The 144,179-nt window shown below is 35.6% G+C and overlaps 1 protein-coding gene across 2 annotated transcripts; it reads right to left on the bottom strand.

Moving 5' to 3' along the window:
• Window positions 1–35,051: 35,051 nt before the first annotated feature.
• Window positions 35,052–110,117, bottom strand: CTF7 (protein). Of its 2 annotated transcripts, none has more exons than XM_089809794.1 (7): window positions 109,938–110,117; window positions 109,772–109,855; window positions 86,116–86,455; window positions 36,546–36,638; window positions 36,219–36,293; window positions 35,519–35,997; window positions 35,052–35,415 (listed from the first exon to the last, which is right to left on the bottom strand). In XM_089809794.1, the coding sequence occupies exons 1-7, from the start codon at window positions 110,027–110,029 to the stop codon at window positions 35,274–35,276; spliced, it is 1,305 nt and encodes a 434-aa protein (XP_089665920.1). In that variant the 5' UTR covers window positions 110,030–110,117; the 3' UTR covers window positions 35,052–35,273. The 2 variants fall into 2 exon arrangements, with proteins under 2 accessions (XP_089665920.1, XP_089665921.1); XM_089809795.1 differs by having other exon boundaries at window positions 36,219–36,287.
• Window positions 110,118–144,179: the final 34,062 nt, after the last annotated feature.

The following is a 144,179-nucleotide window of genomic DNA, read 5'->3' as shown; positions in this document are numbered from 1 at the left end:
AGAAAAATAACAACTAACCTCTTTTACAATAGTAAATTAATTTTTGGCTTCAGGGGTGCTACCCCCAAAAAACCCCATGAGGGCGTTGCCCCTCAACCCCACCCTGTACTACAACAAGGAGCACACTTGGGGCACTATCCCTAGACCCCGCAAGGGGTGCTACCCATTGAACCTATCTTGGGGGCACTTCCCCCAAACCCTTGTAGTAATAATCTGGGAGAAAACCATGCTGAATAAAGGGGGGAATATTAACCTTTAAGTCTGATTAGGCTCCACATCACAACACCATCTTAATCAAGTGTATTGAAATGGGGCTTTATATTCAATCTAGTTATAACTCTTAGGATTCGTTCATGTCCATGTTCATATGTTGGCTCTTCTTCCTCAACTTCTTCATCATCCTTACATCATAAATGTGTCTACCTCTTCTTTGGGTTTTCTCCACAACTTCCAATTTGCTTGTTATTTGTCTTAACATGTCCATCATGGTTGGATCTACATCTCTCCTTCCAAAATCCATCTTCATGCAACTCCTCTACAATTGCTACTCAAATTTTTTTTATTCCACCACATAAGATAATATATGGTTTCACAACCTCTAGAACATAGATTCAACTTCCTAAATGACCAAAAAAAATCTAATACCACTTGGTAAAGTCTGTTGAAAATACTAAGAAAGGCTAAGTTACTGAGAGGGGAGGCGTGAATCAGTAACTCTTAAAACTTTTGTCCCAATTAGCAATTAATCCTTAATGTGAATTTTAATCTAACTACATGCATGAGATACTAAAAACATGGAAGCACATATAATACTTTAACACATAATTTGGTGACCCATAAGCCTTCCAAATAGAAATTAAAACTGGGGTGGGGATGATACCCACAAGCTTTAGTGTTGTAGTATAAAGTTGGTCTATTAAGGCTTACATTGATCACTTCTGATGATCTGCCTTGTTAGGAGCAATAAGGATTACTAGGTCCACCTTGATAAGAATTTACAAATATAAAATGAAGTATGCACTTAGTAAAGAGATTTACATAAGACTGTTAGGTCTACCTTGTCAAAGGATTTGATTAATCCACTTGTTAGGATGATCTGCAACTTGGTTTGCTGAGTGAGATTCTTTTGTGTGAATAAATCACCTTCTATGATAGGTATATCTTTATTGCTCCTTATATTGTTGTAGCCTTTGTAATTCACTCTTTTGCTCTTCTCTGATTACATTCAATTACATTACATTCTCTGCTCACACTTTGGATGTGATACAATATATTACATATATACTAATCCAATTATACAATTACAAAGTTGGCTAGAATACCAGTTTACAAAAATATTACAAAGTTAGCTAAAGTGTAGAAACTCGGGTCCTAAAGACTGACTTAGTGAGGTACTGATACTCAACATCCACTATCAATCCTTGACATCATCATGCACTCGATAGAAATAGAAGCTCGGTCCATACTAATCACTTCCAAGTAGTCTTGAACTCAATCTGCATGAGTAACTTGGTGAATACTATGAAACTTGGCATATAAACTAAATCACTTGATCCATAATGTATGGCTTGGTCAATGCTTCCACTATGAGCTTGGTATAAATTGAATCACTTGGTTTATATTGAGTAGATCAGTTAACACTGGACTCGCATTACATCAACTGTGAACTTAGTAAGCACTGCACAAATTGGTTTGCATTGGTAAACTTGACATACACTGAGATGCTTAGTTCACACTGTTGATCTTCACAATAGTGATAACTACTCAACACATACTAAAATTTGTCCAAAGGACTCGGTAGCAACAGTAGAACTCAGTAACAATTGAAATGTTTGGTTAACACTATTAACTGTACAATAAGCTCAGTAGATACTTAAAATCTAAATAAGTGTATGTCACTAATAAAAAAACTTGATTATTATGTCAATAATATCCCCCTTTGGCATTAGTGAAAAAAAAACTTATCATTCAAAATTGAATTCAAAAAGTTCTGGAATACCTTTATCCATCACCTTGTGATTCCAACTAGGTAAAGTATACCGTTTTTGAGATTTTTCAAAAGTAATTTTGTAAGAGATATATTTCTATACATGGTAATGCTCCTCCATAGTATAATATACAATATACTAAACATATTTATTTACAATATATACTTGTTGTACACTCTTCTTTCAATCTTCTCCTTATTCAATCTTCTCACATCTTCTCCTTCATTATCTTTATTTTCTTTACAACTTTTTACATCTTTCTCCCCCTTTTTGACATTAATGCCAAAGATTTATTCTATATATTTACATAGTAATGCCAAAATGAAACAAGAAGTCTAAATGTACCTTTATTATGAGCACCAAAGTCTTGTCCTAGTTCTCTTTCAAGACCTTGCATGTGTGCAGTGCAATCTACAATTCTGCTAACAATTCAATCACATCATTTGCAATAGAGAAATAATTGTCATGGATGAGGGTTTTTGAATATGCAATATGCTTCTGTAGTTCATCCATGTTAGGGAGAATCATATTATGGATATCTACCAATGTAGATCTAATTCTTGCCTCTTCTCTGAGTAATTCTATCTACATGTTTGACAAAAATATGATCTTATTGAAACGGGTAAAGCTTAAGCTTGAGTCAAGTTGCAATTGTTGTGCACTTGCCTTAAGATCCTCATCAATCTTGGTCTATTTGTTCTTTATTTACCAAAAAGTAAAGTTACATTAGTGCAAAAGGTTTCCAAAGAGCACAAAATGGTAGAGAGTTCTACTTGGTGAACAACAATTTGTTGAGCAATAAGTTACAAAACTTTATTCTCTAAATTTTTCATTTCTTTATGCAATAATTTCTCCTGTCCATCCAAGTCTTCCCTGTATTTCTAGACTGCCTCTACCAACTGATACAAAATTGGTTGAGAAGTGTCAACCTCTATACTTAGAGCCTCTACTATAATATTCTTTGCATCCTCAATGATTTTAAATTCCTTATCTCTTTATTCTCTAAGCCTTTGTTGTTTAGCTTTCCTTTGAAGAATTTCTCCAAAGGTTTGCATTTGATCAGGATTGAGTTTTGAAATATCCCAATTTGGGATCACAATTTCCTCATCAAGATCTACATCCTCCTCCTTTTCTTTTCCTTTGCTCAAAAATTTTGTGTTTGGTTGAGCCTTGGTCTCAACTATCCTTGCACTTATTTCTTGCTTACTAGGAATGGAAATAATAGTAGAAATGGTAGGACTTGCCACAAAAATTAATATTGCACTCATTGAACTAGTAGTACAAATACCTGAAGTATCCAAAATTGATGTATCTAAAGCTGTTGTGTCCAAAATTGTTGAAGAGGGAAGAGTTTGCAGCTCAATAGATGAAGTGGTGGTCACTTCAGTCAATATTGTGCAGAGCTAGACTGGTGCAAATATCGATTGGATGCATGTACTTGTAGTGTTGGTAACAGTCAATCATGTTGATGCTATCTCCATGCTTGATGTTATTAATGTTTTTCTTAGAGATGAGGAAATGAGGCTATAACTACTGTAGCAATCTTAGCTGGGTCAGTTTCCTCAACATCTTGTGTGTCTTCCTCAATAGCGTCTTGTTCTTGTTCCTCTTCATCATCAATATCATCAAAATGAATTACATCTTCATCATCTTTCTCTTCATCTTTTTCTTCTTGATCATCATCATCATCATCATCTTTATCATTGACACATACAAAAAAATTGCTCGGTTTGTGAAGAAGATATACATTCTTCCATGTATTTGTGGCATTCTTCACAACATGCTCAATATCCTTCATCAATACCAGACAAGTGTTGAATCTTAAAGTTCTTTTTTCTTCTTTTTTCTTCAAAGATTATTTCACTTCCTTGTTAGATAGGCTTGGCATAAGTTTCCTGAGGGTTTTCTCATAGATATCTTTAGCAGTTAGCTTAGCAAATTCCAATCTTGGCTTGATCTTATCCATCAAAACATTCTGGATCTGAAGTGCAAGTTGATTTGGTGAGTATTTCCACTTACCCATTTTGTCTATCACCAAATCCTCAATCTTCTTCTAGTCTTCTTTAGTCTTGATCTCATATTTCAATGCCTTGAAATTGGTTATGCCAGCCCTTGACTCCAAATCTTTCAATCTGTCGTGGAAGGCAGGTAGAGGTTTTCTAAATATTATGTCTCCTCCTTCATTGTCTGATTTCTTCCTGGAGGTTCTTCTAGTAAACACTGTAGTGGACAGCTTAGCAAGTTTGGTAATGATTACCTTTGTAAACGCCTAAATTTGTCCAAAACCCGTTCCTAGCCAATTAAATAAATATTCATTATTTATTTAATTCCTCTACCTTAATTAAATAAATTTGCATTTATTTAATTACCCTAATTTAAATAAACTAAGGTTTATTTAAATCTTAACCTATTCCCCTTGCATCTAACCCCTTTCACTTTAATTAAGTATGTCATTTACTTAATTAATTCCTTGCCTAATCCCTCTTGGAATTAAATATTAAATTTAATCCTATTTGAGCACATGGCTCCTACCTTTAACCCACACCTAACCTCACTTCCCTAACCTAACCCATCCTTCTAACCTAGGTCAATCTACTTATCCACTAATTAATCTTAGTTCCTCATCTCATCACATCACTAATCATTTGCACAATCCTAATCAAAGGATTGGCAAACCCTAGTCACATGTGACATGTGACTCTTAGACACTTACAACCTTGTCCCCCTTCACATGTGAACCAAAGTGTCTCACACATATGTGAGAAACCTTGAGCCTCCAACCCTCTTACACATGTCATTGACCCATCACTTTCAAAGGTGTCTCACACATGTGTGAGGAAACATGATCTTACACGCCTCTTACACCTGTCATAGACATGTCACATCAAAGGTTGCTCACACATGTGTGAGCATCTTTCCCCCCTTGAATGGTCAAAACCCTAATCCACATGGAGTCTACTTGTCCTCCACCTCATTGACACCTCATCAATCTTGAGGGATCCTAGCCCTCCATCTTTCATTCAATCTCAACCATCTGTTGCATCCATTTTCCTATAAAAGGAGAGCCCTCTCCTCATTTTTCAAAAAAGCACTATCTACCTTATTGTTATGCTGCTGGACTTGTGAGCAACCACATTCCATGAGTGATGAAATCATCTTCACTTGATGGTTTCATGAAGTTTGCATAGTGTTATTTTGATGTTCATGTTATCTTTATTTTACATTGTTTTCTTTCATATTTTGAGGTTTTGCATGATAATGTAGGAATGTGCATTAGTTGCTTGATGTTTATTCCTTAGTTACATTTTTATGCAACACAACCTTACCCTTTTTCTTTAGTGGCTCTTCCTCCTCTAACTTTTTTTCATCCTCTGCTTCTTTATCTTCACCTTTTCCCTCAGTTAACAAAAGAGTAGAACTTGTTTTCAACTTGGCAATCCTTTTCTGGCTTTTGTTAACCACCTGAGGGAGCTTAATCTCCAATTCTATCCTAGCCTTGGCTTCATCATATATGCCAAAATAGGTTGCCTTAGGATCAACTAGTTCATTTACTAATGCCTCAATTATATCCTTTGTTACATCAATGTTAAGCTCATATCCAAGAGGTTTTACCAATGCAATTCTAAGCCTAACTGCTTGAATGTACACCTTATCACTCTCTACCATAAAACAAACATCATCTTTATAATCCTCTACTAGTTTCTTAGGAATTTGGAATCTGTTGTTAATTTTCTCCTTGAACGCATCAAAATAATTGTCCATGATACGAGTATAGTTTTCTTCCATTTCACCAATGTATTCATTAATTTGATAGAGTATTGGCACATCTTTCCTCCAAACAATAGTACCTTTTGATGGAAAGAATTTTTGAACATAGAAGAATAAAAATGTCAAAAGTGAGACAAACTTACATGTATTATTCTTTGATTTCATGATGCTCTCCATGTTCTTGTTGAACTGATTCAACAACAACTTGGCAAGGTCAAGAGATATGTTATTCTTGACTAACTTGTAAACCAGATCAACTACTTTGCAAGACACACTATTCAACCTACTTGAACTTTAGATTTTGTGGGGAATGATATGAATATTGAACTTCAATTCCATGTCAATTACATTGCTTATCTTCATTCCCCTTCCATCCCACTCAGCTAGGGTTTTATTTTCCAGTTCAACCCGACCTAGAGTTTTGGTCATTTTAGCTTTTGCCAACATTGGGAGACCAATGATCCTATGGAACATCTTCTTCATGATCAAAATTGGTTGTTCCAACCATAATTGACAATTATGCACATGATTGAGGATAAACCTTATCCATTTCACTTGGAAGTCCTATGGCATGTGAGGAATATGCATTAAACCTTGTAGCTCAAGATGTTGGATCAAGTTTTAACACATCATCAACACATAACTCCTTTAAACATTCATCCATTTCTAGTGTTCCTATATCTTGTATAGCACATTTGAAATTCAAGTGGATATCACTAATCAATAGTACCTTAGGAGGGATTTGAGATTGCATTCCACTCAGATCTAGGGATTCTAGGATGGTAGGTGTTAGCTTGAGATCCGGTGCTTTCCATTCTACTCCATGAACCAACACATCTGAGCCTTGTTTTTATTTACCGTTGTTGGATGCCATCTTTTCTCAGTAAGGTTTGAGAGAATTTGAAAACTTTTGGTAAAAATTCACTCAAATCACTTGAATGCTCTTGAATATCGCTCTGCACAAATAGCTCTTGAAAATTTATGATGAAAAATGACTGAGATTTCATTCCTTTCTCCACTTTCTTTTATTGAATGCTTGGTGATATATTTTTACTTGGTAATCAAATGAGACTTAGTTACTCCTGACCTCACTTGGTATAGTATGTGACCTAACTTTATATGATAAGGAAGGTCACTAGATAGTAACTAGTACTTCTTACTCGATGATCTCTTTGCATCTTGAATGTTGATATGGATCTTTTGTCCTATCAACTAAAACTAATTTAGATGTCTTCTTTAGTAGCTTAGTTCTATCTCTCCTTTAAGGAATTAAGTAGAAATGGTGGAGTCGCCAATTCTTGAGTGACTTGATCATCATTGCTTGGACTTGCATTATTGGTAGATTTTGGAACCCATTATTGTTTCATTTGTTTTCTAATATTATCAACTTTTGCCTTCTTTTCATCTTCTATTCTTTTAGTATGCATGTAGTTCTTGGCAAGATGACCAAGTTCTATACAAATGTATTGAGCTGTCATTTTACACGATGCTAAACAATATGAATTCTTGCGAACTCCTCTCTTCAAAAGCTGATTTTGTGAATCAACTCCAAGGTTCTGAATGATCTTGCGACCTACTAAGATCCACTCAATTGAAGATAAATGTGAATGTTCACAAGGAGGCCTTTGCTGGTTTTTTTTGACTTTGGATGGAATGAAGAATCTACACATTGTTTCAAAAATAACACTAAAAAAGAACTATGTTTTTGTATTTTTGTGTTTTTTATGAATGCAATCTAACAATGTAGCTAGCATGAAATCCTATTCTAACAAGGAGATTATAGAGAAAATAACAAGAACTCTAAAGAAAATAACATGAAATTCAAAGAAAATAAAATAAAATTGAAATCCTAACAGACATAAGCTACAGAAAACAACACGTTTGTGAGTTAAGCTTTCGAAGAGATTGGTGGGTAACCAATGAAAGTAGGAACACTGCTTCCTTAATTCCACTGATGCAATCATCAATGAGAAACTTCAATGATCGTATGATATTTTTCTCTTCATAAAATTGCAAGGACATAGAAAGTGCACTCATGTGAGATAGAGATTTATGCAGGCACAATTCAATGATTTCTTCTCAAGCTCATTACATCAGCATAATTCGTGAAACTATAGCAAACACCAGAATTAAATATCGCACAACTAGAAACAAAGAAATCAACCTTTGGCTCAATCAAAATTCCATGAACAAAATTCACAAAAGTATGACACATTCAGGAAAGAATTACTACACTCCAAATGTGAGCACCAAAAGCATAATTTTATTGCATAATCATGACAGCCCCAATTACATATTACAATGGAATATTTATAAGAAATCATCTCCTCAATTTGTGTTGAGAGTGAGAGATATCTTCATGCAATAATATGCTTTTAATAAAACAAACTAATTATATACAAACTAATAATCTAACTGGTGCTTAGTAAGACTCCATCCATTTTATATTCATTAATTGGATGCACAAATCTTTACATGTCAAAAACAAAGAAATTATGAGAGAAGAAAGAATGAGAAAGCTCTGAGTCAAAGTGGAAGTGTCTGGAAGTGCCAAAAATGGAAGCTGATCCTTCACAGGGCATTTGTAGGAGTTAAACCACTGTCAAAATGCGTTGTAAATGCATGGAAAGCTCTATTTTTGGAACTGGAAGTTAACTATCGGTAGAACTTTTTTGAAAATGTGCACCTACAGAGCTACAGACCTACGAAACTGCACACCTCAAAATGGTCCAAAATCTCAAAATTTTACTAAGTGTCAAAACTAAAATTCGGGCATTTGGGTTTTGTTCTTCTTCATCCCAAACCTATGTTTGGATGTTTGCCCTTGAATTTCTCTATAATCTCAATAATTTTAGCCACATCTGGTAAATCCAAAGCTCTGTATTTTTCCTTGACCTTTTTTCTATAATTTTCTACCTCAATTTGGGTGTCAACAAAATCCCCAAGTTTGGTATACAATTCTAACAAAGCTTCTCCAGTCCTGAAGACTTGCCAAATATCCTCATCATCAACAGCTTCCACAAAAATCTTCTTAAAATTTTCTACCACTATCTCTATAGGCAACAATTTTTCTCGTTCCTCATCTTCAAAAATATCTAAGCATGCATTACTATAGTGTCTCTTTTCTTCCAAAATTCACTCTTGGGCTTGGTCTCTGAGCCGATGAATCTCTTCATGTAATGTTTCCATTACTTTATTGCTATCTGCTATTTCCTCTATCCAATCATCAATCATATCTAATTCTTCTCTTGTATATACATCAACAAAAATCTGGTACCTTTACCCCTTTATGACTTATGGAGTTTGTAAATCCTCACTCTAGACCCTTACTTCATCCATAATGTTGAAGTCCTGCTTCAAAATTGCTACAATTTTATTTACGTTCTCTTGCGTAGCATGTAGTAACTTCAAATTTCTCGTGATAATCATAATACCTTTCTCCTCAAAATGTTCCCGCCACTACTAATAGGATTTAAAAAATGGATCCATATGCAAAGCTCCCCCTTCTCTAAGAATGGTAGTCAATGCGTCCTCAGGGTGCTCAAGATCAAGAGGACCAACCACTTCACCCAAATATCCTGTTAGGATCTTGACCTACCTTTGAAGTGTTTGGAGTGCAACCTCATCCTGCCCCATGTTCTTTAAAACTTCTTTGATTCACATGGTCACCATTAATTAGGTCATATCCTATGTGGATCTTCCCAACATAACCTCTTTGAGTTTATAATCTTTGGGATGAAGGCTTTCTACATCTGTGTCTTCAGTAGGAATGACCACTTGCACAAATAACTCCTAGTCTCATGTATTGGTGACAAATACCAACGGTCTTTCCTCATGTGATAGAGACTCAAGTTTATTCAAAAATTTTGCAATCTCAAAAATGTCTTCCTCTGAAGCACAGAATTGAGGTCTAGTACTTCTAATTATTTCTTTTTGGAGCCATCTTGGGATGTCCTCAACTGAAGACCTTCTTCTCAAGGATGAAGGGGTGTGTTCTACTACCTCCCTCCCCTTATTGCTCCTCCTCGAAGTTGTTTTCCTCTGCGAGGGCTCTTCTTCTGTAGCCTCTATTTGAGTAGACCCTGTATCTTGCTCCTCGATGTCTTGGGAAGATGGTTGAGAATATTCCACCATTTGTCCCTCCTTTGACACTTCATCGGTGGCCCTTTATTCCAGTTCCTCTCCTTGTGATGATTCCTTTTGAACCTGTTCCTCTTCTAAGCTCTGGGGTGAAGGAGTAACCGATCCCTTATTTGCCACTATGACTTGTGGTGGAGATGGGGGAGTAAGATCAAGACTCTGTGAATTTGGCAGCATCTGTGTCCAATCTTCTTGTTGAAGTTCACCTATAAGGGTATCCCTGATCTTATCTCAAACTAGCTCTATATCAATGGGCATAAAATTAAAATCTAACATTTTGAAAATGTCATCACCCTCTTCAGTTTACTCATCCACCCACTGTTGTACTTCATATTTCAAAGAAGAGACTTCCAGGGGTCTTGCTAGGGTGGATGGCGATGTACTCGTGATACTTCTTCTCCTTTCTTACTCAATGACTCTGGCTAGCCAGGTTCTTTTCTGCAAGGGTAGGTATTATTCCTCATCTGTCTCCTCTTCTTCCTCCTCTTCTCCTTTCGAAATGATCTTAGGAACAGACAGAAAAGGCATCATTCTCCTAGTTACTCTTTGCCTTTTCTTCATTATGATTTTAATTCTCTCTTTTTTTGTGGAGGCAGAAGGTGATGTTGGCTCTTCTTATGAAGGATAAATGGAAACTTGTTGGCTCTCTCCCTCTTCTAATTGGACAGGCACAAAGGGAGGCAATTGAGGGTCATCCTAGACTTGAGAAGCACCAGTATCCTTGAACCCTTGTACATCTTCTTGTTGTTGGGGAGGTACTTGTGCTTCACCCTATTCTGATTGAATCCTCTAAGAGGAGGTCCTCTTTCTCTTGTTCTTTCATTTCCTCTTTGGAGGATGATAGTATCCAACTGGGCGATCAAGTTGGTATACTGTCTCTGTCCTGATAGGAGACTGAGCCGCAAAGGTAGGAATTATAACTTTCCTCCCTCCACCTTTCTCAGGGTAGGCTTGAGCATGAAAGTTAATAGTACTAGGTATTGGATCAAGTTGAAAAGGCTTCTTGATCCAATCCTTAGTCATTCTGACTACATGCCTTGCCTGATGATTAATATCATCACCCTCCTCCCTATCAACCTCGACGTTCATGATGGGTCTCTCTCCTATTTTGTCTAAGTTGAAAAAGGGGTGCAATAGTTTCTGTGAATCTTGTTGCCTTATTTCCTCTAGAATGTTCGGCTTGAGAGCTTTCTCTACTAGATACAAAGTCATCCTACAATAGTCTCTTATGTGGACATCGTAGTCGTTTGTTGTGTTTATTCAATGATCTTCAATAGCATCTTCATAGTGAAACTCCTTACTCGCTAGACTCTCCACTCTCCTAATACTATCAAAATAGAGCCTACAAGAATTGTAATCTTTGAGAGGATAATTCTCCCATTCCCACTCAAAGGATGGAATATCTTGCTTCTATTTGCCTTGATATAGTCCAATAACCAAGGGCCATGCCCAACAAGGTCTCTAATGTCTCTTCACCCTCTCATATGCAAATTCAATTTTCCATGCAATCTCTAATAACACCAATTTTTCACTTGGATATCTGGGGAGCTTCTTGGGGTCGATATCAGCACCAACTACTCATAGATATGTGAATGTCTTGAATTGGATGAAGTAGGCCCCGAGAGTTGTTATCTATGCTTTTGCCTCATTGGATAACCTCTTTTCATAATCTCCCTCTATGAATTGGATGATCGCAAAAATGAATGCATCATTCATGATTATGTATTCTTTGCTTTGCACCGAGAGCATTTTCCTCACTAGCTGAGGGTAAACAATATAGGGCCAGGCAATAGCATCCTACATACTACCTCTCTTGTACAAACCGTGGTAGTTTTTCGCCCTTGCTGCAAGAAAATAAATCATGTAAGAAGTCATATAGAACTTCTTCCTATCCTTAATTTCTCTTAATTGCTCACACAAGTTCTCACTTAGTGTGGTGGCCCAATCTAGCGACATCCTTGTTGTCCTGATTGTCTCAATGAAGTTGACCATGACAGCGCTGAGGTGGCCATCTACTGGTAGACCCATGATTCTTTTCAAAAGGATGATGGAATAGCCAATATCATCTTTCATTTATCACCTAGTTATGTCCACCTTTCCTGTGATCCTACCTCGAGGAGGCTTTTCAATGAGGTAAGATGATTGAATTATTTTGGTCACCTCTTTCTGGTGCTCCCTATACCACCTCTCTGCTGCTTCATAGGAGAGTCTGATGAATTGATCTGCCCTTAGGAGATGGAAGACCTTTTCAATTTTATCAAGCCATAGGTCCAGTACCACTTCTCGAGTTACACTCTTAACCACTCTCTCTTCAGAAACAAAATGTCGTGCCAGATCCATGATCAATTCTGCTGATTGCATTGATATTGGATGTGAAGTTACGCTCACCAACCCAAAACAAATCAATGAGAATACTAGTGTAGATCTTTCTGTGGGTTTGTTGTATATTCTGAGGAATTCTCCCAAATCTATGTGTCCCAAGTTGGTGTCTCTAATTTTTGCATGATTGTCATGAAATCTTGACTTTGACAGCATGCCTTGGAATTTGAATACAATAGGCTTGGGTGCCATTTTCTCTTTGGATGTGGATGTCATTTAGCCTGTACAACACAAGGACAAAAAAATGTTTATTAGTTCAAAATAATGAAAATTTTGAAATAAAAATGCAAAAGCATTAAATTTCTTCTCCAATTAATTGTTAATGAAAAATTAAAAAATGAAACTAAGTTGTGCCTTTCTATTTTTTAATTTTTTAATTTTTTAATTTTTTTTTTTTTTAATTTTTTTTTTTTTTTAGGGTTTATTAAAAAAATGATATGGAGGCGAAGCTAGGTGCACATGGTGCAAAGTGCACGTGGCACGGTGTAGTGTGTGCACGAGCATAAAGCATGTTAGGGTTTTGTGGGCATAGAGTGGTGGAAATGAGCAGTGCATGGGGCGGCGCTCACACGGGTGCATAGCAGGTGTAATGGGTGCATGCATGGGCAAGTGCGAAGGTCACGCATTGGGCACAGTGCACAGAGCACAGGCTACACTGGCATGAAGGTCACACGATGGACGTAGAGTGCACACGTGGAGTGGAGGCTACATGGACGCAGAGAATGCACGAGCATGCACACAAAGTGTGTGCAAGGTTTTATGCTCACATTATGCTAAGAATCCATCAAGCTCAAAAAAATAAATAAGTTGGAGGTTTTGGGGGGCGGGGGGGGGTTTTATAACCCTACCCACCCATAGGGTGTGTGGTGCACACCATGCGAGTGGTGCACGCCGCATGCCTTGTTTTTTTTTTTTTTGAATTGTATAATTTTTATGACTTTTTTTATTTTTCAATTTTTTAATTTTTTGATTTTTTTTATTTTTTGTCTTTTTGATTTTTTTGACTCTTAACATTTTCTCGAATCCTAAATCATGAATTCAGGAACTCGAAAAAAGTAGGGGGCCCCCATTCCTACTAAGGAATGGGGCGTGCATTGTGGGACCACAACAAAATGAAACATCTTTTTGGTAGTATCTCTCTTTCTCATGTGATGTTTTACACAATTCATTCTAGTGTGTCCAAATTCTCCACAATAATGACATCTGCACTAGGTGTTGTAGTCCCAACCAAATATAACTTTTACCAGTTGTTCTGTAAGATTCAATATCTTGATTTTTCATTATGATGACTTATGTCCATGTTTGTTACATTTGTGAGATTTGCCTCCAAATCTTGGTTTCTCTTTGCATTCATTAGCCTTATGACCGTGTTGATTGCAATTGTAGCATTTTCCATTGAGTTTTGTTTTCTCATTGCTCCAACATTTGTTTGATGTATGATATATCTTACCACAGTGATTACAAGTAGGTCTTTGATTCTTTCGAGCTTTGTGTTTGGATGATTCACTTTCTTCTGTATATCCAATTCCTGCTTTTTCTTTCTGTATATGATGACTTTGTTCATTCAATTGATTCATGTTTTCTTGGGATTTCATAATTCTTTTATTGATTTGCTTTTCAGCATTTAGATTATTCTGTAATCTTTCATTTTCTGATCTTAAGTGTATGATTTCTTTATTTTTATTGGTGAGCTAATTAATGAAATCAACTTGCTAAAGGGACAAATGTTGAATCTCATTATCTTTTCCTTCTATTTATTCTTTTATCTTGTTTTTCTCTTCCATAACTTCACATAGCCTCACTAACTAAATTTCTTGTTCTCTTCTTAGTTTTCTTACTTCTTCTTGTAGTGAACCATTATTTTCTAATAGTTCTTTAATTGCTTCATTTGCTTCATCTGAGTTGGTTTTTGAATGAAGGCCTTCAATTCTTTCTTCATTGTAGAGATGATCATTCATTTGAATTGCAAGACCTTTTCTTCTTTTCAGGGATTGAAAAAGTTGCTCCTTTTCTTTCTTGAGTTGGGAAATAGCCATTTCCAAATCTAGCTTCTCATTATCAATAGCCTTGTCAAGTTTGAATATCTCCATGGCCTTTGATCTTTGCTCAAGCGATTAAACTTTCCTTTGAGAACCACAATCCTCTTATACCAATTTTTGGAAATATTAAGAAAGGTTAAGTTACTGAGAGGGCAGGGGTGAATCAATAACTCTTAAAACTCTTGTCTCAATTAGCAATTAATTCTTTATGTGAATTTTGATCTAACTGCATGCATGAGAAACTAAAAACATGAAAGCATACATAATACTTTAACACAAGATTTGGTGACCCAGAAACCTTCCAAATAGAAAGTAAAACTAGGGTGGGGATGATACCCACAAGCTTTAGTACTGCAGTATAAAGTTGGCCTATTAAAGCTTACATTGATCACTTTTGACGATCTACCCTATTAGGAACAATAAGGAGTGTTAGGTCCACCTTATTAAAGTATTTACAAACATACAATGAAGTATGCACTCAGAAAAGAGATTTACATAAGACTGTTAGGTCTACCTTGTTAAAGGATTTGATTGATCCACCTATTAGGATGAAGCATTAGCTGATCTATGATCTACAACTTGGTTAGCTAAGTGAGATTCCTTTGTGTCAATAAATCACGTTACTGTGATAGGTATATCTTTGTTGCTTCTCATACTATTGTGGCCTTTGTAATTCACTCTTTTTCTCTTCTCTGATTACATTCGATTACATTACATTCTCTGCTCACACTTTGGATGTGATGTAATATATTACATATATACCAATCCAATTATACAATTACAAAGTTGGCCACAATACCATTTTACACAAATATTACAAAGTCAGCCAAAGTGTATAAACTTGGGTCCTGAAGATTGACTCTGTGAGGTTTTGATATTTGGCATCCACTGTCAATGCTTGGCATTATCATTCACTCGGTAGACATAGAAGCTCAGTCCATATTGATCACTTCTAAGTAGTCTTGAACTCGATCTGCACTAGTAACTCGATGAATACTGTGAAACTCGGCATATAAATTGAATCACTTGATTCACACTGCCTGGCTCAGTCAATGCTTCCACTATGAACTTGGTATAAATTGAATCACTTGGTTAACACTAAGTAGCTCGATTAATACTGGACTCACATTACATCAACTACAAACTCGCTAAGCACTGCACAACTCAGTTTGCACTAGTAAACTTAGCATCCACTGAGATGCTTGGTTCACACTACTGGTCTTCACAATAATGATAACTGCTTAGCACATACTAAAATTTGTCCAAAAGACTCAGTAGCAACTATAGAATTCAATAACAACTAAAATGCTTTGTTAACACTATTAAATATACAATAAGCTTGGTAGATACGTACAATCTAAATAAGTGTATGTCACTAATAAAAAACTTGACTGTTATGTCAACAAAAGTCACTATGGGAGTGATCTCAAAGAGATCTATCCAAGTCATGCAACAAAAGTTACAAAATAGAAACAATAAAGAACAATTGAGTGAAAAGCATGATCGACCTTCACATTACCAGAAAATCACATAAAATAGACCTCCAACATGCAATCTTACATTCTAGATATACAAGTTTGTTTTCAGAAAGAAAACCTATATTCTCACCTTCCATTGGTTATCTTATTATTAGTGAACCAACACTCTCTCTCAAAGGATCAACTACATGCATTATGAAGTCTTCACAATTCATGATGTAGCCTAAAAAGATTATATTTCCAAAGAACATGAAAAACATATTACAAATATAGGCCAGGACCCAAATCATATGGATCTCATTCCATAAGTTGTGAAATGAGATGCAATCCAAGATATAATTGGCTACAGGTGTAGCATCACCTAGAAATGAGTCACAAAGCTTTGTCGGTCAAGAAATCCTTCGCAAGATTAGAAACACAAAATAATTATGAAATATGAGGAGCAACTAAGTCTTGCCAAGAATTTGATATCAAGAGAACATGACTAGGTACACAACAACATTAACTATGAACTAAAGATACACTAAAAGAAACTTAGAGGTTGTACAAAGAAAAAACAAAAAAGAAGTTTTTTTTAGGTTGATGCAAGATGGCCAAGAATCCAAGATGTTTTTACATCAAATAATTACCTTAGGATAAAAAAAATTGTTGACAAAATGTTGACTCTATACAAGAACAAATCGAACATTTTAAGACCAATCTGCAACAATGAACTTTTCATACATGCACACTCATTTACTCTACTAATCTCTATTCAATTTGTGGGATAAATTTAACTTCTTGATGTCCCTTATACATCTACAAATGTGATAATATTTATAAAATACTTTTAGAATTTTTTATTAGTCACATGCAATCAATTTCTAATGAAGAAGCATCCAAGGGTAGTTCTCAATCTTGTATGTTAGTGGCAAGAGCATTGAGCTAGGATTCAAGGGTCTTATATTTTGTGTGGTTATGGATATGTTTGAGGCACACTGGTGGACCTTTTCCTATGAGCACTGTAGACGTTTAAAATCGTCCCTAAACACTATATTAATTAATTTTAATATTTTTCGTGACATTGTAATTAATTATTAATTAATTAATTATATTGTCCACATTCTTCTACTTATTTAATTATATTAATTAAATAAATAATTTCATTCTCTTAGGTATGTAAATTTTATTTAAATACTTCTAGCCTTAATGTGTTAAATTAATTTAACACATGACCCTCCATCTTTCCCCCTTTTTAAATAAATTTCATTTATTTAAATCCTTACATCCTATTAATTCCTGTAAACCCATGATTAAATTAAATCTCATTTAATTTAATCTTAAACCAACCTAGAGCCTAGTCTACACCCATCATTTTTATCCTCTTAAGCCTATTTCTTTTCTAATCCCACTTAATTATTCCTAATTATCTCCCTAATCCCCCTCATTAGCCTAAGAGTGTGCTCACACATGTGTGAGATGGCATGCCTACACACTCTTATCTCCCACTCTTCTTCTCAAGTTTGCTCACACATGTGTGAGCAAACTTTGAATTCTTAACCATTTGCATGGCTTGCATGTCACCTTATGTGGCACTTACTTGGATGCCACCTCACCAAGCCCTCCCTCAAGCTTATAAATAGAGGGCTTGTCTCAAGAATTTGCATCTCATTTTTATTGCATTGTTACCATGTTGGTTTGAGATTTGAGTTTGCATTCATAGTTTGAGCTTTCATGGTAGTTTGAGCTTGCATTGATAGAGTCTCATAGTGATTTTGTAGGTTCATACTAAAAATTTGGTAGCTGATTTAGTTTACATCATGCATTATTAATCTAGTTTCTACATGCATTTGTAGCTTCATTTTTAGCTTGCATTTTTATCATAGTTTGCATATCTAGTTAGGTCTTTCATTACATATCATCTTCATCTTTGAATGCCTTCAAGAATGGCTCTCTCCATAGCCATTTCTTGAGGTGTTATTCATCTCATTTAGTCTAGATTCATACCTTACTTGCATACACACTTGCACTCACTCACTCAAGAGATTCATTTATTGTTGGGAGAGCACATCAAATACCACCCCCCCCCCCCCCCCACCCCCCCCACCAAATCTTAACACACCAACAAGGCCTCTCATGGGTGCCTCTATTGAGCTGTAGAGATGGCTAGAAGGTTGAATTTGTTGGTTGCTTAAGGTTGCAAAACCCAAGAAAACATTAGTTGGTATTTATTCTTTGCATTTTTATGAATGTTTGATGCAATTTCAAGATTTTAAACTAGTGTTTGTTTGTTAACCCATGCTTCTTGCAGGTCTCATTTTCTAGCACACAAGCACATAAATATTGAAGTGATCTTGTTGGAGTTAGAGCTCTTTTGGTGGTTGCTAGTAATGTGTTCCTATTTCTCTTGTTGAGTGAGTTTTATTATATTTCTATTGTACCAAGATCTCTCTGTTTATATACATACATAGACACACACATGTGTGTGTGAATGTATGTATATATACACATGTATATACATATAAATATGTATATATATGTATATACATATACATATGTATATACATACATACATATACATATGTATATACATACATACATATACATATGTATATACATACATACATATACATATACAGAGATCACAAGGCTACAACAATAATGAGATGCATAGATCACAAGGGCATGATAATGAAATCCTAGATCTCCACATATCTCCACAATCCACAAGATCTCTCTCTATATGTATACATACATACATAGACACACAAATGTGTGTGTGTGTGTGTGTGTGTGTGTGTGTGTGTGTGTGTGTGTGTGTGTGTGTGTACATAGACACACAAATATGTGTGTGTATATGCATACATACATACATACATACATACATATACATACATGCACACATATACACATACATACATACATCTACATATGCAATTTATCACCTTGGAAAATTATATTTGATCTTGATAGCTAGGAAAAGATGATCATTTTTTTTATTATACCTAATCTGATGACAGTTCAATAGGAATTCATAATCAACCCAGCTAGTAAAAAACTAGACCAATTTAATTGGGTTATGGCTTATTTCTTTCTAAAAAATTCTACTACAATATTTTTTTGTAAAAAAATTGTCGAACTTTGCCCATTTTTCTTGGTCTACATTATTTTTGTGCAGGACTACCCATATCACATATAGGCAAATTAAACTTGGATTGAGTAAGGGAAGCAAGTTGTTTTTGAAAGGAAGAAACAATTTGAGCAATACTAATGATAGTGGAATCAATAGAAGAAATGGGTGGCAATGACACGTTCGACACACTAGGAAGAGTGTAAAAATCAACTAAAATAGAAGGTGCTATAAGTGGGACATTAGGAACCATAGTAAGAGGATTAGGATAAGTGTAAGGAACACTATTGTATGAAGGTTGTGAGATAGGAAATAAAGCAGGTGGAACACTCACAGGTAGAGAAGAAATAGTAAGACTACTAATAGGAGAATTAAATGCTTGAATGTAAGTAGTCACAATAGGAGCAACATAAGAAGGAATGTTAGAGATAGGTTTAGAAAGAGACAAGGTAGGTTCAACACTAGTGATATGTAAAGCCATTCCTATTTTAGATGCGGCTTGGGTTGAAGGCTTAATGTGAGTATGGATAAGGTGAGTAAGACCACGTAAAAGATCCATGTCCATCATTATAGATCACTCTCTTAAGAGAATCAAAAGCAAACATAGTATCAGTATTGTAATTCTCTTGAAGAAGTCAATCATGCATTTCATCAATCTTAGTAGCAATTTTTTTGAACTTGTTTAGGATGAACCCTTAAAGCCTCATCCTCATCAATAGATGAATGAGAAGATTCATGCTCCATAAAAGGATTAGGTTCATGAGAAACCATAGGATCACTAAGTTCCTAAAGAGAGGAGAAGAGGAATCTTGATCAAAGTGATCCATGAGTCTATGACTTTTCCTAAGGGGATACTATAAGTAGGGCTTAAGGTAATATAACACAAGGATGCAAGATTTTCAATAGCCTAAGGATGCACCTACATTAGACACCTAGGGTTTCAAAAACAATATGTTTCATAAGGACTTGTTAACATATGAAGAAATTCAAAACATGAATCCCATGTGTGTTCTTAATCCACAAATCCTCTTCATCAATCATCATAGAAGTTTGTCCAAAATATTGCTACAACCAACTGTATCATCAGAAATATCAACTCTTCTCTTGCTACTACAACTACCAGGATCAAATGAATCATACTTGTTGCAAGCCTTCATCTAATTAGAAATTTTCTTTCTTCTTCCTCTACTCTTAATCACAAGATCAGCTATCTGTCTTTTAATAGTAGGAACCTCAACCATAGTTTTTTGTATCTTCAAACTGAAAGTCTTAAAAATACTTAAGTTCTCACTACAACATCTGGGGTCAAATTGCGATAATAGTTAATTTGTGTATTTTCATTTTTTTTACAATTATTCTCGATGGCATCACAATACTGATGCTTCCAATGCTCGCATGTGTATAAACAAAAAAAGAATAAAATACGACATTAATCATTCCCCATTTGTTTTGATCAATTATGAAGAGTTGCATGTGAAAGAGGGTGGAGAGCTTTGAATGAGGGTGGAGAGCTCTGAGCTCTAAACCTTGGTGTATATTTAATTGGCATGCCCTTGTGATCACTACATTTCATTTCCATGCCCTTATGATCATTGCATTTCATTGTTGTGCCCTTGTGATCGCTGCATTTTGTTGTTATACCCTTGTGATCTCTACATTTTGTTGTCATTCTCTTGTGATCTCCATGTCCATGCTCTGCAATTTCATTGTCATGTCATGCCCTTGTGATCTTTGTGCCCTTGCTCTATAATTTTCTTTAAGGGGAGAAGAGGTACCTATGTAAATGTTCTTTTCTTTTCCTTCTAAACATGTATCTCTTTGTATTTCCCCCAGCAAGTGATTAGAGGACCTTCTCTTTATGTATATGTATGTGTATATATACATACATACACACATGTGTGTGTCTATGTATGTATACATAGAGAAGCTTCTCTTTAAGTATATGTATGTGTATCTATACATACACACGTGTGTGTGTGTGTGTGTGTGTGTGTGTGTGTGTGTGTGTGTGTCTATGTACGTATGTATGTATATATACAAAGAGCTCTTTGTTTATATACATACACACATACATAAACACAAACACATGTGTGAGTATGTACACACACACACACACACACACACAGTTGAAAGGAGATTGTTGAAATGAAGAAGATTGATGAAAACTATCATGGAACAATCATTATTTTTCTACTGATGTCAAACCTGTCACTTGTTGGTGAAATTTTTGCTTATTTTGGTCTAAATGCTATCATTTGATTGATTGATGAAGAAGATTTAAAATAAAAGGATAACAAGAGAACCTAGAGAAAGGTTGAGTTATATGATGTATAAAAGGAGCACTAAGACCAAGCAAGACTTTTATGAAATAGTGTATTGTTTATCTACTTAAGGCCATAATGAAAGGATACTTGAGCAAAGACTAGAAGAAGGCTAAGTAAAGAAATGTGTCTACCAAGCCTAATCAAGAAAATAGTGGAAGCCAAGCAAGTTAGTGCAAGCCAAGCAGAATGTTAGTTGAAGCCAAGCAAAGTAAGTTCAATATGTGTCGAGCAAAGAGAAATCTAGTAGGTGTCAAGTGAAGAAATCTTAGTATGTGTTGAGCATCTAAAGATGGTAGTATCGACTAAGAAAAAGACCAAGAATCAGAAGTTAGTGTTTGTTGAGCAAACAACATGTTATTGTTGAGTGATAGTTAAATGAGTTTGATCAAAGATTTGATGAATTTGAGCCAACAAAGTTGATTTCTTGAATTGTGTGGTGTGTGCAAGATAATTATGATGAGTTGGTGACACAAAATTCAAGATAAAATTTTTTGAGATGAATTCAAAGAGGATTGTAAAGGAAGCTTCTACAAGGAACAATATGGAAAGTTGGGAAGATTCGATGAATATGACCTAACCCTAAAATGGGTGGTTGCGGTTAAGCGACAAAAGATCTAAATTCTCTATATAAGGAGATAACAAGTCGAAAGCAATAGGTGAAGTGCACGATCCTAAGAAAGACAAGAAGTCTAGGGTGTTGTTTCATATGTTGGCTGAATGAAAGAGTCTACAGTTGGCATATAAGCAAGAAGTCTTCACCTTCACCTTGTTTATTGTCTGCAACACGTTTATAAATGAATCAAATTAGATAAAAAATAATATTGATACATAATTAAATTCAAGACCATGAAAATAAATAAATTATACACACACACACATATAATTCCATACCTTGTTTGTTTTGATGATAACATGCCAAAATTTTGTGAAGATATCTTTGTTATGCTTCATGAGATCTCTTCCTTCAATGGTTTCTTTGTCTTCCTTTCTTGTTTTCCATCAATTTTTTTTTTTAAATCGTTGCCTTAAAAAATCACATTTACTTTATAAAATTTGGCTTCACTATCAAGCATTTGCGTCATTACAAGTTTTTTGTATATGTTCATGTGAACATAAGCTTTTTTACATGTTTCTGAAAATAAAATTCTGACCACCAAATTGTTTCAAAATGTTTGTTCGCACGTACACCTATTCACACGAACATATTAAATATGTTCACATGAACACATGATTTTAAGTTTTTTTTGCTATTTTCTTAGAAAAAAATTTAAAATGTTGTTTTGACCCTCTAATCTGAGATCAAATGATCTCCTACTATAAATTTAAAAATGCCAAATTGTGTTGCTCAGAGAAAGCTTTCCAACAACTATAATTTTAATACATATTATATTCATTAAGACTTTCAAATATGAGTTTACCTCATTATAAGTTGATTAATGATTGAACATCAACTAACTTCAAAACTTTGAGAAAATTTGTAAATTAGGTCAATTTTGTTTTGAAAAATCTCTAGGAAATAGGTTACTGAGATAGCTTTCTATTAAAAAATAAATAAAATTATTTATGATATATTGAGTTCAAGTTATCCTTGTCAAAATGAATGTATGTCTGAATTACGATTGATGTCACTTCAAAACTTCATAAACTGTACAATATTTGACCAAATTGAATCAAACCAAATACATCCTCTAGATATTGATACTACAAATCCAATATCAAAAGAATTACCTCATTATCATTTCTAGAAAAAAAAGTTTTACTTGTCAAGTGGACTATCATTCTTTAAAAAATTTGATATTTTGTATGTACCACTTTTTGAAAGAGAAGAAAAATTGGACTTAAATAAATATTTTTTTTAATTAGAAAATATGGTTACAAAGTAGGAACATAGTACTAGAAATTTCTAGTTTACATCTTCAAATTATTTATAGTTTTATAGATATAGTCACTTGAATGTGAGGTTTATTTCAAAAATGTTGATTTCAGTGTCAAAATTGGTCAAAAAGTAGTACCCACTATTGTGGGATCACAATGCTAAAATGTAATAAGCATCTTAGAAAATATTTCTATGTATATATAAATATATACATGTTTAGAAGGAAATATAAAGAGATACATATTTAGAAGGAAAAGAAGAGAACATCTACATAGCCCCTTGAAGAAAGTCGCAGAGCAAGAGCACGTTACAGCAATAAAATCATAGAGCAAGGGCACAGCAATGAAATGCAACAATCACAAGGGAACATAAGTCACAGAGCAAGAGCATGTTACAACAATAAAATAATAGAGCAAGGGCACAGCAATGAAATGCAACAATCACAAGGGAACATAAATGAAATGCATTGATCATAAGGGCACAACAATGTTCAAAGCTCTCCACCCTCATTTGGAGCTCTCTACCCTCTTTCATGTGTAGTTTTCACAATCAAAACAAATGAGGAATGGTTTATGTCGTGTTTTTTTTTTTTTTTTGTTTATACTCACACAAGCGCCACAATTACAATGCAAACATCAGTATTGCGACGGTGTCAAGGACAATTGCAAAAAAAACATAAAAATCACCACAAATTACATTGTCCTCACAATTTGACCCCAAATGTTGTAGTTTCATAACTTAGTTGTAGAGGAGATAGTTCATAAACCTAATTTGAAGAGAATGAGACATCCTTATCCTTATAGGATAGGTTAGTTGCAAGATGATCATACTTTGGAAGTGAGGGAGTGGTATCTTGCTAATTTTTAGATTAGACAATATGTTGTTTAGGTTTTGTGTGATATTGTGGATATGACCAATTGTCACATATTTCTCAGTAGAGCTTAGCGGTATGATTGGAAGAAGTGAATGATTGTGTCAAGAATGTGTTTACAGTTGAGAATGGTGGCATAAAGTTTTGCCTATTTCCTTTGCAAAATATAGAACTCCATAAGAGGAATTTGAGTATTGGTAGGCAAGTTGAGTTGAAGGATTCTCAAGGGGTTAGAGATCAACATGGGAAACAAACATGTGGTGCACTGAGCAAAGATACAGAGAAACATAGTAGATAGTTGCCTATTGCGAAAAAAGATTTGCAAAAGTGGAATAAAAGGAAGAGAGTACAAGTTGATGTGGTGGAGGACATGTATATGAAGAACCAGTTTGGGGTTTATATGTTGAATCCCAAGAGATTTTCTTGTTAGAAACTAAAAACTGGAACAACTTTTTTGTTCTCATTGATGTCAAACCTTACTAGTAAGACATTTAATAGTAGTGCAAAGTCTCATATCATTTGATTGGTGAAGAGGATTTGAAGAGAGAAGATAAATAGATGAACTAGCGAAGTTGTTGAGTAAAGAGGAGTAAGTATGTTTGAATTGTAATGGGCACTTGATCAGTTAGTCTTTGACAACATAATGTATTGTTTGATCATTGTATTAAGTGTAGAAGAGATGTTGAGTAAAACACAAGCTTGACCGAGTATCAGTTTACTAGGTCAATGAAGGAGATGGAGAAGAAGATTAAGGAACTTAAGTACAAGCTAAGAAGAATAGTATCAACTGAGTAACAGTAGTCATCAAGTGAGATGAAGGAAAAATAAAGTAGCGATCGAATGTAGTGAAAGCTCAAGAAAGCAAGTGTAAGTCAAGAAAGACAGAATAGTAGAGATGGAGCTACATAGTGATGATCAAGTTGAAGAACATAGTGATGACCGAGATTTAAAAGAAAATATAGTGATGACTAAGTGTCAATATTTTAACAGTTTGTGAAATAATCAAGGTTTGAGGTCGACATAGTTGAATTCTCAAATTAGTCAAATAGTGCAAAAGATAAGGAATGATGAGCTAGTGTCTTTAATGCACAAAATGAGTTTGTTAAGCGATCTATGGTGTGGATTCAAGGGGAAGTATCCATAAGTTTCAAGAAAGAAGCAAAAACACAAAATGATGGACAAATTTGATGAACCTTGTTGAGCGGTTATTTTACACGATGCCAGTGACAGACATCCTTAGGAATTTCTCTCTTGAAAAGTGGTCAAATTAACAAACTCCAAGGTTCCAGATGGTTATTTTTCAATCCAGTGGGTAGCTCAATTGAAGACAAATGAGAATGTTCACAAGGAGGCCTTTGTTGGTAGTTTAATCTACAAAACTTTTGTAAGAATACAATCCACAAACCAATGGATTTTTTTATTTTCTAATTTTTATGATGGATGCAAATACTAAAAATGCAACTATACAAACTTATATTCTAACCACATGTCCAAAAGTAAATAATAGAGTTAGGGTAACAATAAAGCTAAAAGAAATTGTTGAAAATAAATTTCCTAATGGACATAAGTCAAATTAACAACACTTCTACAAATTAAATCTTCAAAAGGATCGAGCAGAAAACCATTGAAATTAGGATCAGGGCTTCCTCAACTCCACCAATACAATCATCAAAGGGAACAATGAAAAATGTAAAATGTTTCATAATTTATCAAATCGTACAGCCGCGAAAAGTGTGTTACATGAGACAAATTGCTATGCAAGAACTCAAAGGTGATCCTTTCTCAATTTGTCACAACAGAGGAATTTGTTAGCAAATGACAAACATGAGAACTGATTGATTGCACAAGAATTTACATACAACAAAACTATTGGCTCCATCGCTATTCACGAACATAAAATTCATAAAATAAAGACACACTCTAACAAGAAACACTACACATAGAATGAGAGCACCAATAGCATACTTTATTGCATCAAAATATTGGCCTTGAATACATATTACATCTCTATATTTATAGGAAATCCCATCCTTAATGCAATTTTTGGATCTAGGGTTTTTTCCTTGTAAAAAGCATGCTAAAATAACTAATAGTAAACAAATTATGTATAAACTCGAGCTCCATTGTATGTCTCAATTAGTTAAACTATCTCCAAAACACATTTTTGGTGCATGGAACACTCAAAAAATAGAACTAACAATTAATTATTGCAGCCATTGCAATCAATCCAAAATTGTCAGTGCACATGCGCACCTTTAGGGGTGACTAGACCAAAACTAACAAAATTTGTCAAAGTGTCAAAATTTCAACTTCTAGCATTTGGGTTTGCAACCCTTCCACCAAAATGATGTCTAGATGTGTCACCTTGAATTGTTGAATTACAACAATGATTTCTAGGGACTCAGGAAAGTCTAAAGATTCATACTTCATTCTCACCTCCCAATAATACTTGCTAACTTCTTTCCTGGTCCTTGCAAAATCCTCCAATTTGGAATCTAACTCTATGAAGCCTCCCTCAAGTCTGAAAATGTGTCTAACATCATCTTCTGAAGATGCAGTCTCTAACAAAACTCAAAAATGTTGCACTACTTCTTTACTTGGACACAATCAAGTTCTAGAATCATCCTAAAAAATCTCCAAACTAGTCGCACTGTAATATGTACCAGCATCCAAAATTTGATTGAGGCCCTTTTCTTCACATCCCAAATATCTTCATATAGCTTGATCACCACCTTGTTGGGAGCTTCTATTTTATCTATCTAGACATCTACTTTATCTATCTCTTACACTAAATAGATATTTAGTAGCATCTGGTATCTTTTCCTTTTAATTATCTATAATGCTTCCAGGTCTTTGGTCCATGTGGCCACTTCATCATTTAGCCCAAAATCTTGGTCTACTATAGTAACCAACATATCGAAATTATTGAGTATACCTAGCAATGAGTCCATATTAGACTCAATAATTTGTACACCCCTATCTTCAAAACTATGACACCAACTCTTGCATGCATCTAAAAATGAGTCTTCTTCTCAAGCCTAAGCTCGTTTGTCAATGGCAATTGGTAGAGTAACCTCAGAATGTTCAAGGTCTAATAGACCAACTACCTCCTTCACATATTCTCGTAACAAATCATTCTTCTTTCTTGACTCCAAAATCTCAGCCTCATCCTCATCCAACTACCAAAACACTTGTTTAAGACATCTTGTAGTCAAAAGTTTAGCCATATCCTAGATGGCTTTTCCCAATAAAACTTTCTTCGCCTAATATTCCTTGGGAGAAATGTCCTTGACATTTGTATGAGGAGGAGCAATAGTTATATGTGTTATCAAATCATTGCTTTGATTCCTCATGATGAAGGCCAGTTTCCTAGGATCACCTTGAATGGATGTTAGTGTCTTCATTGCCTTCATCAATGCGTCTAGTCCTTCCGCCTCTGTATATTCTACATATCTCCTTTAACGAGTCAATACCTCTCGCTTAAACCATGCTGAAGTGGTGCCCATAGGTAACATGTAATGGCCTAATGATGGGGTTGTCTCTGAAGTTGGCCTCTTTCCTTTGTCATCCCTCTCTGGGGTCTTCTCCATTTTGGATGGCTTAGCTACTAGAGTTATTGTTGGAAGAGAGGTTCCTAATTCATGTACACTGGTGTATGCTCCCTCTCTCCAGAAATTTGTGCTTCCTCAGAAACCTCATCGATGTGGAGTTGTTAGAATTCATCCCCTTCTACCATTTAAGTGTCAGATTAAATAATTTGCAATGGTGGTGGGGTGGCTTCCTAATCTGATGGCGGAGGAGGAGTAGGTGATGTTGGGTTTCCTAACGGTGGAGGTGGTATGCCCACTGGTCCTTGGGGAAGTGGACATAATTGATTCCAATTCTCACCTTGTGATTCTCTCCATAGAGTGTCCCTTATTACTTTTCCCTCCAAATGATTCCCAATTGGCATGAAATCAAATTCGAAGAGATTGAAGACATCTGAGTCATCCCCCTCCAGAGACTCGATCCATCCCTCTTGCTCTTGGTTCATAGATGCTTCAAGTTGAATTGGTTGTTTTGCAATAGAGGGAGGCATCTAGGTCGCACTCCTTTGTCTCTTCTCTTTTGCAACGCTCATTGATCAAGTTCTCCTCTTAAGCGAGGGATATTCAATCTCTTCCCCTTTGGGTATAGCCTTTGGGATTTGGGGAGATTGAGTGCTCTTCTTCTTCTTCAAATTCCTATTCTTCTCTCCTATTACCACCATTTCAGATCGAACCCTCTTTGGTACTAATGGGGAGGCCTTTGTTTGGGTTGGGGCTTCTTCAAGTGGAACCTGATCTTCCTCTTCTTGAGCCTTTACATCTTCACTCTAACACTCTTGAGTTAGAGATTCCTCCTCTTGCACGACCTTCTTCCTCTTCTTCCCCTTGACCCTATCACTGCATAAGTATGCCACTTCTCTCTCTCTCTCTCTCTCTCTCTCTCTCTCTCTCTCTCTCTCTCTCTCTCTCTCTCTCTCTATACAGTCTCTAGTCGCACTGGGGACTTCTCTTGGTAGGTCGAAATTGTGACTTTAGTTCCTTTACCTTTCTTGGGCCTTGTTGTAGCTTGCAATGTTGGTGCATTAAAAACTAGCTCCAAGTGGAAAGGCTTCCTCACCCAATCCTTAGTGAACTGAATGACATTCCTGACCCAATGTTGTATCTCATCATTCTCCTCCCAACTAATCTCAACATTCATTATGGGCCTCTCGAAGATTTTTTCCTTGTTATATAGTGGGCCCAACACATCAGGACTATCTTTATTCTATACCTTCATAGGTATGGTTAGCTTGTGCTACTCAGGTGGAAGCTTCAACAAACAATCTCTTTGCATTATCCCTTTCGAGGAACTAAATTATAGAAAAGATAAAACCATCATTCACCAATCTATATTCTGGCCTCTTGAAGAGGAGCTTCTTTCGTATCGACTGAGGGTACACAATGTACAATCAAGCATTAGAATCTTGCTTGTTCCCTCTCTTCACTCTAGTAGTCTGTTGGCCTAGGTGCTAGAAGATACACCACATAAGAAGTTATGTAGAACCAAGGGTCTGACTTCATCGAAATGAGTTGTCCATCTAGGTTGTTGCTAATGATGGTGGCCCAGTCAATTGGAAATCCTCTCCTTTTTATGGTTTCTATGAAGTGAACCATCCATGTTTCTAGATGACTGGTCACAAGGTGTCCCATTACTCTACTTAAGAGGACTATCTTATAGCCAATGCCATCTATCATAGACCTCGGATCATGTCGACCTTTCTAGCTCTTCTATTAGAAGGGGGCGATAGGAAGGTATTTCTCTTGCACTAAACCTTTCACTTCCTATTCGTGCTCCCTGTACCACTTGTCTGCTATGTCATAGGTTATTTTATGGAATTGATCTGCAGGTGGTAGGTGAAAGACCTTCTCAATGTTGTTAGGGCATATGTACAAGACCATCTCCTTAGTGACACTTTTCACAACTTTCTCCTCTAGCATGTAATGATGGGCCAATGCCATGATCAATTTTAAGGATTGTATAGACACCAAGTGTGAAGTCGTGTTCACCAATCCATCTAGGATCAATGATGAGATCATCTCCAATCTCTCCCTTGGTTTATTGCATAAGATAATCTATGTGTCCCATCTCTATGTCCCAGACCTCTACATGTTTATCGACAAGTTGAGACTTCTTTGGCGCAACTTGGAACTTGAAAGTCATTGTTTTGGGTGTTATCTTCACCACCATGGATGATGATGATAATGTCATTGTAACCTATACGCAAGGTAGATGTCAATGTTCCCTTGTTAAAAGATGGAAAAGATGATAAAAGATGCAACCAAACTAGTGAAAATTGACTTAAACTCACAAAACAAGAAAAACTTGACAAAAGCCTAAAAGGCACACATGTCACTAGGTGCATCTATGCATGTGTGCCAGATGTGCATCATAACCCTATGGCAGATTTATAGGTGCACATGTGCAACAACCCATATGCACATATGTGGTTACTTTTTGGGGTGTACGCAAGAAAGGGGGCGCTTCAAGTTAAACATGTGCATGTGGTGCACATTCCGGAGGTGTGCATGCATGCATGTGTGCCCCAAGTTACCTCAGGAGCTTAGAGAAGGCATATGTTAACAAGTGGGAAGGTGCAGCAATTGGATCGTCTCAAATGCAAATGAAGAATGAATTGGGGGGTTCCCATATTTATAGGTGCCCAAAGTGTTAAGGTATGCACCTAGTGCACCACTTGGGGTGTGCATGGTGCGCATGTGCACACTTCAGGCTTATGTTATATGAGTGCACATGCACACCTTCTTTTTCCTTAACAAAATTTGTCCTTTCTAGATTTCCTACTTCATCCGACATTGACTAACTAGACATCCTAGATTGACATAGACCAAAAAGGGGGGACCCACTCGCCAAGGCACCTGACTAGATGCCCTATTTGGGAGAGTGGAATTCCTTGACCTACAAACAAAAAGTGGGGTCCCTATTGTTGTCTTGAAAATTGGGTGTGTGATGTGAAGCCACAACAAACCTGATCAAACCCTAAGGTCTAGGGTGATGTTCAAGTAGCAAAAGATCAAAACTACCTATTTAAGGAGGCATAAGAGATGATTTGTGGTTGTCGATTAGCTAATTTGTGGAGAACCTATGAAGAATAGAGTAGTAGAGGAAACGTAATAAGTTTGTGAAGAGTAATTGCTTGAAGGGTTGCAAGAAAGATCGGAGATGGAGAATATGATGAAGTCTAGTCAATGAACCAAGAATGAGTCAAATGGAGATCTAAACAAGCAAAGTGAGTTGTATTTTATCAAATCAACCTAGTTGTTACTTTCTAACCATTGCGGCAATCAAATCCTTTAATAAAAGTTGACCTAATAGTCATATTGTAAATCCTTTAATCAAGGTGACATTCTAATGGCATGATTTAAGACCTATAACTAGGGCACTCCTAACAAGGTGATTAAATTCTTAAACAAGGTCACACCTAACAGTGTGTTTTGTAACCTTTAACAGAGTTGGCTCTTAATCGAGCTCAATTCTGAAGAGTAAAAAAGTGGTAGCATATTACTTGGTGATTTTTTCCAAATTGGGTTCCACGTTAAATATTGGTGTCATACATGTGTGAATGTTGTTTTCATGTTGCATGTTATTTACTGATACTGGTTGAGTGGATTTATGAGTGTGATTAAGTTGTTTGAAGTTTTTAAAAATTGAATTGGTACATTTGGGCCCGAGGATAACCGATTCAACCCCCCCTCTCAATTATTTTAATCATTCTAACAATTTCTATTAGAGCTTTGGTGCTTGTAAGGAAAGTTTAAAGGGACTCAAGCCAAAGATCAAGATGTACAAGAGAGAGGTGCCTAAGCAGAACAAAGAGAACTTCCCAACATGGAACATTTGATGAGATTGCATCTATCTGGAGTTGGATATTCTGAACTTTACTACCTAGAAAATGAATACATTGAAGTACGTAGACCATGACAATTGAGAAGACAAAGAAGAAGCAAGAGCATAATCAAATGATGATAGATCTAGCATCTTCCCTAAGTTATGTTGAGTTTGATGATGTGAAGGAATGCACTACTACAAAGCAAATGTGGCATAAATTGGCACAAATTCATGAAGGCTAAAATGTTTTAAGAGCTAAAGATAGGAGTTTGAGAGGCAAATTTGATGACATGAGAATGAAAGAAGGAGAAAGTGTTGCACAATATTGTGGCTGAATAAAGGAAGTGTAGAATGCAATTAGAGGTGATGCAAGCATCATATGTCACAAAATTGTGATCAAAAGATATTGAAGACCTTACTCCCTTTCTATGCAATTAGAGTATCTGCTATTCAAGAACTGAGATGTACACATGGTAATGATGTCCTTGGATAGTCTAATTGGTAAACTTACTACATTTGAGTTGTCAAATTTTGATAATTATACACCTTCTACTATTGAATGTGCTTTCAAGTCTCATGTAACCCTTGATGGACCCAAAAGGAGAAAACGTTCAAAGAGTACACATGTGGACGATGAAAATGAATCAAATGATACCCTTGATGATCTCGAAGCATTATTGGCAAGAATATAAAGGTAAATTTTTTATAATATGTTGTAAGAAAGTTTGATAGATGAAAGATTAGATTCATTAGATTCATCTTTCATGTTGCAATGAAAGATGAATCTAATGAAGACGAGAAAATTGCTTTAATCTCACATGTGAGTAAGAATGATAGATGGATAATTGATAGTGATTGCTCACATCACATGACTAGTGATACAAGTAAGTTTGAAAAGCTAAAACATTATAATGGAAGTTGTGTTAAGTTTGAAAATGATGCACCATGTTATGTGCAAAGTAAAAGATCAATTATATTGAATGATGAGATTAGATGTGACAATCCATGTTGCGTTTATGGATTGAAATATAACTTGTTAAGTGCAGCATAGTTGAACAGTTCAAGATACCGAGTTGAATTCCAAAGAATGCAAAAACCTACGATGCTCGTAGTGAACTAATTAGAGGTGTACAACAAACAAGAGGTAACTTGTTCTATCTAGACCTATTTGAAGATATGTGTCCATTTGCACAATTTCAAAATGTTTGGTTATGGCATAAGAGGCTATGTAGCATGTCACTTGGTGGTTTTTCCCAAATTGGGCTTCTATATTAAACACTGGTGTCATACATGCACGAATGTTGTTTTCATGTTGCATATTATTTACTATTATATATTTTTGTTAGTCGGCATATACTAAATAAAGAGCTAAGTGATGAATGAATAAGTTGATTTACTGATGAGTTGCTATATTGGCCGAGTGAATTTATGAGCGTGATTAAGTTGTTTGAAGTTGTTAAAAGTTGAATTGGTAACCCTAGACCTGAGGATAACTGACTACCCCCTCTGCCTTCCCCACTCCCCCCTCCCCCTCTTGTTATTCTAATCATTCTATAATTTATTCTACTTACTGAGAACATTCCTTTTGCACCTGCGGTGTCTAATGCAAGAGTGTCCTAGGGTAGTTCTCAATCCTATATGTTGGTGGCAAGAGCATCGAGCCGGGATCTTGAGGGTCTTATGCTTCGCAGGATTAGGGATATGTTTGAGGCACATTGGTGGACCTTGTCCAATGAGCACATAAAGACTAGAGTGATCATGCTAGAGTTAGAGCTCTTTTGGTGGATGCTAGTAACATGTTCCTATTTCCTAGGCAATGGTTGGAGATTGACTGTGCAAGTTGTGATCTATGGGAGTTGGCTTGTGCGCTCTTGGATTTGAATCGTTGGATGGCATGTGGACCTATGTCTAAGGGTGTATATTCTTATTTTATCATATAGGTTAGTATGATGCAAACTTAGGGCATGTCCTTAATATTATGTAATCTACCGTATTGACTTATGGCTTGAGAGTTTATTTAATGTAACTTGTTAGGCCAATATGTGACTTAGTTTAGTATAAGTAAAGGGTCTAGAGTCATTATTCATGATGGAGTTCAACAAGAGTAGTTGAGAGTAGCGAAGTTTAACAAAAGTTTAACAAAGCTAGTAGCTCAGTGTGGGCTTAGGAAACAAGAAGATTGCTTGGTGGCTTGTGAACTCAAGTTTAGATCTTTCTTGGGGTTTCTACCAAATTGTCATGATGTTATAGTTATGGGCTAGCTAGGAGTTATTCGGATCTTACGAGATCTTGTAGAGTTATTGTTGTAATTGCTTTCTATTTGACCATAACCCGAAAGGCCTTCCAGTCAAACATGTTGAATGTAAATCTTATAATTCTATTATGAGAATTGGTGTTGTTTTGCCTCTAAATCTTTGTGTTACTGTTTATATTTTGTTGTGTGGCTATTTGCTAGGGTATAGGTCATCTCCTTTGGGGATTCACCTGCCTTTACTGCATGAATTTCTTCCAAATCAAACTCAAAACTAAACAATGATTAAAACAAAACACCCTTTAGTTATTCAAATGCTTCTAGAATTTTTATAACAAGCTTGAATCCCATTCAAGAACCAATTGACTTGTACATGTGAATTGATTTATTGCTTTATCAATGGTTGAACTACACACACTGAATGCCTTAAACACAAGGACATTGCAACACATCACATGAATTTATGTTTAGTTAACCCTCGACAAGAAGCCTAAAAGAAAGAACTCAATCAAACAATCAATTTTTTCTTATAAAAAAAATTTAAACTAGACAAGATGAGTTTGTGGCCTAGTACCACAATTTTGAAACCAAGAACTAGTTTTGAGAAGGCTCGTCAAGTTACCTTACCAAAACTTTTTTTTAAAATTTAGGTAGCCCGAAGTATAGGTTCAACACTCGCCTACGACGTGGAGAATTCATTGTACACCCCTCAAGAAGTTTAGGTCTTATCCTCGAAAGAGCTAAGCTCCACTAGGCTAAACTCAAATCCTCTTAATAAAAATATAAATAATAATAAAGTAGAACCATGTCAAGAAATTATTGAGGCTCAATTTCAAAGGATCATGTGTATAGAAATAAGTACAAGAATTGACGTACTGATCGAGTTGCTAGGGTGAAATATAAGGGTGTGTGAAAATGTGAAAGGGTAAGTGGTAGGCGCATGGCCAAGTGTCTAATAAAGTATAGATAACATGAGGCAAGGAGCACAACATCACGCCAATTGTCAATATGTCTATATCGAAACAACACCTTCAAAGTAGACAGCAAAATTACAGTTATCTGTAAATGGCCAATATTTATTGTATTGAAAATTTAAAAATAAAATATACTTTACTGTTACAAATTATAATCGTATGATTTAAATTTTAATCCTTCTTTTTGTTAGGGAGAATTCCCCATCCAAGTTCCATGAAACATTCAAGATGATGACGAAGAGCCTGTAATACAGTTTTTCCCAAAATCATTCTTGCATGAACGATTTAGCACATGTTTTCAATTTTGGACCTTCACAAATAGCTATCCATTTTAAAATTAAAACATAGGATAGATAAAGATATTTATAGAGTTCATAATTGACAAAACAAGATGGGCTCTCTTGTTTTAGAAAAAGATACTCAGTAAATGAGACCTGGGAATCATTTGCATAACTTCGCATTCTTTATATTCTAGATAATAAGCAACAATGTCCTATTTACAAAGAATAAAGGAACAATACGTTTATAATCTTAAAGTTCATTACTGTCCATGTAGCCAACAGAAACAGCCTCATGCTAACTAGCTACAAGGATAACGAGATAACCTGAAATAAAAACATGCTTTCCCTGATTATCTACTTAATAGTCTCATTTATTGAGAACAAGTTAGGTTCCATTGATGCCTGACTTATAAACGAGAAATGAGTCGCTTTTGCAGTAATTGGCTGCAAAAGCTTTTCCATCAAATGTCGGTTGAGAGAAAGCACATTTGCAAGGCTCCAAGACATACCCCAGAGAGAATGTTCTCCTGCAAATGTATCTAAATTAGTAGAATATTCAATACCCTTAGTTTACAAACAAAAAATTCAAATCTTTTTTGAAGAATATCAAATCATCGAGATGTTTCATACCGCATGGTATCCAGAAGCTTTGTAGCTACACCCTTCCTCCTTTCTGACCGTGAAACCCATAATCCTCTCACTCCGCAAACTGCTGGTTCTGGAACCTCACTGCAAACAATTGCTCCTGGATCTTTCTCACTGATACTGCTACCTCTACTTGCACATGAATTCTCAAAGGCTTTTCTTTCAAACTTAACATTTCCAAACTGCATAACTGCACAAGTGCGCTTTCTTCTCTTGGCATCATTCTCGCTGTCTATCCTTTTCTGATTTATTGTACATGAAACATTAGGACTTGCAGAAGTGGTTGTCAAGATGCTTTCATCTTCAAAATCATCAGAGATTTCTTTGAGAGTTCCATCAGCCATATTACAATGTCTTTCTTTGGAATTTTTAAGATTTTTTTCTGGAACAGCTCTATAACCATAATTGATAGGTTCAGATACAAGACAACCAATGATTTTCTTAGATGATATAAACAGATAAACCTGCAGCATTGAAGATTATCATGAATTTAAAAAATATAAAAATGGAACAGGCATAATCAACAGAAAAAGAGCAATTATGAATAAGTATAGCACACTGATGTGAGAACAAAGATGTTTCCCATTTTATGTTCTCAGTCAAGAACAATTCCCGTTTCAAGATTATTCAACTGACTCCAAGGTTATCATTAAATTATTCACTTGGTTAGATGGTAATCCTTTACCTTACAAAATCTGTGAAGAAGCCATTCATTAGTGAGGCCCATTTCGTTTTCCATTATTGCCACAATTTCCTGCACCTGTCATAAGAAACTGTAAGACAATCCTTCAATGGACTTTACTAACAAGAATCTTTATGCTGATAACTTTAATTTTTAAAATAAAGCAGAAAGAGAAACTCTTATCCAGGAACAAAAAATATATAGTTCCAAATAAGTTTTTCACTTCTTAAGCCTAGACCTTGAAAATCAAAGATTTGAAATAATGACATGCACATTCTCAATGGCACGCGGTATTGTTAGACGGAAGAAGAAGAAAATTGGCTACTTAACCTTGTGTTGATGGTGAGAAGGATCGCTGTTCAAGACCAGAATGATACGATCATCACCATTAAACAGATTGACAAGTCGTTCATTATGCCAACCCTGTAAGACACTCCAATAATTAGCCACTGCTAATGAAAAAGAATCTTACGTAAAAAGCCTAGCAATCTCATAAGACAACATATAATGCAATCCAATAACCTAATTCTGGCTCACAAGGAAACATGGCGAGAAAGGATCAATTATATTTGTAATAAAATATTTTTAGTTATGCATGCCAAAAGAAAATTTGATATTCTACAATAAAGAGCATCAAATGCTTCAATAACATTAAAGTTTCGAATGATTACAAATAAACATCAAATACTATTCCCATGTGTGTCCAAAAAAACCTTGATTTTCCAATCATGACAAATACTATGTGATTTAATTTTAAAAAATTGACGTAAAGAATCCCAAATTTTAATTTTAATGACTTCATTCATACAATATTTATTATTTTTTTTTTGCATAAACAAAACTTACATCAAATGAGAAAGATAACTGAAACGTTTTTCTATTGCAATGAACCAAAAAAATTAAATGCAACTCTACTATTTTTGCATAATGTATAGTGTTAAATTAACTTAATTTATTTATGTTGCAAAGTGTCTACATTGCTTTTGAAGTACTGAAAATCCCCTCTAATAACTTATAAAATTGTGTTAAATATGTGTGTGTGTGTTTTATTAATGTTGTATCCAGCTGTATCCATATTGGAGGTCGTAAACAATGGCTGTATTCATATTTGTATCCATATCTGTGTCCGTGCAACTTTGCTTATTCATAGTTTATTACTGTGCCCAACTAACTCGTGTCTGATGATTGGCCATTCCAATGCAAGCCTTCTGCAACTACAATCTCACTGCCTATTCCAAATAGAAAATGGCATGCCCTCAAATGCTTTTCTAGCATTGGGTTTTAAAGGTTGTCCAGATGTAATTCTCATAAATGGCAGTCACACTTATCCTTCTTAAAGTTTTTTAAAAAATGTACAGACAAGTATTCGGATCAATATTACTAAGGGAAAACTTTAATTTATACACAATATGGATACTTGTTCTTATGATTTGGCATTGCATTTAACCATGTGTAAAGAATTATAACCCGATAACCAAGCTGTTGGCTGCTATTCTCCTTAAACTCTCAAAGAATGCTTCTGAAAATTAATGATAAAAAACTCATGCTACTTACTGTTATATTGTTTTAACAGATAAAAGCATTCCTTTGAAAAAAGCATCTCACAATTTCTGATTAGAATCATAGATAACTTGTAGAAATTGTAAAACATGAACTTCAAGATCTTTCAAAATCTTCACTTTTTTGGTTATTTAGTCAACAAAGCAAAGTTTTGCAGCCAAACTCCTAAATAGAAAGACTTAATCAAGAAATTTTAGGGAACTGATATACTAAAGGATTTCACTGACATACTCAGGTTTCCTTGTGACATCTAGTAGACCATTTCCAAAGCAAATAGGGAATTCAAACAAATAGTTGACTTGAAGGTGAAGCAGTGTGAAAATTACTATTGCAGTCACTGATTATTAATCTCCTATCGCAAATGATTATTTAACTGCCGAAAATAAATTCACAGCTAATATCGAAAAATAACACAACTGCAACTTCACCAATAAAATACGAAAAGAAATTCAGAACACAAATAACACAATATTTTCGGACAAATCGTCCCTAGAAAAACCCCTAAGGGAAAACCAGTTCTACAGATGAGGAATTATATTAACTTCGGCAAATCAAGAGATACAAAATTCCTTGCCTCTCACTGGCAAAATTTAGACAACCTCCTAATTTCTCCCGCTGATATTCCTCCACTGTTATCCCCAACGCTATCACTGCGCCCTTGCTAACACTGCAAGACTGTTTGCTATCACCGCAAACTCATTTGCTAATACTGCAAATGCTTCTACAACTCTTTTTGTTCTCTATTTTGTTATGTTCTCCAAATGCCTCCCTTGACCCCCTTTTATAATACTTAACCAAGAGGTTTCTAGTTGCTTCTTGGTTAAGACAACTCAACCAAGAAGTTTCTAGTTGCTTCTCAATTAAAACAACCTAACCAATAGGTTACTAGTGGCTTCTAGAAGGAGTCAATTAATTAACAAATATTTGTCATAACTCTAACAATTATTTCCCAATTAATCACATATGGACGAACAGCTGTCCAAGCTACCTAAAACTAACACTCCCTCTTAGCGAGGAAGCTGTTCTGCATGACACCCAACTTATCTCTGAAGAAGATGAATTTTGCCTTCCCCAATGCCTTCGTCAGAATGTCTGCTACTTGCTCCTCTATAGGTATGTACTGTAGCTAAACAACCCCCCATTGTACACAATCTTTGATAAAGTGATATCTAATGTCTATATGTTTAGACCTATCATGAAATACTGGATTCTCAGACAACTTGATGCAACTCTGATTATCGCAATGTGTCACATTAGTCTCAACCTTCTAACCAAACAAGGCTACTAACAACTTCCGAAGCCATATAGCTTCACATGTCGCCATGCTAGCTGCTATGTATTTTGCTTCTGCTGAACTCAAAGCCACAGAGTTTTGCTTCTTGCTGAACCAAGATACAACTCCTGATCTCAAACTAAAACAACACCCTGAAGTGTTCCTTTTGTCCGTTGTACTTCCTGCCCAATCTGCATCAGTATAGCCCATCAACCTGATACCTTCACCTCGAATATATCTGATACCATGCTCAACTGTACCACGCAAGTAACATAATACATGATTGGCCACTATCCAATGCATTCTCTTTGGTTCAACAATGAACTAAGAGAGTTTACTACAAATGCTATATCTGGCCTAGTGTTGACCAAATACATAAGCGAACCAATCAACTGTTAGTATAAGGTGGGATCTGCATCCTTCTCCTTAGATGTATCTACCTTCCTCCAATTTTTGATCATGGGTGTAGACATGGCTTTGCAATCCTCCATCTCGAATCTCTTCAAGATTTCAATGCAATATTTCCCTTGACCAAGTAAAATCTCTCCATCTGTCTGCCACACCCCCATGCCTAGAAAGTAGTGCATAAGTCCTAAGTCCTTCATCTCAAACTCTTCTACAAGGTCCCTCTTGCAGTCTTCTATGAGCCCTAGTGAACCTATAAGAAACAAGTCGTCCACATAAAGAACAAGAATGAGAATCTCACCCCCAACCATCAAGTAATAGAGGTTAGCATCCGCTTCACTCTTCACAAAGCCCATTTCCTACAAGTAAGGATCAATGCACTCATACCACACTCTGAGAGCCTGCTTGAGTCTATACAATGCTCTCTTCAATCTGTACAAGTGGGTCTCTTTGTTGTGTGCTACAAAGCCTTCTAGTTGCTCTATGTATACCTCCTTCTTTAATTCACCATTAAGGAATGTTGTCTTGACATCCATTTGATGGATCTGCCATCTCATCTGTGCTACAAATGAGATCACAACTCTTATAGAAGTATACCTGACCACTGGAGCAAATGTCTCCTTGTAGTCTATTCCCTCCTTCTGAGAGAACCCCTTGGCCACGAAGCTTGCCTTGTATTTCTCAATGCTACCATCTGCACCATGCTTTATCTTATAGATCCAGCGTGATCCAACAACTGCCCTATTTGTTGGTCTAGGGACTACCTCCCATACATCATTCTGCATTATTGAGGAATACTCCTCAACCATAGCATCCCACCATACCTGATGCTCTACAGCCTCCTGATAGCTAGAAGGTTCACTATCTACCAACTGACTAACTAATGCCACCTAGTCATTGAACTTGGTTGGTTGTCTCCACTATCTGGTACTCTTCCTAGGAGCTCCCACAAACTCCTGAGTATCCCTTAGTGTCTCTTGAACCTCACAGTTCCTACTACCAACTGTAGAGGATGAGATATCAACCTCTAAGTCTTCTAGATGCATTTCCTGTTGCACCTATTGCTCCATGCTCTGTGAAACTTCACCACCTAAGCCTACACTTGTACTGGTAACTGTACTTGTGCTTTGCTGCCCTTGACCAGGACTTGAAGCTTCTGCTGGCTGCTCACTCTGATCATCTGTTGGCAAATCTCTGGACCTTCTAAATGCCTTTGAGGTTTCACTGTACCCAACAAAGTACCCTCTCTCTACAGTCTGATCTAACTTGGTACGTGTATCACCTGGAATATGACAATATGCCAAACTCCCAAATATTCTGAAATGGCTAACATCAAGCTTCTTTCCTAGGAAAGCTTCCTCTGGTGTCATCCTCCCTAGTACCTTGTGTGGAACCCTATTCTGAATGTAGACTGTTGTATTGCACACTTTTGCCCATAAGTACCGAGGCATATCCTGGTCATGTAGCATCGCTCTTGCCGCCTTTGATATAGAACGGTTCTTCCTCTCAACAACTCCATTCTGATGTGTATTGTAAGGAACAGTCCACTATCTCTTGATTCCTTCCCTGGTATAGAACTTCTGGAAGTTATTTCCTTTGTACTCGCCTCCATTGTTTGACCAAAGAACCTTTATCTTCCTTCCTGTCTAGTTCTCCACTAGAGCCTTGAACTTTTGGAACCGACTAAAAACCTCATCCTCAGTCTTCAAGAAGTATATCCAGGTCTTCCTAGAGAAATCAACGATAAAAGTAACATAGTACTCATATCCTCTGATAGACTTTGTCGACATCAGTCCACATACATCTGAATGTACTAGATCATAAACACCTTCAGATCTAGTGTCACTCCTTGGAAAAGATGCTTTCACAAACTTCCCCAACACACATCCTTTACATACATCATCATGCTCTGTGCTCACCTCTGGAACACCTATCACCATCTCACGAAGCAATTTGAGTGCTCCATGATGAATACGGCCCATCCTCCTATGCCATAGCTCTCCACGATCTCTAGAATTACTGCTGCTCATGAGTGCCTTAAGAGTATCAAACTGCAACCTATAAAGGTGACCACTCATAACTCCAATAGTTATGGGTGATTTCCAATCCTTGTGCTTAATCAACACTCATGTCCCTCTAAAGAGTACATTATACCCCCTATCTTGAAGAACAAATACAAAAATCAAATTCATATTTAATCCTGGCACATGCAATACATCATGAAGTGGAGTATCTTTCCATTCTTCCTCTGAAACTAAACAGTCCCTTTCCCAACTAAGTTGAGTTTGGACAAGTTCCCATAGAAATTTGGATATTGGTGTTCTCCTCCTTATAACTGGAGAAGTACTTTGCAACTCCTGTCATATGAAATGACGCCCCACTATCTATATACCACGTAGTCTCTAAGGTTGAGCTCACTATACAAGCTATAACTGCAAATTCTTCTTCCAATCTACTGGAGAGTTCTTCAGCACTTGCTGAAGTTGTCACCTGCTTCTTTACCTTCTTCCTTTCTGGGCAATCATTGACATAGTGACCATACTTGTGATAACCAAAGCACTTGACCTTAGAAAGGTCCTTCTTCTTCTTACTTTGTGAATTTGATTCTTTGCTAGATCCCTTCTTTGCTTTCCCTTTCCCTGCTCAGGCAACACTTTCTTGTTCCACCTCACTTTTTTGACTCTTGTTGGCCCCATTGACAATACTTTATCTAAACTCCTCTTGAGTAAAATCAGTCCATAGTCGATCCCAACTTGGGAAGGTATCTCATCCACTGACAACTTGAACAAAGACACTCCACTGTTTAGAAAACCCATTTAGGGCTATTCTCACTAGCTCATCATCATTGGGACTATCTCCAACAGTCGCTAACTCGTCCTCGACAAGTCTAAGCCTGGTGAGATAACTTGTAACGTCTTCTCCTTGTTTCATCTAGGTATTCTTCAACTTCTCTCTGAGAATCATTTTCCTGTTGGTGGTAGCATTCTGGTACAGATTCAAGATGGCGTCCCACATCTTCTTCGTTGTATCTAACTCTGAGATATGCGGAACAATATGATCCTTGACACCATCAAGGATAATCCTCCTTGGCTTGGCATCACCCTTCTTATATGTTGCAAGTTGTGTAGCATCTGTAGGTACAACTATACCAGTGGTAGCATAATCTTTGATACCATTCTCTTCCAACAATAAAAAAATTTTGGCCTTCCAGACACCAAAATTCGAGGCACCATCAAATATGTCATGATCTCTCAAACCAGTTGAAGCCATCTCAAGGGATTAAAGTAATAATTTTGAAGAGATCACACTAGGTTATATAAACCCTTAATTTCTTTCCTAGGGAAAAACTCTTCTACCCTCCACACCACTCTGATACCATGTGAAAATTCATATTGTAGTCACTGATTATTAATCTCCTATCGCAAACGATTATTAAACTGTCGAAAAAAAATTCACAACTAATATCAAAAAATAACACAACTGCAAGTTCACCAATAAAATACGAAAAGAAATTCAGAACACAAAGAACACAATATTTTTGTCGTCCCTGGAAAAACCCCTAAGGGAAAACCAGTTCTCTAGATGAGGAATTATATTAACTTCAGCAAATCAAGAGATACAAAATTTCTTGCCTCTCACCAGCAGAATTCAAACAACCTCCTAATTTCTCCCGCTGATATTCTTCCGTTGTTATCCCCAATGCTATCACTACGCCCTTGCTAACACTGCAAGACCGTTTGCTATCACTACAAACTCATTTGCTAATACCGCAAATGCTTCTACAACTCTTGTTGTTCTCTGTTATATTCTGTTCTCCAAATGCCTCCCTTAACCCCCTTTTATACTACTTAACCAAGAGGTCTCTAGTTGCTTCTTGATCAAGACAACTCAACCAAGAAATTTCTAGTTGCTTCCTAACCAAGAAGTTTCTAGTTGCTTCTCAATTAAAACAACCTAACCAATAGGTTACTAGTGGCTTCTAGAAGGAGTCAATTAATTAACAAATATTTGTCGTAACTCTAACAATTATTAATCACATATGGACAAACAGTTGTCCAAGCTACCTAAAACTAACAAGCAGCACCACAAGAATCGGACCACCAATCAGTTGACACCAAGTGATTCACAACTATAATAACAAACAAAGTATATGATGTGAATACTATCTCATAATGATGAATGTCAATATGATATGATACATATCAATCTGCCCATTAAAGGTTATTTCTCGTAAAGAAGCCTCGCAGTTGAATGGAGAACAGATTGCAACGAGAGAGTCCTTAAGTTTGGTTAATAGGCTGTAAAGTGACTCCAGTATTCTCACGAGATAATAAAATAACACATTCAATGTTGTTTCAACCCATGTGCACAAATGAATGTTCTTACTTAAACCATGAATGTCAATCAATATATCTTTTTATTAACAATGTGCAAAAATAATGAAATTCATGTTAAGTGAGATGAAAAGTTGTCTGATACAACAAAGAAAAGAAAGAACTATCATTTGTTACTTTGACCAGGACATACCATGTAGTTCATAATAGTATAGGTGCAAGTGTGCTGATTAAAGAGAAAAAAGTAAAACAGCTGTATGGTTAGTTAAATATGTTGTATTTGACAGCTGAAACAGCTACAAAGGACAAAAAAAAATAAAGGAAAAAGGTTATTTTACAGCTAGAACAGCTATATAAAAAAATAGCTTGGTTAAAAAATATAAATGACTGTTTTCCCCAGCTTCACAGAAGTTGGGGACACAAGTTTTAGAAACAAAAAAACTGTTCTAGATTCTGGAGATGATGAGATGATGGCAATTAAATTATTTATATATAATAACTTAAACAAACTAAAAACAAGATATTAGTTTAAAAATATGACCATTTATATATATGTACTCAAAATATAAACACAAGGTCCATAGAAAGCATATAATTCTTGAAGCTTCTCTAAATTTGAAAGGGAGTGACTGTGTAAGAGTCAGGGTAATGTCAGGCAAACATAATCAAAAGAACGTGGACAGGTAACAACAATAAAACTGTAAATGGCATTGTAATATTGCTTATCTATGTATAAAGGTTTTTTTCATGTAATGAAAACACAAAGATACAGATTCCATGTTATCATGTAAGGTTTCTTCACACATACAACACATTGCAAGCAAAAACAATCAGCTCAATATACTTTTGCTTTGCATTCCACACATTCATGCCCCCTTCCTTGTAGTCATTTTGTTTGTCTGAAAGGAGGTGCACCAATTGGAATGCACATGCACTAAATCCTTCACCTATTCCAAGAGCAATAAGTTGTACTCTATTGAGTGGAAGAAGGATTATTTCATCCAATGCCGCTCAAATGCAAACAAATTAGTAACTTATTCAGGCAAAGCTGGAGAGTTGACAGTTCTAATCTAAAATTATAAATAAAACTTTAAACTTGAAACTCTGTTTTTATTTATTTTTTAACTTACTTGTAATATAGCTTTGATTACTAGATATTGTAGGTGTTGGAATGCTTGTCCGTGGTAATATCACCAACTACGTGCATCCTTTTTAAATTCATCATAAAGATCAGAAATAATTTGACCATTGGAGTGTATAAGATTAATAAACTCACTTGTGACTACATCCTCCAAATCAAGATTAGGGTAGAACATAAGAAATATTGCTCTTTACGTTTCACCAACTTCCGATTTTTGAATGGTGCAACCCTTGCTGGCATAGAAAGGATCTCAGCGCTAGAATATTTTGGACACAATGGAAAGTCGACAAGATGTAATGGAGTGATCATTGTGTTGCACTTGAACAATGATCATATGCAATTATCTGAAGAATATTCTTAAAAAATCTTGTTCTTTCTCATGTATGAGAGTCTTCACCTTCTATATCAATGAGTCAATGTCATCGTATACTTCTCCCAAACAAGGTTTGTCCATGTCCAATTCAATGAAACTAATGGGATGTTCTATATATCTCCACCAAGTGCCATCTAAGATCATCCACTTAATATTTGCTGCCCTCTCATTGTTGGATTGCCCCCATAAGAACCAAGCTGTCATGTCCCCTTCTCAGTTCTAGTGTTTTGGTGCCAGGTTAATCTATCTTCACATCCGGATAGATTAATGACTTTAGCGAACAGGATGCCTACCAGTCACATCGGAGGTTTTATTTTATATACTCCAGTATTTTATTAAAATGTGTGGATAAAGTCACTTTATGTTATTAAGTCATTTACTTTATAAAGTGACTTAAGTGACTACAAGACAAAAATTTGTGTTTTATCCCACACTCCTTGCTTCACTGTTTTTCCCTCACTTCGAGGTTATAAAAGAAGAGCTTGCATTGGGATTTGGACACACAAGAGTTTATGAACTTAATATTCAGAATATTGGTTGCTTAAATGTCACTGAGTTTTCTCAAGGACGAAAACCCTCAGGAGCTAGAAGTTGGACGTAGCCCCAGTCTTCTTATCTGAAGTCTATATCTAAGTTATCAAAAGTTCGTTGGAGAGCATCAGATTTTATGGAAAAATCTCAATCTTGCCAGTATATTCAACTTGGTCATTTTTTTCTTCACACATTGCAGTTAGTTTTTTCTCCAACCGTATGAAGCGAGTCAGTGGGGAAACCTGACGTTGGGCTTGATAAGGCAAATACTCAAATTATTCTTGGCATTGGCGTTTGGGACATCCTCAATAGCAGAAGAATCCTACAACAACGTAAGAAAGGTTTCCCAATCGGGTCAAGGAACAGCTACAAGTTGGTTGCGTAGACTAGTTTTACCTTGGGTAGGCCAGGAGACATTCGTGGTTCAATCTTCCCATATTCAGGCCAACTTGGTACACCTGAAAGAGCATGTTTCCAGACAACACGGGTCACAGAAGGTAGTAACTTCAATATTGGGCATTGACACGGCATACTGAGAGCAATTTGGATGAAGGGTCGATCGCGTGATTGGAACTAGCAGACCATAAACTCGACACCCGACTAGTTTAAGGACATTCAAATAATCGGGTTTGTCTCTTTCGCCTACTTGCACAAGTTTAGTCTTTCTGCTTGCAATATTATTGTCATATTCCAAACCCAAGGAGGTTTCATTGTTCTCAGTTATTTGGTTTGATATAAATCTGGACTATCAAAACTAAGTCTGAATTTTCACATCGGATTGCATAACTATTTACTGCTTACTCCCAACCCACCTAGTGCATAAAATTTTAACTGTGGTTTGGAATTGGAACTATATAGAACTTTTGGTAAATGAAGTTTATGGTGTTCGAAGGACAACTATTTGACGAAATTTCCAGTTTTCAAAACTTTGCTATTGAATATCAGTCAAGTTTATTATAGTGGTATCAAAGCCACAAGACCTGCCATCTTGTGGGAAAATAACAAATTTTTGCAAACCATTTTATACCCAAAAATGACAGCCAGGAATGAGTAGAAGACAACATAAATTTAGTCACCTACAGCCGGAACAAGCAGATTCTTCAGATCATATCGACACTGAAGACAATTTTACAGTGGATGAGGAAATAACTTTTGGAACAGGTGAACAAGCTAATATTACTCAACAGGTTGATCAATTGGGACAAGCTGAACTACAAATCAACATTCAAATGGCACATAATGAAACTGAACAAGACAGGAAAGTTAGGGAAACGTTACAGGCTATCAGAGATGGGTAGAACATTGCCAATGCTCTTCACCAATTAGCAGGTACTGCAGCAATTGGTTCCAGTCCATAAAAGAGCTCCAAGCCATCACAGTGAAGGCAGTAGTATAGTTGGATCCCCCCGAGCAGCTAGAGCTCCCACCCATAATATTGACAAGCCTTTAATGCCGGTTTTAAATGTAGAAGAAGTTGTTCCACCAGCAGCTCCAAATTTATTACCAGATAATGTTATGGCAACGTTTAATGAGTGGGATTTGTTTCTGGATCCGATTAAACAAAATCTAACCTTTGTTCAGTATTTAAATCAGAAAAGAGAGACTGATAGGAAGCAGTAGGATCGAAGACCGAGAGCACCTAATAGGGATCTAAAACATGTTATGAACAAACTAACTCTCCCCACCTTTGATGGCAACGGTCAGACATCCGCTAGGCTTGGATTCACAAGCTGGATACCTATACACTTAAGCCCATGGCTAAAGCGGAAGCCATCAAATTTGCAACGATGCACCTAGAGGGAGTTGCGTATGATTGGTGGCATCATGGATTGGTCACCCAAAATCATGGTCTCACAACTTCATATGAGATTTTCAGCTCCAAGCTGATTACCCGCTTTGACAGGAAAGATGTTGAAGTCTATTACAAGTATTTGGCTCAGTTACGTCAGAATGGATCTTTGGATAAATTCATTGATGAGTTTCAGCGTATATCAGTTATGGTGCCAAATATGTTAGAGCAACAGAAGGTGATGTTATTCACAGAGGGGTTACAGGACAGGTTTAGGGGTTTGGTTAGGGTCCTTAAACCAAACACCCTAGATGACACGATCAAGATAGCTCATGATTTGGATTCACCTTCATTGATATTACAGCCCCCAAAGAAACCTTATAGGGGATCTACATCGAGCCAAGGAAGCAAAAACCAGCAAAAACCACATCCTCCTAGATTGGATTTTGAAATGCATAATGAACTCAGGAGGAAGAAATTGTGCTTTACTTGCAGGAAGCCTTGGACCCTCGATCACAGATGCCTTGGTAAAAGGCAAGATTCACTATGTTGAGGTTCTTTCTGAGGATGAAGGGGAGCAACAAGAAGGTGAAGATGTTGAGGACAGCGAGGAAGAAGAAGTTGAAGAGCAGCACCTTAAAGATAAAAAGAAGAAAGCTGTCACGGAACAACCTCCGGTTATAGCCACTCTTTCTAGTGATCTGACATGTCATCCTTTTAGAGTGAAGGGTGTGGTTAAGGGACAGCGCATTGTTTGCCTCTTGGATACGGGAGCCTCTCATAATTTCATTAGTACACGGATGGTATCTAGGAGAGGTTTGCAGATAGTTGACATACCCGAGTTTGAGGTGAAGGTAGCAGGCGGTGAAGTTTTGAGGTGTACAGAGAAGGTAGCGGGTCTTCAGATACAGTTTGACGTTTATCTTTTCGAGACTGATTTCTACGTTGTTGATCTAGATGGTTTGAATGTCATTCTGGGTAGACAGTGGTTAAGGACTCTTCGCAAGTACACTTTTGATTACAAGACCATGCAGTTGGAATTCTCACAGGGTGATCAGTTAGTAGTCCTAAAAGCCATACCAGATAGTGGACCCAGATTGATAATAGCTCACCGAATGGAGGCCATTTTGAGACATGATGATATAGAGTGGGCGACACAGTGCTTCATCTCCTCAAAGGAGACACAGAATACAGGGCAGCAGTATCATTGTGACATTCAAACAGTTTTAGACAAGCACAAGGAAGTGTTTGAGGATATACCTTCGGGAATCCCACCAGATAGAGGATTTGAGCATATTATTAAGCTAGAGGAGGGCGCCAAACCCGTCATTACCACTCCTTATCGTCACCCCAAGCACTACAAGGAAGAGATAGAGAAGACAATCAAGGAGCTTTTAGATATGGGACATATCAAACCCAGCTCTAGCCCCTTTGCCTCTTCAGTGGTGTTGGTTAAGAAAAAGGACAGCACCCTTCGGATGTGTATAGACTACCGCGCCCTGAACAAGAGAACCATTAAAAATAAGTATTCGATTCCCTGCATTGATGACTTACTGGATGAGCTTCATAGGGCAGTTTATTTCTCGAAGATAGACCTTCGATCAGGATACCACCAGATACGAGTCCGAGAGGAGGATGTGCATAAGACAGCCTTCAGATCCACGACGGACACTACGAGTTCTTGGTGATGCCTTTTGGGCTCACTAACGCACCAACTACTTTTCAGTCATGCATGAACCATATTTTCAAAAAACAACTAAGGAAGAGTGTGTTGGTTTTTTTTGATGACATATTAATCTTTAGCAGGGCTTGGGAACAACATTTGCAGCATTTGGATGAGGTCCTTAGTCTCATGGAGGAACATTTCTTATTCGCAAAAGAGTCTAAGTGCAAATTTGGGTTAACCGAGATTCTCTATTTGGGACATGTGATTGGTGTCGAGGGGGTTAAGGTGCATCAAGAGAAGATACAGGCAATCTTGGATTGGCCACCATCGAGAGATGTATCGGAGTTGTGGGGTTTCCTTGATCTTTGTTCCTATAATCGGCGGTTCGCCAGAGGGTTCTCCCAAGTAGCAGCACCCATTATCGATCTAACACGAAAAGGGGCATTTAGTTAGACAGAAGATTCTGAGGCAGCCTTTGATAGACTGAAACAGGTGATGAGTACATGTCCAGTGCTAGCACTTCTGATTTTTCTAGACCCTTTGTTTTGGAGTGTGATGCTTCAAGAAGCAGAATAGGGGTAGTATTGATGCAGATCATCATCCCATTGCTTTTGAGAGCAAGAAACTTAGGGGTAGCAAACTACTATATTCCACATATGATAAGGAGATGCTAGCCATAATGCATGCCTTAGCCAAATTTAGCCAGTACTTGGTGGGAAGTAAATTTAAAGTGAAGACCGATCATAACAACTTACGTTACTTCCTGGAACAGAAGAAACTGAATGAAAGACAGCAAAATTGGTCAGCAAGATCCAAGCTTATGATTTTGACATTGAGTATGTCAAGGAGAAAAATAACATAGTTGCTGATGCTCTTTCCCGAAGACCCCCAGTGCTAGTGTCATGCCATTTCTGAGATTTCAGCAGAGTAGAGGTCCAAGCTATTAGTGGAGTATTCCAAACATGCTCACACATGTAAAATTATGGATGGTATACTTTGGGACGAGCGGTACAAGGTGATGAATGATGTTATATATTATAAAGATAAAGTCTACCTAGTACCCGGATCTAAACTAAAGGGGGATATTATGCACACCATATACAATGCGCCATCAATAGGGCATCCAGGGTTTTGTAAAACCTATAGACAGATCAAAGAGAGATTCTCTTGGAAGGGGCTCAAGGACGATGTATTGCAGCATGTTAGAGAGTGCCAAACTTAGCAGAACAAGTCTGAACAGGGCTTTCCTGTAGGTTTACTACAGCCTCTCCCTATTCCAACTCAAAGGTGGGAGAGCATCTCCATGGATTTTATTACAGGGTTGCTTAGGGTCCAGGGCAAGAATTGCATCTTTGTGGTGGGAGAGAGATTGACTAAGTACGCACGCTTCTTCGCGATCGCTACAGATTGGTCTACCTCTCAGGTAGCTAAATTGCTCTTTCAAAAGGTTTTCCGTCTACATGGGTTACCCAGGACTATTGTGAGTAACAGGGACAATAGGTTTCTCAGCACCTTTTCGCAGGAGATCTTTAGATTGACAGGTACATAGTTGACTCCCAGCACTAGCTATCACTTGCAGATGGATGGTCAAACCGAAATAGTGAATAAATGGGTAGAAGGGTACTTGAGGAATTACATTGCAGGCCAGCAGAGAGCTTGGGTTAAGTGGTTGTATTTGGGAGAATATTGTTATAACACCACTTATCATATGTCCATTCAGATGACTCCTTTCCGCACCCTTTATTGTTACGAGCCTCTCTCTTTTATTGATTTGGCCTTACAGTACAGCAGGGCGCCATTGGCCAAAGATTGGATTATGGACCAGTAGGACATCCTCCGAGCTCTCAAGGATAATATTTAGCAGGCACAGAACCAGCAGAAGTTATACGCTGATCAACATCATACTGAGCAGAGTTTTGAGTTGGGTGATAGAGTTTTTCTTCGTCTACAGCCATATAGATAGAGCTCCTTGAAGAAAAGTGGGTCAGAGAAACTTAAGCCCAGATTTTACGGACCTTATTGTATCATCAAGAGGGTAGGAGAGGTCGCTTATGAGTTGGATTTTCTAGGTGACAGCCGAATCCACAACGTTTTTCATGTTTCATGCCTCAAGAAGGCCGCGAGCCAGCAGATTGTACCTTCAGAGAGTTTGCCCCCGCTTGATGAGGTGGGTAAGCTTATTTTGGTGCCAGAGGAAGTGATTGAAACCAAGGAGGGGAAGCTACGTAACAAAACCATCAGGGAATATCTAGTCCGATGGAAAGACTTACCATATGAGGACGCCACTTGGGAAGGTGAGTCTATACTGCAGCACCCAGCATTGAGATTGCTTGAGGGCAAGCAATCCTGGGAAGGGGGGACTATCATGTCCCCCTCTTAGTTCTAGTGTTTTGGTGCCAGGTTAATCTATCTCCACATCCAAATAGATTAACGGCTTTAGCTAACAGGATGCCTACCAATCACATCAGAGAATACTTACTTTATATACTCCAATATTTTATTAAAGTGTGTAGATAAAGTCACTTTATGTTATTAAGTTATTTACTTTATAAAGTGACTTCACTGATTACAAGACAAAATTGTGTTTTATCCCACATTCCTTGCTTCACTGTTTTTCCCTCACTTTGAGGTTATAAAAGAAGAGCTTGCATTGGGATTTGGACACACAAGAATTTATGAACTTAATATTCAGAATATTGGTTGCTTAAATGTGATTGAGTTTTCTCAAGGACGAAAACCCTTGGGAGCTAGACGCCGGACGTAGCCCCAGTCTTCTTATCTGAAGTCTATATCTGAGTTATAAAAAGTTGGTTGGCGAGCATCAGATTTTATGGAAAAATCTCAATCTTGCCAGTATATTCAGGTTGGTCATTTTTTCTTCACACATTGCAGTTAGTTTTTTCTCCAACCATATGAAGTGAGTCAGTAGGGAAACCTAACGTTGGGCCTAATAAGGAAAATACTCAAATTATTCTTGGCATTGGAGTTAGGACGTCCTCGAGAGCAGAAGAATCCTACAACGGCATAAGAAAGGTTCCCCAATCGGGTCAAGGAACAGCTATAGGTTGGTTGTGTAGACCAGTTTTACCTTCGGCAGGCCGGGAGACATCCGTGGTTCAATATTCCCATATTCGGGCCAACTTGGTACACATGAAAGAGCATGTTTCCAGACAACACCGGTCACAGAAGGTAGTAACTTCAATAGTGGGCATTGACACGGGATACTGAGAGCAGTTTGGATGAAGGGCCGGCCACGTGATTGGAACTAGCAGACCATAAACTCGGCACCCAACCAGTTTAAGGAGGACATTCAAATAATCGAGTCTGTCTCTTTCGCCTACTTGCACAAGTTTAGACTTTTTGCTTGCAATATTATTGTCATATTCCAAACCCAAGGAGGTTTCATTGTTCTCTGTTATTTGGTCTGATATAAATCTGGACTATCAAAACTCAGTCTGAACTTTCATATTGGATTGCATAACTGTTTTCTGCTTACTCTCAGCCCACCTAGTGCATAAAATTTTTAACCGTGGTTTGGAACTATATAGAACTTTTGGTAAATTAAGTTTATGGTGTTCAAAGAACAACTGTTTGACGAAATTTACTAGATACAGTTTTCAGAACTCTGCTATTGAATATCAGTCAAGCTAACAAATGTTTACCGAGCATCAACAAATTGTCTTAAAAATTTGTGTTGGAGGTGAAACAAATTCTAACAACCTATTCAAATGAAGAAAAGCTACTTCAGTTTTAAAAATAAATTACCAATGACACATAAACTTTAATATTACTTCCTTGCCTTCAGCAGTTTCAGTTTACTAATATTTTGATTATGCCCAGCAAAATGTGGCGGTTTCTGATGAGCATTGGGTTCCCTTTTACCTCAACATACACCTATTTGATCCAATCAATTTTGGTGCCTCTCTTTTGTAACATAAGGTTGAATAACAAAGCAACACGGTGTCTTAAAGATGTGTGCATAAAGCTCTTCAACCAACAAATCAGTCACTCTACAATTTTGTGCTGTCTATTATGAGTTGACAATGTTATGAGGCCCCACTTCCTGAATGGCACCTATGAGGAAGTTAGCAACAAATTGGCCATTCTTCACCTTCTATTCGGATTCTCAAAAGCATTGCCCCTTTGGAAGTCACTGTAATCACATTAATCAAGGGTTAATTTTTAGAATCCATCCATCTATATTAGAGAAAATGGACACCTCTACCTTGACCAATGAATCCCTTAATAGCCTTCAACATGTCTTCTACAAAGTTTCACCACTTTTTCCAGTAAAGAGTTACACACCTTCTCATACCTCAAGCTCTTGTACACTTTTGGAGACTCATTAATTTTCCTCACTATTCCTTGTCAATAAGGTGAATGAACAGCACTTAAAGACAATGCATTTGTATTTAAGTATTTTGCAATGGGAACTCATTTTGAAATGCTATTTCAAATGGTCCCTTTAGTATCTTGGGAAAAAAAGGCTCAACTTGAAGTGTGGCAAAAAATGAGTCATTTCAAAGGTTTGACAGGAGGAACAGGACTTCATTCCTTAAGATCATTTCTTTGCCAAAGAATGATATTTTTTAATGTCTTTTTCTTTCATATGCTTGTTCATGCTCTCTAACATAATATATTACTTGATTTTATCACACAGACACACCATTCTTTCCTAGGCAAGCTTTAATGCTTTGCCCAAGAATGTCATACAAATGAGCTTACACCCATCTCTATGAGCTTGACTACTTCACATCACACCCACTACAAACGTATCCCTACCACTTGGAACTTACTATAGAATTTTTACATACTTCCAAAGCAAAGAATCTGGATCTACTTTAAAGTAGGGCTGACCCATAGAGCTAGATTTGGTTGTCATTATAATCCCTAGGGCAACAACATTATGGGAGGAATGAGCTTCTATAGGAAACTCATTCATAAACATAGACATGTTGCCCATCCTCTTAATTCACCCACTAATCTAATGGATCTTAACGAATCCATCTTAATCAAATAAGACAAAGTCCCCTCTTTCTATATGAATTTCAAAAACTGAAGATTCAAAGCAACCAACTAATCCCAACAATTCTAATCCTCAACTCATAATAATGATCAATGACCATGCTGGCAAGAAAAGGAAAGCAATGTTAACTCATTACTGTCAAATAAATAATAGATTGATAAAAACTGTAGTTGTGAATGGCAATCAAAAGAACTTGAGTTCACAAGATTTGGTATTCTTTAGTTGTCAAATACAAGATATCAAAACCCACATCACCTCAATTGGATCAAGAAGGAAAAGTATTCCACTCTTGTATCTCACAAGTGTTTTGTCAAAAATGTCATTGATGTTAGCCCCAACATCATGATAATGTAAATTATAATGCTATGAAAGTAAATAAGAGAGTCATAGCAGTTGTTATATTGTCATTGATGCAAAGTCGCTAATTCAGTAGAGTACCATATCATTAAATTGATGAAGAGGATTTGAAGAAAGTATGACGAAGACAGTATTGATATGTAAGGTATTAAATGGGTACTTGAATGTGTAGAAGTTGATGAAAGCCAACTTCACAGTGCGCTAAGATCACCTGCATGCAAATAATCTACTGAAAAGAAACTGAAGAAGGAACAAGAGCTTGAAGCAACAATGAGAAATTATATTGCAACAATGAGAAAAATGAAATTGATCTACAAAAAATGCAAGGGAGAGCCTGTTTATAAAGGCCTCTAGGAAGCTTGTAGAACAAGCTTAAAAAGTGCTAGAAAGTGCTAGGAGATAAGAATGACAACTAAGCATACATCCACAAAAGGTGGGATATCCTAGATCAAGGTGAGAGGATAAGTATGACTTAGATAGGAACAAACTCTCGTGTTGTCAACAACTCCTAAACTACAACTAATAAATAAATGCATTTAACTAAGTAAACTTAAGTAAAAGAGTAAATAATAATTATTTACTCTAACACCCCCCCCTTAAGTGCAACTCAAGGGAATGCACTTAAGCTTACAAAAGCTAAGATGAATGCATTTAACTAAGCCATGTTAGGTACCCATGTACAATGCAAAGAAATGCAACCTCCGAAAATGGGGAAAGAGGGAAAACCTCATGGAAAAAACCCTCCCCCAAAAAGAGGTAAAAACAAACGTGCTGAAAAAAAACAAGGCCTCAACAAGACCCCCCACGGACAACTTCCACCAGAAATGGCTCAAGAGACTCTCTCAAAACCATAAGTACAACCAGTCCCTCCATGAGAGATAGAAAAGATGCCAAAGCCCCCCCAAAATAATGGAGCCCCTATAGCAATAAGACCTCATGTTACACAATCCCGAATGAAGACTGAATCAACAATGAACTCAATTGCCTTCGCTCATCCACTGCGTGTAATTTGAGAAATCGAGAGAAGGATTGCAAACAGAGATGGAACATACAATACATCATTGAATATACCATCCTGGATGCGAACTAAACCTTTCCCGCAAACTGGTAGGGCAATGTTATTCCCCATGAGAATATGAGGAATGGGAGAAGCCTCAATAGTGGAGAAGACACCTTGAGAAGGCATCATATGGTGAGAAGCACCTGAATCCAGTATCCAAGGAACTTGTGAAGGAGATGCAATGGAAGCTTGTAATGCATGACCCTTTCCAAGATCCGGTGTAGATGTCGAAGAGGTGGAAGAAGCTTGAAAAGAAGACCCTTATGAGGTAGAAAAGGATGGAGAGGAAATAGTGCTCTTCTAAAGGAGAGCTTGCAAATCGGCAATTTGTTTCTCATAGCCATCAAATCTCTTTTGAAAACAACATGACTCATCATGAGATCCCTTCTGACAATAGGAACAAATGGGAGTCTCGGTCTTCTTTTTCTCCTTCTTAGAAAATGATGAACCAGTAGAGTGTTGAGAAGAGGAATCAGATATCTGCTTCGGCTTTTGCTCCTGTGTATCCTTGGCAAGCAATGCCTATGACTGTGAACCTGTAAGTGAATCCATCTAAGTGATCTTGGATTGTTCCCGTGTCAACCGATCACAAAATGTCTCAAAAGAAGGCATCTGATGTCTGTTACCCAAGGCATCCATAGTGGAGTAGAAAGTGGAAGAGAAGATTGATACTGTCCTCACAACTTTGAGAGTATCAAAAAGATACACTCATCATCTGTTTTATTTTTCCCACATCCCTGCAAAACTGCACGCAGAGATTTGAACTTCAGCAAGAAGTCTTCAATGGTGGAAAAGTTGTCTAGTGACAATGAAGTCAACTCTACATCAAGCTGAAGTGCTTGAAACTCATTCACTGTGCCAGACAAAGTCCGAAATTTGGTCCAATAAGCCTGTGGAGTGGTCAAACCATCCAAGTGAAATAGTAGACTATCTGAAATGTTCAATACAATCAATCCCATGGCCTCATTCATTTTGTTTCTGTGCTGAAAAACCTCAAAAGGGTGCTACAGAACAGGTTGGTTCTCATTCAGACATGACCATAGACCTCGTGACATGAGAAGTCTAGTCATTTGTGCTTTCCAGGTGTGATAGTTGTGTGGCGTGAGCCAGGTCACAGAAGGATCCGACATTGAGAGAAAATGGAAGTAGAAGGGTCTTATTCTGAATTAAATTACAGAAAAGAAAATGCCCCCCCCCCCCAACTGATAATGATATCCCTCAAATACCAAAGAAAACAATTATAGAAAGCATAAAAACTGAGAAAAGAACCTGGATTTTGGATGCAGAGAAGAAGGAAACAGAAGCCTCTACTTCAACGTCAAAAATGGGAGCTCAAACGAACTCAAAACGAAATGAAACCAGCACCATTGTCTCTGTCTCTGAACCAACTTTTCAACACTTCTTTCGGATCGGAAAAATATCTCTGTATGCTTAAGTTATGGCCAAAAAACCAACTGCTGCTCCAAAAGACAAGCTCACTAGAAAAATACAGTCATGGCAAAAAATTTGATGGCCACACGGCCGTCAGGAGGACGTCACCGGAAAAAAAATCCGATCACTGGTTTGCTAACGCCAGCAGCCGGAAAATGACGTGTGATGTCGGATTGCTGACATGTGATGTCGGATTGCTGACATGTGATGTCGGATTGTTGACGTAAGCCCGCCAATGGTTGCAAGCAGCAGTGCCGCTGGCAGTGGTGGCATCCGGGAGGGAAAACCCGACGGCGTTGCTCGTGCTCCGCTAGCGGCGGTGGAGGATAGATGGCGCGGCCGACTATAGCAGCACCTAGGCTGCGCGCTGGTAACACGACAGTGGCCCCGCAATGCTGCTGAAAATTTGTTTTTTTATTTTATTTTTTGTAGGAAAAATCCATACACTCCGTACGATGGGCCTATGGGGAGCTAAAAAAATTTCACTGACGCTACAGAAGCCAAAATTTGAAAATTTTATACGAATCTTGAGTGTAACAGACCTTCTAAACTCAATGGCAACATCTGTTTAAGCCCGAAGTGCTCCAAAAAAAATGCTCTTCTCTTGGATTGAAGAAAAAAAATCACAAACAAACTAGGGTTTGTGTCTCTGAATCGCGGCTTCAAAAATCCTTCAGCCAAGAAGCAACAGGGAAGCTCTGATACCATGTAGAAGTTGATGAAAGCCAACTTCACAGTGTGCCAAGATCACCTACATGCAAATAACCTGCTGAAGAGAAACCGAAGAAGGAACAAGAGCTTGAAGCAACAAAGAGAAATTATATTGCAACAATCAGAAAAATGAAATTGTTGTACAAAAAAATGCAAAGGGAGAGTCTGTTTATAAAGGCCTCTAGGAAGCTTGTAGAACAAGCTTAGAAAATGCTAGGAGATAAGAATGACAACTAAGTATACATCCACAAAAGATGGGATATCCTCGATCAAGGTGAGAGGATAAGTATGACTTAGATAAGAACAAACTCCTGTGTTATCAACAACTCCTACACTGCAACTAATAAATAAATGCATTTAACTAAGTAAACTTAAGTAAAAGAGTAAATAATAATTATTTACTGTAATAGAATGAGTAGACACTGATAATGTAATATTGGTTTGACTATTTTGCTGTCATGTATTGTTGCAATATATTGAAGAACACAAGCTTAACCAAGAGACAAGGTTAATGAAGGGAGATTGTATTCATCGAGTGACTACAGTATCGCCCGAGCAATTGGCCAAGGAAGAAGGGAGACACAGTCCTCAACGAATCTAGTAATAACCGAATTTTATATTATCCGAGTAAATGGTATGTTTACCAAGTAACAACTCAATGAATAAGTTTGGAGAAATGAAATCCACGGCCGACTTTTGATGGAAAATTGACAAGTTCAAGATGGTCCAAGGCACGAGCCAAAGTTTGTTACAAGAACTATGGTTGGGAAAATTTAAGGAGGATCTGATGATAGAGATTGAAAAAGGATTAGGATGGACACAAAGTTCTATGAAAGTTAAATTTTCTGAGTGTCTAGATATATTGTATGAAGTTTGAATCTGGGAATTTTGGTACAAACCTAAGATTGACGACTGTGATTAAGCAACAAAAGATGGAAGAATCTAGAAACTTGTTGATGACTATTTAAGGGGGAGATTAAGACTATTTTGGCTACTAATTATGTTGACGATGATTATGTTGGTTTGGAGTTGATTATGTTGATCGAATGCAAGAGAAGAGATCGACAAGTCTATGAAATCCAATATGGTAACATCAATTAGTGGTGTTTGTAAGTCCTTTAAATCAGGCCACTCTTTAGTCAAGAACAAAGAGCGATAAGGTCTAGAGGATCTTTTGGTGAAATACTCTAATAAGGTCACATTAATAATGTGTATGCAACCTTGTCCTAACAGAGCTCACTTCAAAAGAGTGTATATTTTTGGATTGTCGGTCCCAAGTGGTTTTTTCATTCATAGGGTTTCCACGTTAAAATCATGGTGTCAAATTTGTGAATATTATTTTTGTTGCAAGTTGTTATGTTTTACAGTTTACTACAACATGGTAATAACTAAGTAATCACTGGGTAATAACTCGAAGGTTTACTGATACTTGGTAATGCAAAAAACAATGAGTAAACAGTTTGGAATGTATTGATTGACAAAGTTAATTAATGATATCACCGAGTGATTGTTGTTGAAGTTTATGAAGTTTTGTTGGTACTGAAATTGTTTGAAGGAACTGTATGATAACTAGAGATAGTTGATTCACCCCCCTCTTAGTTATCTAACAATTGGTATCAAAGCATAGTGCTTGGAGAAAGAAGTTTAAAGGAACTTGAGCTAAAGAGCAAAGATGTATAAGAGAAAAGTACCAAAATTGAACAAGGAAAACTTCTCTTATCATGACAAGACCGAATGAAGCTGCATCTTTCTGGCATTGGAAATAATGTCACACATTGGTTGGAGAATGAATGTACTACACTCGTTGGTCCCCTGACTATGGAACAAATGAATAAGAAGAGGAATCATAATAGTTTGATGATTGAGATTGCATCTTCTCTCAATGACGTCGAGTTTGATGATATCAAGAACAGCACTACTGCTAAAAAAATGTGGGATAAACTGAAACTTGTACATGGAGGAGATGATAATGTTAGACGAGCCAAAGATGAAAGTTTGAGATGTAAATGTGATGATATGAAAATGAACGAAAGTGACAATGTTGCACAATATGTGAACTAGTTAAAGGATGTTGTAGGTGCAATCATAGTTGCGGGAGAAACTATCATTGATTCTGAAATCACAAGTGAAGTTCTTAGAACTCTTCTACCTATTTATGTTATTAAATTTTCTACAACTCAAGAAGTAAGAACTAGGATTGGAAATGATCCAACACTTGATGGTCTAGTTAGTTGGTTGACTGCATTTGAGTTGAGCAATTATGACAATAGTATGGTTACAATGGGCAATGCATATAAGTCTTCACTAACCATCAGCAATTCAAAGATACTAAGGATGATCTGAATGAGCTTGAAGCATTGCTTGCAAGGAGGTTGTCAAGAGGTAAAGGTAAACTACCCTTGATCTATTTCAAAAGTAATATGAGGTTGGTCACTTTGCTGCTAAATGTTCTAATAGAAGTAAATCTAATAGAAATGAAAAGAAAAATTTCAAGAACAAGAAAAACTAGAATTACAAAGACAAAGGTAAGAATTCATGCTACATAGCTAAGGAAGAGCATATCGAGTCAAGTTCTAATGATGACAAAGAAGAAGTTGAAATGATTTATGTTGCAATCAAGGAAGATCCAAATGGTGAAAGGTATGAAAGTGAAACTACCTTTATTTCACATGTTAGTAAGAATGACTCATGGATTATTGATAGTGGTTGTTCACATCACATGACTAACGATCTAAGTGAGTTTGATAAATTGATCACTTTTCTGCTAAATGTTCTAACAGAAGTAAATATGATAGAAATGAAAAGAAAGATTTCAAATATAGGAAGAACTGGGATTACAAAGACAAAGGTAATAAGTCATGCTACATAGCTAAGGAAGAGCATATCAAGTCAAGTTCTAATGATGACAAGGAAGAAGTTGAAATGGTTTATGTTGCAATCAAAAAATATCCAAATGGTGAAAGGTATGAAAGTGAAACTACCCTTATTTCACATGTTAGTAAGAATGACTCATGGATTATTTATAGTGGTTGTTCACATCACATGACTGATGATTTGAGTGAGTTTGATAAATTTGAAGAAATTGATGATGGTGGAACTGTTAAGCTAGGCCATGATATTCCATGCCCGGTAAAAGGTAGAGGATCACTAATGTTAAATGATAAGATCAGATGTGATGATGGATATTGGGTTCAAGGGCTTAAATATAATCTTTTGAGTGTTGCACAGTGAATAACTCAGGTTGCAAGCTAGAATTTGAGAAAAGAAAGGTCAAGATCTTTGATGTTGAAAGTAATTTGATTCGAACATGAATGCAAAAAAAAGGTAACTTACTATAACTTGATCCTACAGTTGAGACATGTTTATTGGCTAGAGTTGAAAATATGTGGTTATGGCATAAAAGGTTGTGTCATGAGAATTTTGAAAACATGGTGAAAATCAATAGAAAGAAGAGTAAGAGGCTTACTGAATCTGCAAAAACTTGAAAATGCTATGTGTAAAGAATGTCAGCTTGGTAAGATGACAATGTCTAATTTTTCTAGTAAGACACACACTTCAAATGATATCTTGGAACTAGTGCATACTGATTTATGTGGTCCAAATTGGAATTGATAGTTACTATAGTGATAGATATTTTATATTGTTTGTGGATGATTACTCAAGGATGATGATTGTAATGTTCATAAAGGTGAAATCACATGCTTTTGATATATTCAAGTGGTATAAAGCTAGAGTCAAAAAGGAAACTAGTAAATCTTTGAAATGTTTAAAATCTAATAGAGGTGGTGAGTTTATGTCCATTGAATTCACTAACTTTTGCGTTGAGAATGGTATTAAAAGATAGTTTTCTGCACCGAGGACACCACAACAGAATGGTATTGGTGAAAGGAGAAATAGATCAATTATGGATTGTGCAAGGACCTTGATGATTGAGAAAGATGTTTCTCAAATATTCTGGAGAGAAGCAATTATTACTTTTGTTTACGCTCTCAACCAAGTCCAACTGAAGAAAGGAACAAACAAGACTCCCTATGAATTGTGGTATGGTCATACACCGAATGTAAGTTATTTCAAAATCTTTAAAAGTATATGTTATATTCATAAGGATACAAGGAATGGTAAACTTGACGTTAAAGGAGATGAAAGTATATTCCTTGGTTATTCATCTAAGGGCAAAGCTTATAAATGTTTGAACAAAGCTACTAACAAGATGATTGAAAGTGCAAATGTAAGATTTGATGAGTTTGCAGAGAGAAACGATGTGGAAAGCAAGAAAGAACCTAAAGATTACAAGTTCATATATGTTTATGAAGAGGCACCTGATACTATACCCGAGAACCAAACAATAGCTACCAAGTCACAGATCGCTATACCCGAGCACCAAACAGAACAACTTGAGCAAGAAGTTGAACCCTACCGAGTAAAGGAAATGTTGAAAAAATAAAGGACTAAACCTGTATTGGCCAAATAAGTGAGGAAGAACCATTCACTTGAACAAAGTATTGGAGACAAAAGTGTTGGAGTACAAACAAGAAGCAAGTTAAGAGAAGGTCGTGTTTAATAGCTGATTTTGAACTAAGAACAATAAAAACTGCATTGGATGATGAATGTTGGGTTAATGCTATGAATAAAGAGATTGATCAGATTGAAAAGAACAATACTTGGATAGTAGTACCAAGACCTGCTGACAAAAATGTGATTGGAACCAAATGGATATTCAGAAACAAGCTTGGAGAAGTGGTAAGGAACAAGGCAAGGTTAGTTTGCAAAAGATATGCACAAGAAGAAGGAATTGATTATGGTGAAACTTTTGCACCTATGGCAAGATTGGAAGGAGTAAGAACATTATCGAATTACACTACATACAAGAAGTTCAAAGTATATCAAATGGATGTAAAGTTTGCATTTATGAATAGAATACTTGAAGAAGTCTACATTGAACCACTGAAAGAATTCATTAAACCTAAAAAGAAGAACATGGTCTGCAAGTTGGAAAAAGCATTGTATGGACTGAAACAAGCCCCAAGAGTGTAGTATGAAAGATTACACTCTTATTTGATTAAGATTGGGTTTGCTACAAAAAGTGAAAACAATAATCTATATATGAAAAATGAATCTAAAGATATGGTGTTAATTGCTGAAATATTTGTTGATGACATAATATTTAGTATAAATGGCATGTTGTGTAAGACATTTGTTGAACAAATGAGTCCTGAATTTGAAATGTCAATTTTTGGAGAGAAAAAAATTCATTAGATTACAAGTCTACCAAAGAAAGAAAGATATCTATGTAACTCAGTTGAAGTATGTGAAAGAAATTTTGAAGACATTTAGGATGGATGAGTCTAAGCCAATTGATACACCCATGGTGATGAGGGAAATTATCAAAGGAAGCCAATACAGGTAAAGTAAATGAAACTTAATACAAATCTATGATGGGAAAGTTATAGTATGTCGTACATAGTAGACCGGATATTGCACTAGTTGGAATTGTGATAATAATACTGTCATAAATATTTCAAGAAATCCGGTGATGCATGCAAAAACAAAGCACATATCAATCAAATATCATTACTTGAGGGAGCAAGTACAAGAAATACAAGTGAGGCTTGAATATGTGAAGTCTACGGAACAAATTGCTAACATATTTATAGAACCATTACCCAAGGATGCTTTTGAGTATCTAAGAGGTAAACTAGGGCTCCTATCCAAAATTGACTAGGTGAAGATGCTTGTTCATCAATTCATGGTGGAATTGTAATATCTTTTATGGAGTTGATGCATTAGAGTTCACACTTTAGGAGCATTTCTGAAGTTGTGAAAATGACTGTGATGAAACTGATGTATACAATACATGCAAGGAACAAGGATAAGTACAAGGTTTTATAAGTTCCATGATGAAATTTATAATGACCTTTGACATTGTTGTCAAAAGGGGAGTGAATTACCAAACAAGAAAGAGGTGTTGAAGCAGTTAAGGAAGAGAAGCTTGTAAGGGGGAGATGAAAAACAAAGCACATATTCAATAGAGATCATATCCTAAGGGGGAGAAATATTGAAGATGTTAAAGTTGTTGTTGTTGAAGATGCGAACTGAGTACATTTGATGAACCAGAATGAAGATAGAGAGCTGAAAAATTGTATTGTTGACAATGCATACATTTGATTAACAATGTGTACGTAACCTTTAACAAGGTTGGCTCCTAGCAGAGCTCACTTCAGAAGAGAATATTTTTGAGTTGCTAGTCCCAAATGATTTTTCCTATCACATGATTTCCATGTTAGAATCATGGTGTGAAATTTGTGAATGTTGCAAGTTGTTTTACAAGTTTTACAACTTACTGCAACTTGGTAATAACTAAGATGCTGATTGTACTGTCACTCTCCTAGATTACAATGGTTTGATACTTGGAGCAAATTATCAATATGACCACAAGGCCATCTTTGTTGAACTTGCAAGAATTGTCAATTGAATAGGGATGGTAAAGTGCATGGAGTCACTTCTTCCTCTACTAGTCACTTCTCTCAAGTAGCCTTGCAATTCCAAAAGTCAATTTGCATAAGTTTCTCACACTTATTTTTCATTGTATTTTGGGAAAATCCTTCACCAATGGAAACAAACTTACCCATGATATTGTAATATGTGTCAATGTTTGTCAATTGTTTTCTCTCACAAGGCCATTTTGTTGAAGTTGATCTTTTTGGTTTTAGGAATGAGATCTAGAGTATGAATGAAGTGCAATATCACCTCCCACAAAGTTTAAATAAAACCCTAGGATGCAACACACAAGAGGATAAAATTTTAAAACGATAAAACTGAAAGCGGTTCAATGATTAATAAACATGATTGAGGTTGTGTTGATTCACAAAACCACAGATTGGAAATCCAAGAGTTTTGCTAATTCTCCAATAGGATCACCCAATCAATTCTGGCCAACATAAGATAATATCCGAATTCCCTTGCACTTCAGTCTTCACTACACTTAGGCAGGTCGACCTTTACTTCAAACCTGCTCACCTGGTTCAAAGCTTTTATATAGTGAATTTAGCTTGTGAGTTCTTTGGTTGACAAAATCCTTGAGCTTGATCAAAATAATAGTTATTACAAATGCTTTGATATGATTGAATGTTTGTGTGAGGTTTTCAATTATTGATTTGATGCTTGCAAGAAGGAAATGTATAGATTATTGACTTCAATTAAAAATCCAATAGTTGTACTTCAATGATTCAAAAGACTAGTGCCTTTGCTTATTTGAGCAATAGAGTCGAATACTATGAAGATTATTATGTACAACTTCATGAGACAATATTTATTAAAAATATCATCAATTACTCCTGAGCTCTGCAAAAGACAAATCTTAGATGCAATTCTATCAGTCCAAAAGAGGCCTTATCTTCTTCAGCGGAAGTCCAATTAGACAGAGACAAGGAAACACCTGTTTATTTCACAATATCCCTGATTGTCAAACAAGCAATACAAGAAAAATCTAATGCATAAGTTATGTTAGAATATTTCAATAATGGCCTTACTGATCATAAAGGACAAACAATCATATTTTTAAATCTCTCTTGCTTTGAATAAACATGAAACAAAAAAGGCTTTTATTTATCATTGAAATATCATATAAAAATTTATATTGAAGTCATAGCTTTAATATTTATTATTTACAGTCTTCCTACAAGTAAAATATGTCTTCTTTTTTCTCTCTTCTGAATATGTCTTGTTCATTTTTTTTCTTGTCACTGAATATTTATATTTGTATTCCACTTACGGGTGTGAACTTTCAAAAATTCATATCACATTCTATTTTATTTAATCTTTATAATAGCACCTTCTCTTTTAAATACGGACTTAAATAATTTATAAATAGTAGATAGTAGTTTTCCACAATCTATTAGAATTCTTAGCTGTGTTTTCTGGGTAGACTGTGTTACAATTCTTAGCTGTGATGCAAAAATTGTAACCCAATCTACCAAGAAAACACAGCTAAGAATTTATAAATAGATTATTATTATACTTTGAATAGGATAATCATGATTTGCTAAGAAAATTATATTAGCCCTCGTATAATTCCTCATACTTTAGCGGTTGACTATCATTTTATGAATATTGATGGCATAACACTCTATCTCCATATCTAACTCCTATCACATGTTTTCATTATTGCTACTTTGTGTGCCAAAGGCTTTGCTCAGTCATATACTTTCCTTGGTGTTGGTTCTTTGCAGACTGTGGACATGCTGATGTCTTCTCGCATGACTTGGAGGATCAAGCTTATTTTCTGGTTATGAATGAATCGCTTCCTATAAGTCGACTCAATTTGAACGAGGCCAAAATCATAGCTATTGGTATCTCTGTTTGACTTCTGTTAAATCCACTTGAACTTGTGCCCAACTCACGGCGATAATATGCAGGGTGCTTGATCAACATCCACATAAATCATCACCCAATCTCAGCCATTACCGGCATGTATTGGCTGGCACTGATTTCTCTCTCACGGAATATATTGCACCTGATAATTATCTTCAACTATTGTTATTCCCTGAAAGTTTGATGCCATCAAAAAAAAACTTCCATTGATCTTTATATGTATTTGTTGAATGATTGTCTCATCACTGTCTAACATGATTTCTCTTCTCCATATTTCTATCGCCTTCAAAAGAGGGCTCACCATGTGTAAGTTCGCATAATAATTAACTCCATTGTCATCAGGATTTTGAATATGTCTCCAGTTTTGGGTTTGGTGTGTTGTTCCATCGTATTCTTCTACATATAGTCCAGTTATGAGATATATCACTGCTGACATTACTAGTCTCTTCAGAAATGCCATGAGTCCAGCAGAGATGGTACTGGTTGTCCAAGAATATTGGCGAAGACAAACTCCCGTTCCTCATTCTTAGCATATGCATGAGCCAAAACCAATGAAAACTATTAAACTCTGATATATTCCGATCAATGGCTTTTTTGAATTAACTCCACCCATGCCAGAGGTTAGTTGAAAGCTCTCCTGTGATGAAAAGTGGGGAAGAGACAATGACCTTAATTATCTGCCATACACCAGATTCCTATATGCAATTTATATATATATTCCAAATTCTGATGGCATGTTTACTCAGCACTCACGGGAATGTTATACGCCTGAATAAAGTCATTGTTCAGGCTCGTCTCCAGTTCATGCTTTTGTGCTTCAGTGGGCAATATTATTTGTTTGTTTAAAACTTTTGTTTCAACTTTCAACAAGTCCAAATTCGTTTACTTATCATGAAAGATAGGAAAATCTGGAGAAAATGTATGGTTGCAGACTGTTATTGGCTTGAAGAGCAATGAACTTTCAAAATTCTCTTTTATAGAAATGAGGACAGTTTTAGTGAAATTAATTTCTGATTCTATAATATTTAGTAGTTGGCTTTGATTCATCCTCTACCCCAGATTGGATGAGATGGTATTGCTGCAGATGATGGTGCAATAATAAATAGATGGCACAAGAACTTTATGCAGCTTCACAAGTCCTACAGTCAAAGTATACCAAATTGGAGTGCCTATAGAGGCAAACATTGTAACATATGAACAGTACCAATTCATTTTCACATCTAACCTTGAATGTCTGCACCATTCTCATGGTATAATTGTTCCCCAAGATGCATATTTCTTTATAATTATTCCTGAACCTTTAGATTGAACCAAGATGGTGATCTCTTTTTGTGAAAGAATAATGCCATCTGATTTTTAAAAACTTTTGCATTTCAACTTCCTCACCTTCTTATGTCATGATTGGTACTATGCCAGCAATAGCAGTTCCTTTGAAACCCGACAATCCTGTACTTCCATCCTTGGCAATGATCCAGAAACTTTCCAGGATATGTTTAGTATCCAGTAACTTATGAATGATATTGCAATGTATTGATTTCCAACATTTTCGCTCAAATGGAGGCCTTAAATTTTTGCTCCATTAGGTTGAACCACATCTAGTACCAAAAATCCTGTTAAGGTTCATATAACAATTGTGCAAGGTATTATCACATCCTGTTAAGGTTCATACAACAATTGTGCAAGGTATTATCACAGTCCTATTGTAATTGTTCAGTGTCACTAAGGGTCTTCTATTGTAGATGGGAGCACACTCAACTTCATACAGTCATAATATTGTCGTGGTGACAATTCACTGTCCTAAGTCTAGTACACCTTCTGTTCTTTTTTCACGGAATTCCATGCAGATGCATTGGTTGGTGTTTGAAAAACCTTCATGTGTGCTTTGCTTGGTCTCATATGTACAATATGTAATTGACATGTTTGATTGTTCAACTGCCTTGTTTTGCATGCATTTTACTGGACTGCCCAGTCATTTACCTTGTAATGTCCCATGCTAGGACATTAAATTATTTGTTATAGGATTTTCCTTCTAGGCTTTTACAGACCAGAGATTTATATTTCTACCTAACTGATTGCAGCTTCTCAAAGTTACTTTATTCAATATAAATACTTCTTTTATTCTAAGAATCATGCCTTTACATAAATAGTTATTATATTTGATAATATAATTATATGTTAATAACATATATTATACTAAAAAGAAAGATTAGATCGAATATATTAATATCTATTGTCAATATTTTCTGATAAAGAAAACAGGTCTTGAAGGGCCCCTGAAGCCCTTTAGAGCACTAGAGAATAAAACATTAAAAGACCAAGCTAACAAGAAACGGAGCTAAAAAAGGACAGCAACGAAAAAGTCCAGCTAGAAAGGCCACCAACACAGGGACAGCCAGAAACAACACAAAAAGAACAATCAGAACAAGGACTCCATGTTCATAAGGAGGTTCGCAGCCTCCTTCTCCAGAGTGTTCATCTTGCCTGCAGCCTCTTTGATCTCAGTGAGCTCATTATTGTACTCAGAGACTTTCTTCTTCTTGCTGGACCTAGTCCTACTCCCTAGGCCTTCATATCAGCTCCAACACCCCCATCATCTGCAATGATCATCGCCTTCTCCATTCCCTTGCCCTCCAGTCTACTGATAAGAGCCTTGAGGTTTTCATTGCAGACTTTAGGATAAGGGAGCTCTGGCTAGCTATACTGCATAGGGTAGCTTGAGTTGCATCCACTTTGTTGGTAAGATCCAACACTTTAGCTTCCAGGCTATAAAAGGCAGCAAGGTCAACATACTAGTTAGACTCAGCTTTGTCCCCTTCCACATAGGTCTTCTTTCCTTCCATAAGACTCATTCTCTCCTTCATCTCAGCAATCTGGTGGAACAACCATTTAATGGCCCTGAAGTTGTCCATCATGTTATTCTTAGCATTGTTAAGAAAATTGAAGTCATCTTCCTTGCTGAAGTCACTCATGATCAACATAGCAGGGTCAATGAGATTCTGGAGTTCCATCTTCCCTTTCAGGTCTTCATGAATTTGCAGGTTGACAATTTCTCTAGCAATCCCCTGGCGGATGTTGTCCATGTTCATGTTTTTCCAAGTTGTCACCCTACCTTTAGCAAAATGCAGTAACCGTCGCATTTTTGTCTTTCATCTGTTATTCCATAGGGTTGGTAGGAGTCTCAAATCCCTATTGTTATCCCAGGTCCATATTGTTGGTAGGGCTCTGCTCCCTGTCCTCAAATCCCGCGGTCTCTTCTTGATGTGGTCACTTTTTCTTTTCCTTAAGGGTCTTTCTCATAGCCTCTTCCTCCCCTTCTGTTTCCATCTCCTCACCTTCCTCCTCATCATTCTTAGAGGATGTCTCCCTTCCATTCCCCTTCCAGGGTTCAAGGGCTTTTTATCCTTCCTTTGTTTCTTAGCAGTGATAGTCTTCCCAGGCATGTACAAGACCTCCATATCTATGTTTGTGTCATCCTCACTAGAGCTGGGATCATCTTCAAAGTCAGCTGGGTTGTCCTTTTTCACCCTTTTATGAAGTTGATCTCTGGAGGTTTTCTTCTTGGCATTTTTCTTCTTACTCTTGCTCGGTTAAGAGCCCTCATTAGAGTCAAGACCATCACTACCCTCCTCTTCCAAGGAATCATCATAGTCATCAGAATCATCCCCATCACCCTCTATAGTCTTGATTTCAATGAATTTTCCTACATTGTTAACTTCAATGTCCTCATAAATTAGAAGCATGAGGCCATCATGAAGGGGGGGATTGGTAATACTCTGATCTCTAACCCCATTGATGATATTATTCCTCGAAGAATACAAATGAAAAGCAATAGAAATCTTAACATTATGCCTAAAGTGATAAAGCATAACAAAATGATACATATAAACCCTAGAAAATCTGTCATCAACGATAATGTAAGAAACAATCCTCCAAAATTTCTTCAAAGACTTGGGCTGAAAGTAGGTAATACCTTTTTTCTTCACCAGTTTCTTCTTCTCCTTGGGCGTCTTCAAGAAGGTGTCCACTGTAGAGTCAGAGGTCTTCCTATCTCTATAAAACTTCTTACCAACAATAGGGATTCCCGTGACCTTGAAGATATACTCCTCAGTGATGGAATACTTCCTGCAATTCACAGTCAAGCAGCCCTCATTCCAATTCTGCAAAAACAATTGGGTAATTTGGGGATTGCCCCCATGCAACTTCTCAAGGAAGGTAGGAATACCCTCTTTGCTCAACACTTCCCAAATTCACATTCTCTTCCTCCATTTATCACATCTAGCAGGCTCTCGATGCCTTCTTTGGCCTCCCATTCTCTTCGTTGTGTGTGCAGAGCAAAAGCAAGAGATGAAGGGAAATCCAGCAAATAACAAAAAGACCCTGAATCCATGTGAGAAAAAGGCATAGTTATAGCGAGTACCACCGCCACCTCTACCACTCCTCGTAATCAAAAACGAATCCAACTTAGCGTACATCACTTTTTTTAATGATGACCCCTTTAACCCCAACCATCACATCATGATTGATTCTCGAAATGACTGGATCAGGAAGGTTTTCATTCCAAATTTGCAAACTTTGACACGTAACAACCAGGTTGGCCATGGCATCAGCAACCACGTTGGCTTCACGGTAAGTATGACATAATATTTAATCAATGTTACTACTTATAATATAGTTTGATTATTAATCTAAATATTACAAAATATTTAATTCTCATATTGCATATTAACATATTATTCAATGAATAAAGTAAATTTAATATTATTAATATTTCATTATTATTTTATTTATTTAATATTTAATTATATGGATTTTGTTTTGACAAGGATATCACACTCCTCCCCTCTCAGATTTTGCTTGTCCTCAAGCAAAAACCATTTATACATGACTTTTTGTAGAACCGTCATATTAAGAATGTAATTGGATGCAAGATTATATTAATATACATCATAATACATGAAAACACAAAGCATACACAAAGTAGACGTATGGATGCATGAAAACATGAAGCAAACACATGAAAACACGAAACAAACACATGAATGCATGAAAACACGAAGAAGACACGATGTAGACACATAACACATGCATTCTTGATTAATGCCTTGTAGTTCACTAAAGTCAAGACGATGATTTACAAAATTTACTTCTTCAACAGAATCCTACAGCTGCAAGGGATCATTAGTACATGTGTATATATAAGTTTCAAAGAAAATGCAAGTCAAGATAATTAATTCCAAGTCAATCCCCATACTTCCACACAAGTTAGCTAGGGGGGATGCTTATTTTGTTTTACACTTATTATCATTCTTTAGTCGAGAAGAACACATAGGATGTAAATAAATTGCTTAGGCACCAAACTCAACGGTCTTCCTCAAGATTTTATGGATCCAAGCCCACAATCCCATCTTGGAATGACCTCAAGGCAACTTGATCCCATCTTGGTCAAACCTCAAGGCAACTATAGGGACGCTGATCCTACGCAAGTCAGAATAACTGATTGGTTGGACTAGCCTGAATACACCTTTGTTCTCTCTCATGCTCATGAGGCTACCTTTATAGGTTAGTAATAAACTATATGTGAATTAAAAAGGTCATGTTATTCTGATTATAACTCTTTGGTCTAGAAGGATTGGTGAGATACAATAGGTCGCTTTAACAACAAACTCAACGGTCTCCCTGAAGGTTTCTATGGATCCACGCCCTAAATCCCATCTTGGAGTAACCTCAAGGCAACTTGATCCCATCTTTGTTAATCCTCAAAACATCTTACAGGGACGTTGGTCCTTACCCATCTCGGAATGATCTGTTGGCTGGATTTATATAGGCTTTTCCCATATTGTATAACTATCTATCCCTTCTAGCCTAGATTTTATAATGGGACTGTGTATGGATATTATTTAAATAAATTGATAAATAACATGCTTACCTCAAGATGCATGTCTTAACAGAATCTTTCCTTCTGTGTTGGTGGTGTGTTTTTATTTATTACTTCTTTTTCTTCTTGGAATACATTCCATATCAAATAACTTAATGTTACATAAGGGCAACCACTTATTACTGCATGTTCTGATTTCCCCTCTTGATTAGGGAACCATTTCATTTTCGGAACTTCTAGTGACAGGCTCTACTCTTATGTATACAGAAATAGAGTTGCACAGAGTGCTGCCTGTGTTTCTTTAGTTGATGATATTGCTTGTGTGAGTAGTTTATTTGTATGCAGTATGCAGACCCGAAATTGTCTATAATTCGATATTGGAAGTAGTCAACTCCTCTTTTATTGCTTCTTGTTCTATACATCAGAAAGGTAATCGACTATTTTGACTCTCATATGACTTGAATGTCTTCTCTAATCGCTGGGTCTGATATTATGTTAATAATCTTCTCTTGTGACCATTTAGGTGTGAAATAAAATTCTCTCTCTATAGTAATTTGTTGACCGCATGTATTAACTGATAAATTACTGGCTATTGTAATTTCTCTTTTCCTCCAATGTGTTGCCTTTTTCTTATCTGTGGTAAGATAACTTGCTTAGTGCTGTATTAATATAATAATCTGTTTCCGCTATTATCGGCTGGGTATGTCTTAGCAGATAGTACTGTAAATGTTGTTATTATTTTTCTTCAATTTGATGTTTGAGTTCTGAGTATTCCCATGGCTGAGAGAAGTGTAATGATCTGGTTGAATGACTCTGGATGACAACTCCTATTTTCTGTCTTAGTTACGAATCTTAGTTTGGCAATAGAGGAGCTATGTTGTATTTTATGATTACTTGATTATCTTCCCAACCTTCCACAACCGTGTTTCTTCCAATCATAACTGACATTCCTATAAAATCTGAGAATTGCATGGCAATTCCGAACACAGAAGACCATAGTGAAGTTTTCTTTGGACCGACCAAATATCGGAGTATTCCCGTTTGGATAGTACTGCAGATGAATCTTTTTCTGATTGATTAATGTGTAAAATAAATATGATTTCCTCAAGCAGATCCTTCAAGCAATATCTCTAATTATAGTCAACTTCAAATTTCTAGTGATAAGTAGGACATAATTTCCATAGCAAGTCAAATTGTGATATTGCTATCAAGATTTAACTATGTAGTTTTTGAGTCGAACTCATTGACCCATATTTCATGAGTAGTGATTCAACATGAATCCATCTCTCATGAGAATAAATGGAACACTTAGCACTCATTGGATCTAGGTGATGCTCACAGAGGTGAAGCACCGAGACTTCCCGAAAGGTCACCAATCCCAGTACCACTCCAACTTGAGCACGCTTAACTACGGAGTTCCCTCCATGGTTAAACCCACTCTACTTGCAACCCCATTTGCAAAACCTTCGCCAAATGTTGTGCCTTATGAATCATTCATTAGAAAGCCCCTTAAGCTCATCAATTGATAAGTAGGAGATAATTTTCACAGCAATTCAAATTGTGATATTGCTATCAAGATTTAACTATGCAGTTTTTGAGCCAAACTCATTGACCCATATTTCATGAGTAGTGATTCAATTGAATCCATCCCTCATGAGAATAAATGGAACACTTAGTACTCATTGGATCTAGGTGATGCTCAAAGAGGTGGAGCACCAAGACTTCTCGGGAGGTCACCAATCCCAGTACTACACCAGCTTGAGCGTGCTTAACTACGGAGTTCCCTCCATGGTTAAACCCACTCTGCTTGCAACCTCATTTGCAAAACCTTCACCAAGTGTTGTGCCTTATGAACCATTCATTAGAAAGCCCCTTAAGCTCATCAATTGATAAGTAGGAGATAATTTCCACAACAAGACAAATTGTGATATTGCTATTAAGATTTAACTATGTAGTTTTTGAGTCAAACTCATTGACCCATATTTCATGAGTAGTGATTCAACCTGAATCCATCTCTCATGAGAATAAATGGAACACTTAGTACTCATTGGATCAAGGTGATGCTCACAGAGGTGAAGCACCGGAACTTCCTGGGAGGTCACCCATCCCAGTACTACTCCAGCTTGAGCGCGCTTAACTACGGAGTTCCCTCCATGGTTAAACCCACTCTGCTTGCAATCCTAATTGCAAAACCTTCACCAAGTGCCGTCCCTTATGAACCATTCATTAGAAAGCCCCTTAAGCTCATCAATTGATAAGTAGGAGATAATTTCCGCAGCAAGTCAACTTGTGATATTGCTATCAGGATTTAATTTTGTGATTTTTGAGTTAAACTCATTGACCCATATTTTATGAGTAGTGATTCAACATGAATCCATCTCTCATGAGAATAAATGGAACAATTTGCACTCATTGGATCTAAATGATGCTCACAGAGGTGAAGCATCGACATATTCAATCCTTCCTGTAGGTTACAGATTTCCCAACATACAATATTACCATATACTACTAATTAATCAGTTTTGGGATGATTGATGTATTCGCCAAATATTCAATATGGCTGAGAAGAGTTTTCTAATTGCGCCTCTATTGATTTACATCCAATGTTTGTCTCTAGCAAATCGATGATTCAATAGCTTGCACCGGTATATATATAGTTTGAATTCTCCCTAAGCTATTATATTACTGAATATGTTGGTCAATACATTTTTGTTTCTGTTCATTCCTTGTGTTCATCCTAGTTCTTATAATAATAATAATAAATATTGCTGAGACTTATTTTGAGTCTCAACATCTTCCTTTTGATGACCTCAGGATGATCTCAACCTAAATCTAGGAAATGATTTGTTTACTTTTTCTTTTTCTCCATTTTCAATGCTCTGTGTCATTTGCCTTTTGAACATTCCACATGGTGACAAGATTTAAGCTCTGATACTAATTGTAATGTCCCTTGCTAAGACATTAAATTCTTTATTATAGGATTTTCCTTCTAGGCTTTTACTGACCAAAAACTTATATTTCTACTCTAAGTCACAGGGTTCGCCAAGTTTTCAGATTTAGGTTCGAAATTCAGCAAACCCATAAAAGAAAAATTTAAAATTCGTAAATATTCCCTCCAAATCCATCTACAACTCATCAATGTTCTTGGACTTCTGAAATTGTGGACTTCTGTTGTCTCTACAATCCTGACTCCTGCCCGTCGTTTCTATGACTTTTGCAACTCCCGTTATTATTTCTATGTTTGCACTCCCGACTCCCTCCGTCATTTATGTGTTTTGATAAGAGGCATGTTCGTTAGTGTGCAACTCCTTGTTGATGCTCAGATCTTGTCCCGTTGATGCCACCAAGTTATAAACAAGATTTTTATTGTGTTTTTAAAGTTGAGCATTTTATGTTTTAGTTTGAATATAATTTATTTTGATTTATGTTAGTATAATTTGTTATATATATTTACAATATTAAATTTTAATAAAATTAAAACATTCTCATTTATGTCATTGGATCTTATTAATTTACGTTTACTATTATTCAATTAATTTTATAATTAAAATATTAATAATTTATTTCCTTATCGCTATTAAAGTATTAGAATTTTTTTTTTTATAATGAAACTCAAACATATAATAATAAATAACATATACTCTCTTTTTTTTTAAATTACATAAGGCGAATTTAATGTCAATTTTTTTCGTTTTTTTTACTCCTCGAACTTCATAGTTGTTGAACTCAACTCAAACCCGAACCTTGTGACTTAGTTTCTACTTAACTGATAGATGCTTCTCAAAGTTTCTTTATTCAATATATATACATACTTCTTTCGTTGTAAGAGTCATGCCTTTACATAAATAATAATTATTTTATAATAAAATATATTATATTTGACAATATAATTATATTAATAATTCTATAATGATAACATATATTATATTAGTAATATAGATGATATCAAATATATTAATGTCAATATTACTACTTATAATATATTTATTTTATATATTTTGATTATTAGTCTAGATTCTAAACATTATAATTTTATTTTTTTTCTCATATTTCATGTTAATATATTATGCAATGAATATAGTAAATTTAACATTATTAATATTTCATTATTATTTTATTTATTTATTGTTTAGTTAAATGAATTTTATTTTGACAGGGACATCACATACCTCCTAGTTTAGAGAGGTGTGTCTCAAGATTCTACATGATCATGTAGTGCTAGTCAGCAAAGCATCAAACATACCTAACCCATTAAATGTATTGGATGTGTGATAACGAACTGAGGCTCACATAATCCTTGTTTTAGTCATTTACTACTTCTTAGTGTATGACTAGGAGTTTTATGCCCTCATTCAAGCATTAGTGATGGCATTATCTATTGCCATGGAATTTGTTCCTTGCACCAACCATTAGGCTATGAGACACAAAAAAACCAAGTAAAGATGAACCAAAGACATATGAAGTGGGTAGAATAATTACACAGTTCTTCCTTTGTTTTGAAATAGAGAGCTGGTAAGGCAAATTAGGTTACATATATCTTAAGGAGAATGCAAATGTTTTTGTCAATGGCAATAGTTACAATAGTGAGCATGGAATGCTTAAAGGATTTGTGTGCAGAAAATCTAAATTTCACAAGTGCCTGAAGTGTGTCTAATGCCATGAACTACACATAAGTGGGGCACTTGTTATTATGACAAGAGTTATGTATCTCACAAAGTTCAATGGAGGAAAGCTCATCAGAAAGTTGCATACCAGCCAACTAGGAAGCCACAACAGAGTTGATAAGACACGGGGCATGTTGGAGGAGAGGCACCACTAACCTCATTTGTACAAAGATATTTTTAAGTTTGGGGAGAAATGTTGGAGATGTTGAGTTTCTGTAGGAGTGATGCAAAACAAAAGATTGTAAAACCTTTCCTACACTAATAAGACCATGTGAGGACTTGCCCATGGACTTTGTCCTTGGATTACTATTAATGCAAAGTGGTAACAGCTCAATTTTTGTGTTCATCAACAAGTTTTCAAAGATGGTGTGTTTTGTTCTACTTAAGTAACCAAGTGATGCGTAAAAGGTGACAAATTTGTTTTTTAATGAGATGGTGTAAATGCATTGATTGCTGTAGAGTATTACCTTGGATAGAGACATGAAGCTCCTCATCATTCCTAGAAAATGATATGGAAGAATATAAGTACACCATTGAACTATAATTCAATGTGTTTCTGTAAAAACTCTATGTATGCTCTGATAGAATTATCGGTGCCAATGAACAATGTTTCTATGTTTCTCTAATTTCTTCCAGAACATAATCCTTTGCACTTGCCCACTGAAAGGAGAACCCTGAATATAAACTAGAGGCAGCTCCTTAACACAACACTCCCCATTCTTGATGCAGAAGCATCCTGGGTTGCACTGCTATCCTGCATATTTTCAGTTTTTACCTTGCTATTGAAACTGTGTTTTGCTGAAACTGTGTTTTTTTTGGGTGCCTGTTGCAGACCGTGTAACTAATTTGCATAATGAATGAGAGGCTGCGCAATTCAAGGATTGAAGAGGCCTAGAGTACTATCTATGGTCCAAGGCGCAAGTTCTAAGTCCTCATAAGTTGGGAGATATGGCAATTCTCCCAGCGTATCGATTTCTGGCAGTTTTGCGCAACAATTTTTTGTGTGACTTTCGGGATGGATGCACACTTTTCCTTGGGGAATCAGCCTTTATGCATTTAAGGGGTTGTAGAGGACCTAAAGTAATACCTATGGTTCGAAGCACCAGTTCTAATTCAATCGGAGCTAGGAGATATCGCGATTTTGCTCGAACATTGATTTATAGACATTTAATTGTTGTTGCAAGCCGACTTATGGCTCTTCAAGTATTTAATTTTGGTTTTTAGCATTATGGGCCGACTTGTGGCTTAGATTAGTATAAGTAGGGGTCTTGGGTAGAGTCTTAATGACAATTGAGGGTAGATAATTGATGGAAATCCGTACTTGAAGCTGGATCTTGGATTTGAATGTATTTGTATCTGGCTGTAACCCAAAAGGCCTTGCAACTGGGCATGTATGATGATATTTTTATGAATCAATAAAGAATATTGTTCTCTCTCTATGGTGTTGTTCTCTTTTGTGTTTACTTCCGTTGTGTTAACTCTCGCATGGTGGTTTGGATAGCTGAGTGTGCCAATTGGCCTTAGTTACTCCCAACCTACCCTGCGTCAATTCTCATCTTCAATGCAAGCCAAGACTCAAATGCATCAGTTTGCTACGATTGGTATTGCTCCTAATGCAGGTCGCAAGCAGAATATTAGTAGCATCCAGCCTTAATGGAGATCGCAAACCACACAAGTTGGCCGCAAGTCAAATCCAGAGTGCCAGGTGTGCGGTAAATACTTTCCCAACCCCAATTTCCTATTCAGCAATCCACCAACTTGTAGATATGGTGCCCAAATTGATATCAATCCCACATGCAGCTCTAGTATTGAAATGGCAGTCACATATATGCCCCCAATCGAATCTTAATTCAATTGCTAAGTCTATAACAAGAATTCAGTCAACTTCCTTCAATATATCAATCTCCGTAGCCATAGTGATTATAGTTGGAGAATTTGAAAATTGTTTACTTCAGCACAATTGCCAATGAAAATCGTAGACTTTCTTCAAACCCTCAGCCAAATAATTTGAGCAAAGAAAATATAATATTCAAAATGATCTCCCTTTCTCCAAAAAGCCATATTTATAATACAAATTTGAGTCATTTAGTTGCACGCACACACCTTTCACTTAAAAGCAACTTTTATAATATAAAGTCTTAACACTTATATTATAAAACACAATGATAATTAAGTGTGCATTAAATAGTCATTAAAACCAACATTCCTCCCAATAAATATGACTATCGAAATTTCATTGAGAGATCAAATAACAAAGTCAGAGTATCACCTTGCCTGAACTGCTCACCAAAAATAGTAACTGACCATGAGTGACTTACTAAAAATAGTAAGTCCAAAAATAGCAATATCTCAACAAAGACCCCCAGATCCAAATGTCAGCTCACAAGGGTTGCAATGATGAGCTGACAAAACCATACTTCAAAAACCTACTAAATCAGGGACATTAAAATCCTCCCTCCCCAAGATTGCTTATCCCCAAGCAATCGCAATCCGAGGTGCTGTAGAATATCCTCAAGCTCCTAGGTAGCATCCTCATCTGGTAGATTTTGCCACTTAACGAAAAACTTACGGATGGTCCTCTGTGCAACTGCCCCTCTCTAGTATTAAGGATCGCCCCCAAAATCAACTCCAATCTCCCTTCATCATCCAATGGAGGTAATACAGGAGATGGTACCACATGACGACCCAAAGCCCCTTTGAGGTGTGAAACATGAAATACATTATGAACCTTGCTATCATCAGGCAGATACAACTCATAAGCCACTCAACTGCTTTTGTTGATTCTATGCTCTTTGTATGTTATCTCTCAATGACCTTACTACGTCCTGGCTATCCTGCAACAAATCTCCCGCACTTGGCACTCTACTATCACCACAAAACAAATTCATAAAACTAGGTGGATCATACCCGTATAAAGCCCTGAAGGGCGACATCTACGTAGTCATGTGATGAGTGGAATTTTATCAATACTCACATAAGTGAATCCACTTCACCCAAGCCTTCCGCTAAGAAGAAACATAATTCTGCAAATATCCCTCAACCCATTTGTTCACCATTTTCGTCTGACCATCAGTCTGTTAGTGGTAGCTAGTGCTAGGGGTCAACTCAATCCCACACGATCTAAAAATCTCCTGCCAAAAATGACTCATAAATCTGTCGTCACAGTCACTCACAATGGTTTTGGGTAAACCATGCAACCTGGAAATTTCTTTGAAAAATAACTCAACTAAATGCATAGCTAAATAGGCAGTGGTAATACGAAAGAAATGAGCATATTTCATGAGTCTGTCTACCACTATATATATACAATCTTGTCCTTGAGCTTTAGGCAAGCCCACAATGAAATCCATGGAAATCCCCTCCCACTTCCTCTCAGGAATAGGAAGTGCCTGGTAATAAACTAGCAGGATATGCGTGTTCATGTTTATTCTGCTGACAAACCAAATACTCTCGAACATAGCGATAAACATCACACTTTAACCCCTTCCATGTGAATCTTTTTCGGACCTGTTTATAAGTCTTGAAAAACCTCAAGTGACCGGCCATAAGTGAATCATGGAATGTTCGCAGGATAATCCTACACACATCTGACTCTAGAATCAAATATATCCTTCCCTTGTAGATAATTAATTCTCCTGAAAGCGAATATCTAAATGCTACCATCCACAATACCTAAAGCCCACTGATCCCTGGCATATTCAGCTATAATTAAATGTCTCAAATCCTCTGAAATATCAGAAACTATACAGAGATGAGGTCTCCTCGAAAGAACATCAACAACAACATTTTGAGTCCCCTTGATATAAGAGATATCAAAATCGTAAGACTGTAGTTTGCCGATCCACTTCTGTTGCCTCTCATTTAAATCCCTCCACCCTAGGAAATGTCTCAAGCTATTATGATCAATCTTAATACAAAACTTGTTGCCCACTAAATACTGCCTTAACTTGGCCAAAGCATGCATGATGGCCAACATCTCCTTATCATAAACACTGAAAGATCTCTCAGGACCCCGCAGTTTCCTGCTCTCAAAAACTATGGGATGTCGATTCTGGGATAAAATTGCACTAATACCCTCTCTGGAAGCATCACAATGCAAATCAAAGGGCCTAAAAAAATCAAGTAAAGCCAACACAAGACATGAACTCATGATAGTCTTAAACTTCTCAAAACACTCATGTGCCTAGGCCGACCATTGTAAAGCACCCTTACGGGTCAAATCTATGAGGGGAGAGGCATGTCGTGAAAATCCTGCCACAAACCTACAGTACATGCCACAAAGACCAATAAACCTTCTTAATTGTGTTAGGGTCTCAAGTGTAGGCCACTCCACAATAGCACGGATCTTATCTAGATCCATGCGAACTCCATCAACACCAATAATATGCCCCAGATAAAGTAACTCTGTCATACCCAGAGCACACTTGGACTCCTTGGCATACAAAGAAGCCTGATCTAATATACCCAAGACTGTATCCAAATGAACAACATGATTATCCCACATCTTGTTTTAAATCAAAATATCATCAAAAAAAACTAGCACAAATCTACGGAGCTAACTGTGGAACACCCTATACATAGTAGACTAAAAAGTGGCAGGAGTTTTAGTTAGACCAAAGGGCATGACCAAAAACTCAAAATGTCCATAGTGACACCAAAATGTTGTCTTCTCTATATCCTATTCTCTAACCCGAATTTGATGATATCCAAATCTTAAGTCAATCTTTGAGATATACTTTGCCCCGTGCAACTCATCGATGAGCTCATCAATTCGTGGAATGGGATACCAGTTCTTAATAGTCTTCTTATTCAACATCCGGTAATCAATGCACATTCGAAGAGTGTCATCCTTCTTCTTCACCAAAACAATTGAAGAAGCAAAAGGGGACTTACTCGGCTTGATATGACCCATATTGAGAAGCTCCTGGATGGTCTTCTCAATCTCATCTTCGCGTCATTTCGGATGGTGATAAGGTGTAACCGCAATGGGCTTAGTGCCCTCCTCCAACTCTATGATATGCTCAATCCCACAATTCGATGGCCTACCAAGGGATAAATCATTAAACACTTTAGAGTGTTTAACTCTTAACTGTTGGATATTTGGATGATAATCTGTCTCCTCAACACTCTTCTAAGTAGGCATAACCCTGCACTCCACTACCCAATCAATAACATCCTTATAACGTACCAAATGTTGCATGCACCGAAGGGAAATCTTCTTAAGTTCATTATTACGGATTACTTTAAGAACCTGAGGCTACCTGTCTTTGATGAATCTCATCTCCATCCTCTCTATGCCCAAATAGATATCCTTAAGTGTGTGTAACCAAGCCATACCAAGAACTATATCTGTTCCCCCCATACCAACCACGTAAAAATCTACGGTGAAAGCATATGTATTAAGTCTCACATGAAGATTTGGAATCATCTTGTTACACTTCAAGGTGTAACCATCAGCTACCTGTACCCGTAGGCCCTAATGCTTTAACCCAACCTCTGAGTAGCTTAGCAAGACCCTCAATAAAAAGCATAACCCTCCTCCTCTCTGATGTCATATACCATCACCGACAACCTTTGGAACTCACTGATAAATGCCTCCAAACTAGTTGTCTGTCACAACTGAGCTAACTTCCTAAAATAAACCTCAGGGTCCTTGTCAAAATGCTCAATCAACCTGTCAACAAACTCCTAATATGATGTGATTTGATCATGATGGAGAGATACCAAACCATGGTACCACCAATCATGCGCAACTCCGTCGAGGTGTAAGACAACAAATCTGATGGCATCCTCCTCAATAATAGGACACAAAGTGAGGTAAGTGTCGAGCTTGTGGACCCAAGCGCTAGCAGTCACCGTACTGCTCCCATCGAAATGAGCTAATGTCATCTTACCAACCACATGTTATAGCTCAGTGTACCTAGGTCATTGTCTGTCAGTAGAAGGCCTTCCCCTAGAATGCTCACGTTTCTATGTTAGATATCTGTCAAAACTCAAATTATCCTTCAATGCCTAAGGAAGAGCATCCCACTCATGAAAATGAGTCAGAACATCGTCAACAAAGGGGGCGACATCAGAGGTGGTGCTAACTACATCTAACTCTCGTCTCAGAAAAGTGTCTTTGTGACCTGTCCTAAGCACCAATATAGGTTGTCTTGTCCACCCTATCATCCATCCTGACACGATCCTCGATCATGTGCCTATCATCAGCCCTAGGCCCCGCATCCACACGTGACCTATCGCAACCAACTGAAATATCTCGAACTCTCTCTCTACCCCAGTCCCAAGGCAAAGCTAACTACTGCAAAGTGTCAGACAACTGTTGTAGAACACCTATCATCTGTTGTTGCCCGGTTGCAATATTCGTAAAAGCCTGCAAAGTATCTCTATCAACCTCAGCATCTATGGCCCATAGACCAATGCCACCCGGACTACCCACCAAACCAAACTGAATTTCCAGCTCTCCTTTGGGAGGCGAATTATGTCCCCGTCGAGTATAGTGCATACCGGGCACAAATCTTCTTTCACCATCCATGCCTCAAAATGCGAAATCAAATAAAAATCAATCTCTAATCAAAATGAGTCCAATTCCTATAGGCTGGCAGGAAATTGCTCTGATACCATTATAAAAACTCTATGTATGCTCTAATAGAATTCTCGGTGCCAATGAACAATGTTTCTATGTCTATCTGATTTCTTCCATAGCATAATCCTTTGCGCTTGCCAGCTGAAAGGAGAACCCAGAATATAAACTAGAGGCGGCTCCTTAACATAGCACTCCCCATTCCAATCTTCGACGCAAGCCAAGACCCAAACGCATTAGTCTGCTACGATTGGTATTGCTCCTAATGCAGGTCACAAGCAGAATATTAATAACATCTAGCCTTAATGGAGATCGCAGACTACACAAGTTGGCCGCAGGTCAAATCCAAAGTGCCAAGTTTGCGGTAGATACTTGTCCAACCCCAATTTCTTGTTTAGCAATCCGCCAACTTGCAGATATGGCGCCCAAACTGATATCAATCCCACGCACAGCTCCAATATTGAAATGATAGTCACATATATGCCCCTAATCGAATCTTAATTAAATTGCTAAGTCTATAACAAGAATTCAGTCAACTTCCTTCAGTACATCAATCTCCGTAGCCACAGTGATTACAGTTGGCGAATTTGACAATTGTTTACTTCAGCACAATTGCCAATGAAAATCTCAAAATTTCTTCAAACCCTTAGCCAGACAATTTAAGCAAAGAAAATATAATATTCAAGATGATCTCCCTTTCTGCAAAAAGCCATATTTATAATACAAATTTGAGTCATTTAGCTTCACGCACACACCTTTCACTTAAATGAAACTTTTATAGTATAAAGTCTTAACACTTTATAATATAAAGTCTTAACACTTTATATTATAAAACACAATAATAATTAAGTGTACATTAAATAGTCATTAAACCCAACATTTCTCCCAATAAATATGACTTTATCAAAATTTCATTGAGAGATCAAATAACAAAGCCAGATTATCAACCCGCCTGAACTACTCCCCCAAAATAGTAATTGATCATGAGTGACTTACTAAAAATAGTAAGTCCAAAAATAGCAATATTTCAACAACCCTCAAATCCAAACGTCGGCTCACGAGGGTCGCGATGACGTGCTAACAAAACCATACTTTAGAAACCTGTTGAATCAGGGACATTATATTTGCCTACAAAAATATGGGTAAGTAGAGTTTCCAATCAAAGCCTTGTAACTTACTGAGATGTTATGGGACTCATTGTTGGCAGAAGAAGAATTCGCATACACCAACAAAGTGAATAGATCATCTAGGAAGACACTATTTCAATATCAGTATGGGAGATCATTGATGGGTGTTACAAACTTTTTGAATAGGGAAGGTGGAAGGCACCAAAGCGCAAATGCTAACAACTTTGCAAAACACATATAGAAGGTGCATGCAAAAGTCAAGAAGCAAATGGAAGTGAACAATGCTAAATATAAGGCACACACAAATGTGTGTAGAGAGAGAAGAATTACGTACAAGGGAAATTAGTGATAGTGCAGTTGAGGATAGAATGGTGCCTTAAGGGAATGCATTCTAAGCTGAAACCCAAGAAGAATGGCTTATACAAAGTTTCCTGCCAGTTTTCTGACAATGCATGTGAAATTGGTTTGCCAAAAGAATTGGGTATATCTGTAATCTTTTATGTGTCTAATATTTATTCTTTTCCTATGCAAAATGATACAATCGAAGAAGAAATACAACCATAGAACAACATACAGTGAAAAAGGTAGATATTAAACATGCAGCAAGATGAAATGATGCAGATCCTTGATTAGCATATTGGAAAGAAGACCTAGCAAAACAAGTACAAAGAATATTTCATTGATGGAAAGGGTAAAGTATTAAAAAAAAAAATTCTGATCATTGAAATTGAGTAGACTCTTACAGTCATCTTGGGCAGCTGAACCAATCATTATGTAATCCACTTTGTGAGCACCAAGCTCAGATACTTTCTGCCTACCGTGTTTGGTGCAAAAGCACACTTACAAGAAATTTGTATTTTTGAAATTTGATTACAACAATAAGCTCATATAGTCTTCCTGACCTACTTAAATCTACTTAACAAATGAAAGAGACATAATATAAAGAAGGTTAGAACATATAACCAACTAAAGGAGAAATTTCAAAACGATAAATATGATAGCTAAATTTGCCATATCAAACTTGAGCCTATGCCTAAGCATTGTAATTAAATATAAATAGTCCATATGCACAAATTGCAAAATGAAGCGGATCATTCTTTTCTTAATTGCATAGTTCAGTTCAATTGGAGAACTAGTAGAGCATTTCACCTAGAGATAATGTCTAAATTGCTTGTTTCACCACGGTCCATTAGACATGTATAGAAATGAATATACACTTAAGTAGTTTTAACATCAGACACTTTGTATTGCTCGATTTCCTTTATGTTATATAAGCAATTAGGGGATCATCTACATGCTAGATTTGAAAGTCGCACAATAAGGTGACATCAGACTCATTAAGCATTTCTGCGTCAAACTTACCCATCTGTTTTCTTGTACTAATTTCCAAGTATACAACCATTAAATTCTGGAAAATGGGAGACAGAAGATGGAGACAAAAGGCATCACTTCTCACACAAAGGTCAATGTATTTAAAAAGAAACAAAATTTGAGAATCACGGATAACACAGATGGTTCAGAAATTCATTTCAAAAAGGATACAGTTACAACAGTAAAGGTTTAAAGCTCTATATATCTTTCCATAGAATTCCAAAAGAAACAGACTAGCAAAAACACTGCTTACCTTTAACTGAACTCCCTGAAGATGTTTTCTATGAAAGGACTTGTGAACCTTTTCATCCTCTTCATCTCCCCGGGAATATTTAAGTCCACAAACAGTACAAGTGGAGAGAAAGAAATCAGGCTGACCCAACTCCAGAAAGTATTGCCCAGATACTCTTTTCTGGCCTGGTTTCTTCTCTAGATAAACTTCCTTCCTTGGAGTCTCCAAAACAACTGTAGGTCTAGAATGTGCAGCAGCCAAGGTCAACTCTATAGACTCTTGATTGTGTGCATCCTTGACAGGATCTTTAGCAGAAGTGTCCTTGGATAAAATGCTTGTCTCAAAATCAGTTTCATCCTCCCTGCAGATACAAAACCGTTATTATAGATTGATTTCAAAAGAAGTTGACAAAAAATTAGAATTAAGAATTCCCATTGTCTAATGATAACTAGTTTCAACAATTTTAGCATTATTCTTCATGATTGAAAACATGAGTTTAATAGTTTTATCCATTTTTTCAGATTTGACTTCTAGATTTTGAAAGAGCTTTCTAAAATATCTTGCATTCCCTTTCAATTATCCTTTAAATGCAATTTTCTAGGTATTCTGAATTAAGAATGAGACACTAAATGGAGTTGGGTAAACATCAAAGTCAGGGCTCATTATGGATCTTTCAGAAGCTCCAAAAATTCTTGGAACCTATGTAAAACAAATTGTTGAACAAGGATGAACTCAACTATTTACCTATGATGGAATGGCCTTGCTGATCTCTCAACCGAGGATAGTATACCATCAACTATCCTCCATCAAAGTTATGAACAGGGACACATACAACTGTTCTAGCAAGAGTGATCTCACTATTATTTTCACATAAACAGGGACACACCTAATTGTTCAACTTTAAAAGTTGTAAATAGGAATAAACACAACCATCCACAACACATTGTCACTAGGAAGACACACAACTAGCCACCTGTAATCAATCAGAGTAGGCCTTACTTATTTGTATTGTATTTTGTGAATAGGGACAAAGACAAAGAATAATCTATTCACAAGTGTGGCATGGACCTCATTTGGACATATATGATGGTCATTCAACCTCAATCATAACAAAAAACCTTCTTCTCTCTTGTGTGGCAGAAGCATGCATGTAGTGTCCCCCCTTAGGACCTTTCTTAATTTATCCTACATTTCCCAATTAGGGTTTGTCTTGTAATGTCCCTTGATAGGAACAGTCATTCATTCCATTAGACTTAAGTTATCTATTCAAATTATTATCATTCATGCTTACTTTAGTACTATTCCAGCTCAATGACGGAAGGATTCAGTGTTATCCAAGCTGCCTAGATACCAACTTGCAACAAGTTCCCTCAAAGTTTACAAATCCAAGCCCTTAAGCCTTTCTTAGGACTTTGCCCACAAGGCACTTGAGGTCGTTGATCCCTCCCCTATCTTGGGATAAAGATTTTGTTACCATAAATGCTGATGATACGAGTTTGGGGGAGTATCCTAAGCATTGAAGAGTATTGACATTTTGTATTCATGAGTGTGTTTGTCATTGATGTCAACATAGAATGGTTAATGTAAAGACTAGTTGAGTAGCAGACAGAGATCTTAATGGTACAGACAATGGTTTGATTCTCTGGTGATGTGCAATTATGGACATGTTCGGCACTGTGTCCTGACGACTTGGACAAGTGTGCAAAGTCTAAGTCAAAGACGTACAGAAGTACTTAATTTACAAAGAGCAGTTCAGAGACAAAGTATTGGAAATGCAGTTCTTGATGTTTGTTCACTATCTTACATCTGAGAAGTAATGAGAAATTGCATAGTAAGGCAGTGACAGCGAACAGTCTGTTGGTGAAGTCAGCAAGTGCGCAAGCCCTACTATCGCACGTGTGAAGTTTTGTATAGACTGTGAACCAACAGTGCTATTGTAATTGTAATTAATTAATTATCTTATTATAATTAATTGGGAAAGCCTCAAGGCTGACTAAAGGAATTATTATGAAGATATGGTATACAGGAAAGATGTTTTCCTTGTTCGTGATGGGAGTATGACTGTGGTGATCATTGTATGAAGTCTGAAGTGCTAAAAGGACAAGAGTGCTTACTGAATGTGAGTAAGCGATCCAAGGGATTTTTGGATGTGCATTATGTGATCTAGTTACAAGATCAGAAGGAGCAGAGGTCCAGTTGACAAGACAGAAGAAGAGGAAGGAAGTACATCTCACTTCTATTATTCTGCAAGGAATAATACAAAGATTATTTTGGTAGTGGGTTCATTGGTCTTGCCCTTGAAGCTTCTTGTGAGGTTTTCACACCATCGGTTTTCACACCATCGCCCCAAAATTTTTGGGGACCCCCTTTTTCGGGCAAGCCTTGGCAATTTTCACGGATTTTTGGAACTTTTTTGGTCACCTTAGCGATTTTTTTTTGCAGTTTTCCAAAAAAATTCAATTTGAAAATTTTACACCTTGGATGCCTTCGGGCTAAGAGGGATGTGGTTGGATTTATTTTTCACTCGATGCGGAACTTGATTTTCCAGAGCATGTAATTTTATCCTTAGGCCAAACAAATTTCAAAAACAACATTTTTTTTTCAATAGTTAAAACAGTATTTGGCAAGATAAATTTGCAAAATTTTGGACTCAGACAGATTTTGGAAATTTGATATAATTGTATAGACTTGAACATTTTCAAAATGAAATTTTTTTAGATTTAATTGTTTTGGAAAAATCTTGAATTTTTCGGTGAAAAAGAAAAAAATTTATAGCAAAATTGAAATTGGAAAATCAATTTTGAATGCCAAAGAAATGATTTATTTTGGTTAAAAATTAAAATTGCGTTGCAAAATTGAAAGTGGATTAAATTGCAAAATCTCATTAAATTGGTTGGGATATTGCTTAGGAGATTTTAAAATGTTTAAAAGAATTTGATAAATTAAAATTGCAAATCGATTTTAGCTTGCTAAATTCGATTTTAATGATATTTTAACTGCCAAAACATTGTTAAATAAAAAATTTGGCATCTCCTAGGCTGTCCTTGTTTTATTTTTGCAATTTTTAATCACAACCGGCAATTAAATGGGCTAATTTCACTTTGAGATAAGTAATTTTAGCATGGCATTTAAATTTGGGCCATTAATAAAGGGCTAATTTAATTTTGCTCTCTTCCAGGGCAAGTCGGCCAGCTTGGAGGGGCAAGAAAATTTTGATATAAGAGGGGCTCCCCCCTCTCTCATCTCCTCATTCCATCTTCCTCCTCCTCGTGTGTTGAGCTATTTTTCTCTAGAAGGGAAGCTTGCAAACTTGGGCGATTTTCTTTGAGCAAATTTTCCTTGCTTGGCAGCATTTTTCCTCTTCTATCTTGGGCGAATTTATGCTCTAGGTCAGATTTTGGAGCAGATCTGAAATTTTCTTGCTTAAGCAATTTTTCTTGGGGTCTGATTTTCTTTCCAAAGGCTGCGATTTCAATTTCCAGATTTGGGCGATTTTGTGGTAAAGGAGATATATGATCAAAGGTTTGATTTTTGGCAAATGTGCGCAATTTCAAGGAAGTCAAAATTCTGATTTTTGCTAGGGCATCATTATTTGCAAGGAGGCTTGAATTTTAAGAGATCTGATCCGAATTTGAAGAGGGCCCGGTTATTGGTGAAGGCAAAATTAAGGTAAAACTTTATTCATTTTAGAGATGAAGATTGGTTTAAAGGCGGATTCTATTCCTTGTTCTCGCTTGGTTTCGTTTCCCTTATATTCTTCTTGCATTCATCATCCACCACTCCATCATCCCATTGATAGATTGAAGTTTGGAGAGATAAGTGTAGATTTCATGATAGGACACTTGGCGAGGTAGAAATAAGCTAAACCACCCTAAGTTGAAGTTGAGAGATATAAGTGTAGTCCATCCTAAGGTAACGATGTAACATCTGGTTTTCCAAGGTCTAGTTTATCATTCAACATACACAAGGAATACAGTTACTTTTTCGTTTCATAGGAAGACAGTTATATCATTCATGTTCATGTGAATAAGATTTACAGTTAAAAACAATTATACAAAATTTCTTAACTAAAAACTTGGTTTACCATCAAATGAAATTACTACAAAAATTGAAAACCACATACCTCGGAATACTGAGTTCGAATCAAACTAGGGATGCTTTTGCAACCACTCAGGTTAGTCTACAAATACACTATAACAATTTCATAGGATGACTATCATCTACAAACTGTTATCTTAAAACTCAAATAATAATTTTAAATAAATACCACTATATTTTAAATTAGGGCATCACATACCACTCTATCAATTAGGGCATCATTTACCTTCGGTTCATTTAGGGCTTCTAATACCACTATCTCACTTCGGGCTTCCACTACCACGAATTCATCTAGGGCTTTTGATACCACGGATTCAATTAGGGCTTTTGATACCACTGATTCAAATAGGGCTTCCAATACCACAGATTCAATTAGGGCTTCTGATACCACTGATTCAAATAGGGCTTCCAATACCACGGATTCAATTAGGGTTCTGATACCATTGTATCATTTAGGGATCCAGTCATCTCTCAAATCATTTAGGGCTTCAGATTCTTTTTCCTCTGATTACTTAACTGTGACAGTATCTCAGGATTAGAAAATATACTTATATTCGTTATTCATATATATGAAAGTAAAATGATGATAACAATGAAATACTTCAATTTAATCTTACCTCTTCATAAATAAAAATGATATTACCTGTTTCCGATAAACAATTGAATGCATGGCTTATCTCTGTCTGACGCATATCCAACATCTTGAGAGAGGTGAAGCATTGTCAGGGGCTTAACCACCCAACCTCGGACCACAATATATCCCTACACGATCTCTATCGAGAAAGGCCCTCCCTACCCAGAATTGACAAGGAACATCATTCCATCCATTGGGCATCATGATATATAACACGCCATACGACTTGGCAGTAGGAGATCACCATAACAGGAAAATGCATGAGCTAATATATATTAGTTTGTTTATGTATGAATGTATAGGTCACTGTTTTCATTCTTGCATTTCTTTTTCACAGGTTCATTTACACCTCCTCACCATAATCAGGCCATCAGGCCGATGATTCCTTGGTGCCTGAACATTTAACCTTTATTGATATGTATTGTATCCTATTCACCTTATTCTAGCTCACAGCCTGGTGAATTCCTTGGTAATCTGTTTTATGATCTCATCTCTGTTTTAGTTACTATTTCCAAACCTTATAGTAAATGCTATCAAGAAATAAACTCCTTAAGAAAATTCAGAGTGATCGTCCATTCAGATATCAATACAATTATCTGATTTGAATAGCAATTAAGACTAAAGAGATTGACTGGTCTACAACAGTTTATAATGATTTTGTTATAGGAAAAGAATTACTGTGGATATCTTCTTCTGATTTTTGGTCACGGCAAGAATCAAGTCATTCTACAAATGATTAGACAAATCTGGAAATGAAAAGACCAACTGGTAATGAAATTCGATGGGTCATATATACAGTTTGATGATTTAAAAAGACATAATAATTCCAAGACGTATGTAAAATTCTGTACATCTGCCTACAGGAAAGACTGCATATTTAAATCCAAAATAAAGAGAAGGAATGAAATCGGTTCTTTTGTGGGATTCTAAAAGCTGGCTTACGTGACTTATCCCTGTGAAGGTGTAGCTCGGGTTCTTGAGATATTTCTCCAACTGGCAGCAATATCCTAGCCGTATACTCCTTAATTACTTGTTGCTTCCTCTGCAACTAATTCTAGAACTTGGTTGGAAGGTTTTTAAAAAAAGATAATATGATTCGCAGGGCTGAAAGTAATAAGGAACACTAAGGCTTGAAAATAATAAACAAGGTGCCAAGTTACATTGAAGATTGTCGATGATCAAACAAAAGATGGATGCTGAGAATGTATAAAGGTTTGCATAAATATTTTTGAGCCGACCTTACGGCTACAATCAGTTATAAAGAACCCATACGAATTCACTCAAATCGATTTATTATGCCAAGTTCTATCATTAAAGAATATTAACTTAGAAATAATAGAGTTGGAAAGTTGTAATTCGAAAATAACTCAAATATTATTATAATTCGAAAATTATTAAAATCTTATAAGTACTTTAAAACATCATTTTATTAAATTATTAATATATAAAGATGCCAAAACATTTTTATATTCAAATGCACATATATAAACTATTATTAAAAATAATACGGTGAAAGATAATTTAAAATCCTTTAAGAATACGTTTATATTTAAACTTAATCAATTAAATTAAATTAATTATTAACAACTCATGCAGTTCCAGAGATGTGCCCTGTTTCAAATCGCTAGGTTCTCTACCTGTCTGTCCATTGATGGTGATGCCCTGCCTAATTCTTTTCTGACAATACTTCCACCCCTTCAACATACTCCCTGCAAAGAATTTCTCTGTAATTAAATTATAAATTATATAATCTTAAATAATCATAATGGTTAACCTTTCATCTTAATTCCACGAATTCACAATTAACGATCAAATAACATATCATGTGCACTTGAAATGATAACGACCAACTATCTCACCATCTCGCCAGATTATATCAAATTAAACTGCCAACTAACTTCATGTGAACCTCAACGGCTATATTTTAAGCTAAGTCAAAAATTGGGATGTAACAAACGAAGAGGCAGAAATAAGTGGTAGTCCCACTTCTAGGTTGAAGGTTGGAGATTGATAAGTGTAGAGATAGGACTTGGTGAGGTAGAAATAAGCTAGATTCCATCAATAGAAAGAAGGTCGGAAATCAATAAGTGTAGTCCATATCATTTAGAACAAAAGGGCATAAATAAGTGTTTAGGATGGTAGATGTTAATGCAAGCAAGAACCCAAAGGGACATGATGCCTAAGACCACTTCTCGAAAGTGAGGCAAATAAGTGATACCAATATCGGTACAGTGAACATGATACAATTAAAGGACAGATTGAAGTGAGGGCAATCCCCCATGGCAAAGAAAATCTACAAAAGCAAAATTGTACACATGGCGGCCTTCCCTCCTACCTTGCCTTGTCCAAAATTGGTAATGGAGTGTGCATCCCGGTTTGATGTTGTTACCAAGTCTGTCATTTTTTATGAAAGGAAGAGAGTGTTAGCCAAAATCGGCAGACAACTGGTCGAAGAAACATTTAATATCCCCCACTACAAAGGAATGACAATGGTAATGATGGATTAGGCGGCCAAGTCATTTCAAGATAATCAGGAGGCTTTCTTCATTCACCTAAAGCAAAATTGGTTACACAAAGGCAAAAATGGAGTTACCAGCTCATCAAGGCTCACCGTGTCAAATTTCAAATCAGAGTATAGGGATTTCATTGTGCTTCTCAGCTGGATCATGGGCTTAGCTCAAGGTATGTAATTCGAGAACTAGATGTATTATTTTATTGATGGAATTGAAAATGGAAAAAGAAGATTTAATTGGGCTAGGATTATAAGCGAGAATTTAGAATTGCAACTTAGGATTGTACAAAATCAAAAGCAATTCTATGTGGGGTCCTATCTTTTCTATTTGACTGCAAGATTATATGAAAATCCTGGACTTAAGGCCTTAGGAGTATTGGCAATGGGCCGGGACAATGTTTCATGCACAAGTGCTATCCACAGCTTCATTTGCACAACACCAAAGATTATAAGATGGTTTGAGACACCTTTGCCATGAAAACGGTAAGGATATTGCAAGGGACACCTACTAAGAGGCTCTCAATGAAAGCAGAAGCAAAGGTTAAGAAGTATGGGAGTTGGTTCATCCAATTTTCGCAATTCACATATATTAGAGTTGCAAGAAGTACAATTTGTCCCAAAAGACTTCCAAGGTACCCACCCGACAAGGTAGTTTTGATGGAATTGGCTAGGCAACTTGAGCATTATGACAAAATGATGAAACTTAAAGGTGAGATACGGATTACCTTCTAATTTGGAATTGGCAATGATAGTTGCCCCAATCCTGTCGCCTTTGCAGCTGTGGAGAAAGAATTAGAATGGTATCATCTAGGATGGTATAGAGCAAGGCAAGGATTCGATCCTAATGGTCTTATCAAGGCATCTCACACAAATACATTTAAACATGTTCATACTATAGAGGATTTATGGGCCAATGCACAGGATAACTTTCACGTGAGAAAGCTGGCTTTCTGAAGATTGTCAATGAACATGATGAGGGCAATCAGATGGAGAGGCCTCAATATTCCCAATCAACTAGAAGATGATGAAAATGTGCTAAGAGAAGATTATGATATAGTGAATGGAACGGAGTTGAGCCCAATGGATTGAGATGATCACCAGGATCCTTCTTTGGAAGCAGTTACAAGGACGGTTGATTTGCACATCGAGTCATGGTAAAATGGGGAGTTAACAAAATTACAAAATCAAAGGATACACCTCACTTATGAGAAGATGAAACCAAAAGAAGGTCCAACAAAATCAGTCTGACAAAAAGGTGAGGGCAGTAGCCAACAGCAAAGAATAGTTAAGAACAGGAAGAGAAGTTTGGAGGTTGAGAAAAGTAAAGAATATCAAGAAAATTCAGCAAAGAAACAAAATGCAGCACCGTCAAGGGAGAGCATAATTGAGGCTAGAAGCCAAGAGGATAATACAAGTGGGCAAAGGGTCACGGTAGAGGTGAGCTCTGATTCAAAATCAAGTGGTTACAGTGATAGCACCAAGTACTCTCCTCTATCGGAGAACCAACATGGAGAAGATGTGACAGTCACCAGCGAAGAAGAGGATAGGCCAATTGATATAGAGGAAATGAGCCAGGCGCCGGAGGCCGTTGGTGATGCTTTGCTAATCGAACCAAATCCAGATTTGGGGAGATGCACTACACCACTATGGTTAAGGCAAATGCTTATGCCAAGAGGCAAGGTGGTGACTGCCCGAACAGTTGAAGATATCCAAGGATTAATGGAAAAGGGTGATAGCGAGAACTAGAAACAAATTGCAAAAACAGTGGCAAAGGTAATCAAGAGCGACAATGATGGTCACTGAAAAGTTCAGATTGCTATACCAACAGTTAACAAGGCATTAGATGAAATTGTAGCTCAAGAATATGAGATAGTTGAACATAACTTGGGAAGGATCACGAATGACATGGAATGTGAGGAGATCCAGGAAGGCATCATTTCAATTAGAGAAAGGTTGAGGAAGGCAAATGAAAGGATTGTAAAGTTGGAGGTCGAAAACAGGTATTGGAAAGATTGCCAGCCTATCCAACAATTGCATCAAGCAGCCCTTCCTCAAGACAGCGAGAGCAACATGGAAGAGATATCGGCTCAGCTGCGTGAAGTCAAGGATTGGATCCATGATACAATCCAAGATGGGTGAAATTTCTTGTCTTCCTTTGTCTCGACATTTAGGTCATTAGTGGCTATTAGAGATAAATTCAGAATATTTGAAGGTAAATGGAAGGATTTCCTTCCAGCCAAGGACTTAGCCATTCACAAGCTACAAGCATTCATTGAGCTACCGGAGAAATATTTGGAAAGAGTCAAGTTGGTAGATGGAGGATTGAGTACGGTGGAGTCTTGGTTTGTTGCCTTGACTATCAAATTGAGAATACTTGAAGAGGTATAGAACAAGGTTGCACTAGCCCCAGTATGACACTTCCATTTCAACCATGATGAGCGATGTTGGGGCTGTGCTTGATTTTGAAGATATCAAAGAGGAGAACATCAATGAGACAGAATTTGGACCAAGGTTGGATGAGTTGGGGAAGGTTGCCATCAAGAAGAAACATTTGGGCACCCTTGCCTCCCTCAATGCCTTTATCGGATATGCGAAAGAATATGAGAAGGATCATGAGAAAACACTGCAAGCAATGAGCAACATGATGAATTCAGCTGAGCTCAAGATGAAACATACATCTTGCCCTCCCATGAAGGAAGTCAATGACAAGCTAGCCAAGTTCATTGCTTTGGCTAAAAAGATGAAAGAAATAAAGGGGTAGAACTATATTAGATCATTTGATGTAAGCCCAAGTGGCAAATTCTCCTTCTTCTTGGGTAGGATAGGTGTCTGATTCTGATTAGCTACCATTTTGGTGCCTTCTCATTGGTTGCCACTTTTCTTTTTTTTCATTGGTCCATTGATGAGGTGGCATCTTCTCATTGGCCAATGGGGTGCCAACCCTAATTAGGGTTTCTAGGATCCAATCAGGATTGTTGGTTTTGCCCCTTAATCTCTACCGTTGGTTGTAATTTTCGCCTCTATATAAGGCCATTTGCTCTCATTTGTAAAGGGTCGGAGAAAATTGTTGCTAAGATAATACCAAAATTGCCTCTCTTTATCATTGTTGTGACTTGCATGGTGATTAAGAACATTTGGTGATATTACATGGTTTCTACATCCAATAGTTAGAATTAGATTTCCTTTGAAGCTATTAAAGTAGATTTCATTTTGAGAAAGTTGCTAAATAAGAGTAAGAGTAGATGAATAGTTGCATGGTCATATTAGTGGATGTTTGATAGGGATCTATAACTAGGCCACTAGCATCCTAGCGGCTTGTTAGGAAGCCTTGTGTGGTAAACTAGTCCTTTTCCCTTGAATCATTGCATCTATGGAGGTAGAGCAGCTGGTTAGCTTTCATCAGATTCAATCCTTGTCCATTCGCTAATCTTTCCATTCATAGGAGTAGGAGTAGAATAGCTAGTTGAGTAGTCGGATTTCATCCTTAGAAAGTTAGGAAGGTAAAAGTCATTGGAGCATTATTGCCCCCATCGTCGCGACCCTCAACACTATCTAGCACTAGACCCCCCATCATCACCACCATCAACATCATTTGACACTCGTACAAAATCATCACCATCACACCAAAAATCCAAGAGTATCCTTAAATGAACAACATAAGGCCACCTACGTGATTACTAGCAACCCTCAATACTATCTAGCACTAGACCCCCCATCATCACCACCATCAACATCATTTGACACTCGTACAAAATCATCACCATCACACCAAAAATCCAAGATTATCCTTAAATGAACAACATAAGGCCACCTACGTGATTACTAGCAAATCACATCGATATAATTGAGTTAGCATCCACAGGTGTAAGGAACATTGGAGTTTTTCTCATGTCTTCATGAGTATTAACTTTTCAAGAGAGGAATTGAGTGTTTGATATCCCATATCAAGTGTTCAATTGCTATATGTTATGTAGTGGTGCAAAACTGACATCAACAAAGTTGTTTGGGTAGTGGGTCCAGTTGTCTTCCACAACTCCTAACAGGGTTGGAATCTCTTAATAGGAACTCATATGTATTGAATGTATTCATAGACTCCTAACAGGGTCCATCCTCTAACAAGGAATATTTATATTAGTACATCATCTTGTGGATACCATCCCTACCAGGGTTTTTCCTCTAATCAAGGGTTTCCCTAGTTAACATATCTGGTGTTATTGTGTATGAGTATCTTGTTGTGGTTTTAGTTTATATTGCTCGTGTGGTTAAGTTTGTTTAAGGTTGATAATTGTGATAATAGTTGAATAACTGATTAACCCCCTTCCCCCCTCAGTTATATCAATAGACTATATATTCTAACAGATTCATTTCTTGGATCTATACAAGCCCCTCCTTGGTCCCACTTCAGTCTTCCCTTCCCAGCCAAATAGTAATAGGACTTGTATGTGCGTGCACCTCTCTCTCTCTCTCTCTCTCTATATATATATATATATATACATATATATTTATATATATTTATTTATTTATCTTAAAAGTACTTATTATAAACATATGAACATAAAATTACGAGTTCATTCTATTTCTCTATATGTAAGACCATATATGGGTCCTCACTCATAATAGAATTTAGATATAATATTCAGCAATCAAAATTACTTGTTGATTGCTTGCCAGCCATACATTTGATTTGCCAAAAAGGCCAACAACCACTGTTGATATGTATTTCTTTTGTATTCCTTCTGAATACCAAATAAATAATAATTTTCCTTCCTTTATGATAAGTAATAATTGTATTTATAATCTACTATTCTTCCATAGAATAGCAGATATGATATACATTAAATTAGAAATGTCTGATCATGTTGAATAGGGTAGAAGAGATCTTATTTATATGTCTCCAAAATTGAGTGGATGGCATCCTTTGATAATTGATAAGACACCTCTCTCACTCCTCCATAACTATTAGTCATAGTTACTAGGAGACCCATCTCCTACACCCTGAGACGCATCTCGGAGACCCCCAGTACCGGAGACACGTCTCTACGCACCAGAGATGCCCCCAAAAATGTTTAGATGCACGAGGTTTTGGTTGCCATCTCCAAAGTCCCCCAACCAACAATTGATGTCTCACACCAAAAGTTTTGAGCATAACTCTTAAATCTTATACTCTATCATCACCCCTTAAAAAATTGTTATTACTTATATGTTAGTAATGATAATGATAGCCACTATAGTCTTCCAATAAATTTGCTCAATTGCCTCTACAAAGACTTGTCAATATGTATAATTATTCCCCTTTCTTGTAGTGCTATGATCTACAAACAAATGCTCATTTAAAGAGATCACATAAATGGTAATAAGAGATATTTGCGTAACATCAACTCAATCGTTGGAAATAATGGAAGCCACTGGGTATCTCCAACCTTCTCAAGTATCTTACAAGGACAAATCCATGCGAACCTTCTCCACTTTCAGAAGAACAATAGAAAATTTCTCATAATCACACACCCCATATCCTTTGACATCTAATATGAAATATATATTGAGTTTTGAATTCTTTCACCCTTCAACACTATGACTTTTGAGTTTTGTGTATTTAAACTTAATGTTATAATATCACTATTCTTGTTTTCAAAGTTCTATGTCATGATGATTTCTAGAAATTGTTAAATTATATTAAACAACAATTAACGTATTATGATAATGTTTCATACATTATCATTAATATATTCAATTGATTTATATAACCACCTTATTAGGGCATTATAATATAGTCTGCAAGAGGGCGTGACAGTGGGCCTCACTAGGATAACCACCTTCAACCTTGTAATCTTCTATGCTATAGGTTTTTGTGACTAAAGCATAAAACCAGTCTCCAAGCTACTAGCATACCCAAGTGCCCTCCAACCTCCTATGGAACTAATTTCACTCAGCTAGGTCAAATAAAGATGATGCTACAGACCACAAACTACATAACCTTTACTCTTCCAATAGCTCGGGCAGGTTTCTTGACGATGCTGGTCTTCTCCAAGGCAATGTACTTCACCCCTCAACCAAATCAAAGTAAACAAGGATACCAAGTACCTCGACAATTGCATCCTTTCAAAAAATAAGTTAGAAAGAAGGCATCTGAACAACCAAAAATGGAGGAGAAAAAAGAACCATTTTCACAAACTGTGAGAATTTATGAAAACCTTTTGAAGCATGTTTTACAATAATTAATCCCATGTGCATAATGTTTTAGCAAAAACAGTCACGTGACCAAGAGTTATAGGTAATTAATATGATTGTTTTCCAGAAAGCTGAATATATATCAGCACTAGCACAGTAGTTAGTTCTATTTTATTTAATTTTTACTTTCATTACCTTTCTTGTGGTTGGGCTATATAATTTTCATTACTTTTTTATTATTGCCCCTATAGAGTGACTTCATCTTTTTCCTCTTTGAGACTTAATCATCACTGCATCAACTCTCCAAGGGTGTTTGATTTCAACACATTTTAGAATATGGTTTTTCTCGATGCTAAAACTCTTTTGAGAGGTGGATCTCTTGATTGAGCATTGACCTGCAGAACCAGCAGAACTATAAAATGATCTCTGAATTCCTAAATCTTTTGTTATTGTTGATGATGACTCAACATGTGCTTAATCCTTTCAAAATCAAAGTCCGTCTCCATAATTATCTATATCATTAAGAGGTTGAAAAAAATTGTTAATTGAAATATGTAGGGAACCCAACAAGTTCTTCATTTTCTGTAAGTCCTAAAGAAAGTTAAATAGATTTCAACATAGCCACCTCAATTTCTTTTGGATACATCAAGGGAAGAAGACGAGAGAAAAGGAGTGCAAAAGACATTTCAAGATGGAGATGGGAAAGCTGGTAAATGTAAGTGATGTTCCCAGACCAGCTCATGTTGTGATATTATTGGATATGATATAATGAGAAAATAAAAGCATTAGGTACAAAGATGTAATTTTTGACAATAATGAACATAAATAGTAAGCTACAAAACAAATATGCCAACCCTGAGAAAAAATTTGGAAATAGGAATCGTAAAGCAACCTGCAATTTGAGCCCAAAAAGTCTTGGACTATGTGAGTGGATGACCTAGTTTTGGAGGAGTCTGCAGTTTCAGTCCAAAATTGTTGGACTAAATGGCTAGATGACCTAGTTCTTAAGATGTCTGATGCAGATATTGAAAATAGATTACTGATTAGCATGTCTGTAACATGTTAAAATTCTTTAGTCTAATTGCCGATTTTAAGTAAGGGAAAAACATCTATCTTAACCATATGAAAAGAGACAAAGTTTAATCAGTTATTCTATGCTTTCACAGGAAGGGGAGATAGAATATAACTGTAATTTGTATTTCAAATTAACTAGAACTATCAATCATTTCAAAGACTAGATTCACTTGACGTTCAGTGAATAGCTACCATTCCACTTGCATTTCATTAACTAATTCTGGACATAAAGGAAATATTTAAAATACATAACAGCAATATATTCATTTAATGAAATATGAGAATCGTGAAATAAATACCAAAGCATCAGCAGATGTTACCATGTGTTGTGCAAATCTTGGTATCTACGAGAGAGGTGAAGCATTGCCATGGGCTTAACCTCCCAACTGCGGACCCTTAGTATCCCCACACAATCTCCATTAACAAAGTCCCTCCCTACCCTGGGAGTTGGCTTGAGACGCCCTTATCCAGCCACTGAGCATCCTGGTGTTAGAGTGTCAACTAGTTAGTTGACAAGGCTGTGGACACTTTCCAATCAGCCTATCTCACAACTGCCAGCACTCTAACCTCTGGTGACCATAGTGGCAAGCATGCCATTAACTACCTTAGCAAAGGATTTTAGATGGGCAACTCAAATACCGCTCGACTTGACAACAAGAAAATATAAAGATATATATATTTTTTTTTTATTTTTTTTTTTTAAATATTTAATGTAGCAAAATTTGGGATGTAACAATGACACATAGATTATCTCACTCATCTACCTACGCTTGACTTCAACCATATTCTATGGTTTGACAAATAATCTTCTTGGAAGAGAACGTGGGCATAGTGCTTTCCAAATATGTGCCTCCATATTTCCTCTTGCATAGAAAGGAGTCTAGTAATCATTAAATCTACACCAGTTTCAACAATCTTAATAGACAGATTCTTGATTGCATAATAATCCTTTCTAGTTTAAGAACCACTTTTTATAAAATTATAGGTATTAAACTCCCTTATTGTGCTACTCTATTAAAAATTGATACACATCAACGAGTTGTTTCACATAATGTACCAACATTGCGTAATCACTCATATATCTTTTATATGTGAATGATCTTTCTAGAAAATCACATTTAAATATGTGGAGAAAAGTGATAACTTAGATGATCTTATGATCTCATTATATTTTTTGATAGGTATTATGATCTCATTAATTATTACAACTTTTGTAGCTCCGACCAGTGAATGTCACAATCCACACCAATTTGATAATGATTTTATATATAAAAGTATCATTCATGAACCTAAAATGTTTCTTCCCTTCTTGGCTTTCCCATTGGCTAAGTCACAGGGTTTGCCGCATTTCAGCCATGAAGTTCGAAATTCAGCGAACTTAAAAACCCTGCCAAAAAATCGTTCGAATTCGCCCCATATTCGTACACGTAAAGGCATAAAGTTTTTTTGAAATAAAATATATTGAAAATGCATTTACAAGGGCTTTTCCAGGTCGAGCAATGCAATTCGGTTCATCTGCGAATGTTTTTGCCATCGCTTTTCAAGGTCAAGCGGTTTGTATGAATGAATCCACCCCCGACAAAAACGAATTTTCCTGAGTTGCCAAATAGGGTAAATATGACTGGGAGAAAACCACGTACTCCGACTGGGCAAATCCTTACGAAATGCAAATAGCTCAACGTGTAGATTTGTGAATTAACACTCAGCTGCATTTTTAATATAAATATTAGATTTAGTTTTTAACATTTCCATTTATTTTAAAGTTTTCTTTTCCTTTCAAATTGTCCTTTCAATTATTTTTTTATTAAATCATTTAGATTTGATGTTTAATACATATATTAAAATATAAATTTAAACATTTAAATTTTATTTTAAATTATTAAATATTTGTTATTTGATTTGTGTTTTATTATATATATATTAAAGTTTAATATTTTAAATATCTAAATTATAATATATTAATTTTAGTATATAATTTAATATATTAATTATTATATTAAAAATATTTTAGATAAGTTTTAAAATATTATAATATAAATGACTTTTTAAATTTATTTATTTATATTTATGTTTAACATAATTTTTTTAATTTTAAAGATAAATAATTTATATTTTTAATAATAAAATTAATATAAGACGATTTTTTTCCGAACATTTTGTCCTAGTCGAATTTCATCCGAATTTTATTGTTGTCGAACTCGAATTCGAACTCGAACCTTGTGACATAGCCCATTGGTATATAACTCATAAAATAAGCTTTCCCATCAGTAAACAGCCTTCTCCAATGAGCCTTAAAAATATCTATTTCCTAGCAAGGGCATAAAAAAAGTAGGAGATAAACTAGAATTGTCCAATTTCCAAACCTTTTGACTCATTAATGATTCCTTCCCATTCCACAACTTGTTTCCATTCGAGGATGAAGATGTATTTATACACCCATGGTTTAAATAATTTTTATTTTTTTGTTCCATAGTAATCTATCTAGCAAGAAATCATGAGCCTAATGGACTTGATGAAGTCAAATCTCAAACCAAAATTTGGAAACCTTTTTATGGTTAATTGTTCCTTCTTACCAGTTGTTGCTGACATAGGCAACTTCAAATATCAGAACACCCTTGGAATCAACCCCCTAGAATTTGCAAATTATATGGGGGACGGAATATGCAAAAATATTCAATGTCAACAAAGACAACTTGGCATTGGCACAATTTGAAGGGTTCAATGGACTTGCTGAGTAAAAGGGTGAAAAGGCCAAAGAAAAGAATATAGCAAGAAAGTTATTGTCATGAGGATGGTTGATGGAGCATCAAATGTAATATCTAGTATACGGAATGAGAATGGACAACATCCATAGGTATACAGGGAATTCTGGAAAGACTGAGAGTTCAGTAACCTTTTCTATGTCTCATAAAAAAAGTATGAAATCTTAATCTTACCTTTGAGGAGAGGTAAGTGCTACTAAATTAAATTGTAGCAATTGTAAGGTGTATAGTCCAAAAAAGTTAGCACCCATTTGTTTGGAAGCTTAGGACTTATTGGGCCCCATTTTAGTGATTTTCAACAGATGCATTTATGCTTGATTTCCTTCTCATCTTCCCTTTTCTTCCCACAATCTCCTTACACTTCCTAAATCCGGAAGCCAATTTCCATATTTTTGCCTTCTCAGGTATATATCAACTCAAGTCAAGCCTATACGTGGTATAGGTCGACTCAAGCTGGCCTATACCTCAAGAGGTGAAATTTAAATGGGTTTCAAGCCCAATGTGAAGATGCTCCTTTTCTTGCTCTTGATTGTTGTCGGCCTTCTGAAATTCAATCTCAAAATGAGTATATAAGAACATTTAAGTTCCTCATTTTATGTCCACGAGTATCTATTTTTATTACAAGCAATCTATGTGGAAGCAACTTTTGGTGATTTCAAGTGTAATTGATCTCTTTTGGATTCAATATTTTAAGGCTCCTACTTCAAGATCTCCAAGTCTTCTTCTATTTAAGATCCATTCAAAGGCAATATTATCTTATTGATGCAAGTTTCTCTATTCCACGGCGGTCAAGTAGATGAATTCAAAAACAAGCAAGAAGATCCACATCCATCCATTCTTCTTCTCCATTCAAGTGATTGAGCATACATACATTTCAGATCTAGGATTTGGCAAGTGTTGATCCATTGCATTTGTAAAGACATCCTTGATTCTCCAACACATCTCAAACAAGCATTCATTCATCTTCGTGGGTTTATCGGATCCATATCCATCCATGAGGGTTTGACAAGCAAGGTGAATGCTTACATTTGCCTTGCTTTTGCATGCTTTACTTATTTCATTTCAAGGCATAGTAACATGCGGACGCATCCCACCCCCCTTTTGCCCCATGCACCGAGGACTTGGGGACTCTGTTCCCCCGTCCCCGACATCACCACCAGATTCCATCACCTCCGTTGAGGATGGGGGTACGTCCTAGTGATAACTATTTGCTGATTTCACTATTTATGTTCAATGTTCGATGTTCCAATTCAATGCACTATTCAAGTATTTACTCTTACATCTTTATATCTTATATTGCAATACGTATTTTCATAACTAGCATTTTAAGTACCATATGTATAGTATATACAACCCTCTCGGTCCCCCACCGCCATCCGCCTATCATCCCCAAATTAAGGCCCCTCTGTCCCCCTGTCCTGGAAACTTGTCCCCCCATTCCTCCGTCCCCAAGGCCATGTAACTATGTTTCAAGGTTAATTCCTGTATAGGGGCTTGACCAAGCAAGCCCCTTCCCCCCAACAATTTCCCATTTTTCCTGTTTGCAGGGAACAGGCAACGAACCTATAGATTCGGATTTGTGGAGATTTGGAACTAGTGATAGACACAAAAGAAAGCCCCATAGTCTTTGGCATCTCAAGGTACAAGTTGAATTCAACTGTACTTGGAGGTATAGGCCAAATTTGGTCTAGAATCAGCCTTCTCCTAGAGCTCTGAACTTTCATGGTTGAGGCTTTAGGGTCCCGGATCCAGAACAATTTCAGTTTTTGACAGTTTTACAACAATGTTTTCCAAATCTTAAGTTTTGTCCTCTTCTAACCCTCAAGGTGAGTACATCTTCATTCTCATTCCCTTTTGGCACATTCTTTCATGCATCAGATTTGATGTTAAATTTGGCTAATAATCATTTCCTCAATCATAGCATAAGATCTCTTGCATATTTTACATATCGCAGATTTCTACTTGTATAGAGAATACCCTAATCCATCCTTAAGCTAGATCTTGCATTTGTACCCCTTTCATCCTTTTGGGTTGTGCAAATCAGATTTGGCTTGAGGATCATATTTTTGCATTTCAACATATATGGGGAGTGGGGATCTACCCTTGATAACCCTTTCACATATCACATTAGGAAAATAAATTATACCATAATATAGGTATACATAGGGAATACCTTTTCAAGAGAAAAGGGCAACATTCCAAAGCAACTCTATGTATTATTCAATAATCGATGGTCAAACACACTTGTAAAGTATAATCCCTAATAAAAGATCTAGAGGAATTTTAGCAACATATGAATACCTTTAAAAACTCATTATCAATGAGCCTCTATCTCAAGCACCTAAAAAGTAGGAAAAGCGATATATAAAACCGTCTAATGCTAATTACAAAACATGAACTATAACCACCCACAAAATAGCACCCGAATCTCTTGTTTAAAATCCAGACCCAACTCCCAAGATGACTCCACAAACTAAAAATATCATATTCCTTACAGCTGCAATAGCTCATCATAATCCATTTACCAACTTGAGCACAACATTTTGTTTCTATTCTCTCCATTAAAAGATGCCTTATGATGTCAGATTACACTTCATAAGCTGGTTGACAAGTGTAACTCCCCCTTATAGCTCACTTATGCATCATTGATGCCCTATACTGCCAATTTGGGAGGCATTAATTTTGAAGGCCATAACTTTTGATCTAAGAAGGCAAAAATGATCTCTATTGCCTAAAATTTATATTCTGATTTTTTGTGTTCTTGACATTAATATACAAAGTTGAGACACCTCTCCTAATGCATTAGAGGATTTGTATTTGAATCATAAGATTTGTAAGCATTGGTGGGCGTCATCCATGTACTTGGAAATCATTAATGTCCAAAAATACACTAAGGTCATGTCATACAACTTTTGAAAGAGGGAGGCGCGGGCATCAAGGTTTGAGGATCAACGAATTTCAAAGGCCGACAACTTTCACAAATCCCACCATCTTGTTGAACCTTACAAGTCTTTTAGATGTATGTAGAAGTACTAAGGACCCATAAACCTAGGGAATTACATGTGTGCCACATAGTCTCATGAATTCCAACAAAATTTACCTTAGAAAACATTGACTTTCATTTTTAAAGATGATGGTGAGTTAGAATTCGTTGTCCATAGTATATATAAAAGGTGAGCACCTACTCCTAAGAACTTTCAAAAAGTTATTTGTTTTATAGAACTAATATGACTAACAAGGTTTTATGGTCATTTTGGACAGGGCCATCAAGACCTGATAGTCTGGATAGTTTTTAGAATTCAGAAATTTGATAACTGAGTTAAAGGAAGCATGAATAGGTTCTGAAATTGTCAAATGAGTCTCAAATTATCCATATAAGAAGTCACAACAGGCAAATGGACAGCTTGTTTTTGTAGGAAAATGTCTTTCTTGAACCAAAGGGGCTCACATCTAAGGGACTGAGCTGGAAATGACCAGTTGCTAGATGCAGCATTGCACAATTTGAATATCACAGAAGATTGAAATGTGATCTTTGATGATGTTTTAGAAGGATAATACATGGGGTATGTTCCTTAATTTTGATATTTAACAAAATAAAACTAAGAAAAAAGGTATCATTTTGGCCCCCAAGATTGACGATCTCTTGAATTGGCAACAAAGCGCAAGATACTTCACAACATTAGATTTAAAATTCAATCAAGAAAGTGGTAGGAATCAATTTTTAAAAACCACACTGTTGGTTATTCCCTTCAAGTTGAACAATGTCCCTGCCACTTCCACACAGCTAATGAGTAAGGTAGTGAAATTGTAGTTCGATTCTTTGTCATATTATATACCTTGAAAGCTCAATTTACTTCTAATTATCAAGAAATCTTTGGCTTACAAGGTATTCATGGTTGGAAGTGATAAGTCAAAAGTTGAGCAAATGAAGTTAGAGAGGTGTCCATACCACAAAATTTGAATTAAATTTGCAGCTTACAAGGAATTTCCCAATGTTTGAGGAAAAACACTTCTCATCCTCTGATATTGCAAAACACTCACATTGTCCAAGGGAGGTGAAAATTTTAAATATGCAAAATCCAGCTAGTCACACTCAGCTCATTGAAGCAAAATATTTCCAACACATAAATGCTTGGGCTACAAAACTACAAATCCCTTTGGAAATTGATGTCGATGCCTCTGGTTATATATTATCACCACTGCTGATATAGCATAGCAGGCCAACAGTTTATCTGTATCATTAAACTCAAGTGCACCATTCAACTGCCTTGTACATGACATAGAGGTTAATTCTAGTGCTCAATCAATCTGAGAGAAGAGACTCTCTTCCGTGGTGATCAAAAATCATTTCAAATACTATAAACACAATCCAGGTGCTTCAAAACCAGCATTTAAGCTATTGACATTTCTGCAACAGAACCAACTAGGTATTCGATACATGGAGTGAGAATTGAGTTAACAGGGTACTTGTTAAAGCCACCAAAGCTTCCTGCATTGGGGGTGTTCAGAAGTTGCAGTATAGATCACAAAGAATTCAAGCTACAAAAGGAAGATTATAGAGATTTCTGATACATTTAAATTGCATTGCACTATATGACTCATAAGGATCCAAGTGAAGTCCACAGATCATACAGAATTGAGCAGAGCTTGCTTTATGTTTGAGCCTGGACATGACACAAGAGGATGAAAATTGCAATTAGAGTGGGAAACGTATACAGCCAAAGTGGTGGAGCAATTTGGGTTGGCAAAACAATCTCGAACTTGCAAATTTATAGGTACTGCTTAGAGGTTAAAGCTGATTTTTCAATATATGTGATGTTTGATGTGCATTGTCCATTGTAATTTAGCCTTCCAATAGAATATTGGAGCATTGAATTGCACTCCCTGTACCATATTGTTATCAGCCATCCATGTACTTATCCATGGAATTACATGAAACTATATAAGGATGCAATTAAAGCTGATGTTTCAATATATGTGATGTTTGCTGTGTATTGTGCATCATAATTTAGCCTTCCAAGAGAATATGGGAGTTTTATATTTCACTCCCTGTGCCACATTGTTATCAGAAAACAAAATCCGTATACTCATCAATGTAATTCCATGAAACTACGAAGGACACGATTATTTATATGTTATAGTGGATGGATTCAAAAAAGTAGCTATCCTAGCTCCCTGAAGGAAAACAATCGCCGATAGGGAAGTTGCAAAACTATCTTTGAAACCCTACGTATGTTCTTTGGATGGCTAGAACCGATCATTTCTAGTTATGAGAGTGGATTTTAAATCAGCTTTTGGGACTACATTGTGGGAAGCTATCGGCTCTACGTTGAAACGCGGCACTGCCTTTCACCTACAAATGGATGGAAGAAAGAAATGGTAAAATAGATGTCACATTATATATTCAAGGGAAACCGATAACATAAACATCGAATACTTTGGATGAGATCCTGAAAATATCTGCAACATTCGGATAGCCTGGGAGGAGAGTGATCAGATCCCGTTTCAAAATATTTTTGGTTAACCAAGATGGTAGACATCGAGTAACCATGGAGAATGAAGAAGCGCAAGCTCTTTAAGCCACCGACAGAATTCAGAGCTTCAATAAGCGGGTATATTAACACAGGTGTCAAGCCAAAGCCATAAAAGCCAATAAGATGAGTGTGTCACCAAGCAGCTCACAGGAAAAACAGAGCAGGACTATTCAAGCAAGGGCCATCTCGAATGCGCAGGAAAGGAGTTCAGGCTAATTAATGGTGGAGTACTATCCATTCAAGTTGGAATTGTGCTCCAGTATAAATTTAACTTACCTTGACCAGTAAGAACCTTCAATGTTGGACAAATCAGCTACTATGGCACCTAGAGGATCGAAGAAAGAAAAACCTGTTAAAGATTTGCAAGCAGAGATGGTACGAGAACGGCAGACCCTCAGGAAGCCTTGTCCGCTATCTGAGGAATCTGAAGAAATCCAACAGCTCGGAAATAAGGACAAAAACGGACAACAAACAAACTGAAAAAAAATTAAGCATTAGTAAACAGATCATTTTTAGCCTCTATAATATATTTCCAATAATTATTATAAAAAGAAGGCCCAATGTTCTGACAGCCCGTTTGAGTATTTCTATCCGGGTTTCATTTCCGGCTTGCATTTTCAAAATGTTGCTGCTGTTATTCCCCTTTTTTCTGACTTTCCTTTATTGTAAGTGTATCAGGTCCCCTGAAGCTGTGTTGTTCCATTTTCATGGTGCCTGAGCAGAAGGGTTGCAGTAGGATCAATGTGATTCCTGGCAACTGGGTCTTCGTGCCGAACAATTGGATAATAATTGGAACACAGTGTTAAAACAATAATCTTATATTTTTATCTCCATAAGTATAAAAGCCAATCAGAAGCTTATATTTTTTATTCCGCCGAGAAGCGGATTCTGATACCTGTTTTCAGCAGGTTTTGCAGTACGTCGGTGATAAGTGACGGAAATCTTCGACGAATTGACTGTTGAAGTAGAGATCCCCGCACTGCAAAAGAAAGAATTAGCATTTGAATTTGTAAATCAAGATGAAAAATGACGGAAAAGTAACTGAAAATTGATGTGCTCACCAGTCAGGAAAATAAGAGCCCTCTGATGAAAAGACTGATCTGCGGACAGAAGGCTTCAAGAAAGACGTAATTTCGCTTTGCTTCAATGCCATTGTATACGATGATAACAGCGTTAACGCATTGTGTTTAACCCCTGCTTCTCCTCCCCGGCTTGTCAGAGGCTATTGCTTGTCTTGGCGCGCTTTTACATGCCATTTTTAAGGACTAATAAAAATTTAGTCCTGGCCAAACTCGTGATTTTGGGAGAGGGGTTATCTTAAGAAATTTGAAGAATTTTGTTTTTCAAGTAGGGCTGTTTCAAAAGTTTATAATAGTAATTGATTTTTATTTTTTATTTTTTATTTTAGTTTTTGGAATTTATGGGTTTTTTAAAATTTGTAATATAGAAGGTCTTAAGTTCTAGTCTGTATTCATATATGTGTGACCTCACTCAATTTTGATATATTTATATATGTGTCACCTCACTCAATTTTCATATAATAAACATATTACATCAAAATTGAGTGCGATCATACATATATAGATAAGAGTAGAACTTAAGACCTTTTATATTACAAATTTTAAATAACCCATAAATTCCAAAAATATATATGTGTGTATCTATATGTATACATATATGTATATGTTTATAAAGTAAGGTTATTTTAAAAGTTTATAATAATAATTGATTTTTTATTTTTTATTTTTTTGATAATTTATGGTTTACTTAAAATTTGTAATATAGGAGGTCTTAAGTTCCACTCTACCTGTGTGTGTGGGGTCTCGGCTAATTTTGTGATATATATATATATATATATATATATATATATATATATATATATATATATATATATATATAAATTTTAAAATTAGTTATTTAAAAAAATATATATATGAGTTTGAAAAAATGGGGAGCAATTTTAAATAGAATGGTACTTCATCATTGAATGTATAGTTTACAAGGAAGTGTGTGCTTAGTAAGAAAATGTATTGAAGGTTTATAGTTATTTCAAAAAGAGCATGAAGATGAATTAAAAGAGTTTTGTTCATGGTCCCATTTAGTGTTTGGTCTTGTGGATTGCATTAAAATATTGAGGATTATGAATTTGATATTGAGGAGAAGAAATAAAATTATAAGAAATAGGAAGAAGAACTAATACCAACAACTTCTTCTATTGGTAAAAAATCAAGGTATGAACCAAGACATCATTCTAAAAAGTAGATTATTAGTAATAAGAGCATGTGTTATTACCCAAACTAAGGCAGTGAAAGACAAACATTTATATTGCCTACTTTTAGAAATTGAACATGAATCTATGACAAAATCTTATAATGATTAGAGTTAGATCGAGGGAATAAAAGAAGAGTAAAATTAGATTGAGAAAAACCAGACCCAAGAGCTTGTTCCCAAACTGACATGAAATAAATTTGTTGGATGGATGAGAGTGGTAAAGTTGTGAGAAATAAAGCTACACTTGTCTACAAAAAATATTCTCAGTTTGAAGGATTTGACCTCAAAGAGACTTATACACCTATTTCTTAGATTGAGGCCATTAGAATATTCCTGGTATTTACAACTTTCAAAAAATTCAAGGTTTATCAAATGGATGTCAAGTCAATATTTCTAAATGGTAAGTTGAATGAAGAAGTTTACATTAAGAAACCAAAGAGATCTAGATCATAGGAAAATCTAGATGCAAGTTATAGATTAAAAAAGGCACTTTATGGAATGAAAAAGGAACATAGATCCTAATATGGTAAATTGGATAATATTTAATCAATAAGTGGGAGATATTTCCACAACAAGTCAAATTGTGATATTGCTATCGGGATTTAATTGTCTAGTTTTTTAGTCAAACTCGTTGACCCATGCTTCATGAGTAGTGATTCAACACAAATCCATCTCTCATGAGAATAAATGGAACCCTTAGCACTCATTAGATCTAGGTGATTCTTACAGAGGTGAAGCACTAGGACTTCCCGGGAGTTCACCCATCCCAATAGTACTCCAGCTTGAGTTGCTTAACTACAAAGTTTCCTCCATGGTTAAACCCACTCTTCTTGTAATCCCATTTGCAAAACCTTCACCAAGTGTTGTGTCTTGTGAACCATTCATTAAAAATCCCCTTAAGCTCATCAATTGATAAGTAGGGGATATGTCCACAGCAAGTCAAATTGTGATATTGCTATCAGGATTTAACTATGTAGTTTTTGAGTCAAACTCATTAACCCATGCTTCATGAGTAGTGATTCAACATGAATTCATCTCTCACAAGAATTAATGGAATACGTAGCACTCATTGGATCCAGGTGAGGTGAAGCACCGGGACTTCCCAAGAGGTCACCCATCCTAGTACTACTCCATCTTGAATGCACTTAACTACAAAGTTTCCTCCATGGTTAAACCCACTCTACTTGCAACCCCATTTGCAAAACCTTCACCAAGTGTTGTGCCTTATGAACCATTCATTAGAAAGCCCCTTAAGCTCATCAATTGATAAGTAGGAGATATTTCCACAACAAGTCAATTTGTGATATTGCATTAATATGCATTGGTGTGTGCACTGATCGATTTCTTTTGTACATCTATATCTTTTTGGATTAGTGTGGGTGTGCTTTCTCCCAGGGGAGGGAATAATGTGTTAGCTAGGGGGAGAAAATATTTTTCCTGATCCTTTGTCACTATTGTCAAGGGGGGAGAACTTTTTGAGTGTTTTTCAAGAGCTTTGGTTGATTATGTTGATCTTATTGCTATGATTTGTTATTGATGATTGCCACAATCAATAATAAAGGGGGACATTATTAGAGTGTGAGGTTAATGGTTGTCCTTTATGCCATCATATTTCTCTCAAGCTCTAGTTTGTCAATAGTTATGCACTAACATTGTGGTGTTTAAATGGTGTATTAGTTGATTACATATTTGTGATCATTCATCGATATCTTGTATATTAGGTAATGTGTTTTATTGTTGGTTGATCATTAATTCTTTTACCATTTCGTGCCTTGGTGGTAGTATGAATCATTCTGGTGGATGATATTTTGGGCTGATCCTTTGTGACGCACATGGTTGTTCAATTTTAGTCCTAGCATCTTTTCCTATTGTGTTCATCATAACCGTTGGTACCAAATATTGTTGCAGTATGTTGATTTCTTTGAGATCATTATATTTCTCAAGGCGGTCTAGCCTATCTCAAATATGGTTCAGCTAAACGATTGGTGTCATGCATTTGATATAAATATAGTATCATTTCAAGAGGGGTTTATGCAAGTCCTTGAATTCAAGTTTTTGTATATTATTCATGTGATCTTGTTTCTTATATGTGAGTTATATGTGGTGTGACTATGAACTAACTCAATTAATTAATTTGAGGATATGTAGGAAGTATAAAAATATAATTACAAAGGTTGAACAACTATATTATGTAGTAGTTTTTATGGCATCTATCATGTACTAGCTATAAGCTTGTTAGCAGTGAGCCTTATTTTATTGGTAGTTAGCCTTAATATATTTATGGGGGCATGGTTATCATTGAAATGAAGCCTACTACTAGCACCTTTTCATATTGTAGTAAACATTTTAGGTAGTTATCTGTATAGTACAAAATCATCCTAACTGGTGTTTTTCATTTTACGAGAACCAGCTTCTCTATAGTTTTCCTAGATTAAGTTTTTCATGTAAATCCTAGTGTTGATTGTATTGGTGCTTCTATGCTTTCATGTTTATATTTACTTTATTGATTTACTATTTTATAATAGATAGATCTCAAGTGGTAGATTTTTATTATTAAATATTAATCAATAGATCAAAAAAAATTATAAGTGTTTGGGAATAAATGACTCACTCCCCACTCTTAGTTATTTGACCCATTCAACACTGTTAAGTTGTCATTTTTTAATGGAGAGGTTAAAGAAGTTTCATAGAACAACCAAATGGTTTCAATCTATCAAAAAATCCAAATAAGTTTCCAAACTTGAGAAGGTACCATATGGACTTATGCAAGTTCCTAGGGCTAGGTATGCTAGACTATATAGATATTTATTGTAAAAAATGTTCAACAAAGCTATGCCAAAGGAAGATGGCACTTTCATTTTTCATTTAAAAATGAAATTAAAAAATAAAATAGTTAGAATCTAGACATAAAATCTTTAAAAACTCTAATATCTTTATCTTCAAATTTGTAACAGTTTAACAATAATATGTGTCTAAAAGTGATTTTTTTTTCAAAACGCACATTTCAATTTCAAAGTAGGAAAATAAGTGTAATCCAATATTATGGGACTACCATAGTTCTAAGGAGATATGAAGTCTTAGTTGCCAATTAGAGGAATAGAAGTATCTCAATAAGGATTTAGAATAAGTCTAAAACCCCTAATTATAATCTCATGTAGCTTGAAAATATTAGACAATTGTGTCCAATGACTATATAAGTTGCATATAAAGAAAATAATATTTTCATTTCAAAATTGTAGCATACAACTAGATGCATGGCCAAAAATCATAGTTTTATAACAAGGGTCTATAAATTTTGCATTGTGAAATGTCTTAGTTACATAGTAGGGATTTGTTAATCACATCTGATTATCTTTGTATTATCAATTTTGTGTCTTTTGTAATACTTAAGTGGTAACAAACACACAAAAAATGGTATTGTTATTGTGAAGATGAGTAATAATAGATCTCAATAAAATCACACCTATGGCTCATGAAAAGTATATCCTTTTTTAATCTTCTTATTATAGAATACAATATTTAACAAGGAAAAAAATTGTGGTATCACTATCTCCTATTATACGAGACTCACTTCTTGAGAATACCAAGCTTACAATTCATAAAGATTTAGATATCTTGAGAAATTTTATGTATGAATTTGAAGAGTAGGGACTACACATATCACAAACAAGGTATGTCAACAAGTATAAGGGATTTTTGTCTTTGCAAAAAATGGCATCTAGTAAGACCCATGGAGATATCCAATAACAAGAATTAAGGGTGAGACACTTAAGGCTCTATTCAACTATATTAGATCTTTAAGAACATTCACCCAGTGTGAGCTATCATTGTCACATTGAGATTAAGATGAGCAGTCATACCATGTTCAAATGGAAGCACCCACCATTTGAGACCTTTTAGATTATGCCCTTTATTGAATTTATGGAACATGGTTTTGGAAAGATAACTACTAAGAGGGAGAGTTAGTATTGACACATAATTCACCTAATCAAACTTTTAACCATATACTCATATCTGTAATATACTAACAAATAACATGTTCTCATTAACTTGCATTTATTTACTTATTATCTACTACAATGTAAACTTGCTTACTTATTGTTGTAATGTAAAATAATAAACACATTAAAAATCAAAATCATGCATCCACGTTAACTTCATGATTTTCGGTCTCGTAGAAAACTCTTGGCTAGAGGGAAAAACTATGGTGGGGATGGTACCCATAAATCTTCACTCCAATAAATAGGTCAGCATTTGTACCATTATGCTCATTGGTGTCTATGACTTAATCTAAAGTTTGTTTAGTCTATTTATTCATTTCGTGTAACACCTCTTATGTAGTCTACAGTTGTGGTTGTAGAAATTCCGTAGGTAGAACATTGTGATCTTCAACATGTTCATATTCCTTATGTTTTTCCTCCCTAATAAACTTTTTTACCTCTATGTCAATCTTATTTTCTTCTTTTTAAACTAGGTTATCTTGGATATGTGCTTACAAGGTCTCGTATTCAACATCAATTACTTTAGGATCAATAATGGCCTTATTAATCTTTTCATTTATTTGGTCCATTGACATGTTCACTTCATCTATTTGGTCCATTAACATGCTCATTCATCCTTTGTATTTCCAACTAATTCATTGACAATGAATATATCATCCACATTTGATGGTCCATATTCTTCATAGACCTATGGTTGATCAATATTCTCCACACTTCTCCAATTTTTTGTCATTTCCTCTTCCACCTTTGATTCAAGATCTTCTAATAGCATAACAATCATGCTCTTACTTCTAAAATTACCTTTGTGTTCTTCCATGGCAATTTCAAAATCATTGATTGACATTGTTGGCATTATGTTCTTCAATATCCTTATCCTAATTTGTTCTTCATTTTGATAAGAAGAAGTCCATTTAATATTTAATTCTTTAGGAATATTTCCTTTTACATCACCAAGGTATTTTTTAAACTCGTAGCCATGTGGTGCAAGGGCATCCTCAATTGATTTCTTACATCATCAGACAATCTAGAAATTTTTGTACTACTGATGGTACCTATAAATCTAGTTACCTTTATGTGTTATGCTATTTCCAAAGTTGTCTTAGTTAAATGTCTTATTCCCAATTTTCTTACCTAAATTGATAACTTCTTTCTCTCAATTTGTTCTTTCCTCATCGGATTCTAATTTCCTACATCTCTTAGTAATTAGTGAAGTCTTAGATTGACTTATTGTTGTTCTCTTCTAATAAGTTCTTGTATATTGTGGCTTAACAGTTTCAACTATTGTACCTCTTGAAGATTGCAGCTTCTCAATTTTAACTTCAATAATGGTAATTGTAATAGGTGGTTCCTCAATTTTTTTCACTCTCAATATATTCTTTACTTTCACCATGTTCACTAATAGTAGGTAGGGTAGGTGTCTCAAGTTTCTTATCACTTTTCATAGTCCTTTTCTTGACTGGTATAGCAGGGAGTTCAATTGGTTTAACTCCAGATTGTGAGATACTTCCCTCACCACTTCTGAATTTAGCTTCCAAATGTGATATGAATTTTGTTTTTCTTCTTTCTATCTTGGGCTTCTTAATGTCTAGGGTGATTCTCTTATATGCTTCTTCAAAAGTCCCAAATCTTTTAGCATTTCCATCCTTTGTAAAAATCAATACATAATCAACCTTCATGACTATAACATTTTATCCTACTCCATAACCCATTGATGGTACCCATGAGGTTCTCGGTTCTACAACATATATCCTATGAATGTCAATATCTACCAAAAAGAAAATGGTGTCTTTGTACTTCTCAACCATAGTGTACATTCTAGCATAAAATTATTTGAAATAATCCTACATAATTACATTTAACTCATCTCCCAATTGCTCAATATATTCATTAATCTGATACAATGTAGGTCTATCTATTTTCCAAACTATTTGACATATGCCAGGAAATAATTTTGTACATAAACTAATAAACATACCAACATAGAGCCATATTTCATCTCTTGATTTTGGTCTCATTTAACTCACCTTTTTTTCTGTACGAATTGTGATCTCGTCATTTCAACTAAATCATATATTTTCCCTAACTTTGCAATTTTATAGGTTGTATAAATGACACCTCAAGGTATGTTGTTTACTCGACTAGACTAATAGACTTTATACCTGACAATCATGGCTACAAAATATGTTTACAGGTCTATAATGTCATAAATTATCATGGCTTATTTATCCTATAGTGATTTAGTCAATTCTTCAACATCTTCTCTATAAACAAGCTGCAAGGTGCATTGTTCTCCATCTACCAATAATCCAGTAATCATGTGAATCAACTCCATAATTTTCATGGGTCTCTCTCCTTCCAACTATAGAAAATTTTCATGCACTCAACTCAAAACATATCTTATCCATTCCATGTTAAAACTTTGTGTAAAAAAACCAAATGTGTCAAACCCTTGGTTTCCAAGTGTTTATGATTGTTCTTCAATTTCTCATCGGTGCATAGTTTCCCATTTAATTTCTTGATGTTAGCATCTCCCATTTCAATCAATTTCTTGTGAATAATTTTTTTGATGTCTTTAATTAGCATTACTCATGGATGTAATGATAATAGGGCTCCCTCTTTGTCAAATTCAAATGTCTTTAGTGGATATAGCTTGTATTATATTGTAGGCTCTTCCTTGATGTCAATCAAAATGGGGGTCCCAATATTTGCTTCTATTTTTTATTTAGTAAAACTTTCTTTCTCCAAACTTAAGTATACCCTAAGGTTTCCACTATTTTTTTTGTTGTTATATGGAGCATAATTAGATTTAGAGGTTAATTTTTCCCCACTTTGTTTAGTGTAATTTCCCCCTAGATTTTCCTACACATGTTTGGGGGCAGTGCCCCCATGCTAGGGGTCAAGGGGCAACACCCCTTGTAGGGTCAAGGGGAATAACCCCTTGCCAACAATGCCCAAAGTGGGGCCCTTGGGTCACACTCCCTATTGTGATATAAGGAGGGGTCAAGGGGCAACACCTCAAGGCCAAAAATGAATTTATTATTGCAAAACATGTTAGGAGTTAATTTTCTATTGGTTAGAATATTCTAGCCCTAATTTTGTAAGCTGCATAAGTCTTGTATAAAATGGCTTATGGTTAGGGATTTTATGATTTAAGATTAGAGAGTAGCTTCTTACAATAGTATCGAGTTGCAAGTAATTGCAGATTGTAATTAGGTTGAAATCAGTGGATAATAATATTGGACTTGTTGTTTGGTGGATGTAGCCTAGAGATTGGGTGAACCACATTGAATCTTTATGTCTTGTGATCTCTTCTATGTGCTTTATTCCTTTATGATACTAGTTATATTTGTATGCAATTATTATTTTTGTCTTTCTAATCCTATCAAGTGTTATCAAAGCGAGGTTGTTTCACTTATCCTTTACAAGAAGGTCTCGCTATTTAATGGGAATCTTGTAGTTGAGTAGGAGAAATGGTAGATGAAGGTAAGTTAAAGTTTGAGAACTTTAATGGGTAGAAGTTTCAGTTATGGAAAATGAAAATGGAGGACTACCTTTATTAGAAGGAACTATGGTGGCCATTGGAAGAAAAATCCAAGAAAGGCCCAAATATGTTAGATAAGGACTAAGATGTTTTGAAAGGGAAGGCACTTGGAAGTATTTGTTTATGCTTTGCATAATTGGTGGCATTTAACATCATGAATGCAAAGACAACATAAGAGTTGATGGAAACCCTACAAAATTTGTATGAAAAGCCTTCCGCTTCAAACAAGGTATTTCTCATGAAGCACTTATTGAATATGAAGATGGTAGAAGGTGGATCTATTGATGATAATTTAAATGATATTAATATGGTCACCAGTCAATTATCTTCTATAAATGCTAATTTTAATGACAAAATTAAGGCTCTCTTTATTTTGTGTTCTTTGGCTAAATGTTGGAATGGCTTGGTAATAGATGTGAGTAACTCTATTTCAAGTTTTGATACCCTAAAATTTGATGATGTTATTAGTGTTATTCTAAGTGAGGAAGCTCGTAGGGAAATCTCTGGTGAATCTACATTGGTAAGTGTCTTAAATGCACAAAGAAGAGGCAAAATGATTGAGAGAGGAAACGATTCTATAAATTATAGGGAATCAAGAGGAAAATTAAAGGGTAAGAGATCTTAGTCAAGAGGACCCAGAGTTTGTTGGTACTATGGAAACTAGTTCATAAGAAGAAATATTGTTGGTCCCAAAAGAACAATGAAAGAGACAAAAAAAGAAAGAAACAAGCAAGCAAATGTGGTAATTAACAAATATAAAGAGGATATTTTACTTCTTTCCTTGGAAAATGTTGATGATTCATGGGTTTTAGATTCAGGGGCTTCATTCCATTATACACCCCATAGACGTTATTTTCTTAATTATGTCCAAGGGGATTTTGGGCTTAGTTTATTTTAGAGATAATGAGCTCTACAAGATTGTTGGAAAGGGAAGAATTAAGATTAAGTTGTAGAATACGAATCTTTTTTTTACTACAAGAGGTAAGACATGTTCCGAGGCTCAGTAGAGATTTAATTTTTAGAAGGGAAACTTAGTGATGAGGATAGTAAAATTACTTATAATGATAAAAATTAGAAGATTTCAAAAGGTTCCTTAGTAGTAGCAAAAGATGTGAAATAGGCACCTTATATCTTTGTATAGATCATTCTGTTCATTCTACTTTAATTGTTATAGAGAAAAATCAGTGTTCAGAAATAGTTGCTACTATTGAGTAGGAAGAACATTAAGCAATTGTTGTAAATTTTGAAGTAGCACTATGGAAAAATAGACTTGGGTACATGAGTGAAAAAGGTATGAAATCATTTCACTCAAAGAAAGTTTTACCAAGTTTAAAATGTGTCAGTGTAGATTTTTGTTAAAGTTGTGTCTATGGAAAATAAAAAAGAGTTAGTTTTGAGAAGAATGAGAAGGAAAATAAAATAAAATAAAATAAATTAGAGCTTGTGCATACAGATGTATGGGGACCATCTCAAGTATATTCCCTTGTTGGCTCCCTATATTATGTCACATTCATTGATGATGAAACTAGGGAAGTATGGATTTATTTCCATAAATAGAAATATGATGTATTTGGAACTTTTAAGAAATGGAAAAGCTTGGCTGAGAGTGAGATTGGTAAAAGACTAAAAATGTCTCAAATCTAATAATGGTGGTGACTATTTCTAAAAAAGAGTTTGAAGATTATTGTTTCTCTAATGGTATTCATAGATAAAAGGATGTTACAAGGATTACACAAGAAAATGGAGCGGTTGAATGTATGAACATGAGAATAATGGAGCGTAAAAGGTTTGTAAGGTTGAATGCTAAGCTACCCTTAAATATGTGGGAGGGAATTATTTATATTATTGTATATTTAATCAATAGAGGCCCCTCTACTTACTTGGGTTGTGGTATTCCAAAGGAAGCATGAAGATGTAAGAAGGTGTGTTATTCTTTTCTTAGAACCTTCAGTCGTGAAGCATTTGCAATATAGATTCTAAAAGTAGAACCGAGTTGAAAGCTAAATCTAAGAAATGTGTATTTGATGAATTTGGCTACAGAGTTTTGAATTTTGAAAATAAGAAGCAAGGATATCATAATCAATTTGAAAGTGTGTACATAGATCTATTGTGCTAAGAAGAAAGAAAATGATTATGCAGTACTAGATAAAACTCAAAAGGGTGATGTTCAAACAATCCCTCGGGCTCTGCAACAACAACAACAAATGCCACAAACCTTAGTGAATGTTAAATAGTCAATAAGGCTAAGTAGACCTCCAAAAATATTTTCTCCCTCTTTGTACTCTATTTTATTGAAAGATGTTGGTGATCAGAACTATATGATGAAGCTATATAGGTGGATACAAAGATTTAGTGGGAGACTATAATTATAGAAGAAATTGGTTCCTTGTTGAAAAATCAAACCTGGGCTTTATGCAAGTTACCTGCAAGTAAAAGTGCTTTACAAAATAAATAGGTTTATGAGCTGAAAGAAGAGGATGGAGATAAGAAATGATTTAAAGTGATTTGAACAAAAAAGGCATTGATTTTGATGATATATTTTTCTCCAAATGTTAAAATGACTTCTATTTGTACTACTACAATTGTAAAGTGTGGCCTGTTATGGCTACAATGTTTTGATCATAAACTATGATCTACCCTGTGAGAGGTTATCCCTATTAAAGGCTTACAAAGATTGTTAAGTCTCACCTTCCTAGAGGATTTAAACTCATAATAAAGTAAGCACTTGGTTAAGAGATTTACAAAAGCCTGTTAAAACTACTCTATTAAGAGATTTACTTTGTATCATTTGTTAGAATGATCCAACACCTGATCCTTTGGTTAACACCTTACTGCTTAATGTTAGATCTCCTCTTTATTGGTCATCTCTTGATCCTCTTGATCAAATCTATCTTCTCTAACCTTTCATTGCTTGTCATTGTTCCTCTTAAGCTGATTCTTCATTATAAAACTCTATCTTAACCATATTCTACATGCTTCCTTCGCACCAAATACTCTTGTTAGTATCCTCCTTCACCACATTTGGTTGCCCTTAGTATTTCCTTCTTTTATAAACATCATGGAGATATTAGGTTAAAATCAACAGTTGTGGTTGATCCATATTGTTGCTTAATGCTTCCCTCAATATGATTAGATGCATGCATTTACATAGGGATGTGTAATATGACTTCCTCATTATTCCTTATAATAAAAAATTCATGTTGATGTTGGCTAAAAAAGGTTCACATAGAAGTTTGTGCCATTAAAAAATCTATGACATAAACTATTCACTCGACATCCATAGGCTCTGATGCTCAGCCTTCACTGTGCTCATTATATACTAATACTTGGCTTGTGAATAGCTTTGCATACTCTATTTTCTCAACATCTAAGTCACTTGGCACACTTTGACTGCTCGAAACCTATGTAACTCGACACACACTAAGTGACTCATCATGCACTGTCATATTACTCAACATGTATTGTCTGGAGACTTATGCTTGACATTCTCTATTCACTTAGCTCACACTGATCACTCGGCTCGCTTTGAGTTTGCTCACTCGACATGCACTGTTCTCTGTTGAATAATGACTAAGTGTTTTGTCACTGCCTTGTCAAAACCAAAATGAGATTAATAAAAATATATATGGAACAACCACAAGGATTTGAGGTTAAAGATAAGGAGAATTTTGTGTGCAAATTGAAAGAAAGTTTATATAGTTGAAGCAAGCACCTCATAAACGGTATATTAAATTTGACATTTTTATGAATGAGCATGGAAACACTCAGTGCTATTCAAACCATTGTATTTATTTCAAGAGGTTTTTTATGACAAATATATTATTCTATGATTATATGTTAATGATATGCTTATAGCTAGGTCTAATATGGATCTCATCAAGAGATTAAAATAATAATTAGCATATTCATTTGTTATGAAGGATTTAGGGGAAAAAAAATAAATCTTTGGTACAGAAATTTGTAGAGATAGGAAGAACAAAAAAGTAACTCAATCTCAAGTTGATTATATTAAGAAGGTATTGCATCATTTTCATATGGATAATACCAAAGTTGTCAACATACATTTGCTTGGTCATTTGAAATTAACTATGAAGATGTGTCCAAAGACACATGGAGAGGAGGATAAAATGTCCAAGGTACCATATGCTTCAAGTCTAGGTACAATTTGATGTACAATACGGTATATACTAGACCAAATATTGCACATGTTGTGGGAGCTATTATTAGACATACAAGTCATCTTGGGATTTGACATCCAAAAGCAATCAAATAGATTCTTAGATATTTGAGAGGTACACCTATTAATTTTTTACATTTTAGGGGATCTACTACTTGTTTACAACGCTACATTGTCTCATATCTGGTAGGGGATCTAAATACTAGGTAGAGTATTTCAAGTTATATATTTATTGTTGGTGGAAAAACAACAAACTATATTTATCGGCTAGAGAAGATGAATGCTTATCCACTACATAGGTACAACATGTTGCTACTACAAAGGCATCCAAGGAGATGATATGACTTTAATTTTTTATGGAAGAGTTGGGACATCCACAAAACAAAATTTATCTATATATAAATAGCCAGTGTGCCATTCATCTTGCTAAGAATTTTACTCTACATGCAAAGTCAAAACATATATATTTGTGACACCAATTTCATTTGATTAGTTTTTGATCATGGATACTTAAAGCTAGAAAAGATACATACAAATGATAATCCAGTAGATATTGTTACAAAGGAAGTGACAAGGGAGAAGCTAAACTCCTCTTCAACTTTTGTTGGTCCTCTAGACTGGATAAAATAAAAGAACAAAAGAGTCCAAGCTGATTTTACATTCAAGTGGGAACTATAAGTTTACCAGTGCTATGATCACTCTCTGAGTGAGAGGGAATTGTTGTGGAGTGTGATTTGTCTCCAAGTGGGATATTGATGTATGTGGAGCCTAATCAAACTCAAAGGTTAATGTTTCCCCACTTCTTTTGGTATGGTTTCCCCTCAATTTTTCCTATGGGGGTTTGGGGGTAGTTCCCCCATACCTGGGGTCAAGGAAAACATCCCTTACAGGTTCCAAGAGAAGCACCCAAGGTGAAGTGTTGGGGTTGCTCTCCTCGTCATGATATAGGGTGGGGTTAAGGGGTAGTGCCTTTGAGGCCAAAATTAATTTACTATTGTAAAAGGCATCAGGAGTTAGTTTTCTATTAGTCATAATATTCTAGCCCTAATTTTTTAAGTGGCATAAGTCTTGTATAAAATGGCTTAGGGTTAGGGATTTTATGGTGTATGATGAGATAATAGCTTCTTGTGGTAGTATTAAACTGTGAGGGATTGCAAATTGTAATCAGGTTGAAATAACACGATAATAATATTGGACTTATTGTTTGATGGATGTAGCCCATAGATTGAGTGAACACTGTTAAATATCTATGTCTTGTGTTTTCTTCTGTGTTCTTTATTCATTTATGATATTGGTTAAATTTGCATGTAACTATTTTTTTGTCTCTCTAATCCAAACAATATTCACACCACTCAACTAGGGTTCACATTATGTTTAATTTGGTCTTTTAAAATTTCTCTTCTACTAGAAATTAGTACAATAAATAACATTAAGCACTTGGGTTCAATTGAAATGATCCCTTTCAAAAAATGTAAGCTAACAAAGAATGGTTTATTATGTATTTGTTTTCTGAAAAGTATTCCAACAACTACTTTGTACAAAACATTAAATGCTCTGTTCCTAATAACTTCCTTACTGATGACTTTCTCCCTTCTAATAACAACCTTTAATCGATAATGAGACTCTTTACCGATTACATTCTTCATATCAATTGTTGTTCCTACTAATTAATAGGTGCAAAGCTTTAAATGACAAAACAATAATGGACATATTCAATCAAATCCATGAAACATATTAATATTATCATCAAATCATCTAAAAGCTCATCTATTTAAGGGATAGGTAGATATAGCATTTCTCTTCTAAGTCCCTAAGAAAAAATTCTTGCTTAGTTTGATGATGGTTCCTTTGTACTAGAGGGTGATGGGTTACCTATTGGTGTATTTATTTCCTCCTTCTTAACCGAAACTTTCTTCATATCACTCCTCATTTGTTCATGATTTATCATTTCTTTTCCTTTCTTATCTCCATTGATGGGATGTCAATATTTGCAATTATATATAAGATGTCAAAACATATGACATATGTAATATACCATGCTTGTTTCTCTCAAGAGTCTATAATTTCCTCTTGGATTTCTCAATTTTTATTCATTATAATATGTCCAAAATTTCCACAAGCATTATACGTAGAAATAATATTACCTTCCCTCCTTAGTATGGTTACTAGCTTGTTTGGTATCCTTGTTAGTGAAACCCTTTCTCTACAATGTTCAAATTTGTGTCCATAGTGAATATATGTATATCAATAACCTATAAAAGTTCCACGAGATGATATGTTTCTCGATCTTGATTTGCATTCATGAGATTAATGCCCAAACTTATTGTAATTGTGGCAATGTTAATTGAATGGTGTACCTCTTGGAACATTAAATAATCTACTCATACAAACATTTTATGTATGACCAAGATTTCCACAATTGTAACAAGTATGTTTGGAAGATTTCTTACCTTATGTGGTGATAGGTTCGTTAGGCTTTTGTAATAGATTCTTAGCTCCAAACTTAGATGATTCTCCAACTTTGAATTTGTTTTTCATGGTATAACCCAATCCAATTTTATCTCTCGCTCTTCTCTATTTTTTTAGTTTCTCATCTTCTTTTTGTATGCTAAATTCAAATCTCACGAGTCTTTTATTGACCTCTCTCTTAACTTTTAGATTATTCCTTAATTGTTCAACCTCTTGCCTTAGACTTTCATTCTAAGTAAGAATTGACATATTATTGTCACCTATTTTATTCAAGTTTTCATTCAATGTGTTATTCTCCTATTGTAGTATTTGAACGATTGCATTCTTATCTTTGGTTTTCTATTCTATATTCATCTTCTCTGTTTCAAATATTTCTTTGGCACTTTAAGTTTTTCTCATTTTCTCAATTACTTCAGTCATTCTTAGGTCTTAACTTTCATGTTCCCCTTTTATTTTAGTTAGCTCTTCTTCCAAGGTAGTGTGCATTTCCATTAGATCTGCAACATCTATACTTTCTTCTTCAAAATTATCACTACTTTTAGACAATCCTTCAATGTTATCTAGGCTAATCTGCAATTATTCTTGTTGGTAAATAGATTTGTCCTTTGAGAAGAAATATAAATAATGACTCAAAATTCTCGATTAAAGGTACAAATGCTACCAATAGTTGGATAAATTATCATTGGATTGATAACCCTCCTCCAAATTGTGAGGTACAACTCCCTCATAAAATGATCTACAATGAATTAAATACCTAGTTACATCTTTTACCAGAAGACACAAAGGATTTCTAACATTCACCCATCACTATGGAATGAATGTGACTATAATATCTTCAACTAGATAATGAGAGAAAAACCAATTAATCACCCAAATACTATGTTTCAAGTTTGTCACATAATAGAGAAAATAAGAGAGATAAAGCACCCTATTCCACATACATGTATATATAAAGCACAAGATTACATATAACATGTGCTCAATAGAGTGATAGTAGAAGATATCTAGAAAGAAAAAAAGACCAACCAAAAGATTGATTCTCATTAGAAAATAAAACACACAGACCATATGATTTGTAATGCAAACCTAGCCTTATTTCCAAATGTAATAAAATGATTGTATCGATCATTTTGAGTCTTCTATAACAAATAAAATGTAGAAAGTATAAAATAGATCTCTTTATTCCCCCTATTACAATTAGTCTAGAAAAATATATTATTCTCTCACTTGCAACTTTAAGACTCTTAGAAAATTAGGAAAAGAACCCCTAGTGCATTAAGAGTTTTACCATAAATAATGTTTTGTTGTTACATTTTGGTTCCTGTAACTATTTCTTGAAAATCTTTTTGATTATTCCCATAAATAATTTCCCTCATATTACTTTATACAACTTTAATATTTCACCCATTTTAAAGTTGCATAGAAAATAACAATTTTGTTTACCAAATTAAAATGAAGCCCATATGTATTCTTGGACAAGTGGCACATGTTGATGACAAAGTGTTGTTATCATCTTATAACTATCATCGATAGTTTTGATAGTTCTACACTCAATAGCTCATAACTTTATATCCATAAATAATTTTGCAAAACCATTTGGTGAGAATCTGAAGAATTAGGTTTTACACAACATATCTAAAATTTATTTTAGTGAAATAGTAGGATTAAAATTTATGCCCCCCACACCGTGATTACTTTTATGGCTTCAACAAATTTAGGGTTGTTGGTTTGTTTGATAGTCCTTTGTATAGGTCATTATAACTTTTGAAATGAACATATTTAAAAAATTTCACCATTTATTACTTAGAAAATTTGATTTTGGACAACATATCCAAAAATTAAAAAGATACAACAATGGAGCTAAAAGTTATACCCTTTGCATTAAGACCCATTTTTGCAGTTTTAGAAAATCTATAGTTACAGGTTGTTGTTTTTAAAATTGAATAGTTGAACCTCTGAACTTGAACCTGTGAACCTAAACCTGAAAATTTGAACTTGAACTTTTGAATCTTTCAATTTTGAAATGCATTGATAGTTTGGGGAACTTGAGTCACATTTGAATTGTGAATCTAAACTTCTAAACCAATGAACTTGAACTTTGAAATTGAACTATGTGGTTTGAGGTTCAAGTTCAATATAATAACTTGCTGACCTAAACTCTAAAAAAAACAATTATGGATTATTAGACCAACCAATTATTTGAACTTTTACTCTTGATCCTTGAACTTGAATTTCAGAACCATAATTTGGATTTGTAACTTTGAACTAGTGAACTTGAACTTTGAACTTGAACTATGTGGTTCAAGGTTCAAGTTTAATTTGATAACTTCGGTCTGTTTTGATAGGATTGTACTCAAAGATTAATAACATTTACATCTAATAAAGTAATTCCAATTGCTTCATTGAGAATCTAGGAAAGTATCCTCTCAACAACATATCCATAATGGAGGGAAATCCAACAATTAAATTTGGAGATATTACCCCCGCACCAAGACTATTTTTCTAAGACTGTCATTTTGAAATTTGAACTTTGAACTTCTAAACTTGAACTATGTGGTTCAAGGTTCAAGTTCAATAACTCTAGTTGATAATATCCCAAGAATAACATTACAGAGTCATCATTGACATAAATATTTATAAGTTTTGAGATAGTTCATGAAATCTTCTCCACGAGGCTCAATTTTTAAAGTTTAAAACTTGGGTGCTGAAAGTAGGCTAACAACTAGCTTAGACTAGGGGCATGGACCACAAGGGACATAGAGAATCAATGAATCTTTTGTAAAGATCAGTGTCTATCCATCAAGGGAACAAAGTTGACACAAAGTGTAGATCAAGGAACTACTTTCAAAGAGGGGATCAAGACAACACACCAAAACAACTAGCAAGCTAAAACTAAACAACAACAAATGACCAACAACTAAAGCTAAACTATGCACCACAAAAACTTAGAGGGCTGAAAGTTATTTAAAAATATATATAGGTGAGAAGATATCACCATAGAATTAGAAGCAAGAAAGATTTACACAAAATCATTTACCGGTTGTGAGCAGAAAGAGCCTTTCTAGATCAATGGGTTGCATCTAGTCGAGTTAACTAAATATAACCCGCATGTGACAAGAGCCTTATTAATTGATATCTAGATCCAAACAACCACAACTCATCATAGACCTCTTCCTTTACCTGAGTTTCTAGCATGGAGTTCTTGAGACCATCTCCAACTAGTGGCTAAAAAAAATTAGGCTCAAACATCTTCACAAAGAAAGCCACGTGATACATATGATTAACATTCACAAGAGCCCACATTTTGGAAGATTTTTTAGTGTTTAGAGCATCTTTAAAATAGGAGTATACCTTATCCATTACAGGATCAACATTGATTGGACTAGTTTAATCATATTTTTCTATAACCAAATCTAAAAACTCTCTATCTAGGATTAATTGTTAGAAATGCTTTATAACAACTGAGGGGGAGGCGGGGTGTGGGGGGGGGGGGGTGTGAATCAGTTATTCAAGGTCCAAATGTCCAATTCAAACTTTTCTTCAAATAAAGCATGCCTACTAACTTATTCATTCATCCAAACTTAAACATTCTTATTCAACAAGTTACAACAAATCAACATGCAAACCTAACACATGAAAAGATTACCACATGACATAGTGATTTATGTGGAAACCCAATTTGGGAAAAACCACTAGTAACATGTTACTCAATTCTCACTCTTCTGAAGTGATGTCTTGCGACAGGCCTAAAATGTTAAAGGCTACAACACACTATTAAATGTGACCTAGTTAAAGGATTTAACCACCCTATTAGAAGTGGGCTTGGTTAGAGGACTTCAGAACATTCACTTGGACTGCCACCCTATTAAAGGATTTACAAATGGCTATTAAACCAACCTAAGTCCATAGGATTTTTACCCTAACTGATACAATTGCTAGAGAGTAACAATAAGGGGTTTTGACCTAATTATAGCTTTACAACTTAACTTGTAGATTTTAGATCACCTCTTTAGCTCATAACATTGCCTGGCTTTTAGTCTCTGCAATTCTTGATAGCTTGCCCTCTTTTCAAGCTTGGTCTCCTTGAGTCTTCATGCTCAATGTACCAGTGCAATCATCCTTTTTGACCACTAATCATAGCAGAGTCTCTGCGCTCTGTTCTTCCTTCTCCTAGATGCCTTCATTTTGACACCCTTCAATCACTTCACGATTTGGCATTCTAGCAACTCTTACTTCTTGGTCTGTGACTCCTTAAATAGAAGTCTAGAATTTCTTTTCCTGCTCGATTCTTCCCTCCTTTAATTTCTATTCGAATGGGTTAGGTAGGATTCATTCAATCTAATCCACAGTTTGTTCCTTCTAGAAACATCATGAAGAAACCTCTTGAATTTTCTCAAAAATGGTTTACATAGAATTATGTGCCACCTGCTCATCATCCTTATCCTCCAACTAGTTCACAAAATTCAAGGTAACAAACTTGTCAACTTAGATTTGGCAAATCTTTGACTTTTTAATAATGTAGTAGCTTGACACTATTAAAATTATGGTGCTCGACACATACTGTGTTACTCGACATCAACTACATTTTACTGATGCTCGGTACCTACTATGGATTCACTCGGGATCCACTAAATTTTACCGATGCTCGACACTTGTTACTTTGCTCAGCATCTAAACACACTCGACTCCTTCTATATCACTCGACACACACTAGATTTTTCATTTGCTCGACACTAACTGAAATTTTGCTTGGCTTAAACTAACTTGCTCAACACTTACTAATGAACTTAGTTTAAGCTTTGCAATCAATCTTGTTCCAACTTATTCCTTCAATGTTTCTAAGTATGGTCAACCTCTATATCTTGAAGTATGTTATCAATACATCATTTAACCATTGTCTTAATTAATCCTTGCACTTCATTACAAAACCATAACTCAACCTTTTTCTTAGGTGCTTTTGTTACATCTTGTTGATTAAATTCTCTTCATCAATCAACCAAGTGATAGTGCTTGGATCTTATAAGCAATTTTCATTCCAACTAATAGCAGGTTTGACATCAATGAAAAAACAATGATTGAAAACATTATTTTAACAACAATCTCCCTCTTTGACAGTAAAGCTTTTCAATTAGTTTTCCAACATTAATGTACTAATCAAATCAATATTTGGACTTTTACCTTTAGGATCCTCTTGCTTGATTGCTACTAAGAACCCTTCTAATCTCTTCTTCATGCAAATAATCACCACCTAGGAAAGCTAATAAAGATTGAGGTTGTAGCCTCTCAACATCCTTGTTCAAAAATATTGCATATATCTCAAATTTCTCTCTTCCTTCTAAATTGTTAGGATCTAAGAAGTTTTCAACCAAGCATGTATTAATCTTACTTTCAACACAAGAGGACTCAAGCAAAGGAATAAACTCTATAACAAGGTGATCTAGAGAACCATACCCATCTTTATCCCAAGTAGACTAGAAAACTTCATATTCTAATTGTACATGCATTTGAGAGAATTTGTCTTTAAGTTGGATAAAGAAAGAACAACTATTAACACTTTTAAACTTAGGAAAATGAATTGAATCGAGAAAAATTTCTTCACTTACATCTTCCATCCTTGTTGATGCTTGGTCTTCACAAGGTTGGACCATTTCTTTCTCAGTGGGTATGAGTATCCTCTTTGTGGCTAATCTTCATAGGGAGTACCTCTCAAGTTGCTTGGTGATCTTCAAGGCTGTGAGACCTACACAAAATTATCAGCATGTTTTTTGTCCATTCTAGAAGCCTCCTCTCCAAGAAGACTTCCAAAACTATAGGATTGCCTCTTGGGGCATGATTCTACTCCATTTTTAGTACATGATTTATCAAGAGAATCAGATATTGTATTATTTTCATAAGAAAAACATTCTAGAATAGGTATATCACAAACTCTTACACATAAAGAATAATTTTTTTCACTATCTTCCACAAAACTAAAATCTTCATATTCAAGTTGTGCATAAATCTGAAAGTTTCCATTCTCTACATTCATAGCAGTAAGGTGACCTTTTGGATTTTTAGAAATGGAGCTTTCGATATTTGAAAGAAAATTAAAATCAAACTTATCATTTTCTTTCTCTATATTAACCACAATATCTTCTTGCCCAAGTGGATTCATGGCATCAGTGGACTCTATCTTTGAGTAAGCATCCACTTTACTTTCAACACAAGCATCATCAGACGAACATGAAACAAAATTATCTTGACAATGGAAAGATTCAAGAAAATTATGGTCACATTCATCAAGGAAAAGATAACTTTCAGCTACTAGTATTGAATTAATTTTTTCATACTCTGGAAGCATAAAAAACTAAAAATTCTCATCCTCTAGGCTTGTTACAACTGAATGATCTTCTTTAGTTTTAAAACTAAAACTTTGAAAGTCTAGAAGAAAAATAGAATTTACATATACAACATTTTATTTTAGAATCATCTTACTTCCAAAGTCTTGTTTATTTGGACTTACATGTGCTTTCTCTTGGTGAGGTTCTGAGGTTTCTTATTGAACTTTTTCTCACTCATAACAAGGCAGTTGTATGAGAGGGAAAATATTACAATGACTAGAGCCTCTTCATCACCAACCTCTAGTTTTTTCTTCAAGTTGTTGCACTTTTCTTTTGTGTTCTCCCAAGTCTTTTAGCTTGTGAAACCTATGACACAAACTTCTCTACAAAAGAGAAGACATGTAGTCAACTTCAATGTTGAGGTTTGTTTTCACAACATGGGAAATGCTTTCTTTGTAGTGCTCCCAAATTTCCTGTAGCACTTTTTTATTCATTTGGATGATTTCCAAGATGGCAGGTCTAGGTCTCATTTTTCTTGTGACCTTTCTATGAGACATCATCAATGCACAAAGTCGCCAACTTCTTGCATACAGAGACAAAATAAAAACCAAGGAACCAAATGTCGGGCACCAATATTTTCTCTCAAGTCCCTAGCAAAGTCACCAAAAATCTATTGTTAAACAAATTTATCCTTCGAGAAGAAATGTAAATAATTTTCAAAATTCCCTATTTAAGAAACAAATGCTACCAATAATTGGATGAATTCATTGGATTGATAACCCTCCTCTGAATTGTGAGTTACAACTCCCTCATAAAAATATTTACAATAAATTAAATATTTGGTTATGTCTTTTACTAGAAGACACTAAGACTCTCTAACATTCACCTATCACTATGGAATGAATGCTAACATTCACCTATCACTATGGAATGAATGCGATTATAAGATCTTCAACTAGACAATGAGAGGAAAACCAATAAACAACCCCAAGACTATTTATCAAGATTGTCACATTATAGAGAAAATAAGAGAGATAAAGCACCCTATTCCACATACATGCATATATAAACCACACAATTACATACAACATGTGCTCAATACAATGATAGAAGAAGATATCTAAAAAGACAAAAATGACAACAAAAAGATTGATTCTTATTAGAAAAGAAAATACATAGACCATATGATATGTAATGAAAACTTATCCTTATTTCCAAATGTAACAAAATGACTGTATGATCATTTTGAGTCTTTTATGACAAATAAAATACATAAAGTATAAAATAGATCTCTTTATCCCCTCCTGATACAATTAGTCTAGAACAATGTATTCTCCTCTCTCCCTTGTAGCCATAAGACTCTAAAAAAAGTAGAAAAAGAACCCCCAGTGTATTGAGAGTTTTACCATAAATAATGTTTTGATGTTACATTATGGATCCTATAATTGTTTCTTGGAAATCTTGTTTATTAGTCCCATAAATTATCTCCTTTCTACCATTTTATAAAACTTTAATATTTCAACCATTTTAAAGTTGTATAGATAATAACTAATATGTTTACCAAATATCTTGGACAGGTGGCACATGTTGATGACAAAGTCTCGTTATCATCTTATAACTGTCATTGATAGTTCTACACTCAGTCACTCATAACTTTTTCAAAATCATTTGGCGAGAATCTAGAGAATTAGGTTTTACACAACATATCATAAATTTATCTTAATCACACAGAAGGGTTAAAATTTATGCTCCCTGTAACATGAATATTTTTCTAGCTTCAACAAATTCATGGTTGTTGGTTTATTTGATAGACTCTTATACAAGTCATTATAACTTTTGAATCTAACCATATTTTGGAAATCACACCATTGACTACTTTGAAAATTTGCTTTTGGAGAACATATCAAAAAATAAAAAGATCCAACGGTGGAGTTGTTGCTATTAAAACTGAACAGTTGAACCTGCAAACTTGAACTTGTACATTCTAAACTTATGAACCTGAACTTTTAAATCTTTTGATTTTGACATGCATTCATAGTTTGGGGAACTTAAGTCAAATTTAGATTTTGAATCTAAACTTGGTTCTACACTTCCAAACTAGTGAACTTGAACATGTTGGAAATGTAATATAGATTAGGTGACTGAGAGTGGGAAGGGGTGGTGAATCAAGACCCAATAAAAATTGTACTTTAATTCACCAATTAAAAATTCACCATGTAATTTGATCTAATTACATGCAATACTAAAAGCAATAAAACATTCATAACACTTTGACACAATATTGGTAACCTAGAAACCTTCCAAATAGAAAGTAAAATTGGGGTGGGGATGATACTCGCAAGCTTTATTACTGCAGTATAAAGCTAGCTTGTTAAAGCTTATAATTGATCACTTATGATGATATGCCCTACTAGGAGCAATAAGGACTGTTAGGTCCACCTTGTGAAAGGATTTAAAACATACAATGAAGTATATACTATGTTAGGAGATTTGGAATGAGACTGTTAAGTCCACCTTGTTAAAGGATTTGGTTGATGTGTCTGTTAGGATGAATCAGTGGATGATCTCTAATCTACAACTCAGTTTGTTGAATGAGATTCCTTTAAATAACAATGATCACCTAGCTATGATAGATACATCTCCGCTTTTCTTTATATTGCTTGTAGCCTTCTTTAAATTGCAGTCATTTGCTTTCTCATTTTTATTACATTAGATATAAAAATATATATTTTATATATATACCAATCCAAAAAATTTCCTTCAAGATTCAGCTACAATACCAAATTCAAACAATCTTCACAAAGTCAGCTCATTGTTGTAACTTGGATTCTGAAGACCACTGGGGTGATGTTCTTGTTGAAGCAATGGGTGTTGCACACATTGCATAATATTGTTATATTGTATTATTTTATTTTATTATGTAATGTTGCACCTAGATGGATGTGCAACATGTAAAGATTCCCATGGGATATACTTGATGAGTTGTATTGTAACATTGTGATAATATTTTATGTAATTATTTAATATTGGAAAAAATAATTAAAATTCTAATATTAAATGTGGGGTCAATGGGTTAGGTAGCATATGGTTTATGTAATACCACTTAGTGGTTTTGTGGGACTTGCTACTATATAAGTAGCCACAAGGGTAGTTGTTGGTGTGAGAAGATAGAAGGCAAAAAGACAAGAGTCGACCGAGACAAGGTTTGACAGGTTAGCCAAGGGAGTATTTGTGAAGGTTGGAAGCATGGCATGGGATGTGTGGATTCATGCTTGTTCACATGGATTGCTTGGTTGTGGCTATGGATTTGAAGACTTCCATGGTTGTATTATAATGGTGTTTTTGCTAAATAATACACGGTGATGGATGCTTTTGGAGGCTGGGTTTGTTCCCTCAATGAGGGTTTCTCAAGGTATATCTTGTGTCACAATTTTTGTGGGTATGTTGTCTATTCTTTTGCATGTGGATTTCAATATCATGTTTATTTCAGACTTATTATGGGTTATGTGGAAATAGTTATATTCTTTGTTGCAATTTTTCTTACAAGTTGTATCAGAGCTACGTTTTGTTGTTGTAACCCTAGATTGAATCTATGGGAATGCATGAGAGGATAAAAGAAAGGGCAAGATATATGAGTTGTTTCTTATAGATATTAGGGTTTTGGGTTTATTGTTATGATGGGATGTTGGTAGATTTTGGGCATGTGAATTTTTTGGAAAAAAGGGTTTTTCAGATGTTTCATTTAAATGAGGGTTTAGGGGGAGCTTGTTAAATGACCTCCTGCATAAAAACAAACCTCATCATTGGATCTAGGTTGATGTTTCCATAAATTTTGATATATAATATGCCCTAGTTTGGCCATGTTAGAGAAAATGAAAGAATATTTTAGTTTCAACTCGTGATGACCATCAAATTTAATCCTGTTGGAATTTTCATCACAAAAAAAAATCACAGTGAAAATGGTAAAAAGATTGTCTTAGTAAAACAACCATAACTTTCTCTAAGGATATCAAATTTCAAACTTCTGATAGGCGTTGGAAAGCTAATTTAGAGCACTACAACTTAGTATAGGTTTAGTTCCATGATTTTGAATTTTTTAAAAAGGTTTTAAGAGCTTGAAAGTCAAATGTTATTTATTTTAAGCACAAATTAGGGCATAACTTGGGCATATGGAGTCAGATTTTGAACTTCGAGTAGTCAACATAAAGCTCTTGGAGAGATGTACACATTGGTTCAGATTTGAGGCAAGTTTGGCATGGTTTATTTGGTGATATATTAAGCTAAATAGTTAATGGTATATATTGACTATGGTAACATTGTGAGTTTATGACATTATATAATTTGGAGTTTTAAGATTTGATGTCATTGTATACTCTGTTCATATTTCAGATTGGTCTCATGATGATATGGTCATCAGTATTTGATTTGGATATGTATGATGACTTGTTGGGTCTATAAGTTGTGCAATGTTGCAAGTGGTCTATACTTACAGGTTGCATTTATAACTTGGTTATGGGTTGTCTATGCCTATTGATATTTCATTATTGGTGCATATTCAAATTGGTGTCTTGGATTTGGTTTTTCTATGCCCTAAGTCACATGATTTGCTAATTTTTTCTCTTATAGAAGGGATAAGATGTTGTTACTAGGTATAGTCATGGTGGAGGATTGTGGTTGACTATTTTATGCTGATAGGTTGAACATATTGATAGTTAGTTACTTGGTTTATGGATGTGATCATGGTGTCATGGATTTTGGCATGACATGATTGGATATATAGGTACATCCTTGATGTTAATTGATTTGGATTCTTTATTTGGTTATGCTGGTATATCTTCTTAGTTGAGGATCATGGCTATTTGGTTTCTTTTAGGGAGCTCATGATGTGCACTTTGAGTTCTTTGATGTTTTGATGCCTTGGTTGATTCTCATGGTTAGAGGATGGTTTTTTCATCAAGATGTTATGGATAGCTTAGATACATAGTTTAGTAGGAGCTTATGACAATTATGAGGTGACAATGCAAGATTAGTTCCTAGTTTTGGTTTGTATTGTCTTGGTTTGGAGATCTTGGTTTCACTTGGTACTGACACTCTGGTTATGTGTATAGACCTAGAGAATCTTCATGTAGGAGATAGAAATTATGATGCTTTGGTAGCACGATTGAGTGGAATTTTTTTGGCACAGATATATTTATTGAGTGTTTGTAGATGTTGAAGATTTGTCTTAGATCTTGTTGCTGTAGAAACATCTTTGCCATTTGCATGGTGCACTTGGTTATCTTCATGTTGTGTGAAAATGGTTAGATCTTGAGGACTCACAGGGTTCTTGGTTATCTTCATTATGTGTGGAGATGGTCCTTCATGGTATGTGGAGATTGTTTTTTCCATGGTGTGTAGAGATGCTTGCATCTTGATGACTCATAGGATTTTTGGTAAAGGTGTGCTTTATGCTTTCATTTGGCATGTTATCCTTGGTGTGAGGATGGTTTCATTATTATGTCATGGTATACTGTTGATACAAATTTAAAGTTTTGGCATGTTATAGTATGTTCATATGGAGCATGTTGTCTCTTTTGATATGGTTAGATCATTGTGTCATGTTTATGTTCCTGAGGCCATAGTTGGAACTTTGACATTGATCTTGGTTTAGTTTCTTGGTATTGAGTACATTGATCATAAGCTAGATACTTCATGATATTGCTATGTTGCATTTGGAGTTGGCATGGATTGATTGGTTACAAGTGCTCATAGATACTTAGAGATGATGGTGATGCTAATTTCTCTTAGATTAGAGAAGTGTTTGTTGGGACAGTTGATAGTTTCAACATGAAGTTCAAGGGGCATTCACCTAATATGGACTTAAGAGGAGATTGTTCTTAGATGAGTCTTGGTTGGAGACTTGAATATCTTGATGAGCATTCTCATTCCACACTCTTGGTCTACTTGATGGTTTGCTACTTGAGAGGTATAGCCCATTTTTTCTCTTAGGTGCATTATGCTTATGCTTGTCTTTCATGGATATGGATCTTGAGCTACAGTAAATGAGTTATTTTTGGAGGGTTCATTTGAGAGATGGTTTAGCATTGGTTATATCCATTTGCATATGTTGTTATGCTGGTTGAGTTTGGGAGATGGTTTTATATTGGGGCATATTCCTTGGTTTAGGAATGGTTTATTAGTTTGATCTTCTTGCGAGAGGCTTACGTCCATGACTAGTTATATAGTATGGTTTGGGTGTTGTTGTGGCTTCTTGTTGGAGTTTTATGGAGGAGATCATACTTGCATAATTTACATTTAGAGGTGTGTGTAGAAGGACATGATAGAGGTTATAATTTGCATGGTTTCTCTTTGGTCTTGATTATCTTCCTAGAAGTTTGGTTTTGCTTACACTGGATTTGAGATTGGTTGGAGATTGTGATCACTGGTTTGTACTCATTTATTTCATGTGAGAGATGACATGGTTATTCCTTTATCTCTTTCCTTTGTTGGTTGTGGAGAGCTTGGAAGAGTATTAGAGATTTGTTATGAGAGTTCTTGCAAGTTATTGGTTTATGTGTTGTGGATGTCCTTGAGACTACATGGATTCACTTCTTTGAGATGTTGTGAGTGGATTGGTTATAGATTTGACATTATCTTTTATAGTGGGAGCTTCTTGGTATATATGTGGTAGGTATTTCTCTTGAGGCTTGTGATTGTAGGTTATGGATTGGATATGTTGATAATGTGAGATCACTTGGTATACCTTTGGAGCTATGGATAGTTGAATGGGTTTGGCACTTGCTAAGGGTGCTATTTCAACTATGGATATTTTAACAACTATAGATACATGTGATTACCTTTGGATTAGGTTTTTTGTGCTTAACATTTTAGTTGGTACAGGATTTTATGATCTTCTAATGCGACAAGTTGCATGGCTTTCTCTTTGAATGGCTTCTATGTATGTTCAGTGGCATAAAAGGAGGTGAGATCATTCATGTTTGAGATGTTGGATACTTTGATTTTGTTGTGGGTACCAGGATGGAGGACTTCATGTACTTTGATCCATGATGGTGGATGTGCTAGGAGGGTTTGTTCCCTTGTTCATTTATGTGGCTACAGATTGACCCTATGCAATGTATATAACAAGTGGGAGATTTTTGAGATGATGGGTGTTGCACACATTGCATAATATTGTTATATTGTATTATTTTATTTTATTATGTAATGTTGCACCTAGATGGATGTGCAACATGTAAAGATTCCCATGGGATATACTTGATGAGTTGTATTGTAACACTGTGATAATATTTTATGTAATTATTTAATATTGGAGAAAAGAATTAAAATTCCAATATTAAATGTGGGGTCAATGGATTAGGTAGCACATGGTTTTAGCACATGGTTTATGTAATACCACTAAGTGGTTTTGTAAGACTTGCTACTATATAAGCAACCACAAAGGTAGTTGTTGGTGTGAGAAGATAGAAGGTAAAAGACAAGAGTCAAGCAGGACAAGGCTTGATAGGTTAGCCAAGGGAGCATTTATGAATGTTGGAAGCATGGCATGGGATGTGTGGATTCATGCTTGTTCACATGGATTGCTTGGTTGTGGCTATGGATTTGAAGACTTCCATGATTGTATTGCAATGGTGTTTTTGTTGAATAATACACGGTGATAGGTGTTTTTGGAGGTTGAGTTTTTTCCCTCAATGAGGGTTTCCCTAGATATATCTTGTTTCACAATTTTTGTGGGTATGTTGTCTATTCTCTTGCATGTGGATTTCAATTGCATGTTTATTTCAAACCTATTATGGGTCATGCATAAACAATTATATTCTTTGTTGCAAGTTTCCTTATAGTTCTAAAACTCGACAACACTTGTTAATGCTCAACAAACTCTAGCACTCGGTTGATGTAGATGCTCAATCCATACTAATCACTTGGGGTAACAGGAACTTGGTTAGCACTGGATGACTTGGTGAATACTAAAGAACTCGATAGACTTGGTTGACACTGCATGGCTCAATCAACACTACCTTCATTCACTTTGTTAAAACTACAAGCTCGGTAGATACTACAAAGCACAGTTAACTCTATACTCTGTCTTAGATGCTTGGTAGATACTGTGAAGCTCGATATGAACTGCAATATGTCTAACTGGCTTTATAGCAACTAAAACACTTGGCTTACATTAATAGTAGTATGATAATCTTAGTAGAAACTATAGGGCTTGGTAGCAATATAACCAAATGACTAAGTGTTAAGTCACTAATAGACAAATGATTTGACTATCAAGTCATTAATTGATGCAGGAGCATCCTTTGTTGCACTGCTATCCTGCATGTTTTTAGTTTTTTACTTTGGATTTGGAACTATGTTTTTTGGTTTCTGGATGCCTATTGAAGACTATATAACTAATTTTGCACAATGAATAAGAGGATGTGCATTTTAGGGATTGAAGAGGGCCTAGATCACTCCTTTTTATCAAAGGTGCAAGTCCTAATTCCTTATGAGTTGGGAGATATGGCAATTCTCATGGAGTATCAATTTTTGGTAGTTTAGCATAATAGTTTTCTTTGCTTGACTTTTGGGATGGATACACACTTATCCTTGGTGAATCAACCTTTGCACATTTAAGTGGTTGTAGAGGACCTAAATTTATACCTTTAGTTCAAAGTGCAGGTTCTAATTCATTCAAAGCTATGAGATATTGTGATTTTTCTTAGACATCAATTTTTGGACATTTAATTGCTGATGCAGGCCGACTTGTGGCTCTTCAAGTATTTAATTTTAGTTTTAGCATTCTGGGCTAACTTGTGGCTTAGATTAGTATAAGTAGGGATCTTGGGTAGAGTCTTAATCATACTTTTTGGAGAGATAATTTATGGTAGATAATTAATACAAATATGAACTTAAAGCTAGATCTTAGATTGAATGTATTTGTATCTGACCATAACCTAGAAGGCCTTACAACTGGGCATGTATGATGATATTTTTATGAATCAATAAAGAATATTGCTCTCTCTCTCTCTCTCTCTCTCTCTATGGTGTTGTTCATTTTTTTGTTTACTTCTGTCATGTTAACTCTTGCATGGTGGTTTGGGTAGTTGAGTGTACCTATTGGCCTTAGTTACTCCCAACCTTCCTTGCATCAATAATCTCCCCTTGTGGAATTAGTGACAAAAACAATTATCATACAAAAAAAATCTAAATACTCACAATACAAGTCAAAACTCCCGTTATCAACAATCTGGGTCTTTAACTCGATTTTGACTATTGTCTTCTGCTACTGCTGCTTGGTAACCTCTAACATTATTTTTTTATTTTTCAAAATTTATTTTTGTAAACATATTTTTTGCTTTGTATATACATCTTTTATACTGTACATGCATTCCCCTTTTGTATATATAATTCTTCTTACATATGATATACATTTACATTCCCCCTTTTTTTGACACAAATGCCAAGAAAAATAACTACAAGGTAATACCAAAATGTGACAAGAAATCATTGTGTATCTTTAAAATTATGGTCATAGTCTTGCCCAATTCTCTTGCAAAACTTTTAATGCATGTATGGCTATTTGCACTTCTGCTGAAAGTTCCATCATATGATCAACTATGGAGAAATTATTATCATGGATCAATGTCTTTGCATGTGCAATATGTTTTTGCATTGCATCCATGTTGGGAAGGATCAAGCCTTAAATATCTGTAAGTGACACTTATCTTGGCTTCTTCCCTTAACAATTCAGCTCAAAGCTTTATCAAATACTTGATCTTTACAAAATGTATACAACTTCAGTTAGGGTTAAGTGACAATTGATGTGCACTTGCCTTCAAATCAACATCTATCTTGGCTAGCTTATCTTTTATTTCTATTGTAAAGTTAGATATATCATTTAACTTTATAAAAAAAAGAAACAACATAATTTACAAATACTTCAAATGTAGCAAGAATAGTAGGCAATTCTACTTGGTCAATGGCTATCTTCTATGCTACCTTCTCCAAAACTTTATTCTCAAATTTTCTTTCTACCCTTTGCAGAAGTTTATCGTGACCATTGATGTCCTCATTATACTTGTGAAGAACTTCAACCAATTGATCCAAAATAGGTTGTTTCTCATCAACCTCAATATTCAGAACATCCACAAATATGCTTTTGATGTCTTCAAGTACTCGATTTTTCTATTTTCTTTTAGATCTTAGTTTTTGTTGTCTTGCTCTTTTCTTCCAAAGCTCACCAATAGTATCCATCTCTTCAAGAGTGAGGTTAGAGGTATCCCAATTTAGAATAACAATGTCCTCATCTAGATCAATCTCTGCCTTAGAGGATTCTACCACTTTACCCTTTTCCTTATGACTAACAAAAGGAACAATTTCCTTTTCCTTTACTCAATATATCAGTGCTCAGTTGAGGCTTAACTTCAATTGTCATTGCACTTGCCATGGTAGTAACAATAGTAGAAACAATAGTAGAAATGGTAGGAATAGCAAATGTGGAAGAAATAGCACTAACAATAGTAGTGATTACAGTACCTTGTTGTGACTTGATTAGGCTTGATGCTAGAGTGATTTGAGCCTATTGCTTGACATATGAAGTGATGAAAACTTCACTCATTAATTTACCTTGTGAAATTGTTCCAATTATTGGTTGAGTGTTTGGTGAAGTAGTGTTTACCTCAACTAACTTGGTAGTAGCCTTCTCAGAGCTAGATGGCACTAAGGATTTGCTCAAAGAGTTAGGAAGAGAGGCGATTACCTCTAATGCTATCTTCTTAGGATTTGAGTCTTCAATACTCTAGATTTCAGGAAGATCAATTCTTCTTCCTTTGCCTGCTCTTCCTCTCCTTCTTCTTCATTAAGATCATCTCCTTTTCCTTCAGTCAACAAGAGAGGGGAACTAGAGGATTTGGTGGCCTTAAGCATCTTTTCCACCTTCTTTCTTCCTCTTTTCACTACTTGGGGAAGCATGATTTCAAGAGTAATTTTGGCTTTGGCTTCCTCATAAGTGCCAAAATAAGGTGCCTTGGGGTCAATAGGATCATTCAAGAGAGCTTCAATGATGTACCTTGTATCATCTATGTTTACTTCATATCCTAGGGGCTTAACCCATGCCACTCTTGGCCTAGTTGCATAGATATGGACTTTATCATAGTTAACCAAAAAATAATATCTTGAACGTAGTCTTCCACTAATTTCTTCAAAATTCTATATCTGCTTTGCATTTTCTATTTGAAAGTTTTAAAACAAGCATCTATTATACTTTCAAAGTTATCACCCATCTCTTCTATAAATTCATTAATCTGATATAACACCGGTATGTAGTTTGAGGCTCAAGCTTAATATGATAACTTGCTCATCTAAACTTTGATTTTTTTTTTTTTTGGATTGTTAGACCAATCAAGTCTTTTAACTTTTGAACTCTTGAACCTCAAACTTGAAATTTTGAACTATACCTTTGAACTAATGAACTTGAACTTTTAAATTGAACTACGTGGTTGAAGGTTCAAGTTCAATATGATAACTTGAGGCTGCTGGTTTGTTTTGATAGGCTTGTACTCATAGATTAATAACTTTTACATCTAATAAAATTTTTCCAATCGCTTTAGTAAGAATTTGGAAAATTTGCCCCTCAATAATATATCCACAATGGAGAGAAATCCAATAGTTGAATTTGAAGATATTGCCCCCACACTAAGACTATTTTTTTGAGACTGTCATTTTGAAATTTGAACTTTGAGCATTTGAACTTGAACTATGTGGTTCAAGGTTCAAGTTCAATACCTCTAGTTGATATTATCCCAAGTGTAGCTTTACAAAGCCATTCTTAGAAAAAAATATTATAAGTCATGAGAATTTCAGGAAATCTTCTCCATGGGGCTCAGTTTTCAAAGTTTAAAACTTAGGTGCCAAAAGTAGGCTACCAATTCTAATAGTTCCTTTCTTTTTGAAAATGAGGCCTTCAACTTGTGTTTTATATCCTATATCTGATCATTAGCTAGTTTTAAGGCTTGTGATTTTCTTTACCTTATATACCTCTCCATCTTTCGAAATTAAGTTGTTAAACTTCTCTCTAGAGAATTGAGCTTTGATACTAATTGCTTGAAGGATGAGTACAAAGAAGGGGTGGGACAGAGGGTGAATTAGTGCTCACACACAATTTACCTAATCAAAAATTTAACCATATACTTATATCTATATTATACTAACCAATAATATATACTTATTATCAGCTTCAATGTAAAATAATAAACACACAACTAAACCAAAATCATACATCCACACATAACTCAATGATTTTTGGTCTTGCATAAACCATTGGTTAGAGGGAAAAATTGTAGTGTAGATGGTACCACAACTCTTTACTACAGTAAATAGGTTTTCCTAGTTAAGAGCTATATATGTCACCTTCTAAGTGGATCACCCTATTGGGAGTGACTGAGATATTATTAGATGTATCTAAAAATCCTATTAAGAACTACTCTATCAAGAAACTCTATCCGACTCATATGGTGTTTACCTTGTTAGAGGATTTACAAATA

This window comes from Cupressus sempervirens, chromosome 11, assembly GCF_028749045.1.
Source record: "Cupressus sempervirens isolate cs-2001-9-10 chromosome 11, ASM2874904v1, whole genome shotgun sequence".
NCBI classification, from domain to species: Eukaryota; Viridiplantae; Streptophyta; class Pinopsida; order Cupressales; family Cupressaceae; genus Cupressus; species Cupressus sempervirens.
The sequence above is the reverse complement of the archived record's forward strand: the minus strand, read 5'-3'. Positions and strand labels throughout refer to the sequence as shown.

What these genes read in the sequence shown, in the direction of transcription:
- CTF7 (XM_089809794.1), bottom strand. Translation starts at nt 110,029, where the DNA reads ATGGCATTGAAGCAAAGCGAAATTACGTCTTTCTTGAAGCCTTCTGTC. An exon ending in GGCTCTTATTTTCCTGACTG is followed by an intron (nt 109,856 to 109,937) that starts GTGAGCACATCA and finishes TTTCTTTTGCAG; the next exon opens with TGCGGGGATCTCTACTTCAA. An exon ending in CTTCTCACCATCAACACAAG is followed by an intron (nt 36,294 to 36,545) that starts GTTAAGTAGCCA and finishes TTCTTATGACAG; the next exon opens with GTGCAGGAAATTGTGGCAAT.